Source organism: Podarcis liolepis (assembly GCF_965112155.1).
Source record: "Podarcis liolepis genome assembly, chromosome: 17".
NCBI classification, from domain to species: Eukaryota; Metazoa; Chordata; class Lepidosauria; order Squamata; family Lacertidae; genus Podarcis; species Podarcis liolepis.
Window position 1 is genome coordinate 43,925,222 of NC_139571.1, and position 137,088 is coordinate 44,062,309.

The window sequence follows — 137,088 nt, forward strand, 5'->3', positions numbered from 1 at the left end:
CTTACTTTCTAGGAGGAAAAAAGTGAGTGTTATGGTGCAAAAAATACGGTATTTACAAGGGCCTGAGAGCTTCTTGGATTATCGCAAAAAGATCTGAATGTTTTGGGTTGAGCTTTGCTCAACTTGTATTTTTAAAACAAGCTCTCAGGGTGAACCCAAGGAGAATAATCAAGCAGACTTTGTAGGATACCTTTTTAAGAAACCACTGCTATGTCCCCCTTAGGTGTGGTAAAGGGATCCCTGACCATTAGATCCAGTCGTGGACGGCTCTGGGGTTGTGGCACTCATCTCGCTTTATTGGCTGTGGGAGCCGGCATACAGCTTCCATGTGGTCATGTGGCGAACCAGAGCAGCACACAGAAACACTGTTTACCTTCCTACCAGAGCGGTACCTATTTATCTACTTGCACTTCGACATGCTTTTGAACTGCTAGGTTGGCAGCTGGGACTGAGCAACGGGAGCTCACCCCGACTTTGCGGGGATTCGAACCGCTGACCTTCTGATCTGCAAGCCCAAGAGGCTATGTGGTTTAACCCACAGCACCACCCGCGTCCCCCTTACTTCATTGTAATTCTCCTGATTAGAATGATCAGGCTATTTACCCTGTATTGTTAGTATTATCAGTTATGCCGTTATCTGTATTGTTAGCTGTACTGAGCCAACTGCAGATTAAAACGAAGCTCTGAAAATTTAAAAAGCAGCTTTGTCTACTAACTAAGCATAAAATGAGTTAAAGTAAGTGAAGAATGAATAAGAGACACATAAGGAGGGGATAAGTCATTGTGCTTAGATGCAAAGCTATGCACCTTGTTTTTCCTAATAAATCTATAAGCCTGATTCTCACTGCATAGACGGTGCATGGAAAGGAGAGCCCAAAACATTATGGCACCTGAGGCAAACCACAAAATGGCACCCTCTGCCAGGGAAGAAGTGGTGCGTGAATAGCTTCATCAGGACAAAAGGGGAATAAAGATCTACATTGGAAGAGATGAGCAACACCTCCTATTCACCAAGAGGCAGAATGTGGATCTGTGTGCTGCCAAGGAGATAGCAAACCCAGCCTTCGAGGAGTGTGCCACAGTTGTCACTGCCACCAGAGGCGCCAACTTACGAAGCAGATGGGGGGCGTGATGTCACACACGTGGCATCACATCACAATGTCAGAAGCAGCTGGGGCCTGTTTCCACGGCAGCCACAGGAGGCAGGGGCCGTGGAAACCTCTCCACGCTCAGCCTCCTCCACCCCGATGGCTTGGAACATTGGGGAGGCCTTCCCCCCAAAAAATTATGGGGGGGGGCCAACATAGGAGCGTCACAAGATGGCACCCCTGACTGCCATCACGGCAGCAGCAGGTTGTGCATTTCTTGGAGGATTTATCTGTTGCCCGTGTGGATTTGGCCACCTGAAGCGGTCACTTCCTCTTGCCTCATGCATGGGCCGGCTCTGGTTTTGCTCCTCCACCAAGATGGGAAAATATACTGGGCTCCCTGCAAGCTAGGAACCTTTGGCAGGGGCAGGAGTCCCCTGGCTCCGTTGGGGACTTTTCCCATAAGGTTCCTAGTGAAGCAGGTGGGAGTGACCTCCATTCTGATCTTGGTGGGGGAGTGAAAAGATGCAAGTCTCCCTCCCCTTCATGGCCTTCAGAGCCAGAATTGGGCTCTGCCACTCCTGCAATTCGTTAAGGAAAAACAAGATTCCAACTGAACAGTAGGAAGAGCTTTCTGATCCCTAACCTATTAAAAAGGACTGAACTTACAATGTGGTTGTGCAGAACAATTGAAAAAGACAAGGGGGGGGGGGAAAACCCACCTGTGTGGGTGAATTTACAGGCAATACAATACTGATTTAAGGTGTCTTCCTTATTGCAATCCTGTCTTTTTGAGGCCCATGGGGCATGGTGCCCTTTATTTGCCCCCCAAAAAACACATTGATTGTTGACTGCTGTCGATATATCACCTTTTAATATCATTTGCTGCTTGACAAACATAGCAACCCCGCAGTACTGTAAACAGCCTGAAGTATGAGGCAGTATACAAGTTAAATAAATAAAAAATAACAGGGGGCCAAGCTAGACAATACTCTGCAAGATGCAAACTCAGTTTCTCAATGCTGCTTTTTCCTACAGACATGCTGCTATGGCGGGCTGTGATTCGGATTGTAACAGCCTTTTGCTGTTGCAATTTGATTGCTCCAAACTGAACGTAACATCGCACCATAAAGTGCAGGAAGGAAAAGCTTTTGGGCGTTGACCACGGGAGTGACTGAGAGGGTGCTGAAAGACTGGCCGGCATTTATTTTGGCCAGAAATATGAGTGTGCTCAGGTTGCTGCCCTGAGGCAGCCTAAGGGGGCATCAGTCTCTCCCCAGCACATGGTGTGACACTGCAATATGCAGCATTCCAGCAATTCTTGTATTAATTGCCCATGGAACACATGGAGAAATTAAGGGAGTCTTTTCTACCCACCCCAAAGCTACCCTTGAAGAAAACCACTGCAGCTATGATCTGCTCTTCTGAAATCTGGTAGGGTCCATGGCTCAGAAGGCACAGGTTTCATCAAATTGTCTCCAAAATTAAATGATAAATGTTTCTTTTTTCTTAGATGAAAAAAAGAGTTGAAGGTGTTCAGTCCCCAAACCCCTGGACATGTTTGCTCATTACTTGTCACGCTTAATCCACTCTGGAGGGACTGCTATGCCTGCCTATTTCAAAACGGGGCGAGGGATTGACAGCTGCATTTTTTATTTCCCATTATAGTGAATGAGGTGAAACAACTTCATTTTTTTACAAAACCGCTTTGGACCAAAACATGAGTCAGATTGGACAGACTTCAAACAGTTGCTTTCCAAAGTGATGGATACAGACCCAAGGTTGTGGCTGGTTTAACACCCCAAATAAGGAGAGTGATCAGAGATCCATTTTATGCCTCACCTAGAGCACTGCACAAGGAAAGTAAAACTAAACGCCAGAGGAAGAATTCAGCACAAACATTTCTACTTGTCTGATGGAACAAGCAGGGGCGGAGGAAGGGGGGTGCAGTGGGGGGGGGGTCCGCCCTGGGTGTCACCTCTGAGAGGGGTGACAAAATGCCGGGTGGCACTCACCGCAGGGCCTGCAGTGCACCCGAGCCGCACGGATCTCCTGAGAGTGACGCGGTGGCTTGGGCACCTTCAGGCTCCGCGCTGCCCCAAACGGTCCGCCCGTTGCCTCCCCCTCCGCTGTAGGGCGGCTGAGTGGGAGGAGGCCTTGCGGAGCATCCCGTCCCCATAGGCCGCTGGCCCCGCCCCTGGGCACAGGGCATGCACACCTCTCCAGGAGCCCCATCGGTTTGCTCCGCCTCTGAGAACAAGCTGGCCTCTCCTCCCTCTGTGTGCTGTTCTAGGGGGGTTTCCTTCTGACACCCCCCCAAGCCAACTGCAGGGACGCAGGAGGAAGCCCTGTTGCAGTAGCAGAAGTCCTTGTGCAGGCTTCTGCTAGCAGGTCCCATGAGCTCAATCCTGCCCCAATAATTTGCACAAGTGCAGCACTTGTGCACTCCTCTAATCTCTCTCGCACAATTGTTCATGGAACAGCAATAACAGCTACCGGTACTTTGCTTTTGCTGTTTGTTGAGCCCAGCACAACACTAACTTTCCAGAAGGAAAACAAGCTCCATCTACTGAATCAAAGGAAATGCCAACGCCACAAACATTAAAATTTCCAATTCCGGTTTATTTCAAATTAACTGTACAAATATGCAAAGTGTAAAAGGGTTTCAATTTTAAAAACAGCTATCAAGAACCAGTTTCATTGCAAACACTTGTTCATGTTTGACACACAGTACATTCAGTGTTACAGGCAATTAGGAATCCCACTTAATTTACTTCAATCCACAATTAGAAAACAAAAAAAAAGGGAAGAAGATCACACCATGTATATATTTGACATTAAAGTTACGTGTGCAGAGAAGCTGTCTTAAAAAAAATACCAGGGACAAATAGACTGTCATACTTAATACAATTTGTACAGAAAAAGGTTGTCAGGCTGAACAGTGCACAGTGATCAAGGGAGGGGAGTGTTCAGCAGAAAATACCTGCTCCCAATACACAATAATGCTGGATTAAATTAGGTAACAACAGGCACTGAGGAGAATTACAATACTTCACAGTTAGGTCTGTGTGAGCAGCAGACCAGAGCAGCCAAGTGAGTCAAGTGTGGTTTCCACATGTTTGTTGTCGTTGGGGAAAAGCTGGTGGCCTCACGTCAAAACATCTGGAGAAGCTGACATTGTCTGTCTCCCCCAAGGACTGGTCAGCATCAGCAAAGCGAGTTTTTGGTTGCCACAGCAGCCAGTGTGTTTGAGCATACTTTAAGAACCCCTGTATCTGACCCACATCTGATAATAGCTATTTTATGAACAACATGGATAGGCTTATGGCATGACATTATTCACACAGTAGTTGCTGCTTGGTAATTTGGTGTAATTTGTGAAATCGGTGACCGTGTGTTAACAGCTGCCAGTTAAGCAGCATATTAATGGAGTTGATCCCATCATTTCAAAGCCATTGTTTCTCATGCCATTAATGTAAATGATGAGCCTCAAAGAGGCTGGTGGTTGGGTGTGAAGTCTAGCTTCCATGAAAGGGAACTCATGGAGCCTTTTGTGACAGGGAAACCTGAAACCACCAAGGGACGTGCATGCAGTCACCTCAGGAAGATGCAGGGCATGTTCACATGGAGGTGTGTAAACTTCCACATGGGTTCTGCACCAATTTCTGTGATAGTGCTGTTTCCAAGAAGTGCCACTAACACAGCAGAAATCGCTGTGTTGGCATATACAGCACTCTGCGTGAAGGCACCGATTCACACAGATAATGTCTGCCACAAAACATTGCTTGACTGCTCGCCATCGCTCAAGATGACCATATTATTGGGATCCCAGTTGTGTGTGTTTGTCCTGGTCCCAATTTTGAGAATTATTAAGAATTCATATGGCTGTTTCGCTTAAGTTAATTTCCTATACATCTCTCTTCTGCAACAAGCACATGAATTGTTGATACTCCCCAACTTGTGAGATCCTGTGGCAAAGTAGATAGGGTTGCAGCCCCGAATACATGTGTGGTGTTTCTAAGTGGAAAGAAAGGACAGTGTAGGGAACTGCGGCAGGTGTGACGTAGAAATTAAGGAATAAATGTCAACACCATATGAAACAAAACCTTCCCCTCCTCCATGTCTCCCTCCAGTCTGTACATTCATTTTCCTGTCCAGGCAAACACCTTGTATGCCAAACGGACAGGATGCCCAAATCGTTTTGGGAATTCAGACTACAGTTCCCTGCTCAAAGTCAGTTTTCAGTGTCAGCTATATTTGGTTTTTCATAGGTGGGATGAGGGTGGTTACATTAATCTGTTCACACAAGAACTAACTCAGACAGAACATTTTTTTGTAACGGTTATGGAGTCAGTCACATAACCCTACAAAGCAACACATAGATCTGTGGGCTCACTGGCTATGCACACCTCCCCATAGATGCATGTAATTTCTACCACATGATCTCCCCACCCCCCAACATCCCCAATACCAAATCAGATACATGGTCAGAGAGGTCACCACAGCAGGTATAACGACAGCCACAGAAGGAAAACACTATCGGGGGCACAGCCCTAAGTTTTAACATATGAAAAGCAGCACAAGCAAATCACTGACAATGGACAGTGGTGTTCCCACACAGAAAAACAACCCATCACATTTGCTTTGTCAGCACGTATCAATGAAACAGGGATCCAGCCTTTGGGCAGTCTGTGCTATGCAGCAGAAAGCAAGTTGTCGGCTGCAAACTGACCAGCCGGTCTTAGGTAAGAAGGCACCCAAATCACAGTGGAAGCGAACAAGGGCCAATGTGGAATTACAGTTGCAGCATGGGAACTGCTTACGAGTGGTCAAGTCTTACGCAGCGCTTGTGAACGACTGCATCCACGCCCACGTCAAAGAAGTGAGTGGCAGGGCCACTTCCCATGGCAAGGTTGGCATCTCCCAAGGGAAGGTAGCATGCCACCCACCAGCCCACCAGGTTCCTGGATATAGAGTTGACTGGTTTAAGGAGGAACGTGACCACACCAAAGCTCACAGTGGTAACATTACATCAGCCCAGAGTCAAAAAGCCCCCAAAGCTTTACACAACATTGAAAAACATACCAGCTACACTTATGACCAAGAATTATTTTTAAAGAAAAGGATTTTTAAGTGAAACTGGAAGAGGAGTTTTCTATTCGCTCTAGCCCTCTGGGATTCAACTGCATGAAGTTCATATTCGTAAAAACTGCATGGTTTAAATGGACATCACAAAGCAGCAATATCATAAGTCTCCCTTCCAGAAAAGCTCTGTAATTTTACTGCTACTGTATTACTGTCGGTATGGCATATTTGATGTCTAAAACACACTTTTTTTTTTTACAAGGATCGATCACAACTTTGTTGCAACAATGTCCTTTTGGTGTTACAAACAAGGGATGGAGGCACCAAGAAAACGAGAGAGTGAAGTGGTTTGTCTAGTGAAACACACACTCAGCTCTGGCAGACGGAAAAAAGACAACAGGAGAGCCCCCAGCCACCCACATTCTTTCAAACTTTGCAGATCTCAAAAGAATGCAAAAGTAAATATACCCAGCAAATAAGGAGAGGTCTGTCCTCTCATCCAGGTTTAAGCAGCTAAGGTGTTAGAACAGGCAATAACTTTCAACTGAGCACATACTGGAGAGTTCCTTTCAACAACAAAAAAGTTAGAGCATTCTAAATCAGAGGGTGCAGATTAGAGCTAAAGGAAAACCCCAGTTCCAAAGCAATTAACGTTGCTTCTATTTGGTTCTTTCATACATTTTTTACATTTTACAAGCATTTGTCACCCAAGAGTACAAAAGAAGGTTAAGAATGTCAACATTTCCTGAGCAAATAACCTCCAAACTTTAGGGAACTGGAGAAGGGGGAAAATATAAGGTAACTAGTGCTTGAAATAAACTCCTCTGCAGCAAGCAAGCTACAGACCTCTTTGGCTCTGAATTCACACTCACGTGTCAATGTGACATTCCCTTCCAGTTAAGATGGTATCAGGCACACCACACCCCCCCAACCCTAAACAGTTTAATGGAATTCATTTTTAGGAAGTGGTCACCCAGCTTCAGCAGTTTCCATAAAATGGGTTTGTAGCAATGAAGACACCAGACAGGGCTGTCATTTCCTTCATTAAAAACCATTAGGTATGTTCCAATTTGAAGAGACAGAAAGCACTACCGCTCCTTAAACAAAAAACACACAAGCTGAACTGATTAGCATGGCACTCAGCTGAAGAAGTAGCAGAAGCATGAAATCAATCTTACTAAGAAGAAATCTCATTGGTGTTCCCCCTGCTGTTCCCACTCCCTTTGAATGACTTGGCTTCCTCATTTAACGTCTATCAAACACACATCCACAGCAGAAAGCTCTTTTTCAGCTTTGAGAAGGACAGGTGTCACAATGCATAGATGTCATTCATGGCTTGAAGCCCCAAACATGGAGTTCAAACCAAACTATTTAGCTATGGCTCCAAATTCAACTAAGGCCTTGAAGGTGTGATTAGGGCCTTGTTGGCTTGGGATATGTGTCTGTGCTTTCTACTCACACTCTCTTATTCTGCCTTGGCATGGGAAGTTTGGATCCTTTGCTATGTTTCAGCCAGCCAGGAAGTCCTCAGCTTGGAATACCACCTTCCGGCTCTGCTCAATTTAATGTGCCATCTAAGATGTTCAGATTTAGACCAAGAATTTACAGACCGATTCAAAAAGGCTTCTAAAAATTATATGCAATGTGTCACCGGCAATGTTTTTTACACAACTGTGCATGTTGGTAATACAAATCTGCCAGATTAAGAAAAGTGTGCGCTATTTGTACAGAGCATTAACAGAGACCAAAAAACCCCACAAATGGCAGTGTGGAGCAGTATAGATCAGTAAAACCGTACTGGAAACTTGTTTTAATAATTAAAGAAATGTTAAGAAATTAGTAGTTATCTACAGGTACTGTGAGGAAGAATCAAAGATTAATTGGCCGATTTGTTATTGCTAGATATAGTATTTTTACCAAAGTTTTAGAAAAAAACAGTCTGCTTCCTGATTTGAATGAAAAGTTGAGGAAAGTGTGGCAGGGAGCCTCAAATAATTAATTAACATATTGTAGGCATTGGTGGAATGGGAAAATACATTGAACTTGAGAGTGTGTATGCGTTTTTGAATAAGCAAGCAAGCATTGGCCTCATTTTCTTAATTATTGGAACACCTGAAGAAGACACATGCCAAGCAGTGTTAGCTACGGCTTACCATTATGAAGGATCTATCTGGAGTGAACAATCTGTGGTAGTATTATGTTTATGGGACTACTCCTTCTGTTAAGTGTTAGGTTTTATCTGATTATCTATTTGCATATCCTTAGAAAATAAGCTAAGATCAGAAGAAACCCTCCTCAAACAAGAGCAGATGCCAGCAAAACCTGGAAACTAGGATGGAGTAGTATCAACAGGACCACAATGGCCAAGGAAACATGTAGGGATCCACCAAAATGGAGCTGTGAAGTAACCAGAATGACAACCAAGTTGCCCCCCTCCCCTCCCCCTCCCCCGAGTTTCCCACACACTGGAGAGCCAGGGCTTGCCCTCTCCTACATGCAGAGTGACAGGGCTGGTGCCCAAACCAGTCACCTCCCACCCATTCTCCATGGCTGAGAACAGCACCTCCAGTGCAGGGGAAAAGACAGAAGAGTAGCAAATGCCTGGCCAAGTGGATGAAGGCTTGTGGGGTTTTCCACTTGCTTCAGGCAATGGAGATACTCAGAAACAGTAAGAAAACTGCTGCTTTGGAAAATGAAGTGAGAGGTTGGGGTATGGCTGAGGACTTACCAGGATAAAAGCATCAGTGGCAAGCGCAGCTGACTCCCACGGTCAGCTGAGTGAGGGGGGCTCCTGGAAACGTTCAGTGCAGCTTGGTTTCAAATGCCAAGTAACTGTCTGCATCTCAGAAAGTATTCCCTGCTCTGAAGCTAAGATTCCCCTCCCCTGTAGGCATGTGCTGGTAAAGAGACTTGAAATTCTCATTCTTCTCCGGGAGAATAGAAAACCCTTTTAAATAGGAAATACGCCCCTCCCCCACACAATCAAATTGGTCAGACTCCAGTAAACTCCACACTCTTCTCAAACATTCTGCAACTGCATAAATATATATAAGGGAGAGGGAGTAATGAACAAACCCTTGAAAGGTTAGAAAAATAGATTAAGAGAGATCTACACCCAAGGAAAGAAGAGGGGTGCTTAACCCAGTAGGGCAGGTGTATAGCTTTAGGAGGCTGAAAGGAATGAAAGCCATTATGACAAACCTATTTATGTACCAGACACACACCATTGGTCATTATTCAAACAGCTACAAAACAGGGTGCTGGTGGTGGGAAACTAACTTTGTCAGTCATTGGAAAGGTAGAGTTATGTAGATGCAATTCCCTTCAAAATACATAAATTGCCTTATTTCAGAAGCAGAATGTCCTTCCCACACCAGATAGTGCCCAACAGCAATAACTGAAAATCCCATTCACAGAAGCTCAGTTCTGGCATCCTAACAAACCATGGGAAGGAAGCTTGAACCATTTTAATACAATGCAGTGTCTGCATTGACAAATCACAATCGAAGGCATCTCTTCCCTTCCAGAAGCTGGGGCAGTAGATGCAACATGGGAATGAATTTATGGTACTGAATGCTGGAGAACTGAAAGCGAAGGCAAGTGGGCTGCTTCAAACCGTGAACTGCCTACCGTATGTTTGGAAGTTCAAACCACAGTTTTCAGTTCCGTAAACCATGGCTTTGTATAAGGTTTGAACTGAGCCAGAGATGACTGCCAAGAGCCAAGCAAGCTTATGAGAGTTTGTGAAAATCTGTTTGTTGAGGCATACAGAGGCAGTCTGGGGTGGAACAGAAGTACCACGTACACACCAGGAGATCTAAGGCAGGGTGGCAGGCAGAAGCAAACACTACATGGGCTTACAGGCCTCTGCAGTGCACATGAACCAATGAACATGCCCAACCCAATCCGTGAGCTCTTCAGATCTGTCAAAAGAGACCCTCCTCCACTCTCTTTCCAGATAAGTGTGGACGGTCCATCGTCTGTTGCTTTTCAATCTGAACAAAAATGAAGCAACACCCCCCCCAAAAAAACCCCACACACCTGAAAGCATGAAGTCAGAAATTACCTTCTCACCATCTACACATGTTTATGGCCTCTAAGCTAGACTGATGTTTCAGACTGCAAGCGAAGGGCAAACTTGTGACATTTGGGGTCTACAAACTCCTCTGAGAGTTTGATAAATGGAATTTTCTTCACATTAACAACAAGGCTGAAGTCCAAGCACTTGAGGACGAACACAATACCATCTCTTAATCCTTTTGTAACAGCTTCCTCACTAATCAGCGTCCAATGTTTGGAGACCCAACGATCTTTGTTGTACTGCAGGGTTGGGCCTGGACTGAGGTAACGTTCCAAAAAAGCCTAGAGAAAAGCAGTTGGGAAAAGAAAGAAGGGAAAATGAGGTCCAGTGTTGTCCAGCAACTTTTCAGCTCAAAAAATACAACTGCCAATTTAATTTGATTATACAGGACAATGTCCCTTGTAGTTTTGTCTAGTCCCCTTTCCAGGTCTCTATGTTATCTGTCATAAGCAAAGGAAGACTTCGGAGTTTTAGAGGAACTACAAAAGCAGTATCACTTAGGCCCAATGAAATGAGCTGCTCTGCCAACAGCGCAGGATCGAGGTCATTTTCTCCACACCAGATCCATGTGACCAGCAGCCCCTCACCCTTCCAACTCTGTACTGAAGGGCCCTATCCTTGACTAGCGGAACTCTGTTGAGCAAAAGCAAAGACAGCTGACAAAACACCGGCTGGGAAGCAAAGTGCTTTGGCTTACACACCTGGAAGAACAAGTTATGCTTTCAGGTGCTTGCTCGATACCACTTCCATTTTATTCAGTGCAAACACTGGGGTGTGGCAGAGAAACTCTGCCAGAAGCTTGTTGAGAACTCACTGCTGTGAAGAGCAGAGCCAATAAACTGTTCCCATGCACACAAAAACTCCTGGTAACTGTCATGGTTAGATCACTTAGCAGCTGGGTGGACAGACTCAAGACCGGAAGCTGAAGACTAGCCACTCCACTGTGAATGTAGAGCCCAAGGGCAAAACTATAAAGAGGACATTAATATCAGGGTTGCTATGTAGAACTTGTGGTTCTGTGTGCCCACAGAGACACCTGGAAATGCACCTGTCCATAATGGCAGCAGAATCTGGAGATTTCTAGGAGTGATAAGGCGTTTGCCCATGTGCAGATGACGCTCTGTAATGAGGCAAGGTGGAAGGCAGAAAACGCTGCAAGCAAGCAAAGGGAAATTTGTGACTGCACTGTTCACCTGTGCTTCAATCTTCCGTGCCATTTGCTCAATCTCTATAAGCCAGGGGGGCTGATAACCACTCACCTGTGAATATGAATCGTTCCCAGATGAGCTCCTACTCTCCCTCCTATGAAAAGAGAGGGAGCAGCCCCTCCCACGCTGCCCGCAGGGTTGTGTTCCAAAAGCCACCTGTGGACCTGTCTTATCTTCTCATCTGCCTTTTCAGAGGGCAGGCTGAGAGCAGCATCTTTAGCACCCAGTAGCACCCTTTCTTAAAATGGGAAGCATGGGGGTGATATTCAGGAGATATTCTGATGGCAGAATGAAGGAACCATCCCCGGAAATTGGGAGGGGGCACAAAAAAAGAGGAAGAGATAGCGTTCCACAGGAAGTTTCACAGCACAACCATGTTTTCTTCCCTCCTTTCCCAAAAACCAAAAGCTCCAGCAAACACCAACGCTATCTAGCATGTAGCCCTAGAGCAGTGTTTGAAATTAGCCAGACACCAGGCACAGTTTGACTATTGGCCACTTGCAACCTATCTCCACCATCTGGAGGTGCATGCCTGGGGGTCATTTAATCTTGACTTGTTTTCACACACCAATACCACATCCTGTGGAATTCTATCAGTTACATTCTATCTGCACAATCCGAATGAATTTCAAGAACCAAAATGCTTCTTCTGTGCAGCCTGAGCAGGAGCAGTGAACAACATTACAGTTAATTGTTGTAGCTTGTTTTCCCTTACTCCACTCCACTGCTCTGTTCACAGTTGTGAATCATGTTCTTACATTAAGAATGCTCCATGTCACCATTAAGAAAAAGACATAGGAATATGCCAGTATATATATGGACAGTCACTGGATAAAGTTCTCAAAGCTCTTAACCTAGCTCAAGGTAGGCATCTGAACGAGCCAAATGTTTAACTGACAATTAATCACAGTCAGTCCATCATTTGAAAAATAAGATTTTAGAGCCGTATTGCCCCAAAATGCCAACCAGACATTCAGTTTTGGCAACTGCAACCCTGGTTTATGAAGTGATTTGGCCCCTAGCTTATATCTCTGAGCTTCTACCACTGCCTTAGAGATGCTATACAAAGTTTGGGGCTTCCAAGTGAGAAAGCACCTCCTGACTCCTTCCGTATTCTTCATACAAAGAAAGGAGGAAGGCATCAGGAGGTGCTCTCTCACTTGGCAGAGAAACCTCCTGGAAGCAGCTTGAGGGGCTCTCTTGCAGCGAAGAAGGGCCAAGAGCAGAGGAACCCACACTTTGGACATTGTCTCTCTATGGAGCAGGAAGGCCTTCGCTTCAGGCTCAACACAAACCAGCTGAAAGGGGGACTGCCAGCAGGCAAAACAAGGACGGGCACAGCTTGGCACTGTGCAAGGCAGCAGACTCCTAATGTTTGCACCCCCCTTTGTGACTCCCTTCTTGTTCTCTAGAAACAAACCCAAGGGGGGGGGGAGTAGGGTATCAAGTGTGGGGATGTGGTCAGCAAAGGGAGAAGGGTGTTCCTAAGTGAGCAGAGCAAGGGATGGCCAATTATCCCGTAACCCTGAATTTCCAAGGCTGCTGTGATCCGCTGTTCCCATTCTTCCACACGCACACCCCAACACTGTTGTTTGCCTGCCTCCAAGGGGTTTACAAGGGGGGAATATAGGCAGCCAGTGGCATAAAATGAATAAATGAAGACTTTTGCACACAAAAAAGTAGAATTCAGCAACCCTGTCCCTACTGGGTGTCTACACACTTTCAAGCATATCCTTGCAATCTATGGCAACGGTTAGCAACGCGTAAAAGAAAGCTGAGATGCGCAGACGGCTGAATTCTGTGCCAATAGTGGCATTCCTGCGGTACCTTTGGTGTCATGTTGTTGGCAATGCAGAAGGCCAGATGTTGCAGGATGCTCTCCATGGTGTGGTAGTGCTGCTGCCTTGTAGTGCGGAGGTACTTCTGCAGCCCTCTTGCCATGGATGGGAAGATGGCTTGAGCTGCCTCGCGGGGATCCATCACGTCGCCCGGGGCTTTCGGCTGCTCCTCTGCCTGAAGGCGCTTAATGTGGGTGAAAGCTTCTTCAACTGCTACCACAAGCCTGCATGCCAAAGGACATGAACAGGGATTCACATTCAGGGTAAGCTGAACTAGAGCAACGTGGTCCAGCCTGCTTTGCATAATGTTCCCAAGATTATAGGGGCTGCCCATCCACAGCAGTACTTGCATCTGATGCTTATCTGTATGGACAGCTAACCTCATCCAAATGATATGAAAAGTGTATTTAATTGCACATAACATTCCAGCACGACACGAGTAGGGAGGTCCAAGCAGGGTGGCCAGGGCCTCTCTGTTGTTGTCCCAGCCAGGGACAATTGCATGCAAAAGTTGCGCATGCCCACTGATTCTGGCTGGCTGAAGCGCACCAAGCTCTGAACAGGTTCATGCTGCAACTTCCCCTTCGCCTGAAGCGTGAAGAGAGCAGACCCCTCGAAATGAGGGAGGGCGTGAGAGACTGCAGAGATGCCGAGTTTTGCTAGGCAAGAGAGGGAAACTGCTAAGCCGCACAGCAATCACGTCCCTGGGGTATCTGAGAAAAAGTGGCCTGTGAACACTTGAGGCCCCACCCTCCAGTCTCCATAATGGAGCTGTTTCCAGAGGAAGAACAGTGAAGGGGATGAAACTCCGTGCTGCCCACCAGGCAACGGCTTGTTCCACCTGCCTTGCCCACCCTCCTGCCCTGGGAGCCCTCAGAATGGAGTTGCTGCCATGGGCATTGGGCGTATGTGTCTTTCAATGAACTGCATGGAGTGGAAGGTTGTAAGTCATGCAGGTGGGGAAGTGTGTGTATGAAATCAACAGGGCCTTATTTATTTTTTGGTTGCTATTTTGTTAATGTTGTTTTATAGATTATGCAGTGAATCCTAAAATATAACTTTTGTTGTAATTGTGCTATTTAGCTTTTTTTTAAGTTGTTTTGTGAATAGCGTTTGTAATTGGTTAACTGATGATTTGTCCATTATCGTATATGATTTCTGTATTATTTGTGATGTTGTATTATGTTATTTGCTGCTTGTAAGCCAGTTTGCGATTCATGTGAATGAAAAATGGCATAGAAATATAATCAATCAATCTAGCTCTGTGCCATCTACTTCACACTGCCTGGTAGCAGCTGCCTAAGTTAAGAGAGAAATATCTTTCCCAGGACTGGGAAGCTGGGAACTGAATCTAGGACACGGACTCTGCCACTCTGGGCCTTTCCCTGTGGTGGTGGCGTGGCTGTGAGAGAGAGAAGAGGTCGAGTGCCAAGCATGGATACAACTGGGTTCTTTTCTCCACCTGCAAGAGTTCTAAGCCAAAATAGAGAATATTGTGGCTCTGTGATGAAAATTCCAGACTGATAATCGGGCAGCCCTGAAAACCCCCCGATCTCTTTAGGTCTGTGGTTTCCACAGCTGTTGCCTCCATTGGAGAAGACGGCAGCCAGGGTGGGATCCTTCCCTTGCCCTCCAGGCAGCTTGCTGAGTGACTATGTTCAGCGCTCTTAATCTGCAGGGCAGGAACCTTTGCTAACCACCCCCTGGTTTTGTGCAGCTGAGCAAACAAACTCCGGACAGTGCCTAGCAAATGCCAGGGAAGACCTGCAAGCACCCAGAGCAGCAAGGAAACTGGAGGAAGGAAGGACAGCAGAATTCAGAGGAAGCCTCTTAATCCTGTCCTCTTGTTCTTTGCAAAGACTTGCATGCATATATGATGCTAAATAAAGAAGCAGCTCATTTGTTTCTTTTTACACCTCATCATAGTTAGAGGTGAATAATTAATTTCCCATGCCTTTTCATTTTTTTTAAGTGAAGGAAATTGCATTAGAACAGAAGTGCAGGGTGGGGGGGGGGGGGTTTGACCCTTCTCAGGGGACAGCAGGGAATGCTCATAGCTCAGGGGCAGAGCATCTCATTTGCATGCCGAAGGTCCCATATTTGACCCCTGGCATCTCCAGGTGGGGCTGGGAATCCTGCCTGAATCCCTGGAGAGCTGTTGCTGCTCAGTGCCAACTGTACAGAGCTAGATGGTCCAACTCTGTATACAGTCGCTTCCTATGTCCTTATGCATTTTCCTGACTGAACTGCCTCCTTCTTATTGGCTATTGAGCTCCTTCCCTGTGTGCGGCCATCCTGATCCCTACCTACAGCTGCTTTGGAAATAGTTTAAACAGCACACAATCATCTCCCTCTCTCCTGGCTTGGCCTTCAGATCACAAAAAGGTCAACTGCAGTTCACATTTTTTTAAAGGGCCTTCATCCCAGCCACTTTTATTTCAGCAGGAAAGCAGTGGCACAGATACCCAATCAAGACCCTGTGCCAGCAGCTTCCTGCCCCACCCCCTGCTATCTGCAGTGCCAGCAGCTTCAAGCAGCAGCCCAGGGTGGGCATTCTGGGAAAGTGACCCAGGCTTCCTATTTAGATAGAGAGCATGACATTGGGTTAGGGACCGGGCCCAACTGCCTTCCCTTCAATACCACAGCAGAAGTGTTCTGCATGCTTTAAAAAGAACAAGGAGGTGTGATTAATGTCACATGTAGTTTGGCCATAAGAATCCCATTACTAAATTTCCTGTGAAAGAATGAAGCCAGGAGTAAATCTGGTCAGCCTGACAGGCAGTAAATATAGAAGACTCGGAGATGACCAGAAGCTCCACTCAGAGAGATTAAAAACAACAAAAAACAAGCAAGGGATCCCTTCAGGAAATCTCTACGTGTAATTCATCCGGTCTTTCCCATTGTTTGGCTGCTGCTTGAATCTGCCCCGCCTAAACACATAATTAAATATTGTTTACTGATGAATTCAAACTCTCCGGGAAGGTTTTTAATATATATACTGTATGCTTATTTGAAGCCAGCAAAATACTGAGCCACGAACTGAGCACACCGCTGGGCAGAAGGAACTTGTGGCTGTCTAGAGGGGGAGCTAGTTAATGGGTCTGAGAAGGAATGTCAGCTGCTGATAGTCAGTAAATGTTCAGCAGGATTTGGCACTGAAAACAGCACAGTGGTGGAGGACTGGGGCAAGCCCTTCTCCTCCCCTACGCAGAGGGCCTCCAGCATGAACTCTTGACACAAGTGTGCAGTCCCAATTCACACAATTAACTGAGGCCAGAGTTGGAAAAAGACTGTGGGGGGTGGCTTGCTACATACATGTTGTCAGTGTGGCAAAAGGGTGAGTTCTGCTTCATTATCCTCTGCAGGCAATATCTTTGTCGCCCGGCTGAGCATATAAACTGAGGCATAGACTAAAGACGGATCAAGACCTTCTCACTCTGTTACCTCCCTGGTTGCAATGATGTTCTATTTCCAAAAAGCAAGTGACTCAGCTCCATGACACCAGGCAGCCAAGAGAAGAGGATCCTCCCAATCCCAATTCTCCTTGGCACGAATGTGGAAGTTTAACGCTTTGGCACCAGTTTGAAGCACTAAAGGCCTCCTCTGTGAATGCCCTCCTGCTCTAGAATCTCCAACCTTTTCATTTCCCAGCCCCCCTTTTCTGTTTGCACAATGCACATGGTTAAATATATATTCTTGTGATAGAAAATAATTTCACCATCAGGTAGCTTCATTGTATGCATCTCAAGGCAGATCCTGCCTTTTAAAGAACAACCTGAGCTTGGCAATAGCTTCATTTCTGGAGCCCCAAGTTCCTTGTGGCGTTGTAGTATCCTGTGGTACTTGGACTCTGCGTTTTGGACTCTGCGTTTTGTGAGTGAATGTCGTGTATGCAGCAAAGACAGGTTGGTTATCACAAACAACTGAAGAACACTTAACGGTCTCCAACCGCTTTGTGCTCAAAGTGCTGTGAATGCATTACTGTGTTGTAAGCCTTATAAAAACCCATACAGTCGACCTCAGAAATCGAATGCCTTGCGAGTCAAACGTTTTGCCTCCCAAACGCTGCAAACCCAGAAGTGAGTGTTCCGGTCTGCAACATTCTTCAGAACCCCAAATCTGATGCAGCTTCCGAAGCTTCCTGCAGCCAATGGGAGTTGTGCCTTGGTTTCTGAACGTTTTGGAAGTCGAGCGGACTTCCAGAACGGATTCCGTTCGACTTCTGAGGTGCAACTGTAGTAGACTAGGGTAAGGTCTAAGAGAGACAGCCTGAGGCCATCTAGTTAGAGGCAGAGCTGACAGTTAAACATAGCTCCACTCTTTCAGCCAAGAGCTTTCACACAAGCTCTTAGCAAGGAAGAATTGTATCATCTCCCGTGGTTGGCCTGCAGATAAAATTCTTGCCTTGCTCGACGTTTTCGGACCCTGCGCTCGTGGTCTGCTTCTTCGTAATAGAGCTCATTGTGACTGGAGTCTCTGCGGTGCGCTGCAGCAGCTATCATGGCCCTGGACTGCCCCGCTGCACTGTTATCTGGCCCTTGAAAGAGAGCAGAAAGACTGAGAATTAAGAAAGAAAAGCCCGTCCGCTTGCCAACAACGGTGATAACCTAACACCACCTTTCATTTCCCCCTTATTCCTAAAAGGAAAAATACTTTCTGACCACAAATATTCCCTTGGGGTGCAGAAGTGCAGTAAAGGGATGTTTTTTCCCTGATGTACTGAAATGTAAACCGGGAAAGGGAACTTAAGATGTAACCTCCGTATAACCAACTTTTACAGAAAGATACAGCAGCAACACAGAACTGGAACTGGGTGAATACACTTAGACAGAGGACACAGACACCAAAGATGCTACTTACCATTTGCTAAATGCATTTTCAGTTTGGCCACAAGGGCAGCTGGAGCACATGGCAATTCAGCGACAAGAAAGAGGGAGTGTGAAAGGGGAAATGGGAGGGGGGGAGGGGAGAGATTCAAAAGGAAAAAACAAAGACAGAAAATAAGAACATCAAGTGACATGAGACGGACACAAAACAAAGCGAAGCAGTGCCAGACAAAATAAAATAAACTTCTCAAAACCGGTGAAAGATTTTTTAGGCAGAAACAGGCACAATAAAGCAAGATGGCGCCTACCAGACAAGCAGGACATGGGACGCTGCCCTAGCCCCCTGGGTTTTCTACTTGTCTGCTCCAACCTTCAATGGCTCTCCAATGACTATTCCAAGCCTTGGAATCCTTTTTCTTTTTAATGCCAGGGCCTGAACCCAAGATACTCTGTATGCAAGGAATGTGCTGTCCAGCTCTCTGGGGAGGGCTATGGTCCCTCCCCAAATGTGTCCAGGTCTCCCATCACATCTATAGTTTGGCTCTCATCCTAAATAGGGAAGGGGAGGGGGTTACAAGCTGTTTTTGTCCTGGGAGCTTTCACATCTCCCCATTGGGGGTGGGGGAGGTGATAGCAGGGACAGACCCCTTTTGAGAGCGATCTCTGGTTGGTATGCACCAATTAGTTTGGAAGCAAAATGGGCCCACCCCAAAATAAGATCATGTTTTCCATGTACTGAGAAGGCTCCCTGGCCATACAGAAGAAGCAAAGGCTTTTTGTGACAGTACTCAATGGTACAGAGTGCTGACACCTCTTCTTTTGCTGCCCGTGGCAGCCATTTTGTGCCGGCATCCACAGAATGTTTATCATTATATGAGCACCATCAACTCATTTTTAACAAAAAGAAGCAATTTCCAGAAGTACATAAAAAGTAGACATTCTGTAAACTAAAAGAACAGTATGCTTTTCAAAGGTCAAAATGGCCGTGTGAGTTTCCTTGACAAGCAAACTGCTGAGGGCAGAGATGTAAGAAATGAGCTCATCTCATTAATCTGGAGAAAGTACTTCTGGGCTCATACTGAGTGCCAAAGACAGGAACTGTTGTTTGCTCCTTGCATTTGCTTGGGGGTGGAGAGAGAAGCATGTTGCTTCCTAATCACAGCTAGGCAAGAGTCCTGGATTTGCCCAGTTTTTTATGGGACTGTCTCATTTTCACTCCAGAGAGAAGGGAGAGAGAGGTCAAAGCTGCGTTGGCTAACCGTTCAAGGACCCCACAGACCATGCATGCCAGCGGTGGGTGTGACCAGCACACACTCACCACCCATATGCACAGGCAGATGTCCACACATTCACTTCCAGGCAGCAGGCGCAGGGGATGAACAGACAGGAAGGCAAGAAGGCAGGCAGAGACATACATACACTCAGCAGAGTGGCGGGAGGACTGTGAACAGGCATGTACCCCATACACACATCACTGTGCTGGTCTTGGTGGAGGGCTTGAAACCACTTTGCTCAACAATGTCCCCTGCTGCTTGGCACACACACACAAAATAAAAAGAAGCCAAGTTGTTGCGGGCCTGGGGGGGGGCAGTAGAAATTACTGGAGTGTGTGTGAATATTGCCTATAGGCTAGTCAACACCTGGTTAAAAGGATCCCTTTTGCAAGCCTAGAAATGATGGCTATGATTGAGCTGGAAAATAAAAACAAAAAGCAAAATTAAGGCAAAAGAGGGGAATGGAAGATGGGCAAGTCTCCCAAGCTTGCTGGAGCACCCATAGTTCCCTGGTCTTGACACCTAGCACCCAAGAGTGAGGAAGTGAGAGCAGGGAATGGGGAAAGGCCCCCTTTCCCTGAGCACCGGCTGTTTCCACAACTGCTTGTTTGGAAAGGGAGAGGGGGTTTGGGGCCAGTGGCTGGTGGGACAAAAGCAAGGATTTCATCTCTGATTCAGATGTTGAGCTGAGCTGCTCACTGCTCTAAGGCAAGCTCCACATTCTTCAACAAGTCCAAGTGTGGAGAAGTTCACCAGCATCTTTAAGGGGAACGCGCATGCCTATAACCACATCTTGGAGCAGAAGTAGCTGATTTGGTGCCCTCCAGACATTGTTTGACTCAACCACCATCAGCGCCAGCCAGCGTGGCAAGTGGCCAAGGGCGATGGGAATTATTAGTCTAACAGCAACTGAAGGACTATGGCTTCCCCCAATCTGCCTTATGGTATCAAGGAAGTGAGTGTTAATGTTGAGACGGGGCAGGGAGAGAGAGAGAGAAATGTGTACCATGAAATTAAGTGCTCAGGTGACTCTGAGCTGTTTAACACTTTTTGGTCAAGGGTCCCCACCTGGAAACATTACATTTGGGCAAGGCGGAGAAATACAAGACCCTCATCATTCATTACTCATGTGATAGGAGCACCAGATGATTACTAGAGACTTTGCACGTCTCTGGGCATGCTGTCCAGTCTCAGCTACAGAGCTCTACGCCTTGGTGTGATATTTTGCAGGTAGAAGCCTATGTGTGAATAGCTCTTCCCTCCAGATAGTCATGCCAATGTGTGGACATCTATAGGCGGCACCAGGCAGTCTTTGGGGGGCTCAATTATCCTCAAGGAGGGGTAATGATGCTCTGTGTCCATCATCCAAAATCTATCTCTCAGCATGTGAAAAATAAGCTGAAAGCTTCAACCCTGGATCATAACAGAGGCAAGGGAGGGGCTGGGGTGGCAGCCTGCCTTTCTGCAGTCCAGGTCAAGGCAAGCAAAAGGGGGAAAGACATAGAGCAGCTTCCAAACATGTCCACCAATCAATTTGCCCTCTCTCAACCTACCATCGACATTGTAGACCTTCAGACCCGCCATGTGCTTCTCTGCACGTGCTTTGGAAGCTGTTAACAACAGGGGGTTGTAGACAGAAAAGTCTCTGTGGTAATTTTCCAGAACGACTAAAGCAGCACGCTGGATACTGGAAAGAGAAATGGGAAGATATATATATATCAAAAATGTAGTTAATGAAAACCACAATATATGAGAACAACTTCCATAGTCTCTCTGTTTTTTGGCAAGCACAAACCCAAGGAACGCCTTCATCTTAACCCTAACTCACATAAAGACTTTCTGTTGTTAGATTGCAATGCCCTTCATCCCTAGCCACTAGGACCTGCGGTCAGGGATGATGGGAGCAAACTCTGGGGACCCAAGGTTGGCGAAAGCTGCCTAGATCACCTCAGGTCTACTCATTATAGTGCCAGGAAAATAAAGCAGCTGTTTTTAACTTGTTTATGCATTGTGTCTGAAGAGCCACTATTGTGCCTTTTAATTTCTCACCACCAAACTGGTTCAGTGAAAGACTCAGCCTTTGTTTATTTCTATATTTCTTTTTTGTATGTGATGTATTAAAATGAAATAAAAATGTTTAAGAAGAAAGAAAGAAAGACTCAGCCTTCCAAGAACCATATTCCACCCCCCACCACCACGTAACTGCAATGCTGCTGAGTCTATGAGCAAGCGTTCCCATCTGCAATGCTTCTCATAAGCCTCCTCCAACACTGGTTTTTATCCAGCTTATTGTAATTAGAGGACAGGGCTGTGCTGTTGCCACTGTTTTAAAACTTTTAAGAAATTCTCTCCGTACGTTAGTGGGAGGGTTTGGGTGGGGCTGCAGTAGAAGGGGGAATTTTCTTTGTAACCCTTCCCCCTACACATAAGTACACTACAATTTCCCTGATCAAAAATTATGTGTTTCCCAGAGGAGCCACATATAGGTATCACGAATGATTTAGATCAGGAAAAGTGTTCAGGAGAAAGGTTAAACCAGGGGTCAGCAAACTTTTTCAGCAGGAGGCCAGTCCACTGTCCCTCAGACCTTGTGGGGGGCCGGACTATATTTTGGAAAAAGAATGAAATCCTATGCCCCACAAATAACCCAGAGGTGCATTTTAAATAAAATCACACATTCTACTCATGTAAAAACACGCTGATTCCCGGACCGTCTGCGGGCCGGACTGAGAAGGTGATTGGGCCGGATCCGGCCCCCGGGCCTTAGTTTGCCTACCCATGGGTTAAACCTTCCCTCTCCTAGCATCTCAACACCAACCTAATTTGGGGGCAGGGAGGGGGGTTACTTGCAGCTGTTTTAAGCTATAATTACTGAGAGATCAGGTAATAATAATTTTATTATTATTGGTGATCTTTCACCACCATCTACTTTGGCTCATAGTTCTCCCTTTTCCTTTATTTTAAAACTTCAGAGGCAAATCAAATCATTTGTTTATACAAGCATTGATAACAAAGCTTGGTAACACCATTTGCAACTTAATAAGTCCTGATATTTTTGTATTGGTTGCTTTTTATTTTTATTGCATTGATACATATATTATCTATTCTATATTAATTACTATGAGAGCTTCTCACTAATAAAACTATAAGGATATAATCATGCTGCAGTTTGCTTGGCCACAGACAGGTGATCCTGGATGATAAAATAATAGAATCCTAGAAGAGTAGAGTTGGAAGGGACCCACAGTGAGGGGAGCTGCTGGTGAGGAGAGGAGAGGGTCTCTGGAGGACGAACATGAAGGCACAGGTGAGGAGGGGAGGTGTGCAAAGCAAGCAAGCAAGTGGGTCAGGCAAGAAGTCTGGCTGAGGCAGAGCAATCTGAAGGCGGGAGAGGGTGGTGGGCGAGGCAAGGAGGAGGGGTCTGGAGGATGGAGAGGCGACTGTGCAGGCTACCCAGGCCAGCAGCCCAGGCAAGGTAAGGAGGAGGGAACCAGAGGAGAGAGATGTGGGCAGGTAAGCAGCTCAGGTGAGCAATGGAAATATGGTGGGTTAGCCAGGTGTAAAGGGAAGGGGTTGGCCAGGGGGGCAGAGGGCTGGAATGTAAGAAGAGGCTGCTGGCTCAGCTCAATGGCCTGTCTATCTAGTCCAGCATGCTGTTCTCACAGTGACCTACGAGATACCTGTGAGAAATCTGAGCATAAGAACACTCTCCTGTCCTGTGGTTTCCAGCAACTGGTATTCGGAAGAACTATTGCCTCCAGCTGTGCAGGCAAAACATAGCCATCCCAGCTAGTAACCACTGAGAGCCCTCTCCTCCATGGGCTTCTCCAATCCTCTTTTAAAGCCAAATAAGTGGGTGGCCATCACTGTCCCCTACAGGAGCAAATTCCATAGTTCAACTATGCACTGTGTGTAAAGAAATACTTTCTTTTGGCGGGAAGGTATGGCTGGCAAGAGAAGCCAATGGGGTCACAGCCCATAGTATATACACATTTATATGTATTATTCCAGTATCTTAAACTCCTAACACATGCAATGATTTTACTTCTTTATTAATTTAACATCTTATAAAACAGACACCGTTACCAAGCTATTCCATTACAAATATTATTGTTTCTCATAATAGTATCATTTAAAATAATTTATATTTCTCCTTTGATTCTCGAAGTAAATGGGTTTCAAGTTTTATCAAAAATATACTGTTGCTCTCTCCCCCCACCCCCAATAAAATGGCTCAATTTGGCCATTAAAGAAATGTCCCATTTCACCCCACTCCATTCATTTCTTGTTGGTGTTCTTTGTAATCTCTACTTGCATGCATATAACCATCTTGTGGCTGTCAACTAAGGAGAAATACGTAAGTTCTTTGCGTTCCTTTTTTTGCTGAACCATCTACATACAAAAGAAGCATCACTGGCTGGGTCCAATGAGGCTTCTGGTTTTCTAACCCCCTTCCTTTTTTTACTTGCTCCTTTGCCCACTAAAGAGAGTTGGCAGCTGAAATGCAAGGAGGAGCAGACCTTAATTACATGGATGGCACCAACCAGAAAACCAGAAAGGTCACAATCATTTGCAGAATGAGCACATGCCTGAAACAGGCCCCTGGGGCTGCATTGCTGAAACCTTCCTGCCCACATCAAGGAGAAGCGCCACCCTTTGCAACTCAGCTTTGCCGGCTGCATGTTACGAGCCATAAAGGAATGGGAACCGCCCCCCACCCAACGTTAGCGCCTGTACACACCCTTCTCTTCCCACACAGGCATTCACTTCTATGAGCAAACACTACCAAGAGGCAGCAAAGAATGGAAACCATCTCAGCAGAGAGAAAAGCTTGCAATGGCGTTCAGCTAATGAAGGAAACAGTGAGAAAGGTGCTCCCAAAGTTATTTGGCTACTGGCCAGATTAAATGAGTCTAGGTTTTACTGTGGGTTATTAATGCCACAGAAGGGACACATTAGCCCTCTCTTTCCATGGTAATTTCCAGACTCATTTCTGTTGCTAAAAGCAACAGGGATAGCTCAGTTGGTCACAGCAAGGTGCTGTTAACGCCAAGGTTGCAGGTTTGATCCCCATATGGGGCAGCTGCATATTCCTAGACTAGATGACCCTCAGGGTCCCTTCCAACTCTATAGGATAACATCTCTAATGTAACACACAAACCCTTTCCCCGCTAGCCAGGTCTAAAAGAAGTCAAACGGAGGCATCCACCTCATATAACTGAGTTTCAGTGCCATTAAAAGCAAGTGTGGCAATGTCCCCTTTAAGAGGTCTGTTATATTTTGGGGCCAGGTGGGGTGAAGGGAGACTGTAGGTGGGAGCTGTGCGAGGCACCCAGAACAGAACCATGAGAAGGTAAATTGTGACATGACCCCCCCCCCAATAGTTAAATAAACGAAACAACATTATATTGAAGAAATCTGGTATAAGACTCTATAGGTGCATCTAAGAAAACGGTAGCAGGAGTGGGATATCTCCAGAAAAACCTGTCTGGTTAGAAGAGAAGAGAAGTCAAGGAAAGTAAGAATGTTGATTTAGGACTACCAACTATACTGAGCCTCTCCAGCAATGAAGCAGAAGGCCGACAACGTTTTAAACAAGCCTTTGACTTCTATGTGATGCTGGGTAAAAACAGAAATGGATGATGACAGTCAGAAGACAGCGTCCTTTCTTTCTCAATGTAGTGGACAAAGAAGCAACGTATCTATGCAATGGCTTACAACTTTCTGCCACTGAAAAAAACTTAACTACAAGTTGGCGCAGGAAAGGTTTGAGGAAAACTGCCTCCCTAAAAGGAATGATACCTTTGAACATTATACATTCAAAATGAGACCGGAGAGAGAGAAACGGTTGAGGCTTTTGTGGCTGTTCTCAGCCTGCTATGGAAACATGCAATTATGGAGAGTTAACTGAAACCTGCCTGAGAGAGCAGCTAGGATGTATTAGGAATCCAAGACAACAGCATCCAGAAAAGGCTGCTGGAAAATGATGGTCCCGCATTAGAAAAGGCATTCAGAATTTGCAAAACAGCTGAAGCAACAGTGCAGGGAATGCAAACATTACAGGCAAGCAGGACCCTAGAGAAGGCCTAGGAATTTGGAAAGCACCACCCCACAAGTCCACGCAGAAACCAAACAAAACTGAGAGCTCCAAGTGGAAGCAAGCAACTGGAGCAAGACACAAGGAAGAAAACAGGAAAAAGCTGTGCACCAAATGTGGCTGCCTTCATGCGACCATTAAGTGCCCAGCATACGTTGCAACATATGCAAGCAGCTGCACTATTTTCAAGGGTCTGCAATTAAAGCCATAAGACGCAGTATCACCAACGGAGAGTTTGTGCTCTGCATGGTGAAGTTAGCAACTGCACGGGTGGGGGTGGGGAAGATTTCTGCACTGGCAAGCTGCAAGAGGATGAAACATCACAAGACCAGATCATCTTCCTTGACACAGCAACATTTAAGGTAGACATGGGGCCACACAATAAAGTTACAAAATGCAAGTCAAGCCCCTCTATTTAGAGTACAAGAAGTTTAATCTAAAAACTTTGAAGATAACCCCCATTCCAGCCAAGGGCATGTGTGAACTAGTATTTAAACACAAGGGCAATGCCATGCAAGTGCAGCTGGTAACCGTGCCAACATCACCAGTGCCCTTCAAAGGGTTAAAAACATGCTGAGACCTAAACCTGATTAGGACAGCAAGCACCACAGAGAAAAAGGTTACACACCTGCCATTCCTGTCTCAAGAAATGTGCCCCTAGCCGCAAGAAAAAGGTTGAAAGAGGAGCTAGGCAGACTAACTGCAGTGGGCACTGCTGAAAGGCAGAAGGGCCAACTCCCTGGGTGCGTCCTTTAGTAATTGTGAGAAAAAGTTGCCTGCTGTTATGCCTGGATCCCAAACAACGGAACAAGTATGTCATTTTCTCATTCCCACAAGGGATGAACTCTGGGGATATGGCAGGTGCCAGGTGTTTCTCCACTTGGGAAGCATCTGCAGGGTTTGGGCAGGTGCTCCTAGTCAGGGAAAGGGCAAAGCTGTGCACTTTTAGCTCACTCTGTGGAAGCTGCTGTTTCAAGGGGCTTCCATTTGGCTTATGCCTGTGAAACAATTTGCACTGCAAGGTCAATGTGATGCTGACATGTATCCATGCAAAAATCTGTGCAAGGCTGAGGGGAAATGGTAATACGATAAGGGTACCAAAGACTTGCCATCACTTCAAGAAAATTATGTGCTGAGTTCCAATACAGTGGTACCTCTGGTTAAGAACATAATTCATTCTGGAGGTCCGTTCTTAAGGTGAAACTGTTCTTAACCTGAGGTACCACTTTAGCTAATGGGGCCTCCCGCTGCCACCACGTAGGAATGGAAATCCAAAAGGGGAACAGACAGTGTTCCACCACTAAGTGGCTTCAATATCATATGAAGCGATCACACCCCATGAACCTTCCTTTACGATGGAAGAGAAGGCATCTCCTACTGATTCAATATTATTATTATTCACTCAGAAACAATGATGGACAACCAACACCACTCCGCAACAAATGAGGGGCTCAAATCCATGACAGGGGAAGAAGGCAGAGAAACAACTCCCCCAAACTCAGCAAAACAAAACAGTATAATCTATTTATTTATTTATTTATTTATTTATTTATTTATTTATTTATTTATTTATTTTCCCCCGCCCATCTGGCTGGGCTTTCCCAGCCACTCTGTGTGGCTTCCAAAAAAATATTAAAATACTGTAATACATCAAACATTAAAAGCTTCCCTAAACAGGGCTGCCTTCAGATGTCTTCTGAAAGTCTGGAAGTTGTTGTTCTCTTTGACATCTAGTGGGAGGGAGTTCCACAGGGAGGGTGCCACTACTGAGAAGGCCCTCTGCCTGGTTCCCTGTAACTTGGCCTCTCGCAGTGAGGGAACCGCCAGAAGGCCCTCGGAGCTGGACCTCAATGTCCAGGCAGAACAATGGGAGTGGAGACGCTCCTTCAGGTATACTGGACCGAGGCCGTTTAGGGCTTTAAAGGTCAGCACCAACACTTTGAATTGTGCTCAGAAACGTACTGGGAGCCAATGTAGGTCTTTCAAGACCGGTGTTATGTGGTCTCGGCGGCCGCTCCCAGTCACCAGTCTAGCTGCCGCGTTCTGGATTAGTTGTAGTTTCCGGGTCACCTTCAAAGGTAGTCCCACGTAGAGCGCATTGCAGTAGTCCAAGCACCACTCTGGCAAGACAGTCTGCGGGCAGGTAGGGTCTCAGCCTGCGTACCAGGTGGAGCTGGTAAAGAGCTGCCCTGGACATGGCAAATAGGCACCAGGAACTGGAATACTGTACAGCTAAGGGTGGTCCAACAGAGCCATAAGAAAGCCAGAAGGACTCACTGAAAGTGATTATCTGTTACTATTACTGCATTACAATTTTTGTTTATCAGTTTTTAGTATTATTATTTAAAAAAGAGGGAGATGTGGTGATATCCCTTTAAGAGGCTTGTTATGCTTCATAGGGAAACCGCCTGAGAGGTTTATGTCAGAGGTTTATGCGCCTCAGCAGCATGCAAGGAAAGCAAAGAGACTGCACATAGCAGCTATGTGTGAGGCACCTAGAACAGAACAGGACCACAATAAAGTAAATATGGAAACTACCCTGCGATTGTTAAGGAACACCACATTATACTAGTGCAGGGGTCTGCAACCCGCGGCTCCGGAGCCGCATGTGGCTCTTTTACATCTTTGCTGCGGCTCCGGGGCGGATACTAGCGAGGGGAAGAGGCGCATTGTGCGCCCCGACACTCCTCACTGTGGTGGGCGCTGTACTGGCTGTGACATCGCATGGGGGCGGTGCGTGCGTTAGTCACGCACCGTCCCGACGTCACCTTCCCGCCCGCTGTCAGATCGTGGCTCCGGAGATATATTTGTTTTAAATGTCGCAATTGTTTTGTGGCTCCCAGTTGTTGTTTTTTCTTAGGAAACGGGTCCAAGTGGCTCTTTTTGTCTTAAAGGTTGCAGACCCCTGTACTAGTGCATTGGAGAGAACATCACAGGCAGTGTTATTAAATGTATTGGGGGGGGGCTGGTTCCCCAGCATGGGGGTGAAGTGAAAGAAGGGGACACATCTTGGATTTTCCACCTCAGGCATCAAAATATGTGTTGCTGGAAGCAATTTTGTAAGATAGCTGTCCCACTGTGCCAACTACTGCATTTGAAAGAAGCAGCTTTGATAAGGGCAAGGAAATGTGTGCTGCCTGAATGGCTTTCCTCTCCTGGGTCGGATTGCCCTATGGCGGCGCCCCAGGGCACTTATGGAAGGAGAGCCCTTGTGTTATTCATCTTCTCTCCCTCCATAGCTAGATGATGTTGACTTCAGCAGGCTGGAGAAAAACCACAGGCCATTGGGAAGACTTCCCCAGCCCTGACATGTTAGGATTGCAATCCTATACCGACTTAATTGGGAGTAAGCTATATTGAGTGGGGGCACGGGTGGCGCTGTGGTCTAAACCACAGAGCCTAGGCTTGCTAATCAGAAGGTCAGCGGTTCGAATCTCTGCGACGGGGTGAGCTCTCATTGTTCGGTCCCAGCTCCTGCCCACCTAGCAGTTCAAAAGCACATCAAAGTGCAAGTAGATAAACAGGTACCGCTCCGGCGGTAAGGTAAACGGTGTTTCCGTGCGCTGCTCTGGTTCGCCAGAAGCGGCTTAGTCATGCTGCCCACATGACCCACAAGTCCGCTGTCTGCAGACCAATGCTGGCTCCCTCAGCCTATAGAGCGAGATGAGCGTCGCAATCCCAGAGCTGTCCACGACTGGACCTAACGGTCAGGGGTACCTTTACCTTTAAGCTATATTGAGCCCAATAAGGTTTACTTCTGAATAGACCCATACAGAAGTGTTCTGCAAGATTCTTTTTAAAACTCCCTGGCCACCAACGAATTGCCGTTCCACAGTAATTAAGAAGGAAAAACTTATGATACCATGCATAATGGTTGTAGAAAACCAGGCTTGCTGGGCTATAAATCTTTTGATTTTTTTATGGGGTGTTTCAGAAGCAGGCATGCAATTTCACTTTGACATTGCAACAACTTGCTTCAGTCTTGTCTAGCCTTCTGCTGTGATAGGAGACTCCAGCATCAGCACTCCCCTTCTTGCAGTGAACTCAGCAAGTGGGTCACGTCAGAGCATGATCTGGCAAGTAAGGCGGCAGCTAGAGTAGTATGTGCTGTTCTAAAACTTCATCAGGTGCCAGGAGTGCTTGTGCATACAAATTTCTTCCACCTTTTAAAAATATATACACACCTTGCATTTGTTTTATTCACCCCTCCCCCCTTTCCACGAGAAGCACAGAGAGAGCATTTTTTGAAAGACAGTTTACTAAGGGCAAATCCACTCACTTTCTCAAAAAGAATGGAAGGAATCCAAAACATATCAATATTCAAAAGTTTCAGGCACAGAGGAGAGTCACTTCCAGAGCAACTCTATATGTGCAAAAAGACAAGAGTGCATTGAGCAGAAATGAGCTTGATGGATTGGCTATCTGGCTAGAAGTAACAGCCAGGGCTCATCCACACTTCCCATTGCCCCATGCCTAGAAAGCATGGGTCTGAGCAGTTTTGTGTTTGCCCCGCAGCTCCCCCCAGAAAAACACGCTGTCTGCAACTGAATGCAATCCATGGAACACCTAATGGCCATTTGGTCCGACTCAGCGGTAAATTGCAGGTTTCCTTGGGGGGAAGCAGCAGGGCAAACAGAGGGGTAGACGCAGTGCCGGACGTGTGTATAAGCTAAACAAGAACAGCGGCCCACTCACTTGGGGGGCCCCCAAAAAATTAAAGGGGAAAAACTGGATGCACATTTCCAAAATATAAGATAAAAAACAAATAAAATAAAACCTACATACAGCAACAATGTTTTGTGTTGTGTAGGCTCCTATGATGTAAGTCATGGGCTAGCTCGCTCCCTAAAATATCACTCGTTTGCTCATTTCTATATATAGGGTGCCTACATTCTGCATGGACTTTGCATTCTGCATGGACTTTTCAACAATTACTTTGATGAAATACATACAGTCATACCTCGGGTTGAATGTGCTTCAGGTTGAGCGCTTTCGGATTGCGTTTCGTGGCAACCCAGAAGTAACGGAGCGCGATACTTCCGGGTTTCGCCACGCGTGCATGCACAAACGCTCAAAATGAGGTCGTATGCATGTGTGGAAGCAGCAAAACACGCCCCATGCACGCGTGCCGTCGCGTCTTACGTTTCATTCAGAATACAAACGGGGCTCCGGAACGGATCCCGTTCGCATCCCGAGGTACCGGTGTATTTTGTTATGTGTAAATGGCTTTAGATACCATAAAGGTCCATAAAGTACCATAGCTTATATTCAACACAAAAAACAGTGACAATTTGTTGTTGACAAAGAGCAGCTGGACATATAAAGGGCCCCATTACCTTCAGTAGCTTAGGGTCTCATCAAACCTAAATCTGGCCCCGGGTGGATGAGACCTCACCGTTTGCCTGCAGGCGGGAAGAGAGGAGGTTGGCAGGTGCAGTTTCTGCCATTACTCTGCTGAAAGAAGCAGAATCTGCCAGATCTCCCTCTGACACACAGAAAGGACCAGGAAGGAGATGGGGCCATTAATCTTTCAAATAATATTTTCAAGATTAAGCAGTCTTCTTAAGTCTCGCCAGAGTATCTGTTGTGGTGGTCCTCAAGTTACACTGTTTATAAATCAGGCATGACTAATGATCTGGTCATCAGGAGGGCTTAGAAAGGAGGAACTAATCCGAGGCAAAATGCTTTACACTTCTCAGGGTAAGCATGAGGGACAGTACATGAAATGTTCAGGGGGTTGTGAAAGGATCTTGAAGCTCTTATATTTTCAAAAAGAATGCAAAAAAGAGGTGTTGATATTCTTAATCCTTTAGTTTTGAGGATGCATCTTTCTTAACAGACTGATCAAACAACTTCCACAGTTAAGCTTTTTATTTATTTAGTTTTAAACATTTTAGCGCACTAGTTAACGCAGCCCGAATTCCTCAGGAAACTGCTGGGCCACAGAAACCATTTCCAACTCCTGATCTTGAAAGGCTTCCAGAGAGTGCAGCCAGCGTGCCAAACCTCTTTTTGCCCTACACTTGCACACAAGGAAGGAGAACAAGCTGAGCTAAGTCAGCTGTTATTTCAACTGCTCTTCCCAAACCACCAACTGACAGTGCTGAACTAGAAGTATTTTCTATTGATAATCCCGAGAGGTCAATACAGGGGAGACAAGAAGAAGAAGCACCAAGGAGGAAAGCGAACAGATAAAATGCTTAGCTGAAAATCAGGCTCCAGTAGCCAGCTTACTTTGCTCTCAGTGGCAGTGCTTAGCCACAAATGCTTTATTCTGAGCCAAACTGGTGTTGATATATAGTAAGAGGCAAGCATTACACAAATGATGAGCTTAGGCAATTTTTCAAGAAAAGCTGAACTCGGGGCTGCAACCCTATGAGCCTTTGAGAAGAAGATCTTGTTGGAACTGGAGGGAACTAAAAGCCCACTCACATTCACCCAGCAATGCCAGTGAACAGCCAGATCATTCATTACTCCAGGAGCAGCACCTTAGAGAGATCCTGCAGAGTTTCATTTGCACTCGGCACATGCTGGGCTTTGAACAGTGTGGGCTGCAGGGACACTGAATAGGAGAAACAGAGAAAAGGCACACTGCTGTTGAAAGCACTGTTGCACTCCGGTGCCTCTGGTCTGATCCAGCAAGACTGAGCACCCTTGAAGTCCCAAAGTCAGGTACTTCAAAGCACTATGCAGGGCTGGCAAAGAGCCCCGTGAGGTGCTTTAAAGTGCCTTCAGCTTTAGGCCCTACTGCCCCTTAGCTGACTGAGGAGAGCCAAAACCTGCTCTCTCCTGCCAATGCACAAGCCAGTCTCCTGACTGCACACTGGCAATTACGTCTCAGTTTTCCCACACCTGACATCACATATGCTGCAATTCCAAACAGGCCTTAGGGAAAGTACGTATTTGCAATGCATTTTGTAGATTCTCCTAGCACAAGGACGTCCAACTTCCAAGAGACTGCGATCTACAATTAAAAACTGGCAGTGATCTACCCCCTTTTTTAGCTTTTTTTTTAGGGGGGAACGTCCCTTTTGGGGGGGAGCAGGGCAAAGGAATAAATGAATAAAGTCACTCACCTAGAAATCGCTAATGAAACAGTAAGCCTCGCAGCAAGGCCAACTTCCGTTCTGCTATCTAGAGGATGGGGCGAGGGGCCAGGGCTGGATGGAGAAGCCAGCAATCAACCAAAACCTCCCAGGGATCGACCAGTTGATCACGATCGACCTGTTGGACATCCCTGTTCCAGCAGTATGCACATTCTCTGGGCAGCATGTACGGTGTCCAAGAAACATGCCTTTCCCCTATTTCTTGTGCGCTCTTCTGCCTGGGCTAGTTCTGGCCTGCTGCCTCCGCTTACATGGCCCACAACGAACCCTCCTCTTGATCAGTCAAGCAGTAGGAAAGGGGGCACCATATAAGGATTCACTTGGTTCTTCAGTCCAGCCCCCTTTTTACCACTCTCAGCGCAAGGGCAATTGCAGGGAGAGGAAAACTGTAAAACTTCCCTATTGCTTAGGGAAAAGCTTACTAGCAGCCCATGCATCTCTCCGTCATACACTATACAGTTGCACATACATCTTTCCCTCTCTTTTTGCCCAAGAGCATCTCTCTCAGACACACACATACACAGCATAATTGACCACCCCACCAAAAAAGAAAAAAAGAAAAGCCCCTCCACAGGTGGAGGAAGTGCCTGCAATTAAAAGAAAAAACAGCATAAAAATGCCCAAGGGCCACCAACCCGGTGCCTGTGGATGCCCTGGTGGGGATTCCTGTACTAGAGAGATCCAGCCATGTACAACAAATACAAGGTGAAGACCAAACAGCAGCCACCCTAAGAGAAGCAACAACAAATGCTTCACATTCTCTGCAATCTCATGTCCCTTCCAAGGAATCAAGAAAGTGGCACAGCATTCCACAGGCACCTTGAGAGCAGAATTAGAAACTCAGATATATAAGCTAGGTGCCAAATGCAACCTTATACCTAGGCTGCGGCTGCCACAAAGCAATGTCTATCTGCCGGGGGGGGGGTGACTAGATGGCCCTGGGGTCCTCCCAATGCTACGATTCTAGGATCTTAACTACATTGCCTGACTGCAGCTTGCTCTTACAACAATTCACTTAGTAGATAGGTAGCCGTGTTGGTCTGCCATAGTCAAAATAAAAAATTCCTTCCAGTAGCACCTTAAAGACCAACTAAGTTAGTTCTTGGAGTGTGCATGCACACGAAAGCTCATACCAAAAACAATTCACTTGTCAGTGTGCAAGGCGGAGAAACACACACAGGGGAAATGGTATTAACGATGGACTAAGGTAGAGGTTTGTAAATTGTGGTCTGTGAGTTCCGTTTGGGTGGCCTGTGGAAAGGCTACAGCACAGTGAAATAGATCTGTACTCAGCCCTGCTCTTACTTTCCTTGATGTAATGATGGAGGACACCCAGGCGTGTGTCTTTTGCTGGCTTGACGGAGATGTCAGTTGCAACCTGGTGCCCAAAAATCTCCACACAGGTGCAACTGCCGTGCGTGGCACCTGGGGAATTTCATACACTGCCTGAAAGCGTAGCTCTTTTCAGGAATTACTGACCTGAAGAGGCAACAGAAGCACAGTGGGGCCACGCATTTAGCCCACATAATTGAGAACCTCACAAGATCAAGGTTCTCAATTGTATTGGAAGCCTTCATAGACACAAAAGGCACACCACTCTCATCGTGTGAGGGGCTGAGAAACTACAGTGGTACCTTGGGTTAAGTACTTAATTCGTTCCAGAGGTTCGTTCTTAACCTGAAACTGTTCTTAACCTGAAGCACCACTTTAGCTAATGGGGCCTTCTGCTGCTGCCACGCCGCCGGAGCCCAATTTCTGTTCTTATCCTGAAGCAAAGTTCTTAACCTGAAGCACTATTTCTGGGTTAGCGGAGTCTGTAACCTGAAGAGTATGTAACCTGAAGCATCTGTAACCCGAGGTACCACTGTAATGTGTACCTCTGGGTCAGGGCTTAAGTGCACAGCCCAGTTTCCAAGACAGTAATACCTGAAGGGAACTTTTGTCATTCGTGTTTACAGACAAATATACTGTGCATCTCTCTAACCCATTATTCCTCTGAGGCATCTAGACCATCATGAATGTACAACGGGTAGAGGAGAAAATGACGGACTGAAAGACTAGAAAACAAAGGTACACCCTCTTGAAGGTTGGTAATGTACCAAAGTAATAGTCCAGAATAAGTAGAGGCATAGACAGGTTGTCGGCAAACGTACAGACAACAGAAAACTGGAGCCAATCCTGCCTCGCTCATGTGTACTTGGATTATACATGTGCCTGTTACGTGGTTTTAGGTGTATACCTGAAAAACCTTGTGTGAAAATGTTCTGAAGCCAAATGCAATTTTACGGTTCGTGCAACCTCTTATTACAACACCCTCCATTGCTCATTCAAAGAATGAGATTTTCCCTCTGTCCCTTTTGTTCCCCATTGCCAACAGCAGCTTATGATTTCAAACTCCTGAGCTACAGCAAATCTGATTCAAGCCTTACTATGCCTCTCGACACCTGATGTGCTTCTCTGGAGCAACCCACTTTGGGGGGGAAAGAGAAGAAAACGAGGACACACACAAAAAAGAGCACAGCTTCAGCTCAATTTCACCCCAGCTGGTATGGTAGCCACCCAGAGTTTAGACTGATTCATCCTTTGCCAGTTTTTTGCTTTTCGATTAAACAGGTTCATCTAAATGCTGATGTTACATATTACTGCACGAAGTGTGGCGGCGGAATTTGGGCAATTCCATTTCAGATGGCATGTGAGCGAGCTTGGGGGAAGACAACTTTCTGAGTGTTTCCTCATGTATAGACTTCCCAGATGTAATAAACAGAACACATCACAGCAAGGGCTACAGCTATAGCACTCGTTCTAATGTGCTAGTTTACTACATAAATAAAATATTTTACATGGGATGCTTAACCCCATACATCCTACAATCTGAAATGGTACAGTCCAGGTATGTAATCAGCATAATCTGCAGATCATGTCTTAATATGGGGGGGGGGGGGAGAGCCCAGAAGTCCAAAGCTGTTAAGAACTGTTATATGCAAACCCTGTGGTGTGTGTGTGTGTGTGTGGGTGTGTGGGGGTGTGGGTGTGTAAAACATAGGAACAAAATGCAATAAAATAGTGCTAAAACCTAACACACACAAAATCACAGAGAAGGCTCTAGGTTAATCTTTTCCTCAACATGCCAGGCTTTGGATATGGAGACAGCATTTTATCCAGGTGAGTATTCAAACATTCAACACCACAGCTGCTGTCCAGTGACACGGGGCTCTTCCTCCAGGTGTTTTTGGACTCTAAGCCCCACTATCTCTGACAATTGGCCTTGCAAGCTGGGGCTGAAGGGAGATGGAATCCAACATCTTAAAACAAGCTGAAGCTGTTTTCAACAAACACCAGCAAAATTTGTGAAGGAACTACAGTCGTATCTTGGATCCCGAACGCCTTGCAAGTTGAACGTTTTGGCTCCCGAACGCCGCAAACCTGGAAGTGAGTGTTCCGGTTTGCAAACGTTCTTTGGAACCCGAACATCCGATGCAACTTCTGCTGCTTTCGATTGGCTGCAGGAGCTTCCTGCAGCCAATCGGAAGCTGTGCATTGGTTTCCGAATATTTTGGAAGTTGAACGGACTTCCGGAACTGATTCCATTCGACTTCCGAGGTATGACTGTACATGTAAATGGGCTGCAGAAATTGAGCTAAAGACCAAAATTAAAAAGGGGAGATTCACCCAGCTTGATGAATTCTGTTTCTCTTCTGGCTTCAGTTTAAGTTTTGTATCTATTAAATAAAAAAACCCCACCTTTAAAAAATAAAGCAGGAAGTAGAGATTAAATGCAAATTGCTGCTCTGGCTTCCCAAATCTGCTTTGACCTACCTCAAGTGTCCCAGGCTATAATAGCGTGATTCTCCGTCTGTCGATCGAACCACCTTGACCGTGAACATCGGTTGCAGCTGCCTCAGCTCCAGCACCACAATGGCGAGATAGTGGACAAAAAGAAGAGCGTCCACCAGCGACACAGCAAACTGTACAATCCCCTGGTAATTGATGTCCTTGGATTCCAAAATGCGGACGCCATAAAAGAGCCAGTAAGAAAACACCAGCAGAAATAAGAGGACCAAAATGAGGGTGCGAAAGACAAACACCCTGGGGAGGTCAGCCTTGGGCTGGCGGAAGAAGAGAGCCCAGGTGCCAATCAAGAGGATGAGGAGTTTGAAAGCCACAGAGATGAAGAGTCCCTCACAAGCAGTGCCACATGGCTCTAACTCAGTCCTCCGCAGGATCTGCGGGAGCAGAATGAAGGCAACAGGGGTGAGGAAGACGAGGAGTCCCAGAACAGCAGCCAACGTCAAGAGAAAATAGCGCTTGCACTCTACGCCAACGCTGTCCTCCAAGTCCTTGCTGATCCTGGAAATGTCCTCCTGGGACATGCTATGTTCAGAGGTACCTGTGATGGCAGTTGTGGTCTCACCCCAGTTGTCATCCTAAGCAGAAAAGAAGAGAACACGTTCATAAGCAACTCCTATAGTCAGGACACTTTCAGATGGCCCTTGTTTTGCAGGCGAAGAGGGCTAGTTCAGGGCCTCCAATCCCCCAGTCAAGATGAACCCACACAGCTGACAAGAGACCAGAGCAAGCTATGCCCTCTGCATTTATGGCTTCCCCACACTGAGTAGGATGCCCTGGAGAAATAGGCAAAAGCCTTTCCATAGGATGTTTCCCAATTTCCTCAGTTGACTGTCCTCATAGCCACCTGGGATAACAGTAAACCACACAGCTTCCCTCCCATACTCTCACTGTTAGCTTTACTTTTGTGAAGAGCATACTTCACTTTAAAATGGGGGGAAACATCTCAGCCAGTTACTCATCCCTCAGTAGTTATACTTGACATCTAAGTGGTCAAAAAAGATTTGGTCAGTTGACGAGTCACATAGTTAAAAGATATTGTTACGAGGAAGAACAATTACAGTAGTACCTCGGGTTAAGAACTTAATTCATTCCGGAGGTCCGTTCTTAACCTGAAACTGTTCTTGACCTGAGGTACCACTTTAGCTAATGGGGCTTCCCGCCGCCGTCGCACGATTTCTGTTCTCATCCTGAAGCACAGTTCTTAACCCGAGGTACTATTTGTGGGTTAGCGCAGTCTGTAACCTGAAGTGTCTGTAACCTGAAGCATCTGTAACCCGAGGTACCACTGTAATAGGCCTAATACACTAATTACCAAAAAAACCTGTGAGATGTCATCATTATAAACTATTGTTAAAAATAATTATTCCTGCATTCCTCCTAGGAGAACATACATGTTTGCACATCACAATAAAGCCAATCTTTTGGGTTTAGCATGGTTTACTAAGAAGGGACGCGGGTGGCGCTGTGGGTTAAACCACAGAGCCTAGGACTTGCCGATCAGAAGGTAGGCGGTTCGAATCCCCGCGACAGGGTGAGCTCCCGTTGCTCGCTCCCTGCTCCTGCCAACCTAGCAGTTTGAAGGCACGTCAAAGTGCAAGTAGATAAATAGGTACCACTCTGGCAGGAAGGTAAATGGCATTTCTGTGCGCTGCTCTGGTCGCCAGAAGTGGCTTAGTCATGCTGGCGACATGACCCGGAAGCTGTACACCGGCTCCCTTGGCCAATAAACGAGATGAGCATCGCAACCCCAGAGTTGGCCACAACTGGACTAATGGTCAGGGGTCCCTTTACCTTTTTACTAAGAGCAAGCAGAGCACACATTGCCTGATAGCTCATACAGTACTTTGTTCCTCCTGTAGTGTGAGCAGGATACACAAACCAGGAAGTCTTGGCCTCCCACTACATCTGAACCATGGACCATGGTTTGCTGCTCCCCAACAAGCCATGATCAACAAGTCAACACCAAACTATGGCTCAAGTTTGTGGCTTAGGGAGCCACCAAATGAGAATCCAAGAGTTCTGTTTGTTTATTCCATTCTCTCCAGGGAAGGAGTCATCAGACTTATTCATAGACAGTCTAGTTTTTTAGGATGTGCAAACGCTGCCATTGTTTCAGTCCCTCATCCATTTTATCCTATCAGCTAGTTCTGAGATAGGGCATAATTAGCTTTGGGCTAATCAACATCCCTAAGGATTTTCATGGCTGAGGATTTAAACCTGGATCATCCAACACTCTACTCCCTGGGAAGTTTCCTTTGCCACTGCAGACATAACAAGTAGCCAGTGGCAGAAGCTTTTTATCTTGCAATGTTGACCAAGTATAGTGTCAGGTACCATCACCAATGTTGTGCTGTGCCCATGTACTCCTGTTCTAGGTGTCAAGACATTTAGTCTGCCAAGTATGGATCTGAAATAGAGCTGCCATTTAGGAAATTAGATTGCCAAAGGTCTTTCGCTTACTCCAGTGCTCTGCAAATTGCAGTAAACTTCCAATGGTACATATAATTGGTAGATCTTTCTCCCCACGTCATCTTAGCTAAAGGCCAATGAAACCACACAGAAAGATGGCAATAAGCCAGCCACTGCTTCCCCTTTGCCCTTCAGCAATTTGCAAAACATTTTTGGATTAGAGAACTTTTGCAAGGTACCATATGCAAGGTGAATCTTGCACACTGGTAAACTTTTCCACAGCCCTTCCAAAACTGAAAAGCACATTTTCTTTAAGGCAAGCCATTGGAAGTCTTATTTTTAAAGATGGCAAAAGACTCGCCCAAGGCATGTTCAAGGCAGTCTGAGGCAGAGGTGAGGCAATCTCTCAAATGCATGTCCAACTCTGAACTGAATTACCTTGGCTGTCAGGTCCAAGACACATTTGGTTGTTTGACTACTCTCCTAAGGGCCTGGTTGGCTTTTTTGTTTAAAAGTCAGGTTTACCAGGAGTGGCAAAGAAACTGAACATCTGTTAGATTCAAATAACAAGATTCCCACCCAAGTGGGCCTCACCAGAGATTACTGCAACAAGGCAGAAGAGTGTGTGTAAGAGAGACAGAGAGAGACTGTGAATGAGTTCTGAAGTCTCTAGTGAGCGGTACAGGAGAAATGAGTTGTGCTATTTTTGTTTGCAGTCAGAAAGCATCAGATCCTATGGAAGCCATTAGCAGTCAGTCCACCAAGACATATCAGTTGAAAAATATTTTTCAAATATGTGCTATTTATAGTGCAGCATCCTGTGTCAAGAATAACTCAGATTACAACCGGACACTGGAGCATTGGTCAAAAGCATTTAGGCACATTTAAATATTCCCAGTCTGCAACCTTTGAAGGTAGGCATGATCAGCTGATAGCTTCTAAGGCTTCCAAGGCAATTCTGTGACAGCCTTTGCCATAAAAATGTCATATCAGGAGCATGTAAGCAACAAAATCAAGAGTTAATCTAAGCATATTGCTGCCACACCTGAAATGACATTAGCCTGAAAAACACATTTACAGCAACAGTAATAATAGCAAGGTGCCAAGATATTCACTGCCCACAAAATCCTGCACCTGCAGCCCATATTCTGCTGCTCACCTTCCTCACTCCTTACCTGAGCTTCTTCTGCCCGAGAAGAATCATTCCCCAGCAATGGCTCTACTGTTGGCGCTTGAATGGTAACAGATTTCTCTGATCGGCTTCCATCTTTACTTCGTGGTGATTTGTGCCTGTCCCGACTTCTTTTTCCATTTAAAAAATAAAAAGGAGAAAATGTTTCACATGCTGATTGCTCTGTCCTTCAATGAACAGTATAAATGCAGACATACACAGGGCATTTTTTCAGACAGAACTTGTCAGAACTCAGTTCCAGTACCTCTTGATATTCTAAGAGAATGAGTTCATGGCGAGTTCCGGCACCTCTTTTTCTAGAGAAATAGCACTGCACACACACACACGTCAATGAAATAAAATAAATTGGCATGCAAAGGCTTTTCAAGTGTTCCCAAGAAGAGAAAGGGCCACGTTGCATAGCCCCCCAATTCCTCAGGAGGTTTAAGAAGATTATGAGGGAAGTGCGGTATAGCATTGCTGTGAAGTATCACCTCAGTAAGGAAGATCTGAGGAGATCTTGTTTCATTAACCTTTGGTGACTCACTGGCAACAGGCCATCCATAATCTGCTGCCTCCAACAAGCACTTCTGAGGACACTGCATGGCAAGCCCTTCAAATATTCTGGAATCTGCTTGACAGCTCTCACTTGGGAGTCTATATACACAAACACACACACACACACACACACACACACACACCACAAGGGAAGCCGCAGCAGGATGAGAGTCTTGGCAGGCTCAAATTCTCCCATCTGTACAGAACTGGCATCCTGCACCAACCCACACATACGCTAGCCATCGCTGGCAGCCAAATCTTAAATTTCTCTCTTGTCCCAGGTTCAAAACATATCCAAGACAGAGAACTTCTGGTCAGGCAGTAAGTTGTGCTGCACTGGGGCTGTCAATCTGGGGAAAGCCCAGCATTTCAATGGCATAATTTCATTTCTTTTAAAAACTTTTCTTTAGTTTCTTGAGCTGACAAATTTACGTATGACAAAGTAACTTTTCCCTCCCTCAGAACTCCCTGAGGCCTTTTTTGAAACAAAATAAAAAAATTCCTTCCAGTAGCACCTTAGAGACCAACTAAGTTTGTTATTGGTATGAGCTTTCGTGTGTATGCACACTTCTTCAGATACTGAAGCCTTAGTATTAGGCAGAATAGCTAATACCCTACAAGTCCAACATTTACTTGATTGACTATGGCTTTGGCCAGTAACTTACCGAAAGCAGCTGCTGACTTAATTGATCTTCCTCACTTGGGCATCCCTGTGACTAGCAGTTAACCACGGTGGTTAGAAGAAGCAAGAAAGCGTTCCTCTCTAGCACTGAAGGAACAGATTCCAGAAGACTTATTCCGGGTATATAATGATGGCCAATACAAATTCAGATCTTTTGACTGATGGTGTCTGTGTACTGCATTATTTGGTAGCTTACATTTCAAAGGATATGTATTTTCCTTTTAGCATTTCTTCCGAGCAAGGCTCAGGGTTAGGGCGTTTTCTTGGTAGCAGGGGCACTGCACCCTGATTGCCACCAGGGACAGGCAGGGGCGTGGGGAAGGGTGTGTGGGCACTGTGCCCCCTCCAAAAAATGTGCCGTGGGTGGGGAGGGCTATGGGGCAGGGCATGCCACCGGAGCGACCCCTGCCCTGCCCAGTGCTGCAAAACAGACACACTGACGGCGCCCCGTGAGTCCAGCGTTGTTTTGCAAGAGTCACAAAAAAGATGCTGGCCATTCTTCTCAGCTCCCTTCCCAGCTGGAGGGAGCCGCGAAAAGAACACAATAGCTCACGGTGCCCCCCCCCCCGCAAGCAGCGCCGCTCGCAAAAGCAGTGCTGGGTTCACAGGGGCCAGGCTGTACGCCTGTTGCTTCAAGGACACAACAGCTCGAGACCCGGCAAGGCGCCATGATGTGCCCTCCCCCCAAAAAATAAACTGGGCCTGGGGCGATGGCCCCCTCAGCCCCCCCCCCACTGCTTGGTAGAAATTATTGTTTCAAGGGATGGGGAACAAAGTAAGAGAGTTAGGACAGCACTCAAAGAGAGAAACTTAAGCAGGGGCGCCGACTTATAAAAAATATTGGGGGAGCCCGCGAAAGCTCATGAATAATAAATAAGCTCATGAATATGCAGATAAAGTGGCGCCGCCTCCTCGTGAGCGAATAGGGGAGAGCGTGCTGCGCCTATTAATCAGCTCCGAAGGAAATTGGGTGGAGCTTTTGCTCGGGAGGGAGGGCAGGAGGCATGCAGCCCGACCCTGTGCATTTTGGGCTTGGGGAGGGGCGGCGGTGGCGCTCTGCTGGAGGGGCGCCCGAGATTATTGGGGGGGCAGAGCCCCCCCAAACGAATTTTTGAGGGGGCTCGGGCCCCCTCAGGCCCCATGGAGTCGGCGCCTATGAACTTAAGTGACATAGAGGGAAGGTACAAGTTAAGGGAACAGCTACTGGGAACTGATTATGCACAAAAGGTAAAGAGAGAGGAGGGTCAGAGAGAGTTGGCAGAAAAGAAAATTATTTGTTTCAGAATACTCCTGCTCGATCCTTAATGATAATCAACACCACTTGAAACAAGTATCCTGTTACCCACCTGTAAAGAATTACATCTCCTGTAGTAAAACAGGCAAGTCGAGGGGCACAGAAAGCCCATCCCCTGAGAGACTATGTCTAAATTCAAGGGGGCCTATGGACTTCTGACACTATATAGTTAACTGTCATATTTTTTTTTCTTTTGTCAAAGTTGAAAAAGGAAAAATGGATCAACGGACATGGAACCAAGTAAGAGAGTAGGGAGAGAAACTTAGTGAAATGGAGAGAAGGGCACAGATTACGAGAAAAGCCATTGGGAAGTGTTTCTGCAGAAAAAATATAGAGAGAGACCAGGTGGATCAGAGAGAGTGAGGAGTTGGAAAAAAGCTTGTTTAGAGATGAAAGAAGATAAAACTCCTAGCAGAGAAGAATGGCAGATCAAGTTGATGGATTACGCCAAAATGACCGGAAGAATCAGAAATCAGGAAGACCAAAAATTTTATAAGGAATGGGGAAAATTTGTAACTTATCTTAAAAACCATTGTAAACAGTTAAAATCATTAATAGGATTGGAATACCACTTGTAGTTTAATGGTGAATTTTAGACATAATGGGGAGGTAAAAGAAGTTGGATTATCATAAAAGATGCAGGAGGAAATGATTACCAATAGGACCCACAAAGGGGAGGAGGGAAGTCCAGGAGATTCTTTGGAATCTTGTTTTTATGTGGTAAGTTGGACATGTGACTGAAAAATTTGTTCAAATAGTTGTTTTATAATACATAGTTGTCAGAGCTGCTCTCAGATCCTAGCTCACAGAGGATCACGCTAGCCAGCGTTCACTTTATAAAAGTCTTTATTGAGTTACAGTTTCCATTTCCAAGCTGCTGCGTGCAGCTCTACGTCTTATAGCTAGACCGGCGAAGCTCCGTCTGAGTCTCCGCCCCTTGTACACCAACTTAATACCCTCGCCTTACTCCACCTTTTCCGCCTGACCGTTCTCCTCTGGGTCCCTCTGCCCCCCGTGGTCTCTTCCTTCCTGGACTCTTCTGACGCTGACCCCCCGGACCCTCCTGTCTCCTTGCGTCGGGCTTTAGGACCTGGCTCCCTTTCCGGGCTGCTCACTGCGCCGCCTTCCGGTGCATTTGAACTTGGCGCGCGCGCCCAACCTTCCACTTTCCGCTTGACCGTTTCTTCGCTCTCCGATGGAGGTGTGGCCACTCCTGACTCATGCCCTCCCCCCTGCTGCGAGCTGCCAGAGCTCGATACCTGGCGCCTTTCCTCCCCACTGCGCTCTGTTGGTGACGCTGGCCCCGATTTCCAACTGCTGCCCTCTGAACCCTCTCTGGACCCTTCTTCCTGGGGTGTCCCCCTAAGCTCCCCCCTTGCTCTGGCCACTGGCGCTCCTTTCTGTGAATCTTCTGATTCACTGGACAGGCTCGGAGATCTCGGGTCATCGTCGTCACTCATCTTTTCTTCGGACTCCTCCCCCTCGCTCTCTGTTTCCTCCCTTGCCCTCGCCTCTGCTCCTGAACCCCTGACATCCATCCCCCCCTCGAAGCCCCCCGTTCCCCCCTCCCCTCCTTCTGGTGCGGGAGCTGGGTGCTGCAGTGTCATGGGGACGAATGCCGGATACAGTTCGCTCCCCTTGGCGGGCCTCCAACTGAAGACTTCCGGTTCTTCCTCCTGGCGGAGGTGTGGATTGCGCACGCGCTGCTTCTCTGGGAACGAAGGAGTAGCCTCTGGCAGGTTCGCGCCCTCCACGCCCTTCGTCCCTGCTCCATGGACGTTCTTCCAGACGCACCCCAACCGCCAGCGCCCTCTGAACGATCTCCTGCGTGCTCCGGGGTCTCTCCCCCCTCGCGATTTCATCTTTAATCGAGCTGTGCAACCCCTCCCAAAAGAGGTCTCTTACAGGGGCCGAATCTCTGTCCCATTCCAGGGCACTGACCAATGCAAAAAAGCGGGCATGATACTGTCTTACACTGGCCCTCCCTTGCTTCAGTCCATGTACCTCCTTCCGGGTAAGATCCACGTCTATGCTTGATAAAAAGCACCCATCCATCGCTTTAATAAAGGCATCCGCATTTTGGAGCGCCGGATCCTTATCTCTCCACAAATTGCGCAGCCATGCTTTAGCATCTCCATGCAAATGGGACATGATAAACCCCACCTTCTCTTGCTCATCTCTAAAGTCCTTGTCCAGCAGTTGCAGGGCACACTTTATATCTGCTCTAAAGTTGGGGTACTGTTGTAAATTCCCATCGAAGTGAGAGACTAGACCGCCTGTTCGTCTCCCCAACCCAATCCCCTCCGGTCTGGGTGTCAGTTGCCCTTGCTTCGTAAGCATTTCCAACCTGACCTGGAGATCTCTGTAGGCGGCAGCTGTTTCCTCCTCTCTCTTCCTGGATGCAAGTATCTCGGCATTCAGTTGTGTCACTGCTTCTCTGAGATCCGCTATCTGCTGTTCAGCCGTCATCTTGTCTGCCGTTCGTGAGCTCGCTAGTAGGCACCAGCCTTCTCTCCTCTCCGCGAGGCTTTAGGTGCCCACAACGTGAGACGGAGCTTACTGTCAGAGCTGCTCTCAGATCCTAGCTCACAGAGGATCACGCTAGCCAGCGTTCACTTTATAAAAGTCTTTATTGAGTTACAGTTTCCATTTCCAAGCTGCTGCGTGCAGCTCTACGTCTTATAAGCTAGACCGGCGAAGCTCCGTCTGAGTCTCCGCCCCTTGTACACCAACTTAATACCCTCGCCTTACTCCACCTTTTCCGCCTGACTGTCCTCCTCTGGGTCCCTCTGCCCCCCGTGGTCTCTTCCTTCCTGGACTCTTCTGACGCTGACCCCCCGGACCCTCCTGTCTCCTTGCGTCGGGCTTTAGGACCTGGCTCCCTTTCCGGGCTGCTCACTGCGCCGCCTTCCGGTGCATTTGAACTTGGCGCGCGCGCCCAACCTTCCACTTTCCGCTTGACCGTTTCTTCGCTCTCCGATGGAGGTGTGGCCACTCCTGACTCATGCCCTCCCCCCTGCTGCGAGCTGCCAGAGCTCGATACCTGGCGCCTTTCCTCCCCACTGCGCTCTGTTGGTGACGCTGGCCCCGATTTCCAACTGCTGCCCTCTGAACCCTCTCTGGACCCTTCTTCCTGGGGTGTCCCCCTAAGCTCCCCCCTTGCTCTGGCCACTGGCGCTCCTTTCTGTGAATCTTCTGATTCACTGGACAGGCTCGGAGATCTCGGGTCGTCGTCGTCACTCATCTTTTCTTCGGACTCCTCCCCCTCGCTCTCTGTTTCCTCCCTTGCCCTCGCCTCTGCTCCTGAACCCCTGACAATAGTCATTTTGATATGCATTGATAATGGACACCACTTGAAAGAATGACACTTCTGGGATTTCCCACCCCCACAAATTGTTAGATGTAGTGTGGACTGGACAAGCTTAATTAAACCTGGCACAAGTCCCAGTCTGGCCTGCAAGGCCACACCATGTCCAATTGCCGCACTCCTAACGTTCTATGTGACGTCAGCCGTGAGGAAGGAACAGAGGCGTCTACGAAGGGGCTATCAGGAATGTTCCTTGCAGGGACCCCCACTGGGGCTGGAAGCCTGTCTCCAAAGGGCATGTTCTAAGCACAGATCAGCCGATGGGCAGCTGAAGCCAGTTTTACAGGCATCCGATTGAATTCAAACCACCGGCTGAAAACAGAGCGGTTTCGTCCTCTGCAAACTTCAAACGGACTTTAAAAGGAATCACTCAAACCAGCAAGCGCCAGTTACAGCAAGCCCCTTTGGAAATACGTTTTATAGAAAATCTGGGGCAGGGAATTATGCTACGTCTGTGGTTCCCAATTAGCTAATTACTGAGGACCCCCGATTTTTCAAAAGCCAAGCCACAGACACTCCCCCCCAAACTTTTTGAAAATTTTGATAACTCCATGGTAGTTACCTTGGCAGTACCGGAAGTACCGGAAGGGGTTACGTCTGGGTTTTGGTGGTCGCACATGCGCAAAAGCGCTAAATCACACTTTGTGCATGTGCAGAAGCGCCAAATTGCAAGCCGCGCATGCGCAGACGCGCCGCTGAGGTTGCGGACGCTGCGGGTTGCGAACGTACATCCCGCCTGGATCACATTCCCAACCCGAGCATCCACTGTATATATGTCCAGCGATGTAGCAGAATATCACGATGTTTAGCTGCTGATATAGCACGATGTTGAAAACCAGATGTCGCTCATCCCTAATCTGTTTCCTTATTAGGGGCTGACGAAGGAAAGCTGCCCGTGCTGCCAGGGGAAGGTGGTGCCACGGGGCCTTGAAGTGAGGGCAATCAGCTGCCCTGTTCTCCGTCAGCCTGAGGGAGGGCAGCTCAGGTCAGCAGCGTGCTGAGAACATTGTGTGACATCGGCAGTGCCTTGAAATCAGCTGCCCTGCTCTCCCTTGCGTGAGAAGTGATATATTGCTACGTATTGCCAGGTCAAAATTGTTATCGCAGTGCGATTTCAAAACCGATTTTGGCCAGTATATTGAAAAATCGAACAGTGCCAAAACAGACATAAACAGTGCTAAAACAAACATAAAAATTTGATATTACCATGCAAAAAATGACAAAAAATCAGTTGGGGGGAGGCAAGGGATGGGGCCGCAGACCCCCCTGGGTGCATTCCACAGACCCCCAGAGTCCCCGGACCCCTAACTGGGAACTACTGGGCTACTTCAAACTTCTGCAGCAAACAGGAAGATTTATAGGCCTTATGGAAGAACGGGTGCCTTTTTGGACTATTTAAACAAAGATTACAGCATGATGAACTCATGAGCAGGATTTGAGCTATGAGCAGCAGAAGTAATTAGATTATAATATTGTGGTTATGATCTGATTATAGAATACAGGATGCAGCAGAAGGGGAAAAACAACAACTTCTTGGGAAATGGGGTGGGAAGTCGACAAAAATAAGGGAAAATACAAAATTGTTTAAAATGGTGAAATGGAATAAAATATAATTTTTAAAAGGGAATATTTATAAGACAACTCCAGGCACCCTTGGAGGAGGAAACATTTCTAGCTCTGTTACAAGTGAGATTCAGGCCTACTTTTGGCAATGAGACAGCCTTGGTCACTTGCATAATGACCTATGTTGGGAAAAGGAGAGGGGGAATAAGCCTCTGTTGGTTCGCCTTGATCTCTTGGTGCCTCTGAATCCCCCTCACCATGGTCTTTGTCTGAGGAGACTGAGTTGGGAGCAGGGGGCAATGTTTTGCAGTGGTTCTGCTGCTACAGCAAATGCAGGGCCACAACCTTGAGGGGATGCCTAATTCCACTAACAGTCAATCCCTCTTCCTAGGGAACTCTGGGCATTGTGTAGCTGAGGCCTTAGGTATTGCAGAAAGTGGCAATATGATGGAAGATGGCAAAGGGAATGAGGTATCCTGACTATGTGGGTCAAAAGCATTATAATGAAAAGGCAGCATCCTGTCCCCTAGATCACGGGTGGGGAACCTGTGGCCCTTCAGATTTAGGGAAGCTTTTAATGTATGATATTTTAGTGTTTTTTGGTTTCTGTGGAAGCCGCCCAGAGTGGCTGGGGAAACCCAGCCAGATGGGCGGGGTACAAATAATAAATTATTATTATTATTATTATTATTGCTGGACTATAAGTCTCATTACCCGGACCATTGGCCATGCTGGCTGGTACTGATGGGTGCTGGACTCCCAAGAACATCTGAAGGGCCACAGCTATCCCCATTCCAGTCCTGTGTGGAACCAGAGACACAATAAGCAAAGAAAGCATTCAGGGATCGCCCATAGACCGCGCTCTCTTTTTGTGGATTTGTGCTGGAGCATCCACCAAGACAAAAAAGTGTCAAGCAGTACAAAAGTTTCATTCACAACTGAAGGAAGAAGGCAGATTCTAGACCAGATCTGCGATAAAAGTATTCATACCCTTGTCTCTGGGCCTTTTTGGAGTGACCTGAATAGTGGGAATATCCAGAGTAGGTTGACTCAGTATCCATGGTGGAAGAGAAGCCGGGGAACAGAAGACAAAGGAACCCAAGCAGGCCACTAAGTCCGAAGAAAGCGCTGTGGTGGTTGACTCCGATTTTCGATAATCCGCCCAAAATTTTGAGAGAACAGTAATTTCAGTCTTCAGTTCTAGGGAAGCATCTTCAACATAAACCTAGGAAAGTAAATATTAATGAGATGGACTATTAAACACAAACAAATACTAGGTTCTCCTAAAGTGGTGCTTTTCCTGCTTTTGGGGATTAATATTCAAACACTCTGAACCTGGGGTGCCTTTAATAGTTGTGTGTTGAAAATAGGGCTGCCATACGCCTGGATTTTCCCAGACAGAGCCGGGAAACGGGCTTGAAAATGCCGTCCAGGTAGAATTTCTCAGAATTTTTTCTCACGATGAGAGGACGATTGTTACATCTGCTGAAGTCTCCATGCAATTTGGCCCTTAACTATCTGAACATATGAATAAAGAGGATGAAGTCACACCTAGATCTGCTGTATTCTGATCAGTATAGCACTATACCATGCAACATGCTGTTGTTCAATTTGAGGCTTCTCTTGTGCATTTTCTTAATCTTGGATTGGTGATTTTTACCTTGCACACTGGAAGGGCAGGATCTGAATTTAGGAAGTATAATCATTGCGATTTTCGAAAGCTTTTGGTTTTGTTTAATGTGTTCAAAAGATGACCGGGGGGGGGGGGGGGGGAGACGACTGAAGGAAGGTTGTGTTTTACAATGGCCCATACATAAAATAAGACCAAAAAATGAAATGACCATGTAGCGGGCAAAGAAACTGCATACAAGGTGGATAAACTTTTTTTAAAAAAAATATCACTGCGACAGTATAAAGTCAGGATACATTTAGAGTGAGGGTCACAACCAAGAGAAGGGTCTGTTATCAGAATGCTGCAGCCAGGACTCTGGAGACCCCGATCAAAACACAACCCTGCTGTATCACTCAGGACCTGCTAAGCCAATGCAGCAAAGCCTTTCTTATTGATCACCTGGTAGAACTAAAAGTAAAATGCCAAACTAATGTAAGGTTCACTGTGGTCTATGCATGTCAACCTAAACCATCTCTGAACCAGCATTCTGTGTGAACCAGACCACAATGGTTTGGATAATCATCTCTGCTCAATAAGCTGAGATACGAACCAACAAGACTTCTGCCCATGCAAATAGCTCTTTTTGTCCTCCCTCTGTGTCATGAACAATCAAAACAAGAAGTCTATAATTAGCCATAATTACCATTTTGTCTGAAGCATGATTTGGAACAAGCCAGGCTATTATCCGAGACTCGCTATTCTGGGAGTAAGCTCTACTCAACTCAGTGAGACTTACTTTTGAGTGAACACGTCTGCACCATGCTCTAACCAACTGAGCTAAACTGCTTATCATATATAATTGCACTGTAAACCATGGTTTAAATTTGGTTCTATATCTTGCCTTGTTTCATGGCTGGTAACCGCAGTCCCCCGGTTCAGATTAAATGGGGGACTATAGTTCTTTAGACGCTTCCTGACTTGACAGCTCACATCGCAAAGGGAGGGGCAAAGGAGCTACATGTAAGAAGCAAAAGGCTCGTTCATATCTTAGTTTATTAAGCCAATATATGATTCAGTGTAGGCAATGACAGAAAGCGCTGAAATCACCTTGGTCTGCATTGGAGAGGGAAGCTGGAAGCTTAACTAAAAATCTAAAAATATAAAGTTTAGGAGTTAAATTGGTTGGGAAGCATTACAAATATTTATTAGAACAACAAATAATCTTGTGACATTTGGTGTCAATGAATATAGTGAAAACTATGAGAGGCAAAGTGGTCTGGCAGTTAAAGAGCTTGCCAGCATCTCTGAAGGCCATGGGTTCAAGTGCTGCTTATTCTCACACTTGGTGGTCACCTGCAATTCACTCAGCAAAGAAGCAGTACGTGAACTAATGCATCTAGTATCTTGATTCCTGCATTGCAGAGGGTTAGACTGGATGACCCTTTGCCTACCTTTCAAATCTACAATTCTATGATTCTATTTCTGAGTAAAGGACTGCACTGTTACTATAAGGTTTCATGGACATCAGGTGCATTAATGTTGCTTAAGATTCTAACATTGTTAATATTAGTGCTTTCATAAAGAACTTCTGGGGAAAAGTGTTTGCGCTGCTTATTCCAGTCTCTATTCTATACGCAAAAGCACCCTAACCAAACCCGAGTGTGTTTTGCCACCAATTATTAACATCCATCTGCAACTTGTGTGTAAAATGCTGGACTATCCTGCAGCTGCTGCCCTCTGCTGAAAAGCAGAATTGCTTTGCACCCTCAAGAATTAAACACTGAGCACTACAGCTGAATCGCTCTTCTCCATGAAAGCTTATGGCACAATAAATTTTCAGTTGGTCTTTGAAGTCACACAAGACATTTCCCCCCTGATTGCTTTAACAGACTAACATATCAACCTATCTGGAGCTGTCTCTGTTATAAGCTTTTGAATGAAATGGAACTAGGTATCTCTTCTACCACCATTTCTGTAGTCAGCTGGTAAAACGAGACAAGCTTCATCTTGATGATGCCCAATTTAGTTTATTACCTAAGTGGTCCAGACAGCAGCTGTGATGGCGCCCACCTTGAGGAATGATCTCCCTTCCGAGTTCCATCAGGCACCAGCTATTTCAGCCCAAACCCTGGGTGCTATAGCTGTCTATTTTGTGAACCACCATGACATTACTTTTAACTAAGGGTACTGTGTAAATAAGTTATGCAAATAAATGAAAATAAAGTGTAATAATATTCTTCTTAGGCAGATGTAACTCACAACAATACTTTACTAAAGGCACCCAACAGCACAAGCTCAGAGGTTTTTGAAGGATATTCCCTTAATAAAATTGAGCATAACTGATTTCTTCCTTGAGGCTTTACAGTCTTTTCCAGCTAAACAGTCTCAACTGAGACTATTAAATTGGCACACAGGGCTACCTTATAGATGCAGTATTTTCGAACTTGCATCAAACAGCTTGTTTTTACTTAACACCAGAGTTTTACGGGGCAACACACTTTCCATTCATCAAGGGAATATTTTCTCTACTGTAGGAAAGACCTGTTGAATCACTGGTTGCATGCAACCTAATTCTATGCATAATAGCTAAGCAGATTCTGAGGCACACTGGTGTATAACCCAGAACCCACAGTGTAGCTAAGTATTTGTGCAGTGGATTGATTTCTTACATTGTCTTTTCATGCTGATATTTTTGCATTTCCTACATGGAACTCACTCATACAATCAAACAACGGCTTTAGAAAGTACCTAGCATTACTGCAAGAAATCTTGCAATCCCAAATCATAACCAGCACTAGACGTCTGCCCAAGTTTCCAAGCAACCTCCAGGATAGGGTGTTGCTCAAGGCTTTTGCCTGGAATTAGCCTATTTTGGTTAATGACTCCCTAAAACACCATTCACTTTGCAGTAACTGTGCCTGTAAAGAAAGGAATGTGGGAGGAACCAGCCTTCAACAATTCCCCTTGCCAGGCTCACTATGGCAACTTGCGGTGGCACCTCCTGGTAAGCGCGACAAGCAGCCAGCATTCCTCCCAACTCTGGAGCCGCAGAGCTGGGTGGAGATCATCTCGGCAACTACACAGTTGTCCCTGCTGAAAGGGGGAAGGAATCTTTCCGTCCAAAGCTCCAAGGGTAGGAAGTGGTGGCCAGCAACCTGGCTAAGGTGGTGCGAAGGGTCCACCTGGAGACCTCCCATGCCAGCAGCATCCAGTTAGTCACGCTCCCTGTCCTTCCCAGCTTCCAAAGTTGGGAAGACGGCTGGAAGTTGTTTGGCAGCTGCATGGCAAAGGCAGCTGAATAGCCTTGGCCAAGCCGACCAAACTGTTGCCTGCCCACCCCTGCCACCTTTCCAGCTTGAAAGCAGAAACAGCAGATGGATGCTGCTCCCTGAAAGCGCTCTCACTTTCCAGGAGAGGGTCCCAACTGTCCTAGGAAGGGTGGCCAAGGGTGGGTGGGTGGGTGTTGCACACTGCAGCTTGAAGGCAGCAGCCACGCTCAGCCCTGCATGCTTCCTGCTGGCCTTGCAAAAGGCCCCCGGGGCTGGGGGTCCATTGCCACGAGGTGCCCAAGGCAATTTCAAGCAACAGTGCCCCAACCAGAAGGCACTCATCATCGCTGCCCTTCTCCCTGCAGATCAGGGTACATCTCCACTCAGCTAATGCTGCTTGCACCCCCAGAGTTGGCACCAGTCTGTAGCATGAGGTAAAAGCAACCCGTGCCCAGATGCAATGGCAAGGATGCGCCCAAGCGAGCAGAAAAAGTAGCCCCGTGGGTTCTCCTCTGTTCTAGCCCGGAGCTCAAGCAACACCAATTCAGAAGCTGCGGTTCCCGGCCGCCCCGTTTGGAACTGGGCCCCCACCGGCCCCGGGGAAGCGGCAGTCTGGCCTGCTCCTCCCTCCCGCGCAAGGGAGAGGCTGGCGGCGGACAGAGCGGCACTTTCCTCCCGGGGGCCGGAAAGTCCAGTCGGGCTGCGGGCGGCGGGGGAGCCGGGCTGCCGCGCTCCCTTCTCACCCAGCTGCGCGACGGGAGAGGCAGAGCCAAGAGGGTCTCCCCGCAAGCCGCGCGCAGAGGGCGAGAGAAGCGCCGCGTCTCCGGGAGGAGGATCGCGCCGGGCTGGCGAAGGAGAGGGAGAAGCCGCGCCCTGGAGAGGGAGAAGGAGGAGGAAGAGGAGGAAGAAGGCGACTGACCTCTCGCCCGCCGCCGCCGCCGCGCCATCCTGCAGCTCCCGGTGGACGGAGCGCGCAACGCGCCAGCCTCCCCGCCCGCCCGCCCGCCGCCTCCTGCTCCGGCTCCGGCTCAGCTCCAGGCTCCGACTCGGCGGCTGCAGCAGCGGCGGCGCTTTCCGCTTCCTGTGCCCAGGACAGCGCCCCGCCTGCCCGCCCGCCCGCCCGCCCAGACTAGCCCTGCCCGCCTCGGCCTGCTGGGAGCCAAGGCGAGCCTGGCCTGGACGCGCGCTTCCCTCGGAAGGAGCGCTCGCCGCGCAGGAGAGACAGGCGGCCGCCTGGGGGCGGGGAGTTGCCGGCCTCTCGGCGGGGAGAAACGAGGTGCAGCCCGGCCGCGTGCCTGCTTCGTAAGGGCGAGCCAGCCCCGCTCTCCCAAGTCGGGAGCAGAAGGCAGGCTGGGCTGGAAGAGGCTTCCTTGGCCAGCCTGGGCGCGGGCTGCCCTGCCCAAGTCCCGGGTGCGGGGCTTCCTGGCGCCGCCGCGTGGAGAAGGGGGCTTCGGAGGGATCCCCCATTCCCTCCAGATCCGGAATCCCCTGCTCTGGAGCTTGTGGCGAGGAGGCATCACTGAGCTCCACACCAAGGAAGGAGCTCGAGGGTTTCCTGCAAACTATCTTGAAGCTTGTCACCAAAAAAGTTGCAAATGCAAATCAAGACGCTGCTGTTAAGCAACCAGCAATGCAGCCCAGTTTTATTTAGGGTTCTTACTTATTCTCACTGGCCTCAGAGAGAGATTCGGATAAGCAACTTGCTTCTTCAATATGCTGGCAGCCTCAGAGAGAGATCCAGGGATGCGTTCAGTTTACATAATACTGAAAAAAAGACTCCACCTTTTTTCACAGCTTTGTGCATGCCCCTGTTGCACTTGCTACAGTTCTCTGCAAATGTAAACTATTAAGTTTCATACACGAGGCACACAAACATAGCTTTTTATGCACATTAAACATAACTTTTACAAGAATTACAGCTGCAAACTGCCCAGTACAGAGTTACAGACCACGTCACTTCCCTGCCAGGATGGACCAAAGGCAATGATAAGAACTAAACGTCCTCTAGATTTTCCGACGGTGTTTCCAAAAACCTTCACTACCCTCAACTCAAAGGTCCAACCCCATTGCGCAAGAATCTCAGATCCATGGCCTCCTAGTATTTCATAGAACAAATAGATCCAGGAAAGGCTGGGCTCCCAAAAGCACTGGGTGGACAGGATGTGATCCATGACATGGCAGTGGTTATCAGGGAATTCTATATAAAAACTATTACTGTATTGGTCTGAATATAAGCCTCACTTTTTTTCCAAATTTCGACCGTGAAAAGTTTTGCGACCCTACAAAAATTGGGTTTTATGATACCGCTGCTGAAACAGACATACGGTAAAAAAGAATGGGTGTGAGTGCCCGCAGAATTTTATGGGAGCGGCTTATATTTGGGTATTCTCTCTCTTCCCCCCCCCCCTGAATTTTAAAGGTGCAGCTTATATTTGGGTGTGGCTTATATTTGGGCCAATATGGTAAGATTCATGTTTCTGTGCCAGGAAGCAGAGGGCTGAAATATTTTTCAGCCTGTATTTTCTAACATCAAACAGGAAAATTATATTCTCTCTACTGTATATCTTAAGTCTGTTTTTGATTCAAAAGAGATTAGGGACAGCTTTTTAAAAACAACAAAAAACACACACCAAAAACAGATATTACATGTAATCCCAAGGTAAATCTTACCAACTCCATTCTAATAAAGGCAAGGGTAAGACAAGGATGTGTTCTTTATCTGAAGAACACCATATGTCTCTCCCCAAACCATATGTTTGAGATTATCCGGTAGCAGAAATCACTTTGTTTACTATATGCCAACGACACTATTACTTTCACTACTACAACATGCCTGAATGGTTAACAATCAACTGTGATACAACTTCATAAAGTTAGATAAGAAATAAAAACAGACCCTGGATGGATGGGCATGCAATATAACTAGCCAAGTAATAACTTTAGATATCTGGAAGTTGTTCAGTTACCTTGGTCCTTGTCAGATTCAAAATGCAACATCAGAGACACTGAATATTCAAACTGCCCTACAGAGGTTCTAGTATATAAAAAGCAAGCATATACTTTTCATTTTGAATGTGTACAATGCCTGTAGTATTCGTAATGCCTTGAGAATTACCTGAGCCATGGAGACAGGAGACACCAAAGGCGGGCAATTCGAGAAAAGCCTCTAAAATTTGTTGCTTGGGGATGTGAAGTGCTCTCCCAATAGAACCCAGAGCGTGCGCATGACTTGCTGAAACATCTGCTCACAGTCTATCTAACGTTGAGTAAGTGTTGAGAATGTCCTGATCGCATTCTGCTGTTATTTACTGCCCAAAGAAAACCCACCTCTTTGTACAGTGCGTGCACCCGCTGTCAGGGCTAGAACAAGACATTTGGGTACCTGAGATGAGCCACAGATTGGCACCCCACTTTGCCACCGGTTTAGTGAGATGGAGGTGATGGTGTGGGCAAAATTTTGCTTTATCTGGAAAAAGTGCAAAGTCTGACTTCTAAATACAACTCAAATGCGCACCACTTTGTAGCCCTCATGCAATGAAGCACACAAAAATCAAACTGTGGTGTTTTGTGCCCTCTGGAGCTTTCAAGAGGTTACCTGTTTTTAGCATTCCAGTTCTGATACCAAGGATGGTTGTGTGAGCTCTGTGTTGCCCCCTACATAATAACACACTCAGATATTGGCTTCCCCATGAAGCGTACATGGTCACCTTGAGCCAATTACAACCTCTCAGCCAACCTTCCTTACAGGTGTGTTGTGAGGGAAAAACATGTGAGGAAAGGGATTAGGTACAACCCATTTATCTCCAACAGATAAATGGAATGAAATAAAGTTTAAAATAGATACGGTTGGGAGAAACATTATTGCCTTACAATATACATTTCGAAACAAGCTTTCCTCCCTTAGTATGCAAAAAGGCCACCTCTGTGTTGCATGGGGACTTGCAGTGTGCACACATCAACATGTGTTCATGTTGACAGAGAGACGATGCATTCAATATCCAGTCTGGATATGAATTTTACAGATAACCTGGGATGGCAGCTAAGTCTTCCAACCTATGCACACTCCCCTGTGAGTAAGCCCAACTGAACATAGTAAGACACTTCTGAGTAAGCATGTATAGGTCTATGTCTTGAATCCTAAAGACTAGCTGACGTGAAGCAACTAAACAGAGCAGCCACAGAAAGGAAAAAATAAAAAATTAACACCAAGCAACCAGAAACATTTTTTTTTTATGAAATCAAAATGTCTGTGCTCCACCATGACAGAAAAAAGGCATACATTTACTGTATTGAGCTTTCACGTGCATTGTCTCAGAAATCCTTATAGCAATTCTGCATAGGTCAGTGCAGTATTTATTATTCCCACAAAGATTGGTGGAACAGAGGAGGAAAATGATTCAGGGGTGTTACCAAAGAAGAGAAGCAACTGAGCTTTTTATTTCTCTTCCAGTGTTGCCAATTGTAATTATGCCTCAGCAATTCAAAATATGGCAACACACAACAGACAAGTTTATACATGAGGGGAAGAGGGCACGGCTGGGAGCTGGAACTGTACATGGGAGTGTTTGTGGGGGCAGATTCTGAATCCCACATCTCTGAACCTAGTAGAATGCTTTTTCAATTTAAAAACTTGATGGCGCTAATCCACCAGCTGAAGGGGAAACCATGTGTGAAAACAGAACTTCCAGAACCAGTCTATAGAGCAGGTCTTACTAACTGTGCTTGCTGAGACACAAACCCCTTCCTATGTGCTGCAGTGACCATATGGAAATCAAAAGGTTTTAAAGCTAGTCCCTCTGGTCTCTCCTCTCACACCCCACCCCGCCAATTCCACCTGTCTTTTCAGGAGGCAGGGGGCGTGGCCGGATTGGAGCAGTTGGGAACAGAACAGCTGAAATATTTTGATGTAAATGGTATTCTCACATGAAGGGAACTTTTCCTTGCCAATCTACCAAATCTCAAATGATTGTGATATCACCTTAATCAGCTGTTAGGATTCCTTTTAAAACCAGATATCTCTGCCCAGGCATGCAAGAATCTGACAATTTTAGAAGACATTTTTGTTAACTTTTCAATTGTTTAAGGAGATAGTGTCTTCAATGTATAGAGCCCTAATAGCCCTTGAATATGGCAATCTTTTAAGTGCAATGGACCTAGAAATAACCAATGAAAAATAGGCCGCCTTGTGGTCTGACAGTGAAATCAGTTTCTGTCATAATCCGGGAGTCTGCGTTAAAGTTATTGCACAGGTGGCATTATGGACCAGTAAGGCTATCCTAGATAGCTAAAGAAGTTGGCCCCAACTGTTGAGGGAAATGTGCTGTTAATATCCATGTGTGGTGGCACTGTGATAACATTAAAACTTTCTGGAGCAATGTATTTTTAAAAAATAACTTAGTATATAACATGGTGGTTAAATTGTCTCCTGCAGTGATGCTGCTAGGAATTAAGACTCTTGATCACTCAAGGTTAGCCCAATAATGAGCTTCCAGCATTTCTGTTAACACCTGCACGGATGCAGATTGCCTGGATCCTGGAAGAAAGGGGAGGATCTGAACACTGAATACATGGCAAATGTTTATCGAATATATGAATTGTTTAGATCAGTGCTTCTCAACCTTGGGCCTCCCGCTGTTTTTGGACTACAATGCCCATCATCCTTAGCTAGTAGGACTAGTGGTCAGGGATGATGGAGGTCCAAGGTTGAGAGACAATGGCTTAGATCACAGAAGGAAACCACCAAAGGAGACCTTTAGAAATAATTCAATGAAACTTTATTATAATCAGTAATATTATAATCACCAATTAAATGATGTATTTAAAACTGACAAAAGGAATGGATTTAGTAATGAAATGTCAAGGTTTGAAAAGGAACTGGTAGAAAATAATGTAAAAACGCTGTCTAAAATGTATAAGATGTTACTAGAATAGGATACTAAGGATGAAGAGGTTAAATTGGTAATGATACAATGTACAAGAGATTTTGGTTATAATATACAACTGCATGGGAGAAGTTGTGGAGGAAAGATTTAAAATTTAGGGCATGTGGTACATTAAAAGAAAACTATATGAAAATGACGTATAGATGGTATTTAACTCCCAGTAAACTAGCAAAAATGTATAATTGTTCAAATATATGTTGGAAATAGAGAGCACCTTTTATCATATGTGGTAGAGTTGTAAAAAGATAAAAGCATAATGGGAAATTATAATGGTTAAAAAATGTTTAAAATAACACTTGTTTAAAAAAAGCAGCTTTTTAAATTAGGAATTTTAGGTGCAGAGATTCCAAGGGAGCAGAAAAGATTGTTCATGTATGCTACGACTGCAAGCCAGATGCTCTTAGCCCGGAACTGGAAGGACCAGAAGATTTCTACAAAAGAAGAGTGGATAACAAGAATGTTGGACTATACTGAAATAGTGAAAATGACTGGAAAAATCGGAAACCAGGATGATAAAAACTTTAATAAAGATTGGGAAATTTATTTGAAAGAACATTGTAAACAGTTAAAAACATGCAGGACTACAATAACACATTCAATGTAAAAAAAGGCTATGGTTAAGACTTGAGTTTTATAGATAAATGGAGGATGGTATGAGATGCAGAAGAAAATGCTAGTGGCCACGGAGGGGAGGAAGGAAGTCAGAGAATTATGTATTTTATTATTGTACCTTATGTTTTAATGTAAAATTAAAAATGTAAAACTAATAAAAAGTATAAAAAATTAAACTTTATTATAACGATACAAGTCTGTACAAATACCAGGACAAATTTTAGTTGTTTGTTGTTGGACAATTTGTTGTTTCATTGGTGCTACTACTGTAATTTAGAAAATAAATGAAAACATTAATGATTTTTCAATAAATGGGGTTTATTTAAAAGTTACATAAAAGATTGCAACAACATAAAGTCTGTGGCAGCCTTTGAATAGCTTCTGTTATATATCGAACAAGTTTAAGAAAGTACAGTATCTTGGCTAAGCAATTAGTTAAAATAGACACAGTGCGCTAGATAATATACATTTAAAGCTAGATGGAGTTGGCGGGAAGTCAATGGAACTAGAAGACGACTGTGATCAAGTGTGATTGATATTGACAATTCTTTGATGTTTATTTGTTATGGATAATTTTGATTTTGTGTTATTTTTTTAAGTTCAATAAAGTAATTTAAAAGCAAAAATAATAATAAAACAAAAGAAAAAATGCTAATATGTTTTAAAGAAACAGATACTTGGGAGTATAGAGATGCTCTCGTCTCTTGGGGGGGCTGCTGTCTGTTCCTCTTGGTGAAGGACTATGGTAGGAGCTTCAAAACCTTCCCAAACTCAGGCTGGAGGCATCTTGTCAAGCTTCGCCCACAGCTGGACAGCAAGCAGCCGAATAGCAAGAATCCACACACCAGGGCTGGCCTGTGCAGTTTCCCACCTTTGAACGAGGAAACATGGTTTTATGGTCTCCCTTTTTATCATTGGCCTCTTGCCATGCTGCTTGTAGGCCCTTTTGAGAACAGGCTGCCACTCTAGCAGGGTTCCTTGGGCCTGATCCAGTTGCTGCAGGGCTCATCTAGTGCTGTCCTCCAGTTTTCGTCCTGAGCGAGGCCTATGAGCTGGGGAGAGGGACCATTCCCCTCTGCTCATGAACCACCCACAATGCGGCACGGCCTGCACAACGGTCTGGAGGGTCTCCAGCTGAGAAGCAGAAGCAGCCTTAGTTGGGATCTTTAGAAACTCTCCAAGGTTGGGGAAGTGGTAGAAGAGGACAGTTGAGATGTGCAGGAACCACAGGTGAGAAGCCTCCATCATAAACAGCTGTGCACAAAGAAGGCGGAAAGGGGAGGAACGTCAGACAGAGGCCAAGTCCCACCAGGGTTTGGAAACAACACAGCTAAAATAGATTCCCCCTGCCTTTTTTAAAAAAGTTGGGTTCTGCCTTTCAAAGAGAGATGGCGCCCGCTCTCTTCCTGGACTGGGAGCGATGCCCAAAGAGACACCCTTGCTGGGACTTTAAGGAGCTGCCTTGTCCAGTCAGATCATTGGTCCACCTCCATGCTGACCGGCAGGTGGCTCTCCAAAGCCTCAGGCAGGAGTCTTTCCTTCCCAGCCCTCCCGAGAGATGCCATAGGGGATTGAACTTCTGCATGCAGCGCATGTGCTCCACAAAGAGTTATGACCCAGAGCTATGGGAGTGAGGGGGGCAAGCCAGGTTTTTTGCCCTGGGTGAAGCCTCGAGAGCGGCACCATTAAGTCACCACAATTTTTTAAACAGACAAAGGTCACAGCCAGTCACTTCTCTTTCCACAGTGACACAATTTTTCATTTTGAGTGCAGAACTGATCCCAGGGTCTGCTTTCCTAAAAAGGTCCTTTGGTCCACTTTCCACACTTGACAGTGAGAGGCTAGTTTTGGCCATTCACAATCAGGGTCAGGACAAACTCCTGACTAGTTATCCAATGGTATGATGCTAATTCATTCTGTTTTATGTGTCTAGATTCCAATTTTCCTCCTCCCCCTACTCCTTGACATCTGACATCTTGGATCTGCTGTCTAGCACTGATAGGAATTGGGAGTTGAGAAACTAATTCAAGATGCTGGCAATGCAACCGAGGGAAGGAGTACTTGAGGCGGCAGGTGTGAGCCCTGCAGAGGTGGGGTGTGTATTTTAGGGCTGAGTGAAAAACGAGCTCCTAGAAATTCCTATTTGTGGGTGGTGAAATTGGGGACAGGGGGAGCATTTTACTGATTTTTTTTGAGGGGGAGGTGGTAATTCTCCTGTCATTTGGATGGAGACAACCACCCTCCCCCCCAAAAAAAAACCCTCAGAAAATTAACCAGAACACTCCCTGCAAGCATGGCATTTATGAAGGTCAAATAACCAAGGAGCAACTTTTAAAACTGCTCATGCGGTGGGGGGACGACCAAGGCTTCAGCATGTCTCCCTTCTTCCCTGCTTATCTTACCTTCTTTTTTTTTAATCCCAGATTTTCTTCCTTTATTATTTTATTCACATAATATACATTCTTTACAACAAACAACTCCAAAATAAACAGACAACTCCAAAATAAAATAATATGTAACAAAACCATAAGTCTCATGTTTTCCTATACACTGACCCTGACCCTAACCCTTAACGCATTCCTACTCTTTATTAATTTTTTTATTAGAGTAGCATCTAGTTGATGCTGTTAATTTTGCCATCTCCATGAATTCAAGAAATTTGATTCTCCATTCTAATAATTCTGGTATTTTATCAGTTTTCCATTTTTTGCCACTATGATTCTGGCTGCTGCGGTTGCGTAAAGGAATACATTCCTTTTATTCTTAGGAATGTCACTCAGTACTAAAACCAGCAAAAATGCCTCTGGTTTTTTAAAGATTGGACTCCTAAATATATTTTAAAGCTCTTCATGTATCATAATCCAGAATTGTTTCACCACTTTGCACCCTCACCACATATGATATATCGTGACCACCAACAGAGATTTGATTGTTTTTTATACATTTTTGATAGTTTCACTGGGGTGAGGTACCAGCAGTAAAACATCTTCGTTATATTTTCCTTAATCGAATAGCACGCTGTAAAATTTATATCAGTTTTCCATAATCTTTCCCATCTGTCTAAATGAATTGTCTGGCCCAGCTCTTGTGACCATTTTATCATTGGTTCTTTTATTATCTCATCTTTCAGTTCCCATTCAAGGAGCAAGCTGTATAATTTCGATATCATTTTCCTCTTTGGTTGTAGAAGTTCACTTTGGCTTACCTTACCTTCTGTGGCAGCAAGGGAGGCAGAATACCATTCTCTGGGCTTTCAACTGAGCCAAAGATAGTTGTCCAAAGGAGACAGATGTTTCCACTGTCAACTGATCCAAAAAAAGACAGTTCTCTAAAGCAGCAAGACATCTCTGGTGTCAACTGATCTGAAGGAGACAGTTGACTGAGCTTTTAACTGATCTCAGGATTCTTTCAAACAACTCACCTGGTTTCCTGGGAAGCAAAACATTCCACAGCCCATTGTGAAGTCAGATTTGGCCAAGGCCTCACCCAATGGACTGTGGGCTCTCTCTCTCTCTCCATCTCAGACCCACGTCAACACTTGGTATCTTCATCTGGCTTCCAAGCACCTGCCCTGCCCTTTAATTTACCCCTCACTCGGGTAAATCTGGAAAAAGGGATCTAAAACAAAAAAATGGATAAAAGGAACTTAGAATTCTCAATCTCCCTGGCAAGACGCAGAACTCTTTCTTTCACAGACAAATTATCCTCTAGTCAATTACCAGAGATAGAAAAGGCTTCACAGTTGTATAGTTGCACTGGGACTATCATCATTTTTTTTAGGCAGTAGGCAAAAAGGTTTCTTCTATAACCAGGACTTAAGCCTTTAACTCTCTCTGCCCCCTGCCTGCCCCCCAACACACATACACAGAGAGATTCGGAGTGGAAGACATTGCCCTCTCTCCCGCTTTCTAGCAGTGCCCTGCCTGCATTTCCAAGAAAAGGGCTGAAGGAAATGGTGCCATGTTTCTGGGTCCACCAACAGGCACCAAGAATGAGGAATTTTTTAAAAAATAAAAGGGGCTTTATTCTCCCAAGTGAGGCTCACCTGGTGGCTTCATTATACTACCTATAGATACCAAGGAAAAACGTTCCTTGTGAACTGAGGCTTTGAATGTTTTTGTGGGAGAGGGGGGTGGTTATTGATTCCCCCCCTTGTTTTTATTCTGTATTTTTTGTGGGTTTTTTTGTATTTTTATGCCCTGAAATTTTTGGATGAGGGGCAATCAATCAATCAATCAATCAATCAATCAATTGAATTTTCAGAGGAGCCTCTAAGACCCTTCACATGAACTGAAAACAGCCCCAAGGAACTGTGCAGGTCCCTCAACTTCCCATTACATCACCACCCCATTGTAAAAAGTTATCAAACGTGGATAAATATGGGATAATTAAAATAAATCATGTAATATTATCACTCAAAACTGCTGGTTCTGCTGTATCAACATAGATGTGCCTTTAAAAACATATATATTAAAGATTTCCTTAGTTTACAAAACAATGTGCATTCTCTCTTTTTTCAAGTTGCAGTCTTTTTTATATTTGATGTAAAAACATTATGTACAAAAGGTTATTGTTGTATACAGAATAAGGCTGGGGAAGAAGGGGGGAGAGGGGGTTGGGACAAGAATACCTAAGTGTGTCTGTGGGGTTTTATGCCCGTGTCACTTGGGCAGGTTCTCTTTCTATCCGTTTTATTCTATTTTCCCTTGGTAGTAGTGAGAGAGGTTGGGGGGCAAGGCGTGGTTGGTTGTCTTTAGTTGGCTGCAGTGAGATTTGCTTGCATCTGTGTGTGGGGAAGGTTGAGTCATATTGATTCATGTGCCGTCAGTGGTTTCTTGTTATCTTGTTGGGCTGCGTATGTGATACAGGGAAGCCACACCGGAGTGCCGACTTCTGAAAGTAAATGATCTCAGCCAACAAATCACGAAACCTTTTTGAAGGTGCCTCAGTCGTTCCGGAGGTTTTGTCATTCTGACATTCTGAGTTTGGCTTTTGCCCACCGTAGGGGATGTCATGGGCCCAGCTGCCCAAGGCCGGATTGTGCTCGACAGGATGGGTTTCCCGGTGGGTTGGCTGCAGCTGGGTGAGGCCTGTAGATCATGGCAGTTGGGGCGCATCCTGGCGAGGCCCATACATCATGGCAGTTGGGGTGCATGGAGTTTCCGTAGGATGCAAGACTGTAGCTGCTCTGCAATTGTGCACACCTGCAAATAGTCCTGCCCCTGGCCACACTCCATCTTTCAGGCCTCCCAGTTTCTCTCATGAAATTGGGGATGGGGCTGCTGGCCTTCAGGGTTTGCCAGATTTCTGCTTTCTCCACCCCTCTGTTTCTTGTACGCGTCTCCCAAGTCTTCTCAGCTGTGAGTCCGTCTCCCTCAAAGCCCCGTTTGCTGTCTTTGTCTACCTTTGGGGAGGTGGTCTCCAGCTTCTTCCTCCTGCCGCATGCCTTCCCCCCTCCTTAGTTAGATGTTGGCAAACTGAGGCCCAGGAGCCTAAGTCCCAGAAAAATGTCTCTTTGCACACACCTCTTCCCTTTTATTTTAAGATTTCTGCCCTTCACAAGAAGGTCCCAGGTGGTGACAGCCATATAGCATGCAATTATAAAAAAAATGATAATAGAAACCCAGTTGGAAAGGGAACCCAGGGGTCATCTAGTCCAACCCTCTGCAATGCAGGTAACTGTTCCAGATGGAGAACAGTTTAAACTTGAGCAAAAGGAGATGAGCGTGAAAAAAATGTCAGGGTTAAAAACTATGAAATCTTCAGCAGTAAATAATAAAATAATAATTTATTTATACCCTGCCCGTCTGGCTGGGTTTCCCCAGCCACTCTGGGCGGTTTCCAACATAATATTAAAATACAATAGTCTGTTAAACATTAAAAGCTTCCCTAAACAGGGCTGCCTTCAGGTGTCTTCTAAAAGTCTGGTAGGAGTTTTTCTCTTTGACATCTGATGGGAGGGCGTTCCACAGGACGGGTGCCACTACCGAGAAGACCCTCCATTCCCCACACTTCTGATGGTGGGTGGAACTAACACAAGAGGCTGCCCCCATGCAAATATTAACTCCTGAAAAGGTTGGTAGGAATGGAGGCAGCCTTTCAGATCATTGGCAGCATCCTGGGCAAGTTATTTCAAGTTATTCAATTTTTCTAAATATCCTATCATTCTCCACCCCCCAGGCTCTGAGCAGCCCAAGTGTTTCCGGACATACCTTCCATCTGGCTTCCTTGGATCAAAGGTTTACTGGAGGCTGGTGGCTTTCTCAATGGTCTGAGGCTTATTTTACATATATATTCAGGCTGAACGGAAATGGAGGGGTTCCCAACATTAACACTCTACCAGAGACCCCATTAGGGTTCTAGGGGCATCACCCAAACCGCCAATGTTTGGTTCTCACAGAGGGCAAGTTAGGCCTTATTGTCTTTTCCAGCACCAGTCCCTGAACTGCCTGATTTTCTCCCTGAAGCACGCAGACACTTTGATGGCACCACCTCCAGCCAGGGTCAAGGGACAAAGTTCTGTCTTTTTCTGCTCCTTTTCCTAAAGCATCCTTAGTGAATTAGTTTCCATAGCAACATTTTGGGCTAAGCTTACATCATAAAGTAGATACTTTCCTGGCAACTGTTGGCACAGAGAATATTAACCTAACTGGGCTGATTGACTTCATCAGCAGTTTGCAAATATGACAGCCCTTGCAAGATCTACACAGCATTTTCAGTGGCCCTAAGAAGACAGCTTTTAATTTGGTATCTTTGCCCACCTTGTCAATCACAAAGCTTTACGTTCTTCCAAGTAGTAGAACCCATTTCACTTAAAGATTAGACAATTCAGTCATATTTTACAAAAGTGGTTTATTTTAAAAACACAGCTGTTCTCAAATGTTTTGAAAAAATAAAGTTTTTTCAAAAAGTACTTCACTGGGAGATGGAAGCCCAAGTCACACTGCTATAGTGCTGCTCTTGTCCGCTGTGTGGCTCCAACTGTACTCAGCGTCAACAAGTCTTATCCAAGCCCAAATACTCAAGCCAGTTTTAGGAGGCTTGTTTGTGGTGAAGTGCAAAAGTACAGCTTCTGTTCTAAAAACTTGGATGCATGATGGAACTCTGTCTAAATTTCTGGTGCGCATCACTGATACAGAGAGACAGATTTCTAAACATGCTTCTTGTGTTCCTGCTTAAATAAACAATTATAAAGAAAGTCAACATGAATCTTGACTGGCTGCAGAAAGAGCAGGAAGCAGCGCTGCGAACTGTGAGTGGTTATTTCTAATTGATTTTTTAACACCTTTATGGTTGCAGTGATGATGCTGATGTGGATGCTTGTGAAGATGATGCCTTGTTTCTAGGAAAGTAGTATCTAAAGGGAATAGTTAAGGAGTTCTCAGCAAATACCTAAAACTATTATTACCTTTAGTCAGGAAGTAAAATATTTACGTACTTATGCACGGAGCTCGTACTGGAGCTGCTTACATATGATTGCAGATTTTAATGCGATCTGTGTACACTTACAGTGGTACCTTGGTTCTCAAACTTAATCCGTTCCAGAAATCTGCTCCAAAACCAAAGCGTTCCAAAACCAGGGCACGCTTTCCCATAGAAAGCAATACAAAATGGATTAATCCATTCCAGAGTTTTAAAAATAACCCCTAAAACTCAATTTAACATGAATTTTACTATCTAACGAGACCATTGAGCCATAAAATGAAAGCAATAAACAATGTACTGCAGTCACACAATCAATCAATCAATCAATCAATCAATCAATCAGTAGCTGAACTGGGTTCCACACAGGCACAAAAACAAAAAAGAGCTGCAAATATAAAAATGCAAAATAAATAACAAAAACAGACAGACCTCAGTGTAACACTCAAAATGGAAATGTGGGACTCAAATCAGAAGTGTGGCACTCAAATTGGAAGTGTAACACTCAAAACGGCGCACGTTTAGCTTCCAAAAAAAAGTTCGCAAACCAGAACACTTCCTTCTGAGTTTGCAGTGTTTGGGTTCCAAGTTGTTTGAGTACCAAAGTGTTTGAGAACCAAGGCACCACTGTACTTGGGAATAAACACCACTCAAAATGATAGTACTGTACTCATATCTGAGTAAAAATGTGTAGGATTGAGCTGCAATAACATTTCCCTCAAAGACATAAAACTGTAATGCTGTAGTCTTCCAGAATTGCAGGACAAACTGCAACTTATCTGCCTTTTGTATTAAGAAACCTGTGAAGGAGGTTGGGGAGAGAGCAGAGATTTTCTGTTCCACCACTACCTCGTGGCCTCACTAAAAACCAAAGCACGACCTCCAAAATTGTTGGGAAAGTGGTAAGGCCTGTTACTCATCAAGCAGTGCCAGTCTGGTGCTTTAACATTTGGAAGGTCCCAATGTGCTGTGTAAAACAGATGCAATTAATTTCCAACCTCTACATTCTGGCTTTTACAGATATGGCAGACTGAGAACTGCAAGATGTGCACTTCAGAAGGATACACAAATGTGGGGATGCCTTTTGTTGTCAAGTACTTCCGGATAAGACGCTCTGTCCCATACCAATTAAAACCTTTGGTTGAGTATCCAATGCGGGGCAGGTGGACACTTGCTGAGAGAAAGAAAAGAAAAATGCTGTCTGAGTTGTAGTTCACATGAAAACAAAGGATATGTAACTAGGTAGTTAATATTGCAAAGGAAATTCTTGTCACGGGACCAAAAAGGTTAAGGATAGGTAACCGGAAGCCAGGGGTGCAACCTGGCCCTAAACATTAGCCACCTGTTCCAGAGGCAAAGAGTTATTTAACCCCCTTTGATCCTGTGTGAAGAACAGCAGAGTCTTTGGCACAGTTCGTTTTATTTATACTCCGCCTATCTCTCAGCACAGGACCCAAGGCAGCTTACCGAATAATTTTTAAAAAAATGCAACTAAAACGACACCATCCAAATAAATATTTAAACATAATTACGTAAGTAACCCTATTAAAGGCAGCACTGAGAACACATAGGCACATGGGGGAAAGATATGCAAAGGGAATAAACTAGGAGTGTTGGGGACACCGTAACCTCTTTAGTGAGAGGTTAAATTATCAGAAACGTTTAGTTGTTTTGGCTTCTGGTGGTGATAGTGAGAATTCCAAGCTTTTATCAGCAGCGAGGGAACTAAGACTGCTCCAAGCTGCAGGTGCACTGCAGAAAATGTGGGAAGCTTTCGATTCCAAACAGTTGACATTATTCACCACAGCTGGGGTTTCTGTTGACATGGAGTTCTCCAAGAGAATAACCCCATAATGGCAGGAATTCTAGAGGATCAGAATGTCCCAGCCATCCCTTTCAACTTGTTGAAATGGGACTTCAGGCACTAGCCTTCTCAACAACTGGCACACTTGCTGTCACAGGCACACTTACCATCTCTATCCTTGGCCGCAAGATAAATTTTCTTTAATCCCCTTTCCAAAGCAGGGAGATTAATTCCAGACAAGTTGTTCGAACGGTCTCGGTGCTGTGCTACAATAAGGGCCAGCTAGGAAGAAATCATATATGCTGTGATCAGATAAACCGAAAATTAAATGCATGGCTTATAGGCAAGAAACACTCCCACTCTTTTCCCCTCCTTTTTTTCTTTTTTGCAAATACACTTATACTTCTGGAATAAGTATGGAACAATTCCGATACTCTAGCTTTTATGCAAGGAACAAGATTTGGAATGACTAAAACGAAAGAAATGCAAACCATCTGTTTGTATAGTTACCAAGTCATGTCCTTTGTTTCTGGATTCCTTATCATCGATGGGGAATAAAAGAGTTCCTCCCAATGTCAAGTCTACAAAAATAATTAAGAACAACGGGAAAAAACACTGAATTCTGTGGAACACTGAGGGGAAAATGCACTCAGGATGAATGAGTCAGATTGAATGAAAGTCAGATTGGCTGTATTGCTCTCTCTTTCATGTACTTAGCATAATGCTGATTTTTCATAGATGGTGAACACAGTATACAAAACAGAATTAATTTTAATTAATTAATTAATTAATTAGCAGAGTATGATATTTTCTAGCTCCTTAACTGGGCTTTCCTGTCTCCTGTGTAGATTAATCCAGATTGTTTCCATCAAGTTGCCAGGAGCAAGCAATAGAGAAGGAAATTTCTAAATTATGACTGCAACAGTTGTATGTTCCATCAGTCAGCTGGCAATGCTTTCAATGCCAGCATTCATTGGATTATAGGTTACCAACTGTTTACAGGTGTGCTGAGATGTCACACTGCAGGGATGTGGGGATATGAATAATGGGATTAACTGGTATCTCATCCAGGTTTTATGTAGCATTTCACCCACATTATCTCAGTATTCTTTAATCTTGTAAAGTAGGTCAGTATTATTATTCCAAATTTGGGGAGCCAAGTATGAGAAAAAGAGAAAGATTTGTTTAAGGCCACATGGTGAGCTTATGGCTAAAATCTGAGTGAAGAATCCAGTTTATACTCTTAGCTGATTCAGGGATATTTATTTATTTATCTATTCATTCATTCCCTGCCTTTTCCTTGATAGGGACTTAAGGCAGCTTACAGATAAAATAAGAACAGCTAAAACACAGGAAAAACCCACAATCATTAAAAAACAAACATTAATAGACATTAAACATTAATAGAATATATGATCTATGAAAAACATACAGACAATCATAGCAAAAACAGCAAGGCACCAGCCCCATCAATAAACTGACCATTTTGGGAGTAGTCAGCTCCCAAATTCCTGTTGGAACAAGAAGGTATTCACCTGCCGGCAGAAGGACAACAAGGAGGGAACCAGTCTAACTACTCTAGGGAGGGAATACCAAAGTCTGGAAGCAGCCACTAAGAAGGTCCCGGAATCTATGTAGCATAACGGATAAATTTACGCACCAAAGTGCATTCACTAGGAAGTTTACTTACACCTGGCAGGTAAGAGACTGGAAGTGAACACATGAAGCAACTGTCATCCAATTAATCTTAGCACAGGCTTCTCTTACAGCTTTACTCTGCCCTAGAAGGGATGGTAGCTCTTTCCTCACAGACGATAATGAACAAGAAAGTAAAAGGAACAATTTCCTGTTCATTCCGAACAGTTTAATCTAAGGCAGAGAAAATAAGAATACAGACTGTCCAAATGAGGCGTCTTAAATGCTTACACTATAAATGAGATAATTTGATTAAAAATAACAGTTTAAAAAGGAGGAATCCCCTAAAACTACAGTAGCTTTTACCTATCTCTTGCTTACCTTTCATCTTTCCTGCCAGCTCATATATTTTCCTTGGATGGTCAGAGCGATTCCCCAGAGCTGTGAACAAGCCTCCTCTTCCCCAACGGCCCGAGTCATCTGAAGCAAAGAGTTAGATGATACTATTTTAAAGGGAGGGAAAAGGTCCATGAGACTGAAGTTCATATAGATCAGCTTCCAATGGTTCGTAGGAGATCCATTCTTAGAATGGAACAACTAACATGACAAAGTCTGAGAGCACTTCCAAGCTACAAATCTGGCCTTCAAGGCAAGTGCAAGACCTTCTGATATTAATCTGCTTTTAGAGATTGCCTTGGCAAATGTAAATGCATTAATCCTGTATGGCTTAGTGATGGTAAAGAGTTATGGATCTGTGGCTGCATTATAAACCTCTTCATTGGGTGCTTTAATGTGGAAGAGTGATCCAAACCCTGATGGAAGAATGGTGCCACTCCCCAGACAAGTCATGATCAACAGCAATAAAATACCTCCTGTAATGTACTTGCTACCGACTAACAGATTTTTAGCAACTCTGACTTCAGCCACTCAGGCCATAAGTGACCAGCAGTTGCTTAAAGACGTGTGCTATGCATTTAGACCATGGATAAAGAACCAGTATCCCTCCAGATGTTGTTGGATCCACCTCCCATCAGCCAAAAGAAGGGTGGCTAATGGTCAGAGACGATGGGAACTGTGATCCAGCACACCTGGAAGACCCTATGCTCCGCATCCTTGATTTAGACTGTGCCACCTGAACGTTTCTGGAGGTCACTAATACAGCGAAAATGAATTTTGGAGGGGAAAATCCAGGGCAGCCTGGGGGTGCTATACGATGCTAAATGAAACATACTCACTTACAGGCCACCTTGTTTTAAGAAAAGGTACTTTATAGTGGCAGAACAAGATGTACAAATCCCAGGCTGGGAATCAGAGGGCTTCATATCCTACAAGTATTTCTCTTAAATGATTTACAGAGTTGTGTACAGAGTGCAAATAGTCAACTGATTAGAAATTTGTTGGCCAAGGCTAAATTGTTGTTAGCAACGGTCAGAAGAGTTTTTAAAAGAGGTGGCAGAGAGGTGCAGAGAAGTTTGATGGTACATGACTGTGAATGAATTAAGCGCTCCTCTCCTATTTCATGCTGGAAGACTTAATGCCAAACTAATGTCTTCAAAGACTGAGTGAAGTTCTTGGCATTCTGGAACAGACAGTATTCACAAGAAAACTTACGGACACCAGTTCTCTCCTTAACTATTTGACTTTTACTCATCATTTGACATTCGATTATACGAGCAAGTATATTATTTTCATGCTTTGTGCAGCCAATTGAGTTTAATGACCTCTCTATATACCAGCCTTGCTTTAAACTGCTTGGCTTGTTGCTGTAAGTGACAAGGAATTTCACCCTGGCAAGTGAATGGCCTGCCAGAAGAGAGGAAGAGACGTCTGCATTTCTGTGTTGCAGAAACCAAACAGGTTGCTGGCAGAGGTATGGAGCGCTTCATCCCTTCTTTACCAATTCACTGCATTTCTATATTAAATGAGCAGGGGACAAAGCTCCCCACTGCATGACAAAACCAAGAGGACCGTGGCAGAGAGAAAGAACACTCCTTCCTTCTACCATCAGCCTGCTGTGTTCTTGCTGAAGGAAAGAGCACTCCAGAAATTCCACATCAGACTGAATTTCTATCTCCTGTGCCTTTCATGCATCCTAGAATCTGCAGAGACTCAATACCAGACCAGGACACTAGGGCCATATTCACATCATACATTTAAGCACTGTGTTATCATAGCCATGACTTCTCTCAAAGAATCATAGGAAGTGCAGGGAGTTATTAGGAGATCCTTAGTGCCTCTCAGAGACCTACATTTCCCAGGGTGGTGTAGCAGTCAATCCCTCCTCACAGGGGACTCTGGGAACTGTAGCTCTGGGAATGGAATAGGGGTCTCCTAACAACTCTCAGCAGGGACGCAGGTGGTGCTGTGGTCTAAACCACTGAACCTGGGGCTTGCCTATCAGAAGGTGGGCAGTTCGAATCCCTCCAACGGGGTGAGCTCCCGTTGCTCTGTCCCAGCTCCTGCCAACCTTGCAGTTCAAAAGCACATCAAAGTGCAAGTAGATAAATAGCTACCGCTCTGGTGGGAAGGCAAATGGCGTTTCCATGTGCTGCTCTGGCTTCGCCAGAAGTGGCTTAGTCATGCTGGCCACATGACCCAGAAAAACTGTCTGCGGACAATGCCGGCTCCCTCGGCCAGTAAAGCAAGATGAGCACCGCAACCCTAGAGTCTTTCGCGACTGGACTTAACTGTCAGGAGTCTTTTACCTTTACCTTTTTAAGAACTCTCAGCACCCTTAATACCCTACAGCTCCAAGCCATGACTGTTTAAAGCAGTATCATAGTGCTTCAAATGTGTGGTGTGAATGTGACCTAAGAGGACGCTATGGCTGGTGAATAAAAAACGAGGTCTCTTCTAGCAAAGTCTGCTCCACCTACCTACACAATGCACGATGATGGCATCCTCTTCCCCTGCAGAGGGGTGGGTAACATCACCTATAACATACTTGATGGAGCTCAGGTCAGGGTCTGCGTACTCCAAATCCGCACCCATCCCACTTTCTAAATCTCTTTCTATCTCCTCTTCGCTGCTCTCTTCTGACTCCAGGCTGTAAGACCTGTAGTGATTTGCTTCCCACCAGGCCATCCTGAATTTAAAAAGAAGAAGAAGAAGCATGCATCAGGTTGTTAAGAGAGGTTTCCCATGTTTTGTATTAGCAATACACTACCTATTTTACTGTAAACTCAATAATAATAATGACAATAATAATACAGCATAAATGGTCAACTGAGTTCCAGCCTTCTGATCAAGGCACAGCCCAGGGATAATATATGGAGGAGAGGGTTATCAATGGCTTCTAGCCATGATGTCTATGCTCTGCTTCCTCAGTTGTAGGCAGCAATGCTTCCAAATACAGTGGTACCTTGGTTTAAGAACAGCTTACTGTATTTTTCGCAGTATAGGACGCACTTTTCCCCCTCCAAAAATGAAGGGGAAATGTGTGTGCGTCCTATGGGGCGAATGCAGGCTTTCGCTGAAGCTGGAGAGCGAGAGGCATCGGTGCGTCCTGCAGCCCGGACCACGGGGTGCCCTCCGGAGGACACCCCGTGCTTTGCGCAGGTGTCCGCAAGCCTTGTGAGCGGGAGTTCCCGCCGGGCTTGCAAGGCTTGCGGGCGGCAGCCTGTTCTGGGGGCTGGGGTCAGGGGAAGCTCGGGCTTCCCCCGCCCCAGCCCGGCGGCTGGGGGGGGGGGATAATTTTTTTTATTCATTTCCCCCCCCAAAAAAACGAGGTGCGTCCTATGGGCCAGTGCGTCCTATAAGGCGAAAAATACGGTAGTTTATGAACAACTTGGATTAAGAATGCTGCAAACCCAGAAGTAGGTGTTTTGGTTTGTGAACTTTGCCTTGGAAGCAGAACATGTTTCACTTCCTGTTGAGTGTGTTCCATTTGTAAATTGAGTCCCCCGCTGCTATGGGAAAGCACGCCTTGGTTTAAGAATGGACTTCCGGAATGGATTAAGTTCATAAACCAAGGTACCATGGGAGGGGAGAGAGCTCTTGCGCCCGTCTTCTGCTCGCTGGTTTCCCATATACATCTGGTTGGCCACTGTGAGAATAGGATGCTGGAAACAAGTAATAAATGTTGGAAATGTAAAGAAAAGGAAGGAACTTTTTATCATATGTGATGGGAATGGAAAAAAGCGAAAAACTTCTGGGAAATGATATATAATGAGATGAAAAAGATGTTGAAATATACATTTATTAAAAAAACCAGAAGCATTTTTACTTGGCATTGTAGGGGATGATATTAATAGACAGGATTGTAAGTTGTTTTTATATGCAATGGCGGCAGCAAGAATATTATTGGCACAAAAATGGAAGCAAGAAGAATTACCGGCGAAAGAAGAATGGCAAATGAAATTAATGGACCATGAAGAATTAGATAAATTAACAGGAAGGATTCGAAACCTGCGGGATCAGAGATTCTTAGAAGACTGGAGTAAATATTTGAACTATTTGAAAAGCAACTGTAATAAACAGATTACGTTAGTAGGATTGCAGGAAGTTCTATAAGGAGGACTATTCAAAACATTGCAAGAAAGACTATGATGAGAATTATTAGTTAAGGGCAATTAAAAGTAATAGAGAAATTAAGAAATGCAGGACAAGTGATAGAGAATGGAAAATCTTCAGAAGTTGTTGACGGAAGTCTAAAATATAGTATAAGAAAAAAAGTTATGTTAAATGATTGTTGGAAATGATATGTTTAAAAACCCCAATATATATATATATATATATATATATATATATATATATATGTTTTCGTAGATTTTCACGGGTACAGGAATGCAGGTTTTGGTGTCCTCGGGTGTCTTCCCGTGTAAAAGTTGGGGTGTCTAGGCGACGTTTCGACGAGGTCTCACTCGTCATCTTCAGGCTGGTGCTTTCGGCTTCTTGTTACTGGAACAGAGCGGGATCTCAGTGTTTGAGTTCCTATAAATACTGTAGAGGGGTGTGGTGTATTGCCTCAAAAGTTCTGGGCAGAGGGGAAGTTCCCAGGCTAGTGTTCTTTTCTTCTTTTGTTCCTTAATTACTTGAGGGATATCTTGAGTGATTTCTTGAGTGATATTCTGAGTACCACTTAGGTGGGTCATTAGGTGTGGATTAGTTGCTAAAGCCTTCGTGTCTTGACCTCTTGAATTTGTGAAGAGTTTTTCTGGGAAGATGGCTGTACTGCATTTAGTTGTGCTCTGGCTTGGCTTCGTGTATAGGGGCGAGCTGTGGTTTTGTGCCCTGTGCCAGCCAGATCTGTGTAGGGATTGTAGGGGGGTGCAGCATCCGGAGGTGCCACTATGGTTTGGTTACTGGATGGTGTCTGTAATTTATCTGTGGAGAGGGTCTGGGTTTGGGTCTGGTGTGGTTGATTGGTGGTGGCGTTCTGTGTGCCTCTGGATCTGGTGTCGGTTTTTGTGGGGAGGGCTAATTTCCAGATGTCTGGCAGGCGGGACGTGTCGTCACGCTTGTTCATGTTGTGAGGGTGTTTCTCTATCTCGATGGCTTCCATGATTATTCTCTTGTGGTGATGTTCCATGTTAAAGAGCAATTTGGAATCTGCAAAATTAATTTCGTGTCCTGTTTCTTTCATGTGTTGGAAAAGAGAGGAAGATTTTTCTTCTTTTTTGACGGCATTCTTGTGTTCTGCGATACGTGCATTTATTCGTCTGTTTGTTTGTCCAATGTACGTGGCTGGGCAGACTTTGCAGGGTATTTCATAGACCCCTTGGTTTTCCAACTGGATTTTATCTTTGGGGTTTCTGAGGATATTGGCTATTTTTTGGTTGGTGCAAAAGGCTGTTTTGATATTGTGTTTATGGAGGATTTTGCTAATTTTATCTGTAGTGCCCTTGATATAAGGAAGGAGGGCCATGCCATTGTTTTCTTCTGTGTCTTGGTTTTTGGGGGGTGTTTCTTTTTGGATTAGCTTCGAAACCCTGTTTTGCTGGTATCCATTGGCGATTAACACATTTGAGAGATTCTGTAACTCAGTTGTCAAGTGGTCTTTGTCAGCCAGGCGTTTGGTTCTGGAGATGAGGGTCTTGGCTACGGAGTTTATTTGTGCAGGGTGGTGGTGTGATTGAGCATGTAAGTAGCGGTTGGTGTGTGTTTTTTTCCGGTAGATAGTGTGTCCTAGGGAGCCATCAGGTTTTTTGTAGATTAGGACGTCAAGGAAGGGAAGCTGGTTGTTGGCTTCTATTTCCATAGTGAATTGTATTTTGGGGTGTAGGCTGTTGAGATGTGTGAGGAAGCTATCTAGTTTTTCTTTCCCGTGTGGCCAAATTACAAAGGTGTCGTCAACATATCTGAGCCAAAGTTTGGGTTTGTGTTCTGACTTGTCTAAAGCATTGGTTTCAAAGTGTTCCATGTACAGATTTGCGATGACCGGTGAGAGGGGTGATCCCATAGGTGCTCCTTCTATCTGTTTGTATCTTTGTCCATTGTGGATGAAGTACGTGTTGGTTAGGCAGTGGTTGGTCAGGTCCAGGATGTATTCGGGGGGATTGTATTTGTTTTGAATGGCTGTCAAGGCTTCATTAATGGGCACTTGTGTGAAGAGAGATACAACATCGAAGCTCACAAGTAGGTCATCGGGATGTAGGTTTTGCTTCTTTATTGTTTCTATGAACTGGAAGGAGTTTGTAACGTGTGAAGAGATGGATTCTGCATAGGGCTGAAGTTGCTTAGCGAGAAATTTAGCGAGATTTTGTAGAGGTGAGCCTATGGAGCTGACTATTGGTCTGAGTGGTGTTCCTTCTTTGTGTATCTTGGGGAGGCCGTAGAGTTTGGGGCATCTGGATGATTTTTCTCTGGGGATGATTCTTAGCTGGATTTCTTCACTGATAGGAGAGGCTTTTATTTTGGATTTGGTGGTTTTTTCCAGATAGGTGGTGGGATCTGTTTTTATAGGTTGGTAGGTAGGGTCTTGGAGTAGATTTGATAGTTTTGCTTGGTAGTCCGATGTGTTCATCACAACAGTGGCATTACCTTTGTCTGCTGGGAGAATGATTATGTTGTTGTCTTTCCTCAGGTTGGTGAGTGCTTTCTGTTCTTCTTTGTGTAAATTGCTTCTGGGTGGTTTGCTGGAGCAGAGGATGTTGGTGACTTCAAGTCTGATTTTATTGGCTTCATCTGGGTTGATTTTGGTTAGGCTAGCTTCGACTCCGCATATGATGTTTTCCGTGGGGATGCGTCTCGGGGTAACTGCAAAGTTGAAACCTTTGGAGAGTACTTTGGTTTCAGTTGAGGTGAGGATCCTGTCTGATATGTTATGTACTGTTTGTTTCATGGGTTGTTGTGGAGGGTGGCTGGGCTTCTGGCGTCTCTCTAGTTTGTGGAGTTTGTTGGTGTGTGTGTCTGTCTTATGTGAGGTCTCAGTTTCAGCTCTCCAGACGGCTAGTTGTTTGCATTTGTCCCAGAGTGCAGGGTGGATTTTGTTACAGAGTTTGAGGTGAAGAGTGAGCAGATCTTTGTTGGTTTGGTTTAGTAGGTATCTTTTCTTATGTAGTTCGTTTCTGATTAGGGATAGTTCAGTTCGTTTCAGGATCCTTTCGGTAGCTGGGGTTTTAGAGTGGAATTTAAGTTGGAAGCATGTGGGAATTAAGTTGTTGTCTCGGCAGTTGCGTAGGAACAAGAGATCACATAAGATGGTGGCTCTTCGGATTTCTAGTTTCTCGTAGGTTCTTGTCAGCTGGAAGGTTTCCTCCCCGTAGAGGTGAGATATTTGTTTTCGTAGATTTTCACGGGTACAGGAATGCAGGTTTTGGTGTCCTCGGGTGTCTTCCCGTGTAAAAGTTGGGGTGTCTAGGCGACGTTTCGACGAGGTCTCACTCGTCATCTTCAGGCTGGTGCTTTCGGCTTCTTGTTACTGGAACAGAGCGGGATCTCAGTGTTTGAGTTCTCTTCACACGTTACAAACTCCTTCCAGTTCATAGAAACAATAAAGAAGCAAAACCTACATCCCGATGACCTACTTGTGAGCTTCGATGTTGTATCTCTCTTCACACAAGTGCCCATTAATGAAGCCTTGACAGCCATTCAAAACAAATACAATCCCCCCGAATACATCCTGGACCTGACCAACCACTGCCTAACCAACACGTACTTCATCCACAATGGACAAAGATACAAACAGATAGAAGGAGCACCTATGGGATCACCCCTCTCACCGGTCATCGCAAATCTGTACATGGAACACTTTGAAACCAATGCTTTAGACAAGTCAGAACACAAACCCAAACTTTGGCTCAGATATGTTGACGACACCTTTGTAATTTGGCCACACGGGAAAGAAAAACTAGATAGCTTCCTCACACATCTCAACAGCCTACACCCCAAAATACAATTCACTATGGAAATAGAAGCCAACAACCAGCTTCCCTTCCTTGACGTCCTAATCTACAAAAAACCTGATGGCTCCCTAGGACACACTATCTACCGGAAAAAAACACACACCAACCGCTACTTACATGCTCAATCACACCACCACCCTGCACAAATAAACTCCGTAGCCAAGACCCTCATCTCCAGAACCAAACGCCTGGCTGACAAAGACCACTTGACAACTGAGTTACAGAATCTCTCAAATGTGTTAATCGCCAATGGATACCAGCAAAACAGGGTTTCGAAGCTAATCCAAAAAGAAACACCCCCCAAAAACCAAGACACAGAAGAAAACAATGGCATGGCCCTCCTTCCTTATATCAAGGGCACTACAGATAAAATTAGCAAAATCCTCCATAAACACAATATCAAAACAGCCTTTTGCACCAACCAAAAAATAGCCAATATCCTCAGAAACCCCAAAGATAAAATCCAGTTGGAAAACCAAGGGGTCTATGAAATACCCTGCAAAGTCTGCCCAGCCACGTACATTGGACAAACAAACAGACGAATAAATGCACGTATCGCAGAACACAAGAATGCCGTCAAAAAAGAAGAAAAATCTTCCTCTCTTTTCCAACACATGAAAGAAACAGGACACGAAATTAATTTTGCAGATTCCAAATTGCTCTTTAACATGGAACATCACCACAAGAGAATAATCATGGAAGCCATCGAGATAGAGAAACACCCTCACAACATGAACAAGCGTGACGACACGTCCCGCCTGCCAGACATCTGGAAATTAGCCCTCCCCACAAAAACCGACACCAGATCCAGAGGCACACAGAACGCCACCACCAATCAACCACACCAGACCCAAACCCAGACCCTCTCCACAGATAAATTACAGACACCATCCAGTAACCAAACCATAGTGGCACCTCCGGATGCTGCACCCCCCTACAATCCCTACACAGATCTGGCTGGCACAGGGCACAAAACCACAGCTCGCCCCTATACACGAAGCCAAGCCAGAGCACAACTAAATGCAGTACAGCCATCTTCCCAGAAAAACTCTTCACAAATTCAAGAGGTCAAGACACGAAGGCTTTAGCAACTAATCCACACCTAATGACCCACCTAAGTGGTACTCAGAATATCACTCAAGAAATCACTCAAGATATCCCTCAAGTAATTAAGGAACAAAAGAAGAAAAGAACACTAGCCTGGGAACTTCCCCTCTGCCCAGAACTTTTGAGGCAATACACCACACCCCTCTACAGTATTTATAGGAACTCAAACACTGAGATCCCGCTCTGTTCCAGTAACAAGAAGCCGAAAGCACCAGCCTGAAGATGACGAGTGAGACCTCGTCGAAACGTCGCCTAGACACCCCAACTTTTACACGGGAAGACACCCGAGGACACCAAAACCTGCATATATATATATATATATATATATATATATATATATATATCAGGATGCTGGACTCGATGGGCCACTATGTTCTTATGAGGCCTGGGGCATGCTGGCAGTCTTCTCGGAGTCAGGCTATTTGAGAAGGCAGCCCAAAGTGACACAACGGCTAAACATTTTCATGCGTCAACAGGTACCGCAAGTTGAAAATAACATTGAACTGGGAACTTGCTAACTTTTAGCAGTAAGTCTTAAAATTTGAACAGAAGTGCCAGGGCGTTTTTGACATTTGTCAGGAAATATCACAGCCAAATGCCTTCAGTAAATATTTGGAATGTCATTCTTATTTCCATCAAGTTACAGTGCTGAAAAGAAAACAACCTAGACCAAATGAAATTTTTCAACACACATATGCTTTTGTCTGGCTCCTCAAAGCAGCTTGTCTCAAAGTTAAGCCACATTCTGAGTAACAGCAAAGAAGTTAGAAAGAAATACTATTTTCTGGCTTCACAAAACGGAAAATAGCAGATAGTGTTAAAGAAAGAAAAATTGTGCAGCTCCACAGCAGTCAATGGATCAACAGCCCGTTTTAGAGTTGAAACTCATTCAGATGCTTTTTCTGTATTTTTCACAACCTAAGACGTCATAGCCTATGGATACACCTACAAAAATAATATAAATATCAATGACGTTTTACAGCTGAAATAAATCTTCCTCATTACACACAGTCTGTATCTGCACTGGATTTGAATTTGCTTTTTCTATGAGATCTGCCCCCCCGCCCCTAAATTGTTAAATTGCTTAGAGATTATTTATAGGAAGCAATTTGTACATGGAATTGAATAAAAAATAAAACTGCAGTAGCAAGTAGAACTGTGAAGCATCTTGACTGCTGGTGCTGCTGTGAGATCACTGGCAACAGAGACAACCTTACTTCTTCTGGTGCTCAGCTTCCGCCTTCTTCTGCTTCTTCTCTTCCCTGAGCCTGGCCCTCTCTGCTGCTGCCTCCTGCCGCTTCCTCTGCCGAGCCGCCAGTTCTTCTGGGCTCAATTTACGCCGCTTCTTGCTGGGTCCCGGCTGAATGCCCGTGACAAGAACCTGGAAAAGGAAAAGATATTCATGGGCTGCAACAGTTTTTTCTATCTCAAGCTACTTTCATGTCCTCCTGCATCCACCACAGGAAGGCACCCTTTAGTCAGTTTTCCAGGGACTCTCAACCAGCGTGACCAAGCCCGTTTCAGTGCCCCGATTGGCCCTGAAGCCAGACTGAAATATGAATTCAGATAATCGGTGGCACTGTGGTCTAAACCACTGAGCCTCTTGGGCTTGCCAACTGGAAGGTTGGCAGTTCGAATCCCTGCAACCGAGTAAATTCCTGTTGCTCTGTCCCAGCTCCTGCCAACCTAGCAGTTTGAAAGCACGCCAGTGCAAGTAGATAAATAGGTACTACTGTGGCGGGAAGGTGAACGGCGTTTCCATGCGCTCTGGTTTCCGTCGTGGTGTTCCATTATGCCAGAAGCGATTTAGTCATGCTGCCCACATGACCTGAAAAGCTGTCTGTGGACAAGTGCTGGCTCCCTCAGCCTGAAAGCGAGATGAGCGCTTCAACCCCATAGTTGCCTTTGACTGGACTTAACTGTCCAGGGGTCCTTTACCTTTTTTTTTACCTTCTCCTCCAAGCATGCCTGAAGCTGGATTGCCACCCACCCAAAATGTTCGCAGTGTCCTTACATTTGCTTTATTTCGGAGAGCTCTTCCTTCCTGACCTCCATCTTCAAGAAGACATTTCTGAAGACCCAGCAGAAGATCGAAGGCCTTCTGGTCTTCGTGGCTAGGTTCCTTTGAGTAGTCTTTGCCTTCATATAGGTACATGTGGCCTTAAAACAGCAAGCATCTCAAAATGAGCCACCAACATTACAGCAGATTTTTTTGTTTTAAGATAAGGTTGAGCATCGCAATGCTCTTTTTAAAAAGTTGCCTCCTTTGTCTAGTGAGCTCTGACAGTTCCAACAATATAGTCATACCTCGAGTTAAATGTGTTTCAGGTTGAGTGCGTTTGACTTGCGCTCCATGTCAACCCGGAAGTAACGGAGCGCATTACTTCCGGGTTTCGCCGCTCGCGCAGATGCTCAAAATGACCTCATGCGCATGCGTGGAAGCGGCGAAATGTGACCCGCACATGCACAGACAAGCCGTTGCGTCTTATGTTCCATTCGGGATGCGAACGGGGCTCCGGAACAGATCCCGTTCGCATCCCGAGGTACCACTGTACCTACTATCAGACTACCTGTCTATAGAATTCCCACCCATGCCCTTAAAAGAAAGTGTGGATTAACACCAACATAAATGATCGATTTATAAAAAATTGCATTAGAGGAACTTAAGTGAACGGTTTTGGACAAAATACAAAATCAAATTATAAAGTAACTGCCATTCTGTTCAATAGTTCCACTCAGAAAGAAAACCACTGTGAAATTCTGGACAAAAGGGTCAATGAGTTAAGTCTACGGTGATTGTTTCCTGCAGTAGGGGTATTTTAGCTGATGTTTCATCAACTTCCCTATCACACAAAGGTCCGATAAAAAATAGGATATATTCTATTTGACCAATTAATAAATCCAAATTTAAAAAAGGAATTCTAATTAAGCAAATGAAGACTAGGACTCCGATACCCAGCATCTCCTCTAAACCTTATTTTTCAATTAACTATGTTTGCTTGTTCTCGTATCTGCCTAGTTTGCATTGGGATGTCATAGGCATAGGCCATATCCCAGCACCACCACTAAAGGTGAGTAAAGCTGAACTTGCCTTTCACCCTGTAGCTTCAGACACCCTTCTCCCAACCTAGCTCAAATCCCAGAAGAGACACTGCTGGGATATAAAGGAGCTTCAAGCTACAGAGCGGCATTGTATCACTTTCACACCCATGAACAGCTTTTGCTGCAAAAAGTAGACTCACAAACCCTATTTAATATGTGAATGGGCTGATCCGTTATCAGCAAATATGGCTGCTCCCATCAGATCTGTCTCCTGTAAAAACACCTTGGCTATTGGATGCAACACAACTTCAGTGAAGCAAACTTCAAAGGATGAATACTGACGGAAGGCCAGCTTTCTTGGATCAAAGCAAATGTCATTATAATCTAGCATCCCATTTCCAAGAATGGCCAGACGGATGCCTCCAAGGAAACTCAGAAGAAAGGCATGGAGGTAACAGCCCTCTCTTGCACTTGTACGCCCCATCTGCGCCAGAAGTCTACTGCCTTTCGATTTGAAAGCCCCATTCAGCTACATCTTGGCAGCTCTATCCTCTATTAATTGTCTCTAACCCTCTCATCAAAGCCAAGGCAGAACAACCCACACTTAATTTACTACAGTTCTGCTTCCAAACCAACTTCTGAAACAAGGTTCTAAGGGGATGTATTTTAATATTCTTTTGGAAGCCGCCCAGCCAGATGGGCGGGGTATAAATAATAAATTATTATTATTATTATTATTATTGAGTCTGAAGTTTTGGAAAGGAAAGTTTACAGTGAAAGCAGTGAGGAGCAGGCAGAACTATCTTTCTTAAGCAGAGGCCAATGGTTGGCTGTTTGGAAAAAATGAGAAGGGTGAACGAGTAGGGCTAGGGTTTAGAAACAAATATCAGTTTTCAAACTGAGGCCAATTCTGACCCCTACAGCTCTAAAAAAAAACCCCAATATATTTGTGTTGGAGCCATCAACATACTTTCTGCATTTTGCTCTTCATTTTCTACATTTCCCTCTGCGGTCGACAGGACAGTTTCCATCAGCCATAATCCTTCTCTTGTCTCCCCAAGGATACTTCCCAGGTCCACATCACAGATGGTGCTTCCACCCAACGACAACAGCTTGTCCAAGCCAAATTTCAGGACTTCGCTCAGCTTTCAAAAAACGAAAAGAAAAATGGAGGCTAAAAGGCTTCACTATCACCCTCTCTAACGCTTCCAGAGTGCTGCTCCTATCGGTATATTAGGAAGATATAGGAGCTTGTACATGCGTGAAGAAGATCCTATTGATCAAATTCCTATTATACTTGTGTATGAACTGCTTTGAGAGCCAACACAACAGAAGCCTTTTTCATAGCGATAAAGCAATCATCATGAAAGAAGCAGCAGATTCAGACATAAAGCTGAGGATTGCATCACCTTTGCCTTGCTGTTTTGCTTTGAGTTCAAAGATGAAATCCTACAACAGCAAAGGAAGGCATTTTTAATAAAACAACTGTGCTTTATTGTGTCATAAGGCTTTGTTGGTCTGGAAGTGAAAATAAAGTGAGGATAAGGGAGGGGAGAATTTCCTGGGAATTTACTTCCTATAGATTCTAGTTTTCTAGGCGTTTGGGCTGAACTTCAGAATTTCACAGAAAAACTGAATTCCAACCTGGATTAGCCTCACAAAGGAAAGTTTATGATTTCAGTAAGCTGCTAATGATACAACATGATTTGAGCCTTTCCATAAATTTAAAAAACAACAGCACAAAACCACAGCTTTCCTCTCCAGCCTGAAATTGTCCCGGATTCCCCGATCCAACACAAGCAGTGCTAAATCTCTTTGTTGCATTCCACGACGTTTTAATAAAAGTAGGGCTGGCTTTGCTCAGCAGTTTAGACTGCTATTCAGAGACACATTAGGCCCCTCTTTTACCTGGATATCTGCTTCCACCTGTGATTTCTGCGTTCCAAGCGCAAACTGACCCCCTTCGATAATGGTGCTGGTTAGCTGGAGCTTTGATGCTGCTCGCCGGTAGATTATTTCTTCCACAGTGTCTCTCCCAATCAAACGAATAATTTTTACAGGCCTTGCAGAACACAGGGGTGGGGGTGGGGAAAGCATTTAAAGATGATGGTTCGCATTAGATCACAACCTATGCGATAATTAAGGAGACCAAAAAAAACACAACAAGAAATTTCAGGAACAGCAATCGTTCACAAAACTTTCCAGGAGGCAGGGTGTGTATGTGAGCTGATGCCTTTTGTGCTGGGGTAGCAACCCATAGAGTCACAGATCTGGAGGAGTCTTTGTAGGTATTTTGGGGGGGGGGTATGGTCAGGGACTTGGATGCAGTTTTACTGGGAAGAGCTGCATCAATGCAACGCAGCAGGATGGGTGGAACATATCCTTAGGGAGAGAAGAAGCAAAGCACAGAAAAGATTTGTCCTCACTTGTTCTGGCCGATTCTGTGGGCTCTTGCTGCTGCTTGTAGGTCATTTTGTGGGTTAAAGTCACTGTCAACAAAAACAACTGTGTCTGCTGCCGTAAGATTCATGCCAACCCCACCTTGGGAAATAAAGGAGGGTGACATTGGAGTTTTCATAACAGAAATAGCATTGCAAATGAAATACACGTTTTCCCTCTTTACAGCCCCAAAGCAAATGGTGACCAGAGAGAGAAACTGTTAGTTAATTTGACTGACTGCATGGAACAGTATTTTGATAAAACAGTATATTGAGCAGTGCTTTTTTCTGGGGGTACACATACCATTTAACATTTTGTGAATCTAAGTTTGGCCTCATTGAGGGGCAGTATTTCAATATGAGAAGGAAAATGAGAGTACCCCTACACATATTTTTTAAAGGAAAAAAGCACTGATATTAAGTATACCTGCATTCCATTTAATTAGATCAGTGTTTCCCAAACTTGGGTCTCCAGCTGGTTTTGGACTACAACTCCCACCATCCCTAGCTAGCAAGCAGGACCAGTGGTCATGGGTGATGGGAGTTGTAGTCCAACAACAGATGGTGACCCAAGTTTGGGAAACACTGATTTAGATGAATAAACCATGTAACCCCAAAGGGAAGGTAAACAATTTTTTAAAATAAGCATATTGTTACATAGAATTACATTAAAATACCATTTCAAAAGCCTTCTGACCCAATGGACCCTCTCATCCTTGCTGCATATAAATGTAGCTGACCCATCTTTGGAGTCATGGATGTGCTCCTCTCATGTGTAGCTTACACCTCAGTTTTTGTTCAACTTCTCAAAACCTGTGTGGTAGATTAACCAGAGAAAACACCCAGAATCATCCAGTGAGCTTCACAGTTGAGCTGGGACTTGAATCTGAATTTCTCTGGTCCACTATACCATACTGAGAGAACCAGGGTAAATTTGAATTTTACTAAATAAAAAATTCCTTCCAGTAGCACCTTAAAGACCAACTAAGTTAGTTCTTGGTATGAGCTTTCGTGTGCATGCACACTTCTTCAGATACACTCTGAAGAAGTGTGCATGCACACGAAAGCTCATACCAAGAACTAACTTAGTTGGTCTTTAAGGTGCTACTGGAAGGAATTTTTTATTTTGACTATGGCAGACCAACACGGCTACCTATCTACTACTTGAATTTTACTGTATTTCACCTTGCTAGTCTTTGTTGAGCTGCAATATGTGCTTTAAGAGCTAGAGACTACGATTTTTTAAAAAAATGAAATTAAGTGTTTGCGTAGGAAGGAAACAACAGATGCATTGAAGACTGGCTCTGACAACAGGCGCAATGCTAAAGTCTAGCACAGAACCAGTACAACTGGACTTGAATTTACATAAAAAATTCTGCTTGACCTCCTTGGCTTATTTGGATAAGCCAAGTTGCACTCAGTTCAAGGCGTTTTGTGTGCATCTCTATTCGCCATCTGGGAAGGCGGCAAAGGGATTCTGCCTTTTTGTAACGTTTGCCTTACCTGCCCTCGTGCTCAGGAGGAAGACAAAAATGGGCTGCTGGCCAAAATTCTTAATGGCAAGGTGCCTCTCTTCACCTCGAACAGATCCATCCAGGCGCTCGTAGCTGTAACCTTTTCGGTTAAAAGAAGAATTAAATGGATTAATCACAGCCATTCAAAAAACTTCTGTGCTTGTGGCCCTTTAGAATCTTTATCCTGCACTGTCCCCTATCCACATCTCAATTTTCTTTCTCCACAGTCCTCTCTTTGCTGTCCCCTTTTACTCTCCCCTTCCTGTACTAGTTTTTCAAGTTACACAGACACATCTTAGGCCCCATCTGCGTTATACATTTTAACCTTTTCTTTGCGGCCCTTCTCCGTACCCAGAATCAGGATCAGACACATCAAGAAACAGAGGCATTTACCTCTGTAATCCATATAGTCTTGCAGGATATCCAGCATCTGTGTCATTTGGGAAAACAGCAAAACACGATGACCACTGGAATGAGAAAGGAAGGGAAGGCTCTGACTTCAGCTCAGCTGTCAGTGTAGTGTAACAAAGCTTGCCTCAACCAAGGAAGATTTAGACTGCAACCTAATGTGCTCTGATTTGAGAATAGGTTAACAAATAGAGGGATTGGGTTGCCATTGGGGAAACGCAGGAAGAGTCCAACCTCATTGCTCAATTTGCAATTGCAGAGGTGACACCAGAAGGCCACACTCAAGCCACACAAAATCCAAACACTGTAATTTGTTTCAAAGCAGGTTTTAAAAACCTGCTTGAAGATTTGCAACACTGAGGCTGTACACACCTCCTAGGCGAAGGAATTCCACAATTCTGGAGGCCACCACCAAATGGCCCCTGTCTCTCATGCCTACCAACTGAATAACTTTATAGGCAGGCTGTCAACACCTGTGAATTGTGCAGGTAAAGGTGGTCCTTTGCTGATTTATGGAAAGTAATAAAGTTCAGTAGTGAAACACATACCCTACATATAAGAAAGACAGAAGTTTATCCAACAAGCTCAGCTTCCCACTGGCTTCAAAGAGATGATCCCCAATGATAAAAGGTTCTGGTTCAACACCTGAAATGGAAAGACATTTTAGCAAGAAACTTCTCTGTTAACACTGCAGACTACAGACTACTAACCACAAAAGGATTGCGTCTGAATATGTACTTCAAGGCAGAGCAAATAATTGTCCTGCTGTTCCCAAACACTCTTAAAAATACTTTTAGAGGGAAATGGAAGTCTTTTCCTGATCAAGCCCTTTGCAACAGGACCGTTAGAATAGCGTAATCTCGGCACACAGAAGCATCTCAGTTCCCTACAACCCAGCAAGGAGAGGTAAAAACTGCACTTGCCCCCTCACTAAGCTGCATAAATAGACTTTGCATCTGTTGATGTGCAGCTTGCAAAAAATAGCTTTTCGCTACAAACAGCTAGCAAAGAAAACTATAGTACATTAAAAAAATCACTGAAATACACTATATTAAAGCCAGCAGCAGAATCCCCAGGTAAACACACATGATAGAGATAGTTTCTTGGCTAGGCAATCTAGCAAGGAAGATGGGAGTTCTGTAAATCACAGCAACTCCACTCCCTCTTATGCCTCTATCACTCCATAACAAGGATGTGCAGGAAACTTACAAGTTGCAAGTTGTATATATTACAGACGAAAGTCCTAGGGTGAGAAGCAGCCCTTAAGTTGCACGCTGGATCTGCACCAATGGGCAAACCTTCTCAGTTGTGCAGAACAGACAACAAACCAACTGCTTCGACAGCAGCACCAGCAACGAATGTCCTGGGCGGCCTTCTTACCATTGAACAGATACGGATGAGCTACACATTTCCGGAGTTGAACTAACACATTCTGGAGCTTTGCTTTCTTCCCCGATTCATTTTCAAATGCATCTAAAATATAGAACAAAGTGTGTGTGTGTGTTTTAAAAAATAAATAAAAATGTTGTATTCAGTCAGTCAAAGCAGTGATTAACTAGCGAGTTTATTTTCCATTCAAGCCAGAAGTTTGATTACGGCCGTTCCACAAATTCAATATTTAAATCACTTAGGTGCTTGCTGAGAGTGGAGTACCGTACTTTTCTGTCTATAAGATGCCCCCATATATAAGACGCCTCTATTTTGGGGGGCTCAAATTTAAGAAAATGAGCAATTTTTTGGGTGGCGGCGGGGAATGCCGAATCAAAGATCACTCACCCAACTGGCAAACACCAACCATCGCAAGCAATGCAAGCCAAACTGCCAAAGCGGCAGCCAATCCAAAGCACCCACTAATAACCCGCCCATTTGACAAAGCAGCCACCAATCCAAAGCAGCCTTTTACGCATCCACAAATAACCCACCCGACTGACAGAGCAGCAGCCAATCTGAAGCAGCCCTTGCAGCAGACACCATTCACTCACCCAATCGCTAGATCCTGCTTGCGGAGGCAACCAATCGCCCGTCCCCTCCTCTGCACTACCCCCCCATTTTTTACTTTATTTTGGAGTAAAAAAAACCTCGTCTAATACACGGAAAAGTACGGTAACTTGTAACTGAAAAAACATTGCGTGGTTATGTTCGCTGTTTGTAACGTTTAACAAAAACAGTAAACACAGTAATGAAATGGCAACAGAGGGCTCTTCTATACTTTTGCCTGTCCTGCCACTTTCCCCAGGAAAAACCTGCTCTTTATATAATAATAATTTATTATTTATACCCCGCCCATCTGGCTGGGCTTCCCCAGCCACTCTGGGAGGCTTCCAACAAAATATTAAAATACAGTAACATGAAACATTAAAAGCTTCCCTAAACAGGGCTGCCTTCAGATGTCTTTTAAAAGTCTGGTAGTTGTTGTTTTCTTTGACATATGGTGGGAGGGCGTTCCACAGGGCGGGTGCCAGTACCGAGAAGGCCCTCTGCCTGGTTCCCTGCAACTTGGTTTTACTGCTGAACTGGAGCAAATGTCAGTTGGGTTCTCTGCGGACTGCTACGATTCAGCAGGTTTTCCCAGAGAAAGAAGCAGACAAAGGGAAAGCCGCTCAGATCCGTCCCTGGAAATCACAGCAAAAGCACTCAGACCCAAGCTTTTTAGGCACACAACAAGCGGAAGTGTAGATGGACCCCCAAAGTCTCTGCCTCCCAGGCACCCGTAAAACCACTACGCTCACTTCATTCCGATTCCAAAGTCTTCCCCTTGCCCAATTACCTAGGTCTTTCATCAAAACAGCCTTGTAAAACTTTCTCTGCAAGGCTGACATCCCGTGGTAGAGAACCACCTCCTCTTTCTTGGGGAGTTCGGCTGCCACATCAGCCTTCACTCTTCTGAGCAAGAAGGGCTGCAAGAGACTGTGCAGTTCTTTGGCTACACGGGAGAGAAACACAGATATAGCCCTAGATTTTAAATATGAAGTGGGGGGCAGGAAGGCCTGAAGGGGGCGGGTTTCTAAGTCCATAAAGCTGAATGCTATGTGACATATTTGAGTACCACAGGCATCTATTGCCTGATGCTCATAATTTTACCATGTGACTCAACTCGCCTTCCCACACATATACACTCAACTCAGTACATATTTTAATTTTTTTATTTCTTAAAAAACAAAGAGAAGAAGCTTTCTCGTCCTCCATAGCATACCATGGAAATCTTGGCTGTAAAGCCAAAGGACTTTTTGCCTAAATGCAGACTCTACATAATCCCATTTAAAGAAAACCTTCATCTCAGTTGCCAACATTCTGCAGGTAATAGCCGACATCCAGTTATCACATTTGTACTTGCCTACTTTGCTTTCCTTTTCAATTCCATGATAATAGTGAACAAATTCTTCCACCAGCTCCTTGGGGAATGTAGCTGGTTCAATGAACGCAAGCAGGGCATATAACTCTTGGAGGCTGTTCTGAATGGGAGTGCCCGTCAGCAGGAGGTTGAAGTCCGTTGTAAACTGAAAGAGATCCAGAATATGTACAGTTCAGGAACGACTGGGATAAGGTAGGGAGGTAAGGCAGCGTCATGATTTGGTTCCCCCTGCGACTGCTTTACATCTCAAATTTCTTGCTCAGGTTGAACAGAGAATTTGCTAGCAACGACAGCTGCACATGTGTCATTAGCCCAGAGATGGAAAGAAGATAAAGTCCCTACCAGAGAAGAATGGCAAATTAAACTGTTGGACTATGCCAAAATGGCAAAACTGACCAGAAAGCTCAGGAACCAAGAAGACCAAACTTTAACAAAGAATGGGAGTATCTTGGAGACCACTGTAAGCAGATGAAAACACTAGCAGGATTGCAATAACGCTTGTAATGTAGCAGATACTATGTGTCAGAGCTGCTTGAAGATCCTAGCTCACAGAGGATCACGCTAGCCAGCGATCATTAAGTAAAAGTCTTTATTGAATTACAGTTTCCATTCTCACGCTGCTGCGCGCAACTCTACGTCTAGTAGCTAGATCGGCGAAGCTCCGTCTGAGTCTCCGCCCCGTGTGCACCAACTTAATATCCTAGCCTTGCTCCACCTTTTCCGCCTGACTGTCCTCCTCTGGGTCCCTCTACCCCCCGGGGCTTCTTCCTTCCGGGATTCTTCTGACGCTGACCCGGACCCTCCTGCCTCCTTGCGCCGGGCTTTAGGACCTGGTTCCCTTTCGGGGCTGCTTACTGCGCCGCCTTCCTCTGCATTTGAACTTGGCGCGCGCGCCCAACCTTCCACTTTCCTCTTAACCGTTTCTTCGCTCCCCGATGGAGGTGTGGCCACTCCTGACTCATGCCCTCCCTCCTGTGGTGAGCTGCCAGCGCTTCCCCCCTGGCTCCTTTCCTCTTCCCTGCTTCCTGGCGGTGACGCTGGTCCCGATTTCCAGCTGCTCCCCCCTGAGTCCCCTCTGGCTCTATCTTCCTGGGGTGCCCCCCTAGACTCCCCCCTTGCCCTGGCCACTGGTGCTCCTTTCTGTGAATCCTCTGATTCACTGGAAAGACTAGGAGATCTCGGGTCATCGTCATCACTCATCTTTTCTTCTGCCTCCTCCCCTTCGCTCTCTGTTTCCTCCCTTGCCCGTGCCTCTGCTCCTAAACCCCTGACATCCATCCCCCCCTCGAAGCCCCCCATTCCCCCCTCCCCTCCTTCCGGTGCTGGAGCTGGGGGCTGCTGTTGCAAAGGGACGAACGTCGGATATCGGTCGCTTCCCGTGGCGGGTCTCCATCTGAAGTCTTGCGGGTCTTCCTCCCTGCTCTCGTCGACAACGGTCACCTCCGCTTCCATCTCTGTGCCGCCGTGCTCGAAACCAGGGTCGTCCCCGAAAACGTCCATGTCCGTCTCTCCCTCACTTCCTCCTGGCGGTGTTGCTCGTCCTGGGCCTTCCAGCCACCGTCTGCGGAACTGCTCCTCTGGTCTATCGTCCCACCAATACGAGGGTTCTGATGCAGATCCCGAGGGTGACCCCTCCGGGGAACGGACGTCTTGTGTCGGGTCCTCGTCCGAGTCGAACCCCCGGAAAGTGCTGGCCGAAAGCGTGGGCGTGAAAAGCCAGTCGTCGAAAAAGTCTGCTGGCATAGGTCTATGGGGGAAGAGGGCATGAAACTCGTCTTTGAGGAGAGGTTCGTCCAAGGCGTAGCCCGGCACCCAGCTGTTCGCACTGGCCGGGGTGCCCTCCTTGGCGAGAAAGTATTCTACCCCCTCTTCCCCCCATCTGGAGTCCAAAATCTCCGTGACTTCGTTGATGCGCTCCTTCTGTGCCACTCCCGCGTGCCCTGTTCTGTCTCTGACCGGACTCGGCGCCGTTCCGGGTTCCTGGAACCTGTGCGGTGCCCTGTAGGGAGTGAGCACCGATCTGTGGAATACCGGATGCATTCTGGAACCCTCCGGAAGTGCCAGTCTGAACGCTACCGGGTTGACCTGCTCTTCGACTTGGTAGGGCCCCAGTTGTTTATGCCCTAGTTTCTTCTTGGCCAACGACCTGGCCGGCACTGCGTGGGCTGCTAACCAAACCCAGTCTCCCACGTGGAGCTCTTCGCCAACCCTTCTGTGCTTGTCCGCTTGTACCTTGTATGCGTGCTTGGCCAGCTCCAGGTGGCGCCTCAGCTGATTGTGGACTTCCTGCAGCTCCGACGCGAACGCATCTGCTGTCTGCGGCTCCCCCTCTCCCATTCTTTCCAGTCCCGGGAAGGTTCTGGGGTGCCTCCCGTTGTTGGCGAAGAACGGCGTGACCCCCGTGGACACGTGCTTCGTGTTGTTGTAGGCGAACTCGGCAAGCGGCAGGTAATCCACCCACGTCGCAGGCTGTTGATTTGCATAACATCTCAGGTACTGCTGCATGATGGCATTGACCCGCTCCGCTTGCCCGTTGGTCTGCGGGTGTCTCGCCGACGCCAGGTTGATCTTGACGTTCAGGAAGCCCATCAGCTTCTGCCAGAAATTCGAGATGAACTGCCGCCCCCGGTCGGACAGAATAGACCGTGGCAGACCGTGAACCTTGAACACGTGGTCTATGAACAGTTTGGCGGTTTGCTCCGCCGTGGCCACCTTAGCACACGGAATGAAATGCGCCATCTTGGAAAACAGGTCTACCACCACCAGTACTGCCGTCTTGCCCCTCGAGCTGGGCAGATCCGTGACAAAGTCCAGGGCCACCCTTTCCCAAGGTTCGACCGGAGTTTGCAGCGGTTCCAACAGTCCGGCCGGCGGTTTGTGCACTGGTTTGGCCCTCTGGCAGGTGTCACACCTCGCCACGTAGTCTGCGACCTCCCCTCTCATTCCAGGCCACCAGAAATCCCTGGCTACTAATTCCACCGTCTTCTCCTTGCCAAAGTGCCCGGCCGTGGGCGCGTCGTGCAGCTGCTGCAGCACCTTGGCGCGAAGGTCGTCTCCCGGCACGTAGATGGCCCCTTTACGGATGAGCAATCCATCTCGTAGCTGGAAACCGTCGGCCGCAGCCGTGCCCCTTTGCACCTCTGCCATCTTTGCTTGCGCGAAGGAGTCATCCTGCAATGCTCGTCGCACCGCCTCCAGGTCCACGGTGGCCGCGGCGCACGCCCATACTGTTGGTGCGAAGATGTGCATGGCGGCCGCTGGCGTTGCGTCCTCCAGATACTGTGGCTTACGGGAGAGGGCGTCCGCCATGATGTTAGTGTCCCCCGGGACATACTCTATTCGGAAGTCGAAGTTCGCAAAAAACTCAGCCCAACGTATCTGCCTCTGGTTTAGGAACTGTGCCGTGCGCCAGTGCTCCAGATTCTTGTGGTCCGTGCAAACCTGCACCGTGTGCTTGGCGCCGATCAGGAAGTGCCTCCACGCTTTGAACGCTGCATGAATGGCCAGCAACTCCCTGTCCCAGATGGTGTAGTTCTGCTCGGACTTGCTGAGCTTCCTGGAGTAGAACGCTGCCGGTCGCCACACCCCCTGCTGGTCCTTTTGCAGCAGGACCGCCCCCACGGCTCTGTCCGAGGCGTCTGTCTCCACCCTCATCGGCCTGCTGGGGTTGACGTGAAGCAGCTGCTCTTCCGACGCGAAGAGACGCTTGAGTGCCTGAAAGGACTGCTCCGCCTCCTCTGTCCAAACGAACTTCTTTTTCTTGGAGCTAAGCGTGTCTGTGATGGCCGCTGTCTGCATAGCGAAGCCCTTGATAAACTTGCGATAGAAGTTCGCAAAGCCGACAAACCTCTGGACCTCCTTCCGGTTGCGTGGACTCTTCCAATCCAATACCGCGCGAACCTTGGCGCTGTCCATGGCGAGCCCCTTGTCAGACAACTTGTAGCCCAGAAAATCCACCTCCGTCACGTCAAATTGGCACTTCTCCAGCTTGGCGTAGAGCCTATGTTGCTTTAGTCTGGTCAGCACTTCCTTGACGTGTCTGTCATGCTCCTGCTGCGATTCCGAAAAGATCAGGATGTCATCTAAGAAACAGACGCACGTCTTGTAGAGAAGTCCCGCCAACACGTGATGCATGAAAGCTTGAAAAACGTGGGAGCCATTTTGCAATCCAAAGGGCATAACTCTGTATTCGTAGGTACCCAGTGGCGTGAACATGGCCGTCTTCCACTCATCTCCCTCCCGCATACGAATGAGGTTGTACGCCCCTCGCAGGTCTAACTTGGTGAACACTTTCCCCTTCCGCACCTTCGCCAGGAGGTCGTCGATTCGGGGCATGGGGAAGTCCGACGGCTTGGTCCCATTGTTTAAAATGCGATAGTCCACGACCAGTCTTTTTTGGGGCGTGTCTCGCTTTTTAACAAAGAATACTGGACTGCCCCCCGCTGCCTTGGACTCTCGGATGAACCCGCGCTCCAAATTATGATCTATGAACTGTTTGAGTTCCTGCAGCTCGTCCTCTGACATGGAATACAGTTTCCCCTTAGGCAGCGCCACCCCCGGCAGCAGGTCAATCTTGCAGTCATATGGTCTGTGAGGGGGTAGCCTGTCTGCCTCCTTCTCGCAGAAAACTTCCAAAAATTCTGCGTACTTGTGGGGAATCGCTTGCAGCGTGCCTAGCAGCAGCTGTGACTCCTCTTCCTCTCCTTCCTGCCGGGGCACGATGCAGTGTTCAGCACAAAAGGAAGAGCCGAAGATCAGCTGCCTCTGGTACCAAGCCAGCGTTGGGCTGTGCTTGTCCAGCCAACTCATTCCCAATACAATGGGCGTATCCGATAGTTGAGTGACATTGAAGCTGATGATTTCTTTGTGATTTCCAAGTCGCATCGCCATGGGCGGCGTCTGCTTCACCACTTGCCCCCCTAGCAACTCCCTGCCATCCACCGTGACAACCTGCAGGGGCAGTGTGGCCGGCAGCAACTGTATAGCGTGTTTGTCGACAAAGTCCTGCCCTATAAAGTCCGCATTGCTGCCTGAGTCAATGGTGATTGGCACGTCAGTGGTGATTCCATTGGGCAGCTGGAGAGATGCGGTGAGCCTCACCACTGGTTTGGGCGGGAGGGGGTTCACGGGCTGTAAAACCTCTGGGGACTGCGCCACTAACACGTCTGGCTGGGCCCCAGGGCCTCTTCCTCCAGCCAGACTGCGTCGTTTCCCTGCTGTGGTCCCCCTTGCTGCGTTGCTGCAGTCACCATTGCCGAGGCTGCAGTAAGCTTGTGGAGCCTCTGGGGACACTCTTTTGCCATATGCCCTGGCTCCTCACAGACGTAACACTTCCTGTTCCCTCTAGGAGGCTTCGCTTTCACTGCTGCCGGTGCTAGGGCTCTGGTTGCTGACTGAGCCCTTGCACCTCCAACCTCCATAGGTTCGGCTCCTCCTCCTGGCGGAGGCGTGGATTGCGCCCGCGCTGCTTCTCTGGGAAGGAAGGAGGGGCCCCTGGCTGGTTCGCGCCCTCCACGCCCTTCGTCCCTGCTCCACGGACGTCCTTCCAGCCTCACCCCCACTGCCAGTGCCCTCTGAACGACCTCCTGGGTGGTTCGGGGTCTCTCCCCCCTCGCGATCTCATCTTTAATCGAGTTGTGCAGCCCCTCCCAAAAGAGGTCTCTTACAGGAGCCGAATCTCTGTCCCATTCCAGGGCACTGACCAAGGCGAAAAAGCGGGCATGATACTGCCTGACGCTGGCCCTCCCTTGTCTCAGCCCATGCACCTCCTTCCGTGCAAGATCCACGTCAATACTTGATAAAAAACACCCATCCATCGCTTTAATAAAGGCATCTGCATTCTGGAGCGCCGGATCCTTATCTCTCCATAAATTGCGTAGCCATGCTCTAGCATCCCCATGCAAATGGGACATGATGAATCCCACTCTCTCTTGCTCATCTCTAAAGTCTTTATGCAGCAGTTGCAGTGCGCACAGTACGTCGGCTCTAAAGTTGGGATACTGTTGCAGGTTCCCATCGAAGTGAGAGACCAGCCCGCCTGTCCGTCTCGCCAACCCAATTCCCTCCTGCCGGGGTGTCTGCTTTGTCAGCACGTCTAACCTGACCTGGAGATCCCTGCAGGCGGCAGCTGCCTCCTTCTCTCTCTTCCTGGATGCGAGAGCCTCGGCATTCAGTTGTGCCACTGCTTTTCTGAGTTCCTCTATCTGCTGCTCAGCCGTCATGTCGTCTGCCGTTCGTGAGCTCGCTAGTAGGCACCTGTTTCTCTCCCCTCCTCGAGGCTGTAGATGCCCACAATCGTGAGACGGAGCTTACTGTCAGAGCTGCTTGAAGATCCTAGCTCACAGAGGATCACGCTAGCCAGCGATCATTAAGTAAAAGTCTTTATTGAATTACAGTTTCCATTCTCACGCTGCTGTGCGCAACTCTACGTCTAGTAGCTAGATCGGCGAAGCTCCGTCTGAGTCTCCGCCCCGTGTGCACCAACTTAATATCCTAGCCTTGCTCCACCTTTTCCGCCTGACTGTCCTCCTCTGGGTCCCTCTACCCCCCGGGGCTTCTTCCTTCCGGGATTCTTCTGACGCTGACCCGGACCCTCCTGCCTCCTTGCGCCGGGCTTTAGGACCTGGTTCCCTTTCGGGGCTGCTTACTGCGCCGCCTTCCTCTGCATTTGAACTTGGCGCACGCGCCCAACCTTCCACTTTCCTCTTAACCGTTTCTTCGCTCCCCGATGGAGGTGTGGCCACTCCTGACTCATGCCCTCCCTCCTGTGGTGAGCTGCCAGCGCTTCCCCCCTGGCTCCTTTCCTCTTCCCTGCTTCCTGGCGGTGACGCTGGTCCCGATTTCCAGCTGCTCCCCCCTGAGTCCCCTCTGGCTCTATCTTCCTGGGGTGCCCCCCTAGACTCCCCCCTTGCCCTGGCCACTGGTGCTCCTTTCTGTGAATCCTCTGATTCACTGGAAAGACTAGGAGATCTCGGGTCGTCGTCATCACTCATCTTTTCTTCTGCCTCCTCCCCTTCGCTCTCTGTTTCCTCCCTTGCCCGTGCCTCTGCTCCTAAACCCCTGACACTATGTATTATCTAATGGTATTATCTAATGGAAGTTATATTATATACGGACTACTGAAAAAGATGCAGTAGAAAAGTTTTGACAATAGGACCCATGGAGGGGAAGGTGGGAAGTCCAGAGATTTGGATAATCTTTTAACTGTTGATGTGTATAGTGGTACTGTTATAATTTTATATTTGTAAAATCAAATAAAAAATATTTTAAAAAGACCCAAGACTTGTCCGCTTATGAATGCCTCTGGAAGAAATTTGAGGCCTTTTTACTAGAGTTAGTTTTAGGAATAAGGCAAGGACGGTGTGCAGTTTTAGTCTTGACATGCTTTACTTCGCTACATTTGCAATTTTTCTCTATCCATGTAATTTTTATTAATTTTTCTGTTTTACAATTTAGAGTATTCATTTAAACAACCTTAAAATTCCAATGACTTCCCTTCTTCTCTTTCCATGGTTCATTCTGCGTAACAAAAATCCCTGCATATTTTACATAAAATAAACTAAACTACATAAACTATTCAGTATTCCATTACAGTGGTGCCTCGTAAGACGAAATTAATTCGTTCTGCGAGTTTTTTCATCTAATAATAATAATAATAAATTTTATTTATATCCCGCCCTCCCCAGCTGAAGCCGGGCTCAGGGCGGCTAACAACTAGAAATAATCAGTCAAATAGTCACACAATCTAAAAATATTTCATTATAAAAATTAATTAAATCAAATTGATGGCAACCAATTAAGCAAAATTCTGTGCAGGTTGCCAGAGGAGGAAGTCAGGCTGCGCCCTGACCAAAGGCCTGGCGGAACAACTCTGTCTTGCAGGCCCTGCGGAAAGATGTCAGGTCCCGCAGGGCCCTAGTCTCTTGTGACAGAGCATTCCACCAGATTGGAGCTGCATCCGAGAAGGCCCTGGCTCTAGTTGAGGCCAGCCTAACCTCTCTGAGGCCTGGGACCTTCAGGATGTTTTTATTTGAAGACCGTAAGTTCCTCTGTGGGGCATACCAGGAGAGGCGGTCCCGTAGGTACGAGGGTCCTAGGCCGTATAGGGCTTTAAAGGTTAAAACCAGCACCTTAAACCTGATCCTGTACTCCACCGGGAGCCAGTGCAGCTGGTATAGTACCGGATGAATGTGATCTCGCAGCGAAGACCCCATAAGGAGTCTCGCCGCGGCATTCTGCACCCGCTGGAGTTTCTGGGTCAGTCTCAAGGGCAGCCCCACGTAGAGCGAGTTACAATAATCCAGTCTGGAGGTGACCGTCGCATGGATCACAGTGGCTAGGTCAGGGCGAGAGAGATAAGGGGCCAACTGCTTAGCTTGGCGGAGATGAAAAAATGCCGCCTTTGTTATAGCTGTAATCTGCGCCTCCATAGAGAGGGAGGTATCGAAGATTACACCCAAACTCTTAACGGACGGTGCTGGCACTAATTGCACCCCCGCAAGAGATGGGAGTTGCCCCCTCGATCCCATATCGTCCCGCCCCAGCCAGAGGACCTCTGTCTTCGAAGGATTTAACTTCAACCGGCTCCCACGTAACCATCCAGCCACAGCTTCCAGACATCTGGTCAGTGTGTCTGGGGCCGAGTCAGGATGGCCATCCATCAACAGATAGAGTTGGGTGTCATCAGCATACTGATGGCAACCCAGCCCAAAACTCCGGACAAGCTGGGCGAGGGGGCGCATAAAGATGTTAAAAAGCATCGGGGAGAGAATCGCACCCTGAGGCACTCCACACACCAAGGAGTGGCGTGATGACAATTCCCCCCCAAGCGCCACCCTCTGTCCCCGACCAGAGAGAAACGAGCGCAGCCATTGAAGGACTGTGCCCTGGATCCCCACGTCGGCAAGGCGGTGGTCCAGGAGTTCGTGATCGACCATGTCAAAGGCTGCTGACAGATCTAGAAGAATCAGCAGCCCCGACCCGCCTCGATCCAGCTGCCTGCGGAGATCATCTGTTAGGGCGACCAGAGCTGTCTCGGTCCCATGACCAGCGCGGAAGCCGGTCTGGAATGGATCCAGAGCAGATGTTTCATCCAGAAACCTACCAAGCTGTTCAGCAACCGCTCTCTCAATCCCCTTACCCAGGAAGTCTAGCGAATTTTTCGTCTTGCGAAGCACGAAATCCCATAGGAATGCATTGAAATTCAATTAATGCGTTCCTATGGTCAAAAAAAGTCCAAACAAAGCCAAATTTGGTACAACAAGAGTTTATTAAGTGCTCTTTAAAGTCACACATACTGTAAAGAGCATTTCAAAAATTGAAGGAACAATAAATTAAGTTTCTAAACATGACAGAAAAACATTTAAAAATCAACAAAGTGTACAGTACATTTTCTAAGACTCTGGGGGACAACTCGAAGAAGGTTCCTTTTCCACTCTTTGCTTCTTGCTGAAGAACCCCCTCCTCAACTGTTCCCCCAGCCACCCACCACACAGAAATTCAAATCCAGAATTTTTTTAAAAAAACAGCAGAGTGGCCCAATGGTCACAGAAAATCATAAAAATGCAGGGGGGGGGGGAACACACAAGCTTCCAGATTCTTGCAAACCCCTCCTCAGATGTTCCCCCAGCCACCCACCACACAGAAATTCAAATCCAGATTTTTTTTTAAAAAAAACAGCAGAGTGGCCCAATGGTCACAGAAAATCATAAAAATGCAGAAAAAAACCACACAAGCTTCCAGATTCTTGCAAACCCCTCCCCAACACCAAGTCCTTGAATTCCAAACACCCCAACCCAAAATCCAACCCCCCCAAAAAAAGTTTTAGAAGTTTAACTTACCAAATGGCTGCAAAAGAAGTTTTGGAAAAGCTTCAAAAATCACCAAAGTCTTCAAAAACCTCAAAAAAGGCTACCACGCCGCGTTCTATGAGTTGCTCCTCGAAGTCAAGTCGCAACTGTATTAACGGTGTTAAGAAAAAGGAAACAAACTTCCAAGACGGTTTCGTTTTTCGTCTTGCGAAGCAAGCCCATAGGGAAATTCGTCTTGCGAAGCAGCTCAAAAAACGCAAAACCCTTTCGTCTAGTGAGTTTTTCGTCTTGCGAGGCATTCGTCTTGCGGGGCACCACTGTATTGCATCCATCAAAACTTATTTACACTGTTGAATTTATCTTAATGCTGTCAACATTTTCAAGCACATTTTCTAATCCTTACCTTTTCTCTGCTTTTAGAATGTATCATTATTTGGTTAAAGACAAGGAGTTTATCCTGGCTTCCTGTGGTGCCATGCTTTCCAGGCTCAGGTCCGGGATTTAAAGCTCCATGTCTAAGTGGGGTGCTGGTGTGGTTTTGACCTAGTGCTCTCCCCCAGAAAACCCACATTTTACCGCTCAAGTAATGGCAATCCAAGGAAAACCCAATTGTTTGCTCTGATTCAGCGGTAAAATGTGGGCTTACCTGAAGAAAGTGGCAAAAGAAGAGGAAAATGCTCAGAAAATGCTGAGTTATAATCCCAGATATGTGCCTGGAAAGCACAGCGCAACAGGGAGTCTGCATGAGCCCGAGGAAAAGCCAATCCACCTAACAAAACAAAAACTCACTGTAGAAGATCCTTTATCTATCTGAGCTCAAGTCAGAAGGCTGTGACAAGACATATGTGCTTTCCTTCTTTACAAAGACCAGGACTGTAGTTTTCTTTACCTCAGAGAGTACTTTATGAAGTAGTGAATCCTGATTCTTCAGTCTGTGAGCTTCGTCCACAACAAGGCAAGCCCAGCTGAAACTGAACACGGGGAAGAAAAGTTAGAGGAACCACAACCACCAGGGGCAACCAGGCGCAAGACACTTGTCGTGTTTCCTTACTCACGAGCTACTGGGTTATATTACATACTATGGTTCCTTTCTTCTTCCGCCCAGATTTCCGCACACAAACTTACACAAAAAAAACCTCCATTATTGCATCAACTGATTTTTTAAAATCCATATGCCAGTGCTTGCAGGCACAGAAAGCTGTCAGCACTTAGTCTGATTAAGATATGAACTCTTTCAAGAGCACTTTGAACAGAGTTTTAAAAGCCTACACAGAGCAGAAGGTTAAACCAGAAAGGGCAGTAGCGACTCAAAATTAATTTCCTCTGGCTGAAGGGAAACATTGAGATTATCCTCACAAGAGTGCTATTGTGCTATCTTGTGAAAAACAACCATTAGCCGACACCTGCCATTTACAAGGGCATATGTACTTAATTATTAAATTTTTAAACATTAGAATATTTTGAAACCTAAAAGTGCCATTTATTTTCTGATGTGCTACATCTGCTGAAATTTTAAAAAGAAAAACAAACAAACTCATCTTACTGTTTCCAGAACATCTGTTTCTCTTTGTACTCAAAATATAAGCTGCTGTTATTAGTCTTCTGGAGGTTTTAAAAGATTAAAGTCCTGTTATTTGAAAAATTACAGCAAAATTCTGCTTAACTGATTAGGAAAACAACTCATTAAAGACACAGTCACATGGAGGCTTAATTAAAAAAATGACACCCCCCCAATAAATACATTTTCTCTCTATGAGAAAAAAGGCTTTTAGGCATCACCTCCATTTCAGCATCAACCGATATGTAAGGTTTAGATTAATTAAATCCTGACAGAGTAGACCGTTTGCATCAGAATAAAAATTTGGTGGGGGAGCAAAAGAATTGCTCTTTCTGTCTTTTTTGCTTCTGCTGCTGTTGCCAACATGTTCCCAAACTCTGCTTCCAGTAAGAACTGCTACCGGTTTTCCTTCCCTAGCTGAATCAAATAAGTACCACACAAAAAGGTGCTGTTCTTTGGAAGCACAAGCCTCATGAAACTTAAACATATAGAAAAGTTTCACACAGACTTAGGCAGTTATTTAACTTGCCCAGTAATCCCGCAATCTGGGCCCATGAGTTTTACACAAGATTAATTTGTAATGAAATTGTGGGCTTGGACAGGAGAGAGTTAATGAAGTACGAATAACTTTGAATGTTTCCTAATAGCCAGTAGGCCAAGTCACACCTTGCCTATACTGAAAGAGTCAGGCTATTCAAGTGATGTGCTTCCATGGGAATTAAATGGTAGACAATTTTTTTCCTGATGATGGAATGTTCTGAAAGGGGACTCCTCTGCCCCCTTGATAAGAATGAGATGGGCAATTTTCTGTGGAGAGAAACCACAGTTTGAGACAGAGGCTAAGAAAGCATCAGAGACAAACCTTTAACCCCAGCCGCTAAAAGCTAGTGCAAGGAGAAATGTGACCAATCTCTGAACCCCATATGTAATGGGGAAGTTATTTTGCCCTCGGTAGAAATGTTCTCACCGTTTCAGAAATGCTGCGTCTCTGAGGCACACCTGCAATCAAGCATAAGAAAGGTGTCAGTCACTTAACTGCTGCAGAACTGTAATAATGGAGGCTCAGAAAGATATTGTAGCTGGAGAAGAAACAAGTGAATTAAAGAGTGGATCCTGCTCTCCCTCACCCCTTGCTAGAGCTTCCAGACAGAAGTGTGCTGTTCCATTTTTGCATCTCATGTCCGCTTCCCAAACCGCAGCATCTATATGATGCTGTCCAGGGCTGGAAGATATCTGATTCTCAACTTTGTGATACATCAACAGCTTAACATTGCAATATACTGATATATCACAAATGTCTAAAATAAGGATGGAGCTATGTAGAGGCACTGGCTGGCTTCCCAGTTCTCCTCACATTCTGATTTTGATCAAAGACAAGAGTGTAGTATCCACTGGGGACAAAGTTCAGTGCTCCGGCAGATCGGTATTTAATCTAAGTGAGGAGCTACCCCAAACAAAGACAAATGCAATACCATAGAGAAGTGGGAGAGGGACGACGTAGAGGTGGTGGCCTGATGCAGACCTCCAAAATATTAACAGAAAAACAGGTGCTTTGTATGTTCTGTACCCCTAGACGATGCTAAGTACCTCGTACGTAGTCAGCAGAATGTGGAAATCATTATTTGATTTGAAGTCCTGCTGTAGCTCAATTCTTTCTTCCTTGTTTCCTGAATACGTCACAAGGGAAAGACTTGGAGAAAATCTGTTATAATAATAGTAGTAATAATAATAATAATAATATTGAGGAAATACAGAGAATACAGTGCTCTAATCAGAATCTATTAACATATGAAGCTGATTTATCTAGCCCGACAGCCTTCAGTCTCAGATGGGGTCTTCTCTATGCACAATGTGGTCTTTGTCCTAATTGACAACCATATGTCAGGAGTGCTCTGATGGTGTTTCCTGCTTGGCAGGGGGTTGGACTCGATGGCCCTTCTGGTCTCTTCCAACTCTATGATTCTATGATTCTAACAGAAGGCTTGAACATGGCATCTGTTATATATCTTGTGGGCTACTGTGAATGGTAAAGGTGCCCAGTGTTCACATTTGAGGGCAGCTGTACATATCAGGATCAAGGGAGATGGTGGAAAGGCAGGAGCGGGTTAAATAAACAAACAACATTTTATTCTACTGCTTCCCAGTGCATAGAGCTGTCATGGGCAAGTTGCCCTTTTAAAAAATTACTATTTCAATTTGATGATGAAAAAAATGAGAAATACAACCGTTTATTTGCTACATGGTTGATGTATGGACTTTCTGCAGGCACTCACCATGGGACTTACAGGACTTTTCAATGAAGTTTAATGTTGGTAGGCCTCATTGCTTTGAGAAGCAGGGGCATGCGGTGAATTTTTCCATAGGGGACCTGTTAGGGCCAGAGGCGCCAGCTTGCAAGGGTGATGTGGAGGCCAACATCGTGCAGGTCAGCAACTGTGCATCCCTCCCTAAGATGGGCAAAAGTTTCCCAGGTTTTGAGAAGGAGGCTCCAGGCTTTAATATTCTAATTTACCAGGAACATTTAGGGGGCTAGCCTAGTCCACTGACAGTGTGCCGCCGTGGAGAAGATTATGAACATTTACAAAGTTTACCTTTCTAGTTCCTGCTTCCAGTTGTTTAACACAGACAGAGGGCAAAGGATCAAAAACGGCCTTTTATTAAGCTTCCCACTTAAGACAACCAGCAGAGAAATAGCCTGGAATACATGGGGGGGGGGATACATGGTGTCATTCACAGAAATGCAGTGCTTATAACCGCTCTTTTCCTACAATGATTAAACGGGAAGGAGAGAATGAAAGACCTGGCAAGTCTTCCCAAGACCCATTTCATCACCCAGGATGCAGCCATGCCAGGTTCCATAGCAGTGTGTCAGCCAGTTTACTCCTTCCATCTGATAGGGGCGTAGATGAATGCCTAAAAAGAGAGAACATGGCATAATACTGGTAAGGTTAACCCAGAGATCTGGGTACTGGGAGAATGGATGGATTGTGCATCTTGAAGAAATAAATTATCTTGGCATATCTATTATGCCTCAAGCTTAAATGTGCTTTATACAACTCTGTAGGGGCGTCAACTTGAATAAAATGTTGGGGAGGGGCAAGTAAGGCAAGCCCCGCCCTGCATAATCGATCACAAGACATGGCACACACATACCATTTGAATGGCACTGCCCATCAACTTGGGGAGGGGTAAATATTTTATTCGGGGAGCTAAAGGGACCTCAGCCCCTAGGAGTGGGCTCCAAAGATTGTGAGGTGCTCTGCACTATAAAAAGACAAAACAATACTCCCCCCTCCAGACATATGCAATCTGGCCAGAGCTGGGAAACATTTGAACCACTTAAGTGCAGCATCCTGCAGAATCATAGAATTGTAGAGTTTGAAGGGACCCCCCCAGGTCATCCATCCTAATTCCCTGTGATGCAGGCTTCTCAACACCCCCCCCCCATCTTGAAAGCATATTGGGCCCTGCTTAGTTTTGCAAACGTGCTAGCAGTTTTCTTGCCGCACCCCTAGGAGCCACAAAATTTGCTCACTTAGGGTAGTGGTTTTCAACCAGTGTGCCATGGTGCCTTGAATGATGGTTAGAGGCTGCGGGCAACACTGGCCTCTGTCCCGCTTTGCTTCCTTCCCTCCCTCCTCTGATGCCTTCTCCTGTCTCTCTCTCCCAAAGACTTGCATCTGTTTATTGAAGCAGCCCTGGCTAAAAGCCCTGCTGGTGAACAGGGCCTCAGTCTGGGAGGTACCTCTCTTTGGGGTGGGGGGGGGGTCAGCTCAGAGACCAGGGGCAGCAGCAGCAGCGGCTGCCCAGAGGACACGGGGGGGGGAGGAGGCTAAGGGAGCACTCCCCAAGGAAGGGTGTTTGAAAAAGGGTGAGAGGCTGTCAGCTCTGCAGGCAAAGGCTGACATAACTTTTTTTCAATTTTTTCATTTATACTTTTCAAGTTTAGACATTTCACTGATTTTATACATTTCGTTAATTTTACAAACATTTTGACATTTCAAAACTTCCTTCCTCCTCTTTCTGCGGTTATTTAAATTTGATTTTAATATCTTCTGCATACCCAAATTGAGGGTGGTGGTGACATAACTGGGCTCCTGAGCCGCACAGGAGTTGCTTTAGGGAGCCGTGGAATCAAAAAGGTTGAAAAGCTCTGACTTAGGGGAAACTTGGTGCAGAGCAGCCAAGCCAGCGATCCCACTCACCTGCCAGCCCCCATTGCCTCAAGTGCTGCTCTTCCACGCCTGGCCCCCCTTGGCTCTCTGTGCGCTTAGCGGAGACACTTTGGAAGAAGCGAGACATCACGGCCCGCTGCTGCTGGTGGTTGCGCGCTTGCAACAAAACCTCAAGCGGCACACAAGTCTCCGCCTCCCCTTCTCTGCACGAGCCCCGGGACCCAGCTTGTTTGCCAAGCGGCTCCCGGAAGGAAAGCAACAGAGGGGCTCGCGCCTATTGGCTCGTCGGAAGGAAACCCGCTTTGCGATTGGCTGCTGCTGCTGCATTCGCAACATAACCCAGGAACTGCATTTTGCAACGCGGTAGGAGAAAGTGCGGGGTCTGGGTTAAAGGCGGATCTGCACGGATCCTCCACTTAAAAAAAACACTCCAACAAATCCAGTGTCAAATTACACCTGGAAGGCACGCCTACAGACTGGACTATAAAAAACGTGGATCCAACACTTTGCCGCGCTGCAGCACTACAAAAACATTGATCCGAAGCATGGATCCTCATGAATTCATATGATTTTTATATTGAAACAAAATAAAAACACGATGATACTCTACACCACATTTTAGTCTGTAGGCAGAACCAAAAAAAATCACGCATCCACTGTTTCATGGTGCCGCAATGGCGCAAAAACATGGTTAAAAAACACGGATCCTCGTGATTTTTGCACTGGATCAGCCTGAAGTCACTATCAGATCAAATATCATGGCCATGGGCACAGCATGAACCACAAAAATCAGAGCGAGGAGCCCAAGACCCACCTGGAAAGCGCCGTGGACTCTTCCGGTGTCGGCCAGCAGGGGGCGCCAGGCACCAGAGGACGAGGCGGGGCTTTGCCACAGGGGGACAACGGACAACGTGGCCGCCGTTTGCTCAGCTCCAATGAGTGTGGCTGAAGTGTGGTTGAAGGGGGGGTCAGCGCTGCGCGCCCAGCCTCCGCCCCGCCCTGGGTGCCACCGGTACCCAGACGTGCTGACGTCCTCCCAGCCGCAGGTGGTGCCTTCAAAGTCGCAGGCCAAGGCGGCGCCCGGCAGTGCCAGCCCATTCCGGTAGCCTGGAAGGAGAAGGAATCAGGCGCCCTGAGCAAGCTACAGTTCCCAGCATGCTGGGCACCAAGTGCCCTTAGGAGACCCCTGTTTCCCCATGAGCTACAGTTCCCAGAGTTCTCTAAGAAGAGAAATGGGCTTGGGAACTGTAGTTCTGTCAAGGGACTCGCAACCCTCAATGCCCAGAGCAAGCAATCGTTTCCAGGGTGCTTTGGGGGACATTGTGGGAACTGTAGCTTGTTCAGTTTCCCAAGCAGACCCTCTCAGAGCTATAACTCCCAGCGTTCCCTTGGAAAGGCTGTGCGGAATATTCTCCCGTAGGAAACTACAGTTCCCAGAGTGCTTTGAGAGATGTCAAGATGGGTTAAATCACTCTCTACGAGGGGAATCGAGACACGTCTCCCCGATTCCTTTGGCAACGCCAAAACTTAGTGCACTGGCTCTCGTCAGAGCAATCCCAGCTGTCGCAGGTGAAGTTGCAGGCGCTGGCACTTGAGTTCCCATAGGCGCCCCAGCTAGGAAATGGAGGCCCAGCTGGGGGCGGGGGGGAAAGGTAGAAAGCGCCATTAAAAGGAGAGGAAGAGTGAGGGAGACCGGGAGCATCCTAGAATGGGAGAGATGGAAGGGCCTCAAGGGTCATCTAGTCCAACCCGCTGCTCAGAGCTATAATTCCCAGGACTTTGGAAACTGAGAGAGAGAAGAGAGAGAGGGACGGGATTTGCAGCCCCCGTCTCCCTTTGCCCCCCGGCTCACCCCAGCCCAGCAGGGCACCCCACAGCACCCACAGGCGCGCCATCCGCCCAGCAGGACTTCGCCCCCAACTTGCCTGCGCGCTGGTAGGGCGAGGCGGTCCAAAGGCTGGAGGGGCAGAGGCAGAAAGCAGGACTTTGGCCCCTGCACCCCCAAAAGACGTGGGGCTCCCCTGGCCTCCCAGGCGCCTCTTCTGCTCTGGCAGAGCCTCCTGGGCCAGAGGCAGTCTACCTGGGCTGCTCCTGAGGGAGCTTGGAAGCAGCACTCAGGGAAACGCTGCGAGGAGGAGGAGAATAAGGAGAAGCTAATAATGAGGATAATCATTAATAATAATAATAATGATGATGAGAAAGCAGAGGAAGGCCCAGGCCCCTCAGGCACTGTTGGGACTCCTCCCGGAGGGGATTGGGGGGGGGCCCTCCGGCCTTTCTTCTTCGCAGGGACCCCCAACGAGGCGCCCACCTAACGAGGGAGACTAGCGCCACCCAACGGCAGGCTAGGTCCCACTGCCCTCAACCAACATGGCGGCGGCGGCGCGTCTTCTGCCCTTTCTTCCCCCCTCCGGCCCGTTTCCCTCTTTCCCGTCATGCCCCCGCTCAGCGCACGCGCCCAGCAGCCACAGGAGCAATAAAAATCTCGACAGCGATAGGTCGGCCTTTTGGCCAATCCCAGGCCGGGTTGTGGTTGTGGGCGGGCCAGGCTTTTGGCGCCTCTTTCTTCTCCTCAGCGTCTCTCTCCCGCGGCCTTTACGCCAAGGAAGCGCGTGAGTTTGGTCGTCTTTTTACTACTGTCTTCGGTTGGGAGCCAGCAATAATAAAGGATTATCAGCATTGATTTTTAAATTATAACTATTGTTATTATCATAAAAGGCTTAGGGAAGTTTGTAATTATTATGTTGTGTCGCGTTTTTAATATTCTGTTGGGAGCAGCACAGAGGCTGGGGAAGGGTAAGAATAAATTATGATAGTCATTAATTCTGAAATTGCTATCGTCATTAGTATAATTGTTCTTACTATAAAAGGGTTGGGGAAATTTGTAGTATATTACGTTTTATCATTTTCTAAAAAATTCTGTTGGTGGCTGGGAAATAGTAGGAAATTATTATCATTATCATTAAATGTTAAATTATTATTATTATTATTATCACACCCACCCACCCTAGTGGGACATGGCCTCTTCCCCCCTAAGCCTTAAAAGTATAGTATTTTTATTTAATCCTTTATTGTAATAAAAACGCGCCCAAACTTCCTTGGCGTCCGTCCAGGGCGTGGGAAACCGCTGAGGAGAATCGGCCGAGAAACAGCTGGGAGGGAGGAGAAAAAGCGGGAAAGGGCTGGCTGGCCCCCCCCCCCCCGAGTTTACTGCTGCTGCGAATGCTGGGCGCGTGCGCTGAGCGAGGGGGTTCCTAGGGCGGCCATTTTGGAGCAGGGCAACTGGACGGGGAAGAAGGGGGGAAGAAAGGGCAGAAGAGGCCCCACCGCCGCCATGTGGGTTGAGAGCCTTCGGGCCTTTGTGCCAATCCCAGGTCGGGCGGTGGGCGGGCCAAGCCTTGGGCGCGTTTTCTCCTCGGCGTCTCCTTCACCATTTCCTCGAAGGGAGCGCGTGAGTTTGGTCGAGTTTTTAAGACTCTCTTTTGTTGGGAGCGGGCGGGAAGTAATAATAAAGAATTATCACAATTTATTTTTATATTATTATTATTATTATTATTAGAAAGGCTTGGTTGAAGTTTGTAATATATTAAGGTTTGTCGAATTTTTAAATATTCTGTTGGGGAAGGGGAATAAATGAGGATTATCCTTCATTTTTAAATTGTTAGCATTATTATAATGGTTCTTATTATAAAAGTGTTTGGGAGATTTGTAGTATATTATGTTTTATCGCTTTTTAAATTTTCTGTGGGTGGCTGGGAAAGAGTAATACATTATTATTATTATTATCATTAATTTTTAAATTATTGTTTTTATTATAAAAAGGTGAGGAAAGTTTGTAGTATATGATGTTTTATGGTTTTTAAAAATTTTCTGTTCGTGGCTGGGAAAGAGTAATTCATTATTATTAGCATTAAATGTTAAATAATAATAATAATAATAATAATAATAATAATAATAATAATAATAATAAATAAAAATTACACCATTCCAAGTGGGACATGGCCTCTTCCCCCCTAAGCCTTAGCATTATAGTATTTTTATTTATTGGAATTGGGGCAGGGAAGCTCCCCTTGGGTGCAGCAACTCCAGAGGAACTGGCTGTGAGTTCAGATCTCCATTGCTCCCCCCCCCCCAGGCCGCCTTTAGTGTATTGAAAACTGTACCTGAACAGTATTGTTCAGATGAAGCACTGTTTGAAGCGATGCTTTTGTAAGCAGCTAATTCCTCAAGATCCTAATTCTTTCACTTATTACTATTTTTATTATTATTAAATGAACCCTTGTGGTTCCTTCGCATATTCCTGCCTTGCAGCGGGTGGGACTGGATGACCCTTGGGGTCCCTTCCAGCTAAATGCACCATTATATGATTCTTGGGAAAGTGCTTCAGAAAGAAGAAACAAGAATAAACAAGAAAAAATAAAGGTGAAAAGCACATTTCTTCCATTTGGTTGTCTGCTGGCTCCTTTCCCACTTGATTCTTCCACTGCAATCTGTCCTGGACATATTATATGTTTGCTTTGACGTGGACCCCTCTTTCTCTTCTTGTGAGAATAATTGACATTATTGATATTTCTTAGGTCTGCTCTGCTGAATTCCTGTTCTGAAAAGGAGAAGGAGGAAACTTTGCATGATGAAGGGAGAAGAGGAGATAGAGGAAAAGTCATGAAGGTAAAAGATAAAAAAAAGAAATACATATTAATATATAACATTTAAGAACATTTTTCAACAACCCCACTCCTGATATACCACACCCACCCAAGTGGGGCTTGGCCCCATCCCCCCTAACCACCATAGTACAGTACAGTACAGTAAAAATACAGTAAAATAATTTTATTTATTTGATTGGGGTAGGCCAGCACCTCCTGGCTTCCCCCATGTTGGTGAGGTTTGTCTCCTATTCCTTTTCTTGTTAGGCTATCTAAAGGTGACAAAGCAATGTGTTGAAAACCTAATTTCTTCAGATGAACCATTGCTTGAACCAGGTAATTACTCAAGGCACTGATTCTTTCACCTATCGATTTATCCACATAATCCAACCGGAGATTAATTAGCATCCAAAAGTGGTACACTTGCATATTAAATTTTAAGACAAATGTTTTGGAAGAGGCATAAATTAAAAAAGATAATTAATTTGCAAGGGAGCCCAGTGAATTAGAGAGGCAGTGAGCTGGCTGGTTTATCTAATGGAGCATCCAAAACCCATTTTGGGTCTAGAAGACCCTGTTTGCCCTCTCGCCCCAGCCTTAATGGCAACCCTCCATTGCTTTCTGTTTGATTTTTTGAGCAGATACTCTGAATTGAAGACCACAAGAAGAAATGGGGATCAGCCCCTGCTGTAGTGGCCAGCACTAGAAGCCATTTGAGTAATTTGTTCAATAATGTTGGAATAGTTAATGTTTACAAACCAGCAACTTGACACCAGTTTTTGACCCTTGCAGCAGCTTGCAATGTCAAGAGAGGTGCTCCAAAGAAAAGCACTTTCTACATTTCTGAGCCTTCAGAGTAGGCTCATGGTTTTTCCTTTGCCCGGAGGTATAAATGTTGTTAGCATATGTGCAATCACCCCGAGAACTCCAGGCCTGCTCCTGACTGTCTAAATGCTCCGGGAGAGGCTGTAAGCAGCCCTTTCTCTGCTCTCAGTCAGCAAAAGGGGATGGCTAGGTGTGCTTCATGGCATACCTTAACTTGCAGCTGCAGGAGAAGTGTGTATCCCTCAGCCATGCACAAATCCCTGCATTGTAGCAGGTTGGAGTGGATGACCCTTGGGGTCCCTTCCCAATATATACTCACCCACTCACCCAACATCATGTGATTCTTTGGAAAGTGCTTCAGAATACAGTTTTTTGGGGGGGTTTCTTTGTGTCAGCCCTTAAAAATCAACTGTGCAATGTGCTCCACAGCAGGGGCAAAGCAAAGATTTAAGACTGTCCCCCGCCATGCGCCTAGGCTGGGAACCTCAATGGCAGGAGACTAAGTGGGCTGATCCCCTGCAAGGGGGGCCAAAACCAAAAGCCAATTGAATCATTTAGATTGACAAATACTGGCACGTATGTGTGCATTTTGGAAATTTGCAGCAGTTTGTAAAGTTAAGAGGGGTGTTCTAAAAAAAAAAAAGGACTTTATAGACTCATGAGCATTCCCTTAGAGCAGGCTCATGGTTGTTTCCTTTTCTGGGGGCATAAATGTTCTTAGCAGATGTACAATCCCCCCGAAGGCTTCAGGCCTCCTCCTGACTGTTGAAATGCTCCTGGGGAGACTGTAAGCAGCACCTTCTCCGCTCCCAGTCAGCAAAAGGGGATGGCAAGGGGTGCTTCATGGCGCAACTTGCAGCTGCAGTTTAAAGTGCCTGAAAAGTGCCTTTTCATAGGGCAAGACTGACGGCACAACCAAGGTTAGTGGTTATTCTGCATATTCCTGCCAGCAGCGCGTTGGGCTGGATGACCCTTGAGGTCCCTTCCAGATATAGATATATATGCAGCATCATATGATTGTTTGGAATGTGCTTCAGAAAGAAGAACCAGAAATAATATTCCTTTAAGTTAGTTGTATGATGGCAAAGGTGCCTCACTTTAGGCTGTGACACCTAACAGTTCAATGCTACCACCTTTTGGTACTGTGAACACCAAGCTTGCAGGGGGATCTCCATAAGGGACGCCTGCATATTTGTAAGAGCTGGAAAGTGCCACACAAAGAAGAAAAAGAGAAACATACCTCCAGGTTAGTTGTATGATGGCCAACCACTTAGTCATGTTGGCCACATGACCCGGAAGCTGTACGCCGGCCAATAAAATACGTAGCACAACCCCAGAGTCGGCCACGACCGGATGTAATGGTCAGGGGTCCCTTTACCCTTACATTTGACAAAGGTCAGAAGTTGTAAGTCTGCTGTTGTAAGTCTAGGGGTTTGGGTTTGGGTTGTTGTTAGGGTAGGGGGTTAGGGAGAGGCTTGGGGTTAGGCTTAGGGGTCAAGGTCTCCCCTGACTGTTGAAATGCTCCCAGGGAGGATGTAAGCAGAGCTTCCTCTGTTTACAGTCAAGAATAGTGGATGGCTATGTTTGCTTCCTGGCTGAACTTGCAGCTGCAGGAGAGGTGTGCATCCCTGAATTATACTTAAGCAGCCTTCAAAGTGCCATTTAAGAGGGGAACATTTGCTGCACAACCAAGGTTGCGGGATTGTTCCTCGTAAGGGACTCCTGCATGTTCCTGCGATGCAGCGGGTTGGACTGGATGACCTTTGGGGTCCCTTCCAGAGGTTTATATACCAACATTTTTCTTTGGAAAGGGCTTCAGAAAGAAGAAAGAGAAATAGCGTTCTTTACAGTTAGTTGTTTGATGGGATAGTCACCTTGCTTCCTGTGAGGATCTTTATTATTCCTTGCACATTAATTTGTGCTTGGCAGATCCTGTGCCTGTTTTTACACGGACCCCTCTTTTAGTTCTTGAAATAATCCACCCCCCTGAACCCCCCTGATATTTCTCAGGTCTCAAAGGGCTGTGCTGAATTCCTTCTCCCAAAAAGGGGGAGGACAAGGCAGTTTCGCCGGACAGAGGGAGGGAGAAGAGGGGATCTTTTGAGACCAGATGCCAGTGCCCCAAAGGTGCCAGTGCCAGGGCCTTCCTGCTGCTGTCTTGTAGGGCGAGAGGGGGAAAGGGTATCTTGGGGCACAAGATCCAGACAGCTCCTTTAACCAAACACCTGATTCTCCCAGCAGCGTGGCCGCCAAAGGAAAGAGAAGAAAAAGAGGCAAGGCAGCTCCCAGACATCTCCATGAAGTTACAAAAGGCAGGTACATCTGCCCAAGTGCACTTCCATCCACTGGAAAAGATTCTGAGCAGCAAGGAGCAAAGTGAATGGTGGGAAATACCCAGCTATCTTTCTAAATCGGTAAGACCGCACAGTCCCTACACCTCCAGAAGGCCTGGTCCTTTCCACAGGTGCAGCCCGCCTTCTCCAAAGGTGGATTTCTGCTCAAACAGCTGGTTGAAGTGTCTCTTTCTATCCTCACACCCATAACCCTGGCAACCTCCCAGAGAACAGTCTCTATTCTTCAGTGGTCAGGGAGATTGCATTTTCCCACGGTTGCTCCAAGAATGGAAACCCTATTATTTAGTAATGTCTCAATAAAGTTTGGGGGGGGTGTTTGTGTGTGTCAGTCCTTAAAAATCGACTGTGCAATGTGCTCCACAGCAAGGGTGAAGCAAAGATTTAAGACTGTCCCCCGCCATGCACCTAGGCTGGGAACCCCAATGGCAGGAGACTAAGTGGGCTGAGCCCCTGCAAGGGGGGCCAAAACCAAAAGCCAATTGAATCATTTAGATTGACAAATACTGGCACGTATGTGTGCATTTTGGAAATTTGCAGCAGTTTGTAAAGTTAAGAGGGGTGTTCTAAAGAAAGGCACTATATACTCATGAGCATTCCCTTAGTGCAGGCTCATGGTTTTTTCCTTTTCTGGAGGCATAAATGTTCCTCCTGACTGTTGAAATGCTCCTGGGGAGACTGTAAGCAGCACCTCCTCCGCTCCCGGTCTTGAAAAGGGGATGGCAAGGGGTGCTTCATGGTGCAACTTGCAGCTGCAGTTTAAATTGCCTGAAAAGTGCCATTCAATAGGGCAACATTGACAGCACAAGCAAGGTTAGTGGTTATTCTCCTGCATATTCCTGCCTTGCAGCGGGTTGGGCTGGATGACCTTTGGGGTCCCTTCCAGATGTAGATATAAATGTAGTATCATTTGATTCTTTGGAATGTGCTTCAGAAGGAACAAACAGAAATAGCATTCCTTTAAGTTACGGGACGTGGGTGGCACTGTGGGTTAAACCACAGAGCCTAGGACTTGCCGATCGACGGTTCGAAGCCCCACGACGGGCTGAGTTCCCGTTGCTGGGTCCTTGCTTCTGCCAACCTAGCAGTTGGAAAGCACAAGGTGCAAGGAGATAAATAGGTCCCGCTCCGGCGGGAAGGTAACCGGTGTTTCCGTGCGCTGCTCTGGTTTGCCAGAAGCGGCTTAGACATGCTGGCCACATGACCTAGAAGCTATATGCCAGCTTCCTTGGCCAATAAAGTGAGATGAGGGCCGCAACCCCCGAGTCGGCCATGACTGGACCTAATGGTCAGGGGTCCCTTTACCCTTACCTTTGACAAAGGTCACAAGTTGAAAGTCTGCTGTTGAAAGTCTAGGGGTTAGGGTTGGGGTTAGGGAGAGGGTCGGGGTTAGGGAGAGGGTTAGGCTTAGGGGTCTGGGTCAGGGCCTCCCCCTGATTGCTGAAATGCTCCCAGGGAGGATGTAAGGAGCACTTCCTCTGTTTCCAGTCAAGAATAATGGATGGCCATGTTTGCTTCATGGCTGAACTTGCAGCTGCAGGAGAGGTGTGCATCCCTGAAGTAGGCTTCAAAGTGCCATTTAAGAGGGCAACATTTGCTGCATAACCAAGGTTGCAGGATTGTTCCCCGTAAGGGACTCCTTTGATGCAGCGGGTTAGACTGGATGACCCTTGGGGTCCCTTCCAGAGGTTTATATACCATCATTATTCTTTGGAAAGGGTTTGGCAGATCCTGTGCCTGTTTTTATGCAGACCCCTCTTTCAGTTCTCCTGAAAAAAATGCCCCCCCCCCGTTATTTCTCAGGTCTCTCTCTATGGGCTGTGCTGAATTCATTCTCCCAAAATGGGGGAGGAGAAGGAAGAGGGAGGTTTTGCCTGACAGAGGGAGGGAGAAGAGGGGCCCTCCTGCTGCTGCCTTGTGGGGCAAGAGGGGGAAAGGTGATCTTTGGGGACAAGATGCAAACAGCTCCTTTAACCAAACACCTGATTCACCCAGTAGCGTGGCAGCCAAAGGAAAGAGAAGAAAAAGAGGCAAGGCAGCAGTGGGAAAAGATGGGTTGCCTGCATGGGCTCTGCTTTATTCCTTAATGTCGAATGCTACATCTGCCTAAGTCCACTTCCATCCACTGGAAACGCTTCTTAGCAGCAAGGAGCAAAGGGAACGGTGGGAAATACCTAGCTATCTCTCTAAATGGGTAAGATCGCACAGTCCCTACACCTCCACAAGGCCTGGTCCTTTCCACAGGTGCAGCCCGCCTTCTCCAAAGGTGGATTTTAGCTCAAACAGCTGGTTGAAGTGTCTCTTTTCCTATCCTCACACCCATAACCCTGGCAACCTCCTAGAGAACAGTCTCTATTCTTCGATGGTCAGGGAGATTGCACTTTCCCATGGTCTCTCCAAAAATAGAAACCCTATTGTCAGAGCTGCCCAAGGTCCCAGCTCACAAAGGACCAACGCCAGTTCGTTGCTGCATACAAAAGTCATTATTGAAGTTCAATTTCGCTTCCACAGCCGTAGCGTGCAGCTCTACGTCTGAAACTCTAGACCGCCGAAGCTCCGTCTGAATCTCCTCCCCCCAGACACCAGTTTAGGACTCTAGCCTTGCCCCACCTCTTCCTTTGCTCCTTCCACCTCTGGTTCTGCCTGTCAGCTGGGGTCTCCCCCTTCCTAGACTCTTCTGACGATGAGTCCCCTGAGTCTTCCCCCTGTCTCTGGTGGGCCTTAGGACCTGGTTCCCAATCCGGGTTTTCTGCTGTCCCACGTGCCTGTACATTTGAACTTGGTGGGCACGCCCAGCCGGCAACCTTCCTCCTGACCCTTACACTGCTCCTGTCACTGCTTCCTCCTTGGGGGGGGGGGCTAGCTGGACCCAACCTCCCCTCCATTCCCCCACTCTCCGATAGGTGTGGTTAGTCCTGACTCATATTCTCCCCCCTGCTGGAGGAGATACTGGCCCTGGCCAGCGGTGTAGCGTGAGTTGTCAGCACCTGGGGCAAGGCAAGTAATTTGGGCCCCCCCAACCCCTAACCTGCCGCGTCAGGTGATCTGAGGCGAGTTGTTGCTGGTGCTGCTGCCCAAACGATGCCGCTTCCCTGGAGGAGGAGGGGGCAGAGAGGCGAGGAAAATGCAACATGGCCTGGCGGCAGCTACAGCAGAGCTGTGAAGAGGGGCTGCCTGGCACATCCTCCATGGCCCTGATGCACGGGGGGCCGTGGTGAGCGCTGAGAGCCACTGCCTGCTGGACGCCTTCAGCCCGGACGCGCGCACTGCTCACCAGTTCCGCGAGACATGCGGCTCTGCTACAGCCTGTGCCCAAGGCTCTTCGGCGACTCTGGAGGCAGCGAGCGCCCCCCCCAGATGTTACACCCAGTGTGGCCGGCCCCCCTTGCGCCCCCATGCTACTCCACTGGCCCTGCCCCGTGGGGCTCTCCCCCCCCCCCACGCTCTGGTGGGGAAGCTGGTCCTGACCTCCCACTGCTTTCGGAGTCCCCACTGGCCCCTTGTTTCTGGTGTGTTCCCCCTGGGACCCCCCTTGCCCTGACCATTGGCACCTCCTGGGAATCTCCTGATTTGCTGGAGCAGCTCATGGAATCTCTCGGATCACTGTCATACCCCCCCTACGCCACCCTCAGATTCTTCCCTTTCACTCTCCATTTCCTCTCTCCCCTGTGCCTCCGTCCCTGAGCCCCTGACATCCACCCCCCCCTCGAAGCCCCCCTTACCCCCCTCTTTGGGTGTGGGTTCTGGGTGCTGTGTGGGTGAGTGCGGGATCCCGTTATTCCTACCTGGTGTGCAGCTGGCCAGCTGGATCTGGCCAGCCCGTAATGGGCTCATTGATGTTGATCTCCTCTGCTTCCATCTCTCTGCATTTGTGCTTGAACCCAGGATCCTCCCCCAACACGTCCATGTCCATCCCTCCCCTTGTTACCTCAGGTGATGCTGCGTGTAAGGGTCCCCTCAGCAGTTTCCTGCTCCATCCCACCTCCAGTTGATTGCCCCACCAATCAGAGTGGTCTGTGCCAAACCCTGAGAGTGATCCCTCTGGGGAGCTTGTTTCTGGTGCTGTTTCCTCAGCTGACGAGATGTGCTGGCTGAAAGTGTGGGTGTGAAAAGACAGTCATCGAAATAACCTGCCAGTGTAGGTCTGTGTGGGAAGAGTGCATGGAACTCGTCTTTGGGGTAGTGTTGTTGTAGGCAAACTTGTTCATGTTGTTGTAGTGTTCATGTTGTTGTAGGCAAACTTGGCTAGCGGTGAGCAGTCCACCCAGGTTGAGGGCTGTTGGTTCTCGTAGCATCGCAGGTACCGCTGCATGATGGCGTTGACCCTCTCTGCTTGTCCGTTGGTTTGCGGTTGTCTTGCCGACGCTAAGCTGATCTTGACGGAGCTTTGGTGGTCTAGAGTTCCAGACGTAGAGCTGCACGCTACGGCTGTGGAAGCGAAACTGAACTTCAATAAAGAATTTTGTATATAACAACAAACTGGCGTTGGTCCTTTGTGAGCTGGGACCTCGGGCAGCTCTGACATATATATATGTGTGGGTATGTATGTATGTACTGTGTATCCCATGTGTGTGTGTGTATCTCTGTGTGTGTGTATATGTTTGTGTGTGTACTGTATATGTGTGTGTACTGTATATATATGTATGCATGCATGTGCATATATATATATGTGTGTACTGTATATGTGTGTTTGAATATATGTATTGTATATATGTGTGTGTATGTGTGTGTGTATTTATTCTGTATGTGTGTTTGTGCGCGTGCACTGTGTGTGTGTATGTGTGTATACATGTGTGTGTATGTACTGTGTGTGTGTACGTACGTACTGTATATATGTGTGAGTACTGTGTATGTGTGTGTATATATGTACTGAATATATATGTGTGTGTGTATATGTGTGTGTGTATGTATGTATCTGTGTGTGTATGTATGTACTGTATATATATGTGTGTCAAAACAAAAACACCAGGGGAGAGAAGGACATCCAAAGTTGAGATCGAAGGGGAGGGAGATTTTGCAAAAATATTTGCAGAGATTAGAGAAATAAGGAGAAAGGTAAAGGAAAAATCATTGAGGAAAAGATAGTGGAAGTTGGGACAGGCTTATCGGGACAAATGAAGGAATGGAAAGTAGAAATGCAAACAGTAGAGGAACAATAAAAAAGTGCAGAAAGAAATGAGGGGAAATAAAGAAGCTGGAAGAAGGAAGGAGGGCAGTCAGCTCAAAAGACCAAGTGTAAATGTAAAGTGTGATATATTATGTGTATATAATGTATGTAACTATAACTAAATAAATAATAAAGGTCATTATATATATATAAAAGAAGACAGTTGTCAAGAGAAGTGTCTGTCAGTCGTGCTTCTTGGATATTTGTGTACATATATATAAAAATCATCACAAACTAGAAACTAGACAGTCATGCTGATGCTCCTCACCTGCTCTGCGCCCCAATGGCAGTCTTGGGCAGTCCAGTTGTGCCAGATGCAGAACAGCCGATCTGGGAAGAAAAGATAGAAGAAAATACAGCTTTTGTCTGTTCTTTTTACTTCGAGGCAGCTGTTCTGAAAAAACCAGAACAGAACAGAACAATAACAAAACACACAAACACACACACACACACACACAGGCCTACTCCGTGCAACAAAGGCCACAGGCACAAAAACCCACATGCTGCAGATATACAGAAGATATCCTAAAATATATGTATCCTTCCATTTGCACTAGAGATCATTTGAACAATGCTGATGGGGGGGTCTGTTTCAATTGCTAGTCGCTGCTGCTTTGTTTAGTTATTTATTTTAAGCACCCGTACACACTTTCTAAAGCTTAAAAAGCATTCCTGTAATAGAAATCAATACTAAAGTAAACAGTGACCCCGTGTGGCCATTACTGGAATAAACATCAATAGGAAAGTAAACAGTGACCCCATGTGGCCAGTGCTGGAATAGAATTCATGATAATTTCTAGGTGTAAGTTATTTCTACGCAGGAATTTGAATATGGCCCTAAAATTATTTCCCCTTTCAAACTTCTAATTTATCTCATTTATTTCATTTGGACTCTGAAGCATACAATTGAACTTTATCTCAATGGATCAGAAATTAGTACAGTGGTGCCTTGCAAGATGAAAAGAATCTGTTCCGCAATTCTCTTCGTCTAGCGGTTTTTTTGTCTTGCGAAGCAACCCCATTAGCGGCTAAGCGGATTAACGCTATTAGCGATTTAGTGGCTTAGTGGCTATTAAAGGATTAGCGGCTAAGCTAATAAAAGGCAATTATTGGCTTAGAAAAAGGGGGGGGGAAGCTGGAGGGGGGGGGAAATGGCGAGACTCGCAAGATGTTTTCGTCTTGCAAAGCAAGCCCATAGGGAAATTCGTCTTGTGAAGCGCCTCTGAAACGGAATACCCTTTTGTCTAGCGGGTTTTCCGTCTTGCGAGGCATTCGTCTTGCGGGGCACCACTGTACCTGGCCCATTAATGTAGCCAAGCGGGAGTGGGGGGGGCAGCACTAGAAATCCTTAACTATCTGACCAATTCCATTGGCTCTGTCCCCCTTTCCAAAGTCCTGCCCTCCAACAAAGACCCTGGCTATGCTGGTGGCCTGGCCCCAAGCTTCCTGGCTGAGTCCAATTTATCAACATTTCACATTATGTGTCGTTTCGGGATTCTTCACATTAACACCTGTCAGGGGTTCAGGGACAGAGGCACAGGGGAGGCAGGAGATGGAGAGCGATGGGGATGAATCGCAGGACAGCGAGGAAGAGGATGACAATGACTCAAGGCATTCCATTAGTCTTTCCAGCGAGTCAGAGGATTCCCAGAAGGGGGCGCTGGTGGTCAAGGCAAGGGGAGCCCCAGGGGGGATGTGTCAGGAGCAGGGGGCCAGTGGGGGATCCCAAAGTGGCAGCTGGGCGTCTGGACCAGCCTCCCCGCCAGAGTGCAGGGAAGGGGGAGGAGGTTCCAGTGTATCAGGAGAAGCAGCTCCGGCAGCAGAGAGGGAAGGGGGGTCGGAGCAAGCCACACTCCCGGAAGGGGAGGGGAGTAGTGAAGGGAGTAGTGTGACTGTCAAAAGGAAGGTTAGAGGTTGGGCGCGCGCGCCAAGTTCAAATGTGGAGGCGCGCGGAAGAACAGGGAGCCCGGAGGAGGAGCCAAGTCCCAAAGCCCGCAGGAGGGAGGAAGATCAGTCTGGGGATTCCATGGCATGGGAATCCAGGAGGGGCGAAAGCCCAGCGGGCAGGAAGACCCTGCAGAAAAGGAAAGAAAGGAAGAGGTGGAGCAGCATAAGCCTATTAAACTGGTGCAGGGGAGCGACTGATTCAGAGGGGACTTCAACGGTCTAAGGGAAAGAGACGTGGGGGCTGCACGTCTCGTTTGTGGAACCAATAATGAACTGCAATAAACATCCTTGTATATAAGAACAACTTGGTGTTGGTCTTTTGTGAGCTGAGACCTGAGGCAGCCCCTGACAACACCAATTCTGGTTTTGAGAAGACAAATAGCTAACCAAACTTTAAGCCACCTTCTCTCCCACCACACACTAGTTCTCCCTTCAAAGGGAGCATTTCCTTTCAAAATGGAATCAGAAAAATTAATTTCACAACTTTTAGTTCAGCTCCAAATCTATCTCTAACCACTCAGTTCCAACTGCTGAGGAATGGAATTTTCTCAGGAATGTTTTATCTGTTTGGCCTCAAGTCTTAGGAAGTGAGATTCATTGCTGTTCAAGGGTCTTCTTGATCTTTTGGAGCTGGAGCTTTCTTTCCATGCAGACCCTCCCCACCAATACATTTGCTCCCACCTCCTACAAACGGAGTTTGCGCCTCCAAGCAGAGTTTGGGGCTCCACTTACTGTGCGCTCGTATTTCACACAGTCAGGCCACGGATCACACCCTGGCCAGCACCCAGGATATTCCAGAAAATAAAGAGGGAACGATGGCCTACCTGCTGAGGGAGACAGTGGGAGACAGTTCTGGATGATGTCCTTGTTCTGTAGGTATCATAAACAAAAGCTGCCTTTCGGTGACCTGTGCAAGGAAACAAAAAGCAGGTATGAATTTAGGCCACTAGCAGCAGGAAGAAGTAGGTAAGTATATGGTCAAAACATGTATTTTGCAGCATATGAGCACAATTTCAGCTCATATAAGGAGGCCACCTAAAGCAACAACACAACAACATGCAGGCAATGCAACAAAGGAGACTGCTATCAGGATCCTATAATTTGTTCACAGGTACATCTTGGAAAAAAGTTGCAGAAGGTACTAACCCCATGGTGAATAATAATAATAAGCTGTTATTTATATCCCGCCCATCTGGCTGGGTTTCCCCAGCCACTCTGGGAGGATTCCCACAAAGCACTAAAATACAATAACCTATAAAACATTTAAAGCTTCCCTAAACAGGGCTGCCTTCGGATGAAGGCTCCTGCTTGATTTCTATCCATAAGATCCAAAAGAGTCCCTGCCATTTGTGTGTTTTCAAGCGATAATGACATCGATAGGAAAGCAAACATTGACCCCGTGTGGCTATTACTGGAAAAGACATTGAGAGAAGAATAAACTGCCCTCGTGTGGCCAGTGCTGGTATAGAATTCATGATAATTTCTAGGTGCTAGTTATTTACACGCAGGAATTTGAATATGGATCTAAAATTATTTCCCCTTTCAAACTTTTAATTTATCTCTTTTGGATTCTGAAGCATACAAATGAGCTTTACCTCCTTTTATCAACACAACAATAGTATAATGTACATTGGACCAATAATTAGTACATCGTTCGTGGATCAAGTAAAGCAATATACTGTACTGTGCTGGATAGAGGGGGCGGTGTTATATCAGGACTGGGGTTGTTTAAAACTGTTCTTAAGTGTTATATGTCAATTCCTATTTCTATTTTTTCCCTTTTACCTTTATGCCTGCAGCTGACTTTTCCACCACCTCCTCTTCTCACTTCATCAGGCGAAGCTTCCTCCTCCTCCTCCTCTTTTTCAGAGCAGGAATTCAGACCTAAGAAATATCAATAATGTCAATTATTTTCACAAGAAGGGAAAGAGGGGTCCCGGTTCAAGCGGACATAGAATATGTCCATCCCAGATTGCAGTGGAAGAATGAATCAAGTGGGAAAGGAGCCAGCAGACGACGAACTGGAAGAAATGTGCTTTTCACCTTTTCTTCTTTCTGAATCCCTTTCCCAATAATCATATAATGGTGCATCTAGCAGGAAGGGACCCCAAGGGTCATCCAGTCCAACCCAACACAAGGCAGGAATCTGCGAAGGAACCACAAGGAAAATGCATTTAATGAAAAGTGGAGGAATTGGCATCTTGAGGAATTACCTGGTTAGAAAACAACTGCCTCAAGCAGTGCTTCATCTGCACAATACATTGATCATGTACAGTTTCCAATACATTAAGGGCAGCCTGAGGGGGAAAGCAATGGAGATCTGCACTTTATTATATATAAATAATAAATTAATTTTTATTATTATCATCACAGCCAGTTTCACTAGTGTTGCTGTAGCCAAGGGGAGCTTCCCTGACCCAATTCCAATAAATAAAAATACTATACGGTTAAGGCTGCGGCCATTTCTGGAAAAGACATCGAAAGGAAAATAAACAGTTACCCCGTGTGGCCATTACTGGAATACACCTCAATAGGAAAATAAACACTGACACAGTGTGGCCATTACTGGAATAGACATATATAGGAAAACAAACAGTGACCCAGTGTGGCTATTACTGGAATAGACCTCAGTAGGAAAATAAACAGTGTCCCTGTGTGGCAATTAATGGAATACACCTCAATAGGAAAATAAACAGTGACACAGTGTGGCAATTACTGGAATACACCTCAATAGGAAATTAAACAGTGCCCTTGTGTTGGCAAAACTGGAATAGACCTCAATAGGAAAATAAACAGTGACAGTGTGGTAATTTGTGTAATAGACCTCGATAGGAAAATAAACAGTGCCCTCGTGCGGCCATTACTGGAATACACCTCAATAGGAAAATAAACAGTGCCCTCGTGCGGCCATTACTGGAATACACCTCAGTAGGAAAATAAACGGTGCCCTCGTGCGGCCATTTCTGGAATACATCTCAATAGGAAAATAAACAGTGCCCTCGTGTGGCCATTACTGGAATATACATATTGTCAGAGCTGCTTGAAGATCCTAGCTCACAGAGGATCACGCTAGCCAGCGATCATTAAGTAAAAGTCTTTATTGAATTACAGTTTCCATTCTCACGCTGCTGCGCGCAACTCTACGTCTAGTAGCTAGGTCGGCGAGGCTCCGTCTGAGTCTCCGCCCCGTGTGCACCAACTTAATATCCTAGCCTTGCTCCACCTTTTCCGCCTGACTGTCCTCCTCTGGGTCCCTCTACCCCCCGGGGCTTCTTCCTTCCGGGATTCTTCTGACGCTGACCCGGACCCTCCTGCCTCCTTGCGCCGGGCTTTAGGACCTGGTTCCCTTTCGGGGCTGCTTACTGCGCCGCCTTCCTCTGCATTTGAACTTGGCGCGCGCGCCCAACCTTCCACTTTCCTCTTAACCGTTTCTTCGCTCCCCGATGGAGGTGTGGCCACTCCTGACTCATGCCCTCCCTCCTGTGGTGAGCTGCCAGCGCTTCCCCCCTGGCTCCCTTCCTCTTCCCTGCTTCCTGGCGGTGACGCTGGTCCCGATTTCCAGCTGCTCCCCCCTGAGTCCCCTCTGGCTCTATCTTCCTGGGGTGCCCCCCTAGACTCCCCCCTTGCCCTGGCCACTGGTGCTCCTTTCTGTGAATCCTCTGATTCACTGGAAAGACTAGGAGATCTCGGGTCGTCGTCATCACTCATCTTTTCTTCTGCCTCCTCCCCTTCGCTCTCTGTTTCCTCCCTTGCCCGTGCCTCTGCTCCTAAACCCCTGACATCCATCCCCCCCTCGAAGCCCCCCATTCCCCCCTCCCCTCCTTCCGGTGCTGGAGCTGGGGGCTGCTGTTGCAAAGGGACGAACGTCGGATATCGGTCGCTTCCCGTGGCGGGCCTCCATCTGAACTCTCCCGGGTCTTCCTCCCTGCTCTCGTCGACGACGGTCACCTCCGCTTCCATCTCTGTGCCGCCGTGCTCGAAACCAGGGTCGTCCCCGAAAATGTCCATGTCCGTCTCTCCCTCACTTCCTCCTGGCGGCGTTGCTCGTCCTGAGCATTCCAGCCACTTTCTGCGGAACTGCTCCTCTCATTCCAGGCCACCAGAAATCCCTGGCTACTAATTCCACCGTCTTCTCCTTGCCAAAGTGCCCGGCCGTGGGCGCGTCGTGCAGCTGCTGCAGCACCTTGGCTCGAAGTTCGTCTCCCGGCACGTAGATGGCCCCTTTACGGATGAGCAATCCATCTCTTAGCTGGAAACCGTCGGCCGCTGCCTTGCCCCTTTGCACCTCTGCCATCTTTGCTTGTGCGAAGGAGTCCCCCTGCAACGCTCGTCGCACCGCCTCTAGGTCCACGGTCGCCGCGGCGCATGCCCACACTGTTGGTGCGAAGATGTGCATGGCGGCCGCTGGTGTTGCGTCCTCCAGATACTGTGGCTTACGGGAGAGAGCGTCTGCCATGATGTTGGTGTCCCCCGGGACATACTCTATTCGGAAGTCGAAGTTCGCAAAGAACTCAGCCCAACGTATCTGCCTCTGGTTCAGGAACTGTGCCGTGCGCCAGTGCTCTAGATTCTTGTGGTCCGTGCAAACCTGCACCGTGTGCTTGGCGCCGATCAGAAAGTGCCTCCACGCCTTGAACGCTGCGTGAATGGCCAGCAACTCCCTGTCCCATATGGTGTAGTTCTGCTCGGACTTGCTGAGCTTCCTGGAGTAAAACGCTCCCGGTCGCCACACCCCCTGCGGGTCTTTCTGCAGCAGGACCGCCCCCACGGCTCTGTCCGAGGCGTCTGTCTCCACCCTCATCGGCTTGCTGGGGTTGACATGAAGCAGCTGCTCTTCCGACGCGAAGAGACGCTTGAGTGCCTGAAAGGACTGCTCCGCCTGCTCTGTCCAAATGAACTTCTTTTTTTTGGAGCTAAGCGTGTCAGTGATGGCCGCCGTCTGCATCGCGAAGCCCTTGATAAACTTGCGATAGAAGTTCGCAAAGCCGACAAACCGTTGGACCTCCTTCCGGTTGCGCGGGCTCTTCCAATCCAACACCGCTCGAACCTTGGCGCTGTCCATGGCGAGCCCCTTGTCAGACAGCTTGTAGCCCAGAAAATCCACCTCCGGCACGTCAAATTGGCACTTCTCCAGCTTGGCGTAGAGCCTATGTTGCTTTAGCCTGCTCAGCACTTCCTTGACGTGTTTGTCATGCTCCTGCTGCGACTCCGAAAAGATCAGGATGTCATCTAAGAAACAGACGCACGTCTTGTAGAGAAGTCCCGCCAACACGTGATGCATAAACGCTTGAAAAACGTGGGAGCCATTTTGCAATCCAAAAGGCATAACTCTATATTCGTAGGTCCCCAGTGGCGTGAACATGGCTGTCTTCCACTCATCACCCTCCCGCATGCGAATGAGGTTGTACGCCCCCCGCAGGTCCAACTTGGTGAACACTCTGCCCTTCCGTACCTTTGCGAGGAGGTCGTCAATTCGGGGCATGGGGAAGTCCGATGGCCTAGTCACACTGTTCAAAATCCTGTAATCCACTACGAGTCTCTTTTGGGGCGTGTCCCGCTTCTTAACAAAGAATACGGGACTGCCCCCCACTGCCCTGGACTCCCGGATGAAGCCGCGCTGCAAATTATGATCAATGAACTCCTTGAGTTCTTGCAGTTCGTCCTCTGACATGGAATACAGTTTCCCTTTAGGCAGCGCCGCCCCCGGCAGCAGGTCAATTTTGCAGTCATATGGTCTGTGAGGGGGTAGCCTGTCTGCCTCCTTCTCGCAGAAAACTTCCAAAAATTCAGCGTACTTGTGGGGAATCGCTTGCAGCGTGCCTAGCAGCAGCTGTGACTCCTCTTCCTCTCCTTCCTGCCTGGGCACGATGCAGTGTTCAGCACAAAAGGAAGAGCCGAAGGTCAGCTGCCTCTGGTACCAAGCCATCGTTGGGCTGTGCTTGTCCAGCCAACTCATGCCCAATACAATGGGCGTGTCAGATAGTTGAGTGACGTTGAAGCTGATGATTTCTCTGTGATTCCCAAGTCGCATCACCATTGGTGGCGTCTGCTTCACCACTTGCCCCCCGAGCAGCTCCCTGCCATCCACCGTGACAACCTGCAGGGGCAGTGTGGCCGGCAGCAACTGCACAGCGTGCCTGTCGACAAAGTCCTGCCCTATAAAGTCCGCATTGCTGCCTGAGTCAATGGTGATTGGCACGTCCATGGTGATTCCATTGGGCAGCTGGAGAGATGCTGTGAGCCTCACTACTGGTTTGGGCGGGAGGGGGTTCACGGGCTGTAAAATCTCTGGGGACTGCGTCACTAACACGTCTGGCTGGGCCCCAGTGCCTCTTCCTCCAGCCAGACAGCGTCGTTTCCCTGCTGTGGTCCTCCTTGCTGCGTTGCTGCAGTCACCATTGCTGAGGCTGCAGTGAGCTTGTGGGGCCTCTGGGGACACTCTTTTGCCATATGCCCTGGCTCCTCACAGACGTAACACTTCCTGTTCCCTCTAGGAGGCTTCGCTTTCACTGCTGCCGGTGCTAGGGCTCTGGTTGCTGACTGAGCCCTTGCACCTCCAACCTCCATAGGTTCGGCTCCTCCTCCTGGCGGAGGCGTGGATTGCGCCCGCGCTGCTTCTCTGGGAAGGAAGGAGGGGCCCCCGGCTGGTTCGCGCCCTCCACGCCCTTCGTCCCTGCTCCACGGACGTCCTTCCAGCCTCACCCCCACTGCCAGTGCCCTCTGAACGACCTCCTGGGTGGTTCGGGGTCTCTCCCCCCTCGCGATCTCATCTTTAATCGAGTTGTGCAGCCCCTCCCAAAAGAGGTCTCTTACAGGAGCCGAATCTCTGTCCCATTCCAGGGCACTGACCAAGGCGAAAAAGCGGGCATGATACTGCCTGACGCTGGCCCTCCCTTGTCTCAGCCCATGCACCTCCTTCCGTGCAAGATCCACGTCAATACTTGATAAAAAACACCCATCCATCGCTTTAATAAAGGCATCTGCATTCTGGAGCGCCGGATCCTTATCTCTCCATAAATTGCGTAGCCATGCTTTCGCATCCCCATGCAAATGGGACATGATGAACCCCACTCTCTCTTGTTCATCTCTAAAGTCTTTATGCAGCAGTTGCAGTGCGCACAGTACGTCGGCTCTAAAGTTGGGATACTGTTGCAGGTTCCCATCGAAGTGAGAGACCAGCCCGCCTGTCCGTCTCGCCAACCCAATTCCCTCCTGCCGGGGTGTCTGCTTTGTCAGCACGTCTAACCTGACCTGGAGATCCCTGCAGGCGGCAGCTGCCTCCTCCTCTCTCTTCCTGGATGCGAGAGCCTCGGCGTTCAGTTGTGCCACTGCGTTTCTGAGTTCCTCTATCTGCTGCTCAGCCGTCATGTCGTCTGCCGTTCGTGAGCTCGCTAGTAGGCACCTGTTTCTCTCCCCTCCTCGAGGCTGCAGATGCCCACAAGAGGGCGAGACGGAGCTTACTGTCAGAGCTGCTTGAAGATCCTAGCTCACAGAGGATCACGCTAGCCAGCGATCATTAAGTAAAAGTCTTTATTGAATTACAGTTTCCATTCTCACGCTGCTGCGCGCAACTCTACGTCTAGTAGCTAGGTCGGCGAAGCTCCGTCTGAGTCTCCGCCCCGTGTGCACCAACTTAATATCCTAGCCTTGCTCCACCTTTTCCGCCTGACTGTCCTCCTCTGGGTCCCTCTACCCCCCGGGGCTTCTTCCTTCCGGGATTCTTCTGACGCTGACCCGGACCCTCCTGCCTCCTTGCGCCGGGCTTTAGGACCTGGTTCCCTTTCGGGGCTGCTTACTGCGCCGCCTTCCTCTGCATTTGAACTTGGCGCGCGCGCCCAACCTTCCACTTTCCTCTTAACCGTTTCTTCGCTCCCCGATGGAGGTGTGGCCACTCCTGACTCATGCCCTCCCTCCTGTGGTGAGCTGCCAGCGCTTCCCCCCTGGCTCCCTTCCTCTTCCCTGCTTCCTGGCGGTGACGCTGGTCCCGATTTCCAGCTGCTCCCCCCTGAGTCCCCTCTGGCTCTATCTTCCTGGGGTGCCCCCCTAGACTCCCCCCTTGCCCTGGCCACTGGTGCTCCTTTCTGTGAATCCTCTGATTCACTGGAAAGACTAGGAGATCTCGGGTCGTCGTCATCACTCATCTTTTCTTCTGCCTCCTCCCCTTCGCTCTCTGTTTCCTCCCTTGCCCGTGCCTCTGCTCCTAAACCCCTGACACATATATAGGAAAACAAACAGTGACCCAGTGTGGCCATTACTGGAATACACCTCAATAGGAAAATAAACAGTGCCCTCGTGCGGCCATTTCTGGAATACACCTCAATAGGAAAATAAACAGTGCCCCCGTGCGGCCATTACTGGAATACACCTCAATAGGAAAATAAACAATGACACAGTGTGGCCATTACTGGAATACACCTCAATAGGAAAATAAAAAGTGCCCTCGTGCGGCCATTACTGGAATACACCTCAATAGGAAAATAAACAGTGCCATCGTGTGGCCATTACTGGAATACACCTCAATAGGAAAATAAAAAGTGCCCTCGTGAGGACATTATTGGAATAGACCGCAATAGGAAAGTAATCAGTGCCCTCGTTCGGCCATTACTGGAATAGACCGCAATAGGAAAATAAACAGTGACACAGTGTGGTAATTTGTGTAATAGACCTCGATAGGAAAATAAACAGTGCCCTCGTGCGGCCATTACTGGAATACACCTCAATAGGAAAATAAACGGTGCCCTCGTGCGGCCATTTCTGGAATACATCTCAATAGGAAAATAAACAGTGCCCTCGTGTGGCCATTACTGGAATATACATATATAGGAAAACAAACAGTGACCCAGTGTGGCCATTACTGGAATACACCTCAATAGGAAAACAAACAGTGTCCCTGTGTGGCCAATACTGGATTAGACATCAATAGGAAAATAAACACTGACCTCGTGTGGCCATTACTGGAATACACCTCAATAGGAAAATAAACAGTGACCCCGTGTGTGTGGCCAATACTGGAATAGACCTCAATAGGAAAATAAACAGTGACCCCGTGTGGCCATTACTGGAATAGACCTCAATAGGAAAATAAATAGTGACCTCGTGTGTGTGGACATTACTGGAATACACCTCAATAGGAAATTAAACAGTGACCCCGTGTGTGTGGCCAATACTGGAATAGACATCAATAGGAAAATAAACAGTGACCCCGTGTGGCCATTACTGGAATAGACCTCAATAGGAAAATAAACAGTGACACAGTGTGGCCATTACTGGAATACACCTCAATAGGAAAATAAACAGTGCCCTCGTGCGGCCATTACTGGAATACACCTCAATAGGAAATTAAACAGTGACACAGTGTGGCCATTACTGGAATAGACATCAATAGGAAAATAAACAGTGACCCCGTGTGGCCATTACTGGAATAGACATCAATAGGAAAATAAACAGTGACCCCGTGTGGCCATTACTGGAATACACCTCAATAGGAAAATAAACAGTGCCCTCGTGCGGCCATTACTGGAATACACCTCAATAGGAAAATAAACGGTGACCCCGTGCGGCAATTAATGGAATACACCTCAATAGGAAAACAAACACTGACCCCGTGTGTGTGGCCAATACTGCAATAGACCTCAATAGGAAAATAAACACTGACCTCGTTTGGAAATTACTGGAATATATCTCCATAGGAAAATAAACAGTGCCCTTGTGTGGCCAATACTGGAATATATCTCAATATGAAAATAAACAGTGACCTTGTGTGTGTGGCCATTAAACCTCAATAGGAAAATAAACAGTGACCCCGTGTGGGAATTACTGGAATAGACCTCAATAGGAAAATAAAAAGTGCCCTCGTGCGGCCATTACTGGAATAGACCTCAATAGGAAAATAAAAAGTGCCCTCGTGCGGCCATTACTGGAATAGACATCAATAGGAAAATAAACAGTGCCCTCGTGAGGACATTACTACTGCCAGAGGAAGTGGGACTTACAGGAGATCTCTCCAGGCTGTTTCAAGAATGAGCTGGAGAAATGGTCATAGCAACTGCAATACTCCAGGACTAGCCAAGCCTAAAAACGCTTCAGGCTGAGAGAACAAAGTGAGGCAGTGCAAACGCCCATCAGACGCCTTCTAGAGAAAGAGACAGGCTTCAGGGTTACCCACAAAGTAATATTGTTTGGCATCCACATTTGACTGAGTATGCGGTTGAGCAGCGTCAGAAACTCGATATCTATAAGCCCATTTTCATAGTTCTATATGCCCGTAACTGATATTGCTCCCCTCCCGCTTTGCTGCTTCCCAGGGAGCCTGGGAGGAGGGAATCCGCTGCATGGATCCCCTTCCCTCCCGGCTCAGCTCTTGCTGGCTTCGCCCCATAAGACGCACAGACATTTCCCCTTCCTTTTTAGGGAAGGAAACGTGTGTGCTCTGGAGCGATAACTTTGGTATCTGGTTCAAGCAATGGTTCATCTGAAGAAATTAAGTTTTCCAAACATTGCTTTGTCACCTTCAGATAGCCTAACAAGAAAAGGAAAAGGAGACTAACCTCACCAAAATTGGGGGAAGCCTGGAGGTGCTGCCCTACCCCAATCAAATAAATAAAATTATTTTACTGTATTCTAAATGTACTGTACTGTGGTGGTTAGGGGGTCGGTGGGATATATCAGGACTGGGGTGGTTTGAAAATGTTCTTATGTTTATTTCTATTTTTCCACCTTTACCTTCACGTCTGCAGCGGACTTCTCCTCCACCTCTTCTTCTCCCTTCGTCATGCGAAGTTTCCTCCTTCTCCTTTTCAGAACAGGAATTCAGCAGAGCAGACCTAAGAAATATCAATAATGTCAATTATTCTCACAAGAAGAAAAAGAGGGGTCCACGTCAAAGCAAACATATAATATGTCCAGCACAGATTGCAGTGGAAGAAAAAAACATGGGGGAAAGGAGCCAGCAGACGACGAACTGGAAGATATGTGTTTTTTCCTTTTGAAGCCCTTTCCAAAGAATAATATAATTTATTATTATTATTATTATTAATATTATTATTATGGTGCGTTTAGCTGGAAGGGACCCCAAGGGTTATTCAGTCCATCCCGCTGTAAGGCAGGAATCCGCGAAGGAACCACAAGTGTTCATTTCATAATAATAAAAATAATACTACTACTACTAATAATAATAATAATGATGATGATGATAATAGTGGTGGAATTGGGATATGGAGGAATTAGCTGGTTGAAAAAACACTGGTTACAGCGGTGGCTCATCTGAAAAATACATTGTTCAGGAATAGTTTTCAATACATTTAAGACAGCCTGAGAGGGAAAGCAATGGAGATTTGAACTTTTATTGTATATAAATAATAAATAATAATTAGAATTATTATTATCACAGCTCTTTCCTCTGGAGTTGCTTCTCCCTCTAATTCTAATAAATAAAAAGACTATGCTGTTAAGGCTAAGGGTGCCCCACTTGGGTGGGTGTGATTAATAATAATAATAATTTAACATTTATTAAAAATAATTTATTACTATTTTCCAGCCACCAACAGAGTATGATTTTTTAAAAAAAAAACCACAATACACTACCAACTTCCCTCACCCCTTTAGCAGTATAACCATTGTAATTACAATGATAACAATTTAAAATTGAAGGATAATCCTCATTTATTCCCCTTCCCCAGCTGCTCCCCAAATAATATTAAAAAAGGGACAAAACATACTGTACTCCAAATTTTACCACGCCTTTCCTAATAATATATTTAAAAATTATTTAAAAAGTACTGCTAATAATCCTTTAGTGTAATAAAAAGGCGCCAAAACTTACTTGGCGTCCAGGGCGTGGGAAACCGCTGAGGAGAATCGGCAGAGAAACACCTGCGAGGAGTAAAAGCGGGAAAGGGCTGGCCCCGCCCAAAACGCCCGAAAAAGCGTGCGCAAGGCATGGCCCCGCCCACCGCCCGACCTGGGATTGGCCCAAAGGCCGACCTCCTAGCGTCGACGAGTTTACTGCTGATGCAAATGCTGGGCGCGTGCGCTGAGAGAGGGGCTTCCTAGGGCGGACATTTTGGACCAGGGCAAAGGGACTGGAAAGAGGGGGGGAAGAAAGGGCAGAAGAGGAGCCACCGCCGCCATGTTGGTTGAGGGCCTTCGGCCGTGATAGGTCGGCCTTTGGGCCAATCCCAGGCCGGGCGGTGGGCGGGGCCATGCCTTGCGCGCGTTTTCTCCTCTCCTCAGCGTCTCCTTCGCCATTTCCTCGAAGGGAGAGAGTGAGTTTGGACGAGTTTTTAAGACTCTTTTGTTGGGAAAGGGCGGGAAATGATAATAATGGGTTATAATCATTCCTTTTTAAATTATTATTATTATTATTTATTATTATTACTATTATTATTATTATTAGCAAAGGCTTAGGGAAGTCTGTAATTTACTACTTTTTGTCTAATTATTTAGAATTCTGCTGGGGAAGGGAAAGAAATGAAAATTATCCATCATTTTAAAATTGTTATTATTGTAATGCGTATTCTTATAAAAGGGTGAGGGAAATTTGTCGTTTTAACGTATTTTAAAATACTCTGGGTGACTGGGAAAGAGTAATACATTATTATTTTCATAAATTTTATTATTGTTATTGTAAAAGGGTGGGGGAACTTTGTAGTGTATGATGTTTTGTCGGTTGGGAAATAGTAATACTTTATTAATATCATTTAATGTTATATTATTATTTTTATTAAAAACCACCGCAACCCAAGGGGGACATGGCCTCTTCCCCCCTAAGCCTTAGCAGTATATTATTATTATATATTGGAATTGAGGGGAGAAGCAACTCCAGAGTAACTGGCTGTGATCATGATAATTATTTATTATTTATATAAAATAAAGTCCTGATCTCCATTGCTTTCCCCCTCAGGCCGCCCTTAATGTATTGGAAACTGCTTGAAGCGGTGCTTTTGTAACCTGCTTATTCCTCCAGATCCCAATTTCTCCACTTATTAATAAAATTATTATTATTAAATGAACCCTTGTGGTTCCTTCACAGATTCCTGCCTTGCAGAGGGAGGGACTGGATGACCCTTGGGCTCCCTTCCACCTAGATGCACCATTATGTGATTCTGGGGGAAGTGATTCAGAAAGAAGAAACCAGAATAAACATGAATAAAAAAGGAGAAAAACACATTTCCTCCAGTTGGTCAGTATAGGGAAGGGAGGCTCCTTTCCTAATTAATTCTTTCTTCCATAGGACTCTGGGATAGACATATAGGTTTGGTTTGATGTGGACCCCTCTTTCACTTCTTGTGTAAATAATTGACATTAATGATATTTCTTAGGTCTGCTCTGCTGAATTACTGCTCTGAAAAGGTGGAGGAGGAAACTTTGCGTGATGAAGGGAGAAGAGGAGATGGAGGAAAAGTCATGAAGGTAAAGGGGAAACAAATTGGAACACATATTAACATATTACGTATAAGAACATTTTAAAAAAAAACCACTCCTGATATATTTCCCCCACCCAAGTGGGGCTTAGCCTCATCCCCCATAACCAACAAAGTACAGTACAGTAAAAATTTAGTAGAATTATTTAATTTTTTGGATTGGGGTAGTCTAGAGACTCCTGGCTTCTCCTCTGCTGCTGAGGTATGTCTCCTTTTTCATGTTCCTGTAAGGATATCAAAAGGTGACAAAGCAATGGGTTGCAAACTTAATTTATTCAGATGAACCATTGCTTTAACCAGGTAATTACTCAAGGCACCGATTTTTAATCTATCGATTTATCCACAAAATACAACCAGAGATCCAAAAGTGGTACACTTCCACGTTAAATCTTAAAAAAAAAGTTATTGGAGAGGCAAAAATTAAACAAGATAATTAATTCGCAAGGAAGCCCAGTTAATTAGAGAGGCTGAGCTGGCTGGTTTGTCTAATGGAGCATACAAAACCCAGTTTGGGTATAGAAGACCCAGTTTGCCCTCTCTCCCCAGCCTTAATGGCAACCCTCCATTGCTTTCTGTTTGATTTTTTGAGCAGATACTCTGAATTGAACTGAAGAATAAGAAATGGGGATCAACCCCTGCTGCAGTGGGCAGCACTAAAAGCCATTTGAGTAATTCAAATCAATAAAGTTGGAATATTTAATATTTACAAACCAATAACTTGACACCAGTTTTGGACCCTTGCAGCAGCTTGCAATGTTAAGAGAGGTGCTCTAAAGAAAAGCACTTTCTACATTCCGGAGCCTTCAGAGTAGGCTCATGGTTTTTCCTTTGCCTGCAGTTTAGTATATCGGCAATCAGCCCGAGAACTTCAGGCAGGAATAAAGGGGATGGCAAGCGGGGCTTCCTGCCGGAAACGAACTTGAAGCTGCAGAAGGTTGGATTACTGCCTTGTGGCAGGTTGGATTGGATGACCCTTGAGGTCCCTTCCCGACATACACTCACCCACCATCATATGATTCTTTGGAAATTGTTTCTGAATACAGTTTGGGGGTGGTTGTGTGTGTTGGCCCTTAATAATCTACTGTGCAATGTCCTCCACAGCAGGGGCAAAGCAAATACTTTAGACAGTCTCCCGCTATGCAACCATGCTGGGAGCCAAAATGGCAGGAGACTAAGTGGGCTGAGCCCCTGCAAAAGGGGCCACAACCAAAAGCCAGTTGAATCTTTTACATTGACGAACAATGGGACGGATGTATGCGTTGTGGAAATTTGTAGCAGTTAGTAATGTTAAGTGAGGTGTTTTAAAGAAAAACACTTTATAGACTCATGAGCATTCCCTTAGAGCAGGCTCATGGTTATGCCCTTTTCAGGAGGCATAAATGTTCTTAGCAGATGCACAATACCCCTGAAGGCTTCAGGCCTTCTCCTGACTGTTTAAAGGCTCCTGTGGAGACTGTAAGCAGCACCTCCTCCGCTCCCAGTCAGTAAAAGGGGATGGCGAGGGGTGCTTCATGGCGCAACTTGCAGCTGCAGTTTAAAGTGCCTGAAAAGTGCCTTTTCATAGGGCAAGACTGACGGCGAAACCAAGGTTACTGGTTATTCTGCATATTCCTGCCTAGCAGCGAGTAGGGCAGGATGACCTTTGGGGTCCCTTCCGAATATAGATATATATGCAGCATCATAGGATGTGAGTGCTTAGTATGAGCACCAAGGTTGCAGGGGGATCTCCATAAGGGACGCATGCATATTCCAAAAAGCTGCAAACTGTAAAAAAGGGAAGAACCAGAAAACAATACCTCCCGGTTAGTTGTATGATGGACATACTTAATTCAGTCTTGCATAGCAATACAAATGAGAGGTACCTGTTATATACTCCTCATTTCCTCTGAAAGACATCAGGCCCTCAGGTTGGCGGCCTTGTTTTATGTCAGAATTTGTGGATCTATTATCACCCATATTTCTCTTGCATAGGCCTACATGGGCATGAAAAAAAAAAAGGGTAGGGGAAAACGAGGGATTCTGAAATGAGTGAGTTTCCAAGTACACACTTCAGGGCAGAAGGGGGAGATGGAGAGAATGCTGTGCCTTCTCCACCCTAATCTGTCTTCACTACCCAATCATGGCGGACAAAGTCCCACCTTCAGTGCCTGCATGAAAGAGGAGCAGCAGACATACAGAGAACGGTAGGAGCCGAATTCTCAAGGGATATTCTGGGAATGGAGGGGTTAGGGTTTTCTACATCAGCACCTGTGTCCAGTGCATACACAACTGTTGAAAAGAGTCAGAATAAACAGGCTTTCAAAAAAGTATAGTCTTCATACCATGAATTCCCAAATTCCCTTAACCCTGGGGTCTGGAAGACAGTTTTGTTTTTGGACTGCCATGCAGTGCACACCTGCCTACGCTCTGAGGCTACAGGTGCAGGAAAATCTCATGAAGAGAGGATTTCTCTAATGAGAATGATACCTCTAGACAGGTGCACAACAATCTGGACAATTCTTTGTTGGAGTAAAGAAGGCTACGCAAATTGGTTTTTAACAAGGGGTCAGAGGTCTTAAAGAAGGGACGCGGGTGGCGCTGTGGGTTAAACTACAGATTCCAGAGTGAACTTGCCGCAGCGGAAAAAGGGAGGATTCCTGGAGTAATGCTCCTGGGGAGAGTTTAATCGGCACCTCCACCGCTCCCTGTCGGGAAAAGGGGATGGCAAGGGGTGCTTCATGGCGCAACTTGCAGCTGCAGCATAAATTGAATGAAAAGTGCCATTCAATAGGGCAACACTGATGGCACAACCAAGGCTGCTTGTGGTTCTCATGCATATTCCTGCCTTGCCGTGGGTTGGGCTGGAGGACCCTTGAGGTCCCTTCCAGAAGCAGCATCATAGGATTCTTTTGATATGTGCTTCAAAAAGAATGAACAGGAAAACATACCTTCAAGTTAGTTGTATGATTGCCAACTACTTGCCCTTCCATGGTTGCTACTTTATTGTGCCTGTTTTATACTCCTACACTTCCAGGACATTAGAAAGAAATCAGGCACACTGATATTTCTCTGTATGGGCTGTGCTTTGTACCTTAGTGTCAATGGGTACAAGGCATGGAAAGGGTTGGGAAAACGAGGGTTTCAATATTGAGTGGGCTTCTTTGCGCACACTTACAGGCTGAAGTGGGAGATGGAGGGAACGCTCTGCCTTC

At 46.5% G+C, this 137,088-nt stretch overlaps 2 protein-coding genes and 1 long non-coding RNA gene across 13 annotated transcripts; 1 reads left to right on the forward strand and 2 right to left on the reverse strand.

Moving 5' to 3' along the window:
- Positions 1-3,689: 3,689 nt before the first annotated feature.
- On the reverse strand, positions 3,690-65,472 carry VANGL1 (VANGL planar cell polarity protein 1). Of its 8 annotated transcripts, none has more exons than XM_083481841.1 (10): positions 65,144-65,472; positions 62,353-62,549; positions 48,487-48,721; positions 40,037-40,163; positions 36,420-37,027; positions 20,954-21,087; positions 18,161-18,199; positions 17,705-17,837; positions 13,290-13,524; positions 3,690-10,535 (listed from the first exon to the last, which is right to left on the reverse strand). In XM_083481841.1, the coding sequence occupies exons 3-10, from the start codon at positions 48,555-48,557 to the stop codon at positions 10,275-10,277; spliced, it is 1,608 nt and encodes a 535-aa protein (XP_083337967.1). In that variant the 5' UTR covers positions 48,558-48,721; positions 62,353-62,549; positions 65,144-65,472; the 3' UTR covers positions 3,690-10,274. The 8 variants fall into 8 exon arrangements, with proteins under 8 accessions (XP_083337967.1, XP_083337965.1, XP_083337961.1 ...); XM_083481839.1 differs by lacking the exon at positions 18,161-18,199 and adding an exon at positions 62,142-62,236 and having other exon boundaries at positions 40,037-40,160; positions 65,144-65,471; XM_083481835.1 differs by lacking the exon at positions 18,161-18,199 and adding an exon at positions 62,142-62,236 and having other exon boundaries at positions 65,144-65,470.
- Positions 65,473-65,766: 294 nt separating this feature from the next.
- Positions 65,767-106,698, reverse strand: CHD1L (chromodomain helicase DNA binding protein 1 like). Of its 3 annotated transcripts, none has more exons than XM_083481711.1 (23): positions 106,355-106,698; positions 104,166-104,278; positions 103,957-104,060; positions 102,953-103,067; positions 102,333-102,364; positions 100,697-100,778; positions 89,981-90,143; positions 89,414-89,569; positions 88,027-88,119; positions 87,195-87,291; positions 86,632-86,705; positions 86,228-86,338; positions 84,713-84,827; positions 84,195-84,348; positions 83,257-83,431; positions 81,259-81,404; positions 80,462-80,625; positions 72,669-72,877; positions 70,174-70,272; positions 68,668-68,738; positions 68,325-68,439; positions 67,419-67,527; positions 65,767-66,288 (listed from the first exon to the last, which is right to left on the reverse strand). In XM_083481711.1, exons 2-23 carry the CDS (start codon positions 104,253-104,255, stop codon positions 66,219-66,221), a joined length of 2,544 nt encoding a protein of 847 aa, XP_083337837.1. In that variant the 5' UTR covers positions 104,256-104,278; positions 106,355-106,698; the 3' UTR covers positions 65,767-66,218. The 3 variants fall into 3 exon arrangements, with proteins under 3 accessions (XP_083337837.1, XP_083337836.1, XP_083337838.1); XM_083481710.1 differs by having other exon boundaries at positions 105,571-106,478; XM_083481712.1 differs by lacking the exons at positions 104,166-104,278; positions 106,355-106,698 and adding an exon at positions 105,571-105,805.
- Positions 106,699-109,071: 2,373 nt separating this feature from the next.
- On the forward strand, positions 109,072-114,004 carry LOC310696501. Of its 2 annotated transcripts, none has more exons than XR_014520577.1 (3): positions 109,072-109,114; positions 110,118-110,208; positions 113,220-114,004. It is a non-coding gene; the product is annotated as an uncharacterized lncRNA (long non-coding RNA). The 2 variants fall into 2 exon arrangements; XR_014520578.1 differs by lacking the exon at positions 109,072-109,114 and adding an exon at positions 109,144-109,235.
- Positions 114,005-137,088: the final 23,084 nt, after the last annotated feature.

Excerpts from the sequence above, each read along its gene's own strand:
- VANGL1 (XM_083481841.1), bottom strand. The coding sequence starts at position 48,557 with ATGGATACTGAGTCAACCTACTCTGGATATTCCCACTATTCAGGTCAC. Across the intron at positions 21,088-36,419 it reads TATAGCCTGGGACACTTGAG|TATCCAGCGTGCTGCTTTAG; the intron begins GTAGGTCAAAGC and ends TTCTCTTTCCAG. Across the intron at positions 13,525-17,704 it reads GTCCGAAAACGTCGAGCAAG|GCTTGTGGTAGCAGTTGAAG; the intron begins GCAAGAATTTTA and ends TTTGGCATGCAG.
- CHD1L (XM_083481710.1), bottom strand. The coding sequence starts at position 105,667 with ATGTCTCGCTTCTTCCAAAGTGTCTCCGCTAAGCGCACAGAGAGCCAA. Across the intron at positions 103,068-103,956 it reads TGGAAGCAGGAACTAGAAAG|ATTTTCTCCAAGTCTTTCCC; the intron begins GTAAACTTTGTA and ends TTATTATAACAG. Across the intron at positions 72,878-80,461 it reads GAAGCTGAGCACCAGAAGAA|GATGGCCTGGTGGGAAGCAA; the intron begins GTAAGGTTGTCT and ends TTTTAAATTCAG.